This window comes from Excalfactoria chinensis, chromosome Z (assembly GCF_039878825.1).
Source record: "Excalfactoria chinensis isolate bCotChi1 chromosome Z, bCotChi1.hap2, whole genome shotgun sequence".
NCBI lineage: Eukaryota > Metazoa > Chordata > Aves > Galliformes > Phasianidae > Excalfactoria > Excalfactoria chinensis.
The window spans coordinates 48,046,615-48,190,793 of record NC_092857.1 but is presented as its reverse complement, the minus strand read 5'-3'; positions in this window follow the sequence as shown (position 1 = coordinate 48,190,793).

Genomic DNA, 144,179 nt, shown 5'->3' with positions numbered 1-144,179 from the left:
TCAATCTGGCAGTGAAATTTAGTGTTTTTTGATAAATGGAGAAGTCTAATTGCATATTTTGAATCTCTACACCACAATTTAGCTTAATTAAAGACAAATTCAGGAAGTACTTCCTGGCTGCTAAAAAGCTGTGATTTTCTATTTAGTTGATGTGTTTACATCTTTGCTTTTTTTGTAGAGAGAAGATGAAGGGAAAATAAAATTGTATATGTTTATGTGTTTTCTCTTTTTTCACATCCTCCACTCATCTCTTACAAGCACATATTCCAGAATTTAAAATGTTAATTTTGATTCCTATTGGTTTCTTCTGAATTAAAATATTTTTACTAAAGAATGCACATACTTCACTCCTGTATACATTCATAAAAAGCACCTGCTCCTCTATATTATTAAATTACTATATGAACATCCACTATACTATTAAAGTAGTATTGTCTAGTCTTTTTCAGCAAGAATGCTGGAAATGCTTAGAAGATCATAGGAAGATCACCTGGTCCAATTCCCTTCATAAAAAGAGTTACTGAAAGGAAGAGTAGATTACCAAGACACTCATCCAATTGAATTCCAAGCATCTTTAAAGATGGAAATTGCTCATCTCTGGGAAACATATGCCATTTCTTAACTTCTAAAATAACTTCTAAAAATAACTTTGTGACTAAATGACTATTGCAGAAGATATTAATTTGAATATTATTAGCAGTAATGAACTGGCTATATCATTGAAGTGTTTCACATCCTCTTGCAAAGAAAACAATGCACAAATAATAACAACTTATTGTAAGAGCTTATCCATTTTCTTATAATTTGAAAATTTATTTAAAAAATATTTTTAACAGAGATTTTGCATATGTCTACTGCATACACTTTATTTTGTACATTCTAGATGTTACTATATGGTCTATTTTTAAATCGTTATTATTACTGAAAAGAAACCACTAAGGCTGATACATTATTGCATATATATCCCTATGCATTTATGAATGCATATGTGTAAATATATTCAGAAACATAAATCTATTGTCATTCATCCTAGAGTTGAAAAGTTACTGAATCTACCAGTGGAAGATCCTTGTAGCCTGGTATTTTATTTCTGGAAGTATTTATTATTGGAAACCTAAGGTAGAGCATAAAAGAGACAACTCCGTGACACCAGTCTTTGATTTCAATCTTTTACAAATTTGGTACAGAAAATCATAAAACACTAATGAAATCTTAGTTGTACGGATCTACAATTTTTGTCTGAAGTTGATTAAAGGTAAATACTACAAAATATCCTTAATATGTAGGTGATTTTACAAAACAGAGAACATTTGTTATACACTATTACTTGTAACTGAATCTACTGATCATTGAATAGGATACTTTTCTTAGTGAACAGCTTTATATAGTTGTTTTAAATATAATTCTTCTTTTCCATAATAATTATTTTAAATTATTTTCTGTTCTTTTGATGTTATTCCTACTTCAAAAATTTTAAATAAAATAATCACATTTGTTGTAATGTATGAATAACATCTAAATAATTTTGGAAAATATCAGTAAGAGATGTCAAGAGATTTTCATTAAATCTGTGGAGTATTCTACATAAATGAACAGCTCTCACCGTTTTTCCTGCTCAGACATCATCCTTTTCTGAAGCACTGTGAATCTTACTAAACTCTTCAAGCTAAGAAGAAATCTTTTTATTCAAAGTTGATTATTTCAAACAAAAAGAAGAATTTTCTTAGAAATGATCTACTATTTTAGGGAATAAAAAGTTTAAAAGACTGGCACTAAAACATAATTATTTATCTTTCATATGTGCTATAACTGGGTTGTTATGTCAGTTTCCAGCTTGTTAACATTTCTCCTTCTAGTAACAGCCAACATGCACATTCACACTATGTTCAGAGATGTGTTCAATTTCTCACAAGTAATTCCAGTTACTATATATATATATATATATATACATAATATATATATATTACATGAAATGCAAAATATTTCATTCCCTGATTTCTATGAATGGGAAATCCAAGATACAAAGGCAATTCACATAGAGAATAATAGAATTATAAAGCTTGGAAAAAACTTCTAAGATCATCTTGTTCAGCCATCAACCCAGCACCACCTTGACCACTAAGTCTTTTTCTCTGCCAAAACAACATGATAATTAAAAATCAAACTTGAGGGCTGGTGACTCAATCACCTCTCCGTGCAGCTTGTTCACACACTCATTACTCCCTCTAAGAAAGAAATTCTTTCTTATATGTTACCTAAAACTCCTCTGATGCAACATGAAACCATTCCCTCTCAACATATCGCTAGCCATTTGGAAAAAGTCGTCTACCTCAAACTCATTACAGTGTACTTTCAAGTAATTGTATAGAGCAATAAAGTTTTCTATAAGCCTTCCTCTCCTCTAGGCTAAGCAATCACAGTTCCCTCAGTTGCTTCTCATAAAACTTGTGCTCCACACCCTTCACCATCTTCACTGACCATCTCTGGACCTGCTGCAGAACCTGATGTTTCTTTGTAGTGAGTGGTCCAAAACCAAACATGGTGCAGCCTCAACCGATCTGACTATAGAGGAGCAATCACAACTTCTGGTACAAGTCAGGATCCCTTTGGCCTTCTTGGCTACTTCAGCACACTGTTGGCTCATGTTCATTCAAGTGTCAACAAATAATCCCAGATTCATTCCCTCTACACAGCTTTCCAGCCTGTCGTCTTCTCCAAGACTGAAGCATTTCATAGCTTTGTTGAGATCAAAGTACAAGACCGAGCTCTTGGTCGTGTTAAAGCTACTGCAATTGGACTCAGCTCACCAATCTCACCTGTCCCGATCTCTCTGAAGGGGCCTTCTATCCTCAGGCATATAAACAGTTTCCTTAAAACTTGGCGTCATCTGCAAAGTTACTGAGACCCTCATCCAGAGAATAAGTGAATATATTAAGCAGAGCCAGCCCCAGTTCTGTCCCTTGAGAAATATTAACAGAGACTGGTTACAGGCTGGATTTACATTATTTGCCAAAACTTTCTGGGTCTGACCATCAAGACAGGTTTTTTTTTTTTTTTTGTTTTGTTTTGTTTTGCTTCAAGTACAAGTACATTGCTTCAAATCATGGTCTGCTAGCTTCTCCAGGAGAACACTTTGGAAGACAGTCAAATGACAGGAATGAGAAAGGTAGTTTTGGGAAAGTTCTGGCTAGGTATAAACTGGGGAGAAGGGAATTACTTCTTGCCACAAACTCTGAGGCATTTGCTATAATAATCATGATAGTATTCTGCTGAGAGGCTGCATAGTAGAAGCTGAAATTTGAAAAGACATAGACCTCTTCCTTATACATAGAAGTTTGTGAACTGTTGTATTAAAAAATGTTTGGAGTCACATGATGTGGTCTTAACACATACTTCCTGATCACAATGAAAACAAAAGGATTTCATTCTTTTTAATCTCTCTGCTCAATAAGAGAGTTTTTTTTTGTTTTTTTTTTTTCTTAGTCTTTGGTGATAAACATTTGAATCCCATTTTAAGAGACAGTGAAGGTGATTTTTCATATAATTAGATCTAGAACATAGAGTAAAACAAATCCCTTCATTAAGCAGAAGTGTGTGTAGTGTATTTTTTATGATCAAAACAATAGAAATTTTACTTCTTATAAATGATCTGCCTTCCTTGAAACAAAATTACTAACTACAGATATCTGAATGAACTAAAAGGAATCATAGTATATAACTAACTGAGAAGTTTGCTTCTAATGACAGATCACTTACAGATAAGAACTAAAGAAAAATATCTTGCTGCAATTTTCAGTGTAATACATGAGGTCTTAACTTTATAAGTAAAATACTAAAAAGTAAAAATGCTAAAAATAATGAACAGCTCTTCATTGTCACTGTTCTGAGACCACATGGAATACACAGAGATTTCCAGGATTTGTTGAATTATACGCTTCACAAAGTTTCCCACTGCTTTTTAATTGCCCTGTAAGCTCTGTAATTTCATTTACTACTATATTCCATTCATTCTTTAGTAAACTTTTTTTTTTGTCCTGATGTAATTTTTTCATATTACTTTTGCAGAAAAAAACAAACAAACAAACAAACAAAACAAACAAAAACAAACAAACAAACAAAAACAAGCATTTTTCTGGGTACAAAGTGTATCTGTAGTCAGCATTATTCAACAACTACATGACAGTGCAGCTTTCACCTTAGGATCATATAGGTCACCTATTTCTATTATTGCTCAAGCCTCAGATGTTGCTGAGAGCATTATGTGAGCAAAACATTTTATACAAATAACACTGAGGGAATTAGGCAAATCATAGCAGATCATAATGGCATAATTTGAAAGTATGACATTTCCATATGTTAAGTGTTCTAAAAAATGCCAAAATTAAAATCTCCCTACAGACACTACTACTAAGACATTTTTAAGGAACATTATTCAACATTTAAATACTTACTTTGATTTCTATTTTGTAAGTTTAAACCCAGGAATTCATCTGTGGATATTATGGCTTATATCTGCTGGGAATGTAGATTCTCAATAAGTGCATTCCCTTATTCATTCAGGAATTCCTCAGAAAAATAAATAAATAAATAAATAAAATAAAAAGCAAAAAACAAACAAACAAAACAAACAAACAAACAAAAAACCAAGGTGATTCAAATGATATTTCCAATATTCACAGCCAAATTTTAATTTTTCAAACTGATTAAATGATTGTTTTAGTATCATCTATATAGTCCATGTATATAAAACCTAACCTGCCGATTAGTTTTGTTCAATACATTTAGAGAGTCTTTACAATCCTTATACTTATTATACTTGAATACTTCTATTCCTTTATAGGACTTCATTTAACCAGAAGTCTCCATTCCAGTTATAGTGAGTCATTCTCTATTTAGAAGTACATGCTTAGCTATACTCTTTTTAGTCCAACTAAAATCTGTGGTAAAATCAAATAATGTTGCTTAATGTCAACAGAGAACCCTTCTATTTCTAAGGAGGAATGTAAATTATTACTGTGTTACTAGTTACTGTAGTGTAGAACAAAAGCATTATGGACTGCACCTTGAGTTTTAGAAAGTTATTATAATGTAAGATTCCTTCTGTCTATATGGTGTTATAGACTTGTGGCCTGCTGCTCTGCTGCTGCTCTCCCCTGTGCCTATTTTGCCTCGGACCAATGAAACGATGTGTGACAGGACGCTGCTGCATCCAGGTGGTGGCTATCCCTGCTTTTACGCAGTTCTTGCCCTTTTCCTACCTTTTCTATCACCCACTTTCCCTTCCCCATCACCCAAATTTTGGTATTCACCGCCCTCCCTTCCCCATCCCCTCCACTGACTATTACTTCTAATAAACTGATTGGAACAACATTTGAACTTTTTCTTCTTAATCTCACACCTGGCATAATATATCAAAAGAACATTGCCTCCCTCCTGTAAATTGGAGCGAGACATCTGTATGAATAATACCAGATGTAAAAATGAGAAAACAATTAAAAATATATAAGAAAAAAAAAATAGGAAAAAAGACCTTGTTCAAATGATTTCATGACAATTATTATAACATTCAGGTAGAAATATAGAATAAAATAAATACTTCAATTCATTCAAAACATAGATGAGCGCTCCATGCCTTCTCTTAGTTATTAGTTCTACTGTCAAAGATGTTATTCTGCCCTCTGATGAGCTGGTGTCCCATGATTAGAGACATCAAAATCTGAGCTCAATTCCTCAACACAATGCTAAATTACATGCAATTTATTTAGCAGTTACTGTGTAATTAGTGTATCTTAATTTGAGCTATTGAGTTCCACATGTAAGACTCATAATTGCAAGATCAATTTGTAGCTACCTGATTGCGCTAGTAGGACTTTTGTGGAAGATTAAAATTGTACTTTTAAATTACCATGATAAAGAGGACTGTAACACTGGTTTTAAATTAAAATAAGCACATTTTCTTACACCCTATAGAAATATTTATGAAAAACCACAGACATAAGAATGTATAATTCCCTGGTCAAAAAAAAAAAAAGAAAAAAAAAAGAAAAAAAAAATTCAGAAGACACATTTTTGCATGTGTGCACAGAAATGAATGTTCATGTTTGTATCCACATGTAATTTTCATTAAATAAAGTCATTACTTCTTTATTTTTTTCTTCCTCAGAAGAATAGATCTCCTTGCCAGCAACATATGGTGATGAAAACAATAACAAAATCATGATTACCAAAGCACTCCAATAAGCTTAGCCTTGTGTTGATAAGCTTTCTGTTTTTACATAGGCCTATAGGAATGTTTTTGTTTTGGGGTTTGTTTGTTTGTTTGTTTTTAATTACTCTTTACAAGCCTCTGTAGCCTTCACAAGCGTCTGTATTGAAGAAAACAAAATGCTTTTTAATGAACCAGCTTCAAAGTAGATAATGGGCTTTGGTGAGAACAGTAATCAATCTGTGCATTTTAACTGTATCTATCACCAATGGAATCTTTGTATCAACAGCCCTCTCAGGGAAAAAAGAGAAGATTGGAATGTCAAACCTGAGTAGACAGCACAGGTTCATTATTTAGTATTGTGAATTTCCCTTCCAGGGTAGGGAACCAATTTATTTTTACTGAAGTTGAACTCTGAAATTTGATACCTACATGAACTAAGCTATTGATAGAAGCAATTAGCAGGAAAGCTGTACAGGCCACAACAATTTAAAAATCAGAGAACAAAGAAAGGAACTGGTGAGAAAGAAATAAGAAAAGAGAAGGCAGAAACAAGCAAAATAATGAGTCCATGAAGAAGTTAAGGAAGGAGATTCAGTCCTAGGTAGATAAACATTTCTATGCAAACAAAAGGATAGACTTTATTACCAGCTGCCTATAGTTAAGATTGCAGAAACATATGGACCACACCTTAGAATGCCCTTCTGGAGCATCTGCTGCAGATGGCCCTCTCAGTAGCATCTCAGTAGGTTTTTGCAGAGGAGCCAGGAACATGACAGAAAATTACAACATACAGTTAGTTTCCTACTGCCACTTAAAGCATGTGTATAGATGGATTGCTTCATGCATCCAAGTGCATTGTGTATTCATAATAATCTGAAAGGATTCTACTACCAAAATACTATTTAAGTATACTTTTATATTAATAACTCCATTAGTAAAAAATAAAGAAAATATTTTAAATTTATCCCAATTGGATTTTGAATGAAGACATTAACTTGATTTGTGAACCCAAGCTGATTTTTTCTCCTGCTCAGGGAAAAGTATATAACAACAGTTTGACTTAGTGTCCTTTGGGGGGGGAAAAAAAAAAAAAAAAAAAAAAAAAAAAAAAAAAAAAGACTTGCAAAACAAATTTTTTTGAGTCATTTAGATTATTTATTAAAAGAGTGGGAAATTCTTATAAAATCTGTTTAACATTAGACTTAATCATTAATCCAACATCAATACTCAGAGAATAAAGCCACAAAATGTGCAAAACAAAAATCCGTGTATTAGCTGATAGACTTATGAATTATTAAGATAGATCTAAAGTAAAAATAAATAAATAAATAAATAAAAATTAAAATTAAAAAAAAAAAAAAAAAAAAAAAACCTTAATCACTGAAGGAGAGAAGACTTTTCCTCTGGAGAAGATTACAGTGAACCTTTTTCATTTAGTTCCTAAACTGCATGGAAAAATAAAAAAAATAGTACTTCTAGCATTTTTCAGAATAATAAATAAATAAATAGAAAGATTGATAGATAGAACTATTTCCTAAGTTAATGACAGAAATAATAGCAGAAACCTAGATGAACAAAAAGGTAGGAAGAAGTCATAATGAGATCACATGTGATGACTTTTCTCAAGATCAAAAGTAAGTTAATAGCAGTTTGTTTTTTGTTTTTTTGGGTTCTTTTTTTTTTTTTTTTTTTTTTTGGGGGGGGGGGGGGGGGGGAGGTGTCTGTAAACCAATAGATATTTTCTCTTCATAAAGTAGCACTGCTGCAGAATGACCTAAGTGTAATATCAGATTTTATTTTATTATATTTTAGGTATCAAGCAACTCTAGCTTTACAGGAACAGCACAATGCAAAGGTATGCTGAATAGCAGATAAATCATTGTTCCTTAATCTGTGCATGCTCTCTTACAGAAATTAGTTCATTCTTTCCCATCAGCAGGTTACTAGCTTTGAAAAAACAGGCCCTGGATCTATTTCATTGCTTTTCATTTTCACCAGGAGAAACCTGGTGTCATAAAATTCCTGTTAAATATCCTGCTAACAGTAATTTTTTTATGCCAGTTTCCTATTTATTTAACACTCAGATTCTTCTCAGGAGGAAAGTTCAGCTGTTTTAGATAATCAACACTATTTATTTTTTTTTTTAATTATTATTTTTCTATGGCTGAGGCAGAAATTTCATTAATGTACAGTGAAGTGCTACAGACTACAGGCCTTGTAAGAAAGACTTTAGGTTAACATTTTTGCTGCAGAAAGTGCTGAGGTCTTGATTGCAATGGGTATTGACTACAGCACAAATAAGTCTCTTCTGTACTCATGACTAGCACTTCTGTAGAAGAAAAATGTTAAGTGGTGTTTATATCCTTGACATAATAAGTGAGATTTAGTTAAGCTTCTCTGTGCACAAGTGCAACCAAAAAATTAAAATTTAACAGCTTTTCCTTTTTAACTGTAGACCCAATATGATACCCGAACATTAAATACTCCTGTTCAACAACAGCAAAATCACACGTTCCATATTTTTCTTACAACAAATGTACCTAAAACCCCTTTTTTACTCTTTCTGGGGTCTAAGGTATCTGTCATTTTGGAATCAAATCCCCTACTTTATGCAGGTGGTATTGACTAGAGGCACTAGTAAGCCGAGTTTGTGATACATGGGAAAATCTCAACTCAGTTCAAATCAACGAGAACTTCCTTGTTCAACTTGAAGTGTATCAAAATTTCAAAGTAGCGAAGATTAGGAATATATAGGCAAGTAAAGGCACACAAAATGGGCTTGACTCCTTTTCCTTTGAAAAATCATAGTGGTGACATACAGGAACTCTTGCAGAGATATGACTAGGCAGAAGTATAAACCAGCATACCTTATACATCCAAGGAAAACTACCATCCCTGTCACAAGCTGGACACAGATGCAAGATGCAGAATTGGAACCACAGATGGTAGAACAGCCTGAGATTCAGTTCTCTACAACTGCCTGGTCCGAGGGACTTCCCATGCTGGAACTTCTTGACAGGGATTCAGAGAAAATCAAGCCAAGCTACAAAAGCTCTAGAAGGAACAGCTGGAGGAGCAAAATGCCAGTGTGCATGGAGCACAGCAGCCATCTTAAGCTTACCTAAACGATGTATTGAGCCACTTCCCTCTTGAGCTACTGAAGTTTGGAGGGGCACTCACTGCCTGCAGTGATTCTCTCATGTGTCCATGGGGCTTGTATGGCTGAACTATATATCCTGTTCCAGCTTTTCCTGTCCTCATGCTCACGAAGGTGCCTGATGCCCAGAGTGGAGGCTGTGCTGGCTGCTCTGATTCCTGGTTCCCTGTATCTGCCTGCCCTGAGAACTGTAGTGCACAGTAATTCTCCCATTCAGTGATTAGGTAGTAAAAAGCAGGAAAGGATAATATAAAATTATCCCAACAGTATGTGGTGTTTTCACACTGTGGGCCAGCTAAGCTCCACCAGGCTGCTCTCTCTTTTTGAGAAAGGACAAAAGGGAGAAAGCATGATGCAAAAAGGCTCATAGGTTGAGATGAGGGCAGATTCAGAAGTTGCCATCACAGGAAAAACAGTACTGGGAGATTAATGTAATTTATTACCTATTGATATCAGTCTGCAGTTGTGAGAAATAAAAGCAAGCCAAACATCATCTCAGTGAGCCTTTTCACTCCTCTCTGAGCAGCACATGTGAATAGGGAATAGGGACTAAAGTCAGTCCACAATAGTTTGTCTGACATACCTTTCTGGTCAATCTCAGAACCTCCTCAAACGTGAAGTCCCTCTGATGGGATGGTATCCTCCTCCAACTGATCCTGTGTGGACATCCTGCAGGAACTGAGCTCGGAGAGCTGCAGTCAACACAGGTCCAACTTCTATGAGAAGACTGCTTCAGCACTATCCCCACAGGCAGCAGCTCTCTCAGCTCTCATGTCCCTACTCCTGGCCCCATCCCCCACCACACCGTGGGTTTCTCTGTGGCTGCACAGGGAGATACACTCCACATCCTGCTCATGGACTGCAGGGAGACAGCCCCTCAAGGTGCTTCTCATGGTGTGCAGGGGGCTGCAGCTCCATGCCTGGAGCAACCCTTGTCCTTCTCTTACACTGACCTCGGTGCCTTCAGGGCTGCTTCTCTCCCATTTTTCACTCTCCCAGCTGTGTTGTGCAGCATATGTTCACTTTTTCAAATCTGTTCTCCCAGAGCACATCTAACAGCACCCACGCCTCAGCTCTGACAGTAGTGGATCCCTGATGGATCAGCTCTGCTCTGACATGGGGCAGTGCTGAGATCTGTTCACAAAGGCCACACATTCTGCCCATCCCCAGGTACTACAGTGGGCTACTGGTGAGCCCAATACACTGCAGAAACAGTATTGGATATTCTCAAAACATGAGGATTTGAAAATAATTATTAAAAATAGCTATCATGGTTAGAAGATTGCTGTTTCTCAGTCTTGACAACTCCTAAGTTAATAGGAAGATATTAAGAGAGTGTCTCCTAGTCATTTTGTGCAGGAAAAAATGTAAGCAGCTGCAACCACATGTCTTTCTTCATCAAACAAAGAAGAATCAAAATGATTGCAGTCCAGAGATCTCTTTTTACTTCTAACCTTATAGTGACAGAGCCAACCATGGTATTCAGATTTCTATTGTTGCAGCATTTTTTCAGTTTGCTGCTTCAGTTTCTCATAATTTTGCTCTATGGAGTGAGGTATAATTACCCCCTTTATAGGGCTCTGAAATCGCAGTTACTAAAATTTTTCATCATTGATTCTATGTCAGGAAGACATCATGAGAAAGAAAAAAACATCCCTCAATTTCATAAATGTTTAGTGTTCTATGACATTATCCATGATCTCTTATAGAAATTATATAGCTAGGAACATAAGAACTGCTTACCTGATTCTCTGTTTTCTTGACTGAAAGCAAACATAACTGCACAAATCTGTGAATTTTAGATTCACTCAGTAAACTTCAGGCTCTGAAACTACGTCCAACATTCTAATTATTGGTGTGGATACTGCCATATAAGTCATAGAATCACAGAATGGCCTGGGTTGAAAAGGACCATAATGATCATCTTATTTCAAGCCCCCTGATGTGTGCAGGGTTGCCAAACACCAGACCAGGATGCCCAGAGCCATATCCAGCTTGGCCTTGAATGCCTCCAGGGATGGGGCAACTACAGTCAACCTGTTCTGAATTAAGAGCTAATTTGTTATACTGTTAAAATTGTATAAGTAGTTGAGCACAAAAAGTGGGAAAGATACGGAGTACATCAATCACAGCCAGAGGAGCAGGCTGATTGGTCTAAGGCGCCATGTCCTAGAAACCATTCTATGAACTGAGCCAGTTGAAGCTGGAATACTTCCTTAAACTACACTGGGGTCAGAAGTATATTGCAAGGATGACTTATGGTCTTCATCCCCCCAACCACCAGGGTGACCATCAGGAGGCACCATGCATACATAGAAGCACTAGTTAGGGGTGGAGTTTGGGTTGTAGAACAGGTGTGGAATATTGAAATGAATTTCTATAAGTAATTTTAATAACCACTCCTTGTCTTAGAAATACTTTGCATATACATGTATGCTTTCTATAAGTAAAGATGTTTTCCTGCTTTTGTTGTGCAGGTTAGGAAGCAACTACTCTCACTGCACCTGGTATGCATATGGTGCTGAATAAACATACCTGCTTTATAACTATTTTATGGTTCTAGATTTTGATTCTGGAAGTCAGTTCTAATGTGTCACCATCCTCTGTATGAAAAAATTCCTCCTAATATCTAACCTAAATCTCCTCATTCTTAGTTTAAAACCTTTCTCCCTTGTCCTATCACTATCCACCCTCATAAACAGTCATTCTCCCTCCTGTTTTTATTCTCCTTTCAAATACTGGTAGGCCACAATGGGGTCTTCCCAGAACATTCTCCAAGCTAAACAAGTACAACTACCTCAGCCTTTCCTCACAGGAGAGGTGCTCCAGTCCTCTGATCATCTTAATGGCCTGCCTCTGGACCTGCTTTAAGAGTCCCATATCTTCTTTGTGCTAGGGACCTCAGGCCTGGACACAGTAACATAGTAAAATTCAGGCAAAGAAACATAAATCAGTTTGCAATATAGTAAGGAGTTTCAGATTCCTTAAGTAATGCTGAATTCATGTTACTGATGATAACATTATCTGCCAACACTGATTAGAGTCAAGACTCTCTGAACTAAGTTTTCTTATTCAGTTAATAGAGTATGGTGATATTCAGAGGTGAATACGTAATCCTGTGATAACAAAAGCATTGCTTTCCCTTATTTTTTATGCTAAAAGCAGCTGATGAAACTATTGATACTACATTCAAATATTTATTACTTAGCTGTTTGGAAATCACTGATCTTTATTTGTTTCAATGCTTTCTAATTTATTTAGTTAAACTCAGTTTCCTTGCTTAATATTTAGGATAGTGAGAATCAGAAATTTCTGTTACAGTACTTCATTCTTATGTTGCTTGATATTGGTTTAATTGAATTCATACTTATTACAAATACTAAGATGATAAGAAATAGTCTGTATAATGACAAGTCATACACTCTGAGATATTTCATGTACAGTCGAACTGAAAGCTGTAATATAAAACATACAAGCTAAGTTTTTATTTGAGTCCACACATAATCATAAAGTGTAAGGAATTTGTTTAGGAAATTACTAAGTAACTTCCCAAGTGAAGAAGACCAGTAATTAGACATTTGAGGTCTCAGAATTTAGATCCTTTATGTTTAATATTCTTCTTGTATCTAAGGAAAAATATTCTATTGCATTCATTCAAAAACAAAAATAAATTCCAGATAAAAGTTTACTTTTTCCAAATTAAAACCTGTAAATGTTCTAGAAAGCATCAGATGATTTTTTGAAGAGGGCAACAAATGTATCTAATGCTACCAGTCTAGATGTACTGAGATGTTTTCTGTGACTGATATTTTTACCAGAGGGATCGCTGGCAAACACAAGCAAGAGTCAGTGCTGAGCCAGGCAGAAAATTAAATTAATGTGTGATTCCAGAATGAATCACTAGAATATCCATCAAATAATACAAAATGGAAAACTAAAGTAAATGCATGGATATGTGCACAATGGTGAAATACTTACTTGTGGTTAATGGGTTTTTAAAGCCATGATCACTTCTATTTATTTATTTATTTACTTTTCCCCAAATAAACTTACTAAAACATTTTGGTTTGTGAGAAATAAATTACTTGTATGACAAAGGAAATACTGACTTTAGAGTGCAGCTGCTGTGGCCATGTTACATCTATTCATACACCATAAGTACACTGATGATATTGTAAATCTTTACAACAATCTCCAAATTTTTCATTCTGCAGATATTGCAGTTATCTAAGAAGCATTAAATTAAATACCACATGATTCGCAGACTTGATTGTCTAGCCAATTTCAGGAAACTGTTCATGAGGTGTTGTTAATATTTAACATCTGACAAATTTCTGTTTGTAAAACGTCGGTGGCTAGAGACAGAGCTGTAAAATGCTTGTGTGAGACTGTTTTAAAAAAGAAAGAAAATCATACTAAGACATTCCATTAAGTTCACCTGAGCTTCATAACAAAATTTTGGCAGTTACTCAAGTAAGATGTGTGTAAGAGGTAATCAGTATTGTTACTTCTTCTGCACGGAAGACTGATGGAACACTGATTCCAACAAAAACTCTGTAATAGTACAGAACAATAGAACAACACAGAAATATGTCAGTACAGTAAATAATCCTAAATCCATTTAATTACACTAGGATTTTTCAGTAAGTACTCTCACTTCTTGAGAAAAGATGATAGATGTTACACTTTTAACACTACTGATGGAGGATAGTAATGAAGTAATTTCTACCTATGCTATCTCCATTGTAGAGCTAATAAGATCCATACTTTGAAGACATTTGATCAACATCGTGATTATACAGCTATTGCTAAAGTCAGTAGGCAAAATTCATAGCTGGTATAATCTCTTTTTCTGGAGTGGAATCATTTTAATGGAAAAAGAACAGGTATATTTGTGAGCAAATGAGATCAGCACACTGACATCAACATTTTCCTTGATGAGTGGATTAATTTCAGTTACAGTTACCCTTCAATTATGTATAATTACTGCCATTCAGTTGCTTAAACTGAAACAACTAATATCATTTGAGATCCCTGTTGGTATCCTGCCTGGATGTCAGCATAGCCAAATAAATTTTTAATCATGTCCATGTAGATATTTCAGAATGTCTAGATGTGCTCTGTTATCATAACTGAAGACCACTCAGGAAGGTTTATTGGAACATAGAACAGGGGCAGAAATGTAATTTCTGTAAATGTCATTCTGAGCTAGTAGGGGTGGACAGACTTATTGACAATCAGCTGTAGTCTGAAAGAAAGGAGGACTCCAGCTAGTAATGTAGAATTATCCCCAAACACATCTGACTGAAACAGTATTTAAGTAGATAATCTGTTTGGCTCCTATAGGAAGAGACATCACAATTTTCTTTTTATCTCTTCAAAGACCATTTAATAAAGAAAAGTGTAGCAGTCTAAACTGGAAATTAATGAAAACACTCCAATTTGCTTAGCTGGCTACATACACAAGCTTCTTGCATAGTAGCTGTTGTATCTATTTGGATTTCGGGACGATCTAAGAACTGCTATCACTTGAAGGCAGAAAAGCTTTCAAAAACAGCTAGTGTTTATTCAAGAAAGCCATAGAAAGATTATGGTTGAAATTTTCCCAAAGTCTTACTTTATCCTAAAGCTTGTTTTATTTATTTATACCGAGAGATTGTATTCTTAATTCCCTATTAACAAAGTAATAGCTTTATAGACTATATAGATCCAATTACCTCTAACTTTGATCTGAGAGAATAACATATTTCGACTGTTATATAGGTAGATGCATATTAATATTTCACAGAATGACCCGGGTTGGAAGGGACCTCAAGGCTCATGAAACTCCAATCCCCCTGAAACACTGGTTATTTATTATTTTAAACATTAGTTTTTATCATTCCTTCCTACCAATAGCAACTTTGAAATTTCCATTATCTTCCCTATGAAAGTGTTGTAACATGTACTTGCCAAGGTACTTGATCAAGCATCTGCTGATCCAGGTGTGAGTAAGGTTGATCTGTGAAGAAAATGAAGAGTTCCTCAACAATAATGAACTGATGACTAATCATCTTCCTAATCACTTGGGAATCAAAGAAAACCCTAAGCCAATGCCAATACTTGGTTAATCTAAAGTACAATTTTTTACAAAGAGAAATTTTTTACAAAAAGAAATCATTGTTTTGGAAAAGCTATAGGCCTCTTCCAGCATATGGTGAAAAGAATCATTTTGGTTATTTTTTTTCAGATTATTCTAAAATTCCTAATATTTATACATTATTAATCATGGCACAGGCCATGAGATTTCTAATCAGAAGAAGTTATGTATTACTCAAAGATGTTACTATGTAAATATATTAATAAAACTTAGTGTCATAGTTTCGCAATTTTGTAATTTTGCTATCAGTATTCCACATCATAACATCATGATAAAGCATGGATAATTTTGACGAATGTGCTGCTCACAGAAGAAGACTGAATGTCGCAGAGAACATCACGGTCAGTCATATGACAAGGACTTTGTATAATCTCACTTCAGTGCTGGACTCGCTCTCTTGGATCCTGCCAGCCATGGGGAAGTGTGTGGAAGCATTCCAGCCATTTCGCCTAGAGTTACAGTAGGCCTCTCAGTTTCAGGACTCACTCTCTCTTATTTTATTTGATTTGGTAGCCTTAATTCCAATTATATAGTATTATATTGTGTTATTCTGTATTCTGATATAGTATTTAGTAAATAAGTGTGCCTCCTTAGATCGTTGCCGCTGTATTTATTTTCCTTTTTCCCTTTCCCTTTTCCTTTTGGGATAGCGGCCCTGAAGGCCGTCTATTCCCCTGTCATGGGTGCAGGTAAATTTTAGGTTAACCCACGACACTTAGCCCATCAGATAAGAGTAGTACTCAAGGTTCTATTATTTATTTATTTATTTTTAAGTAGAAAGGCTTTAATGCACTGCTTCTGTAAGTGTCATTAAAGTGTAAACAAATACCATAGTGATAGTAGATATAATAGCACTTAAGTATTATGAAGATTAATGATCATTTCTTGTGTCCATATTTCTGGTGTAATGTTTCTATTACATTTAATACACATTGAATTTAATCAGAATGTTATATTAATACTTTTATTTCCGAATCCAGGGCACAGTGTAAGGCCCTCCTGAAAACGTCTTCATTTTCTTGCTTGAATTCCAAATTAAAAAGAATCACAGTATCATATAGGTCTGAGGGGACTTCTGGAGATCATTTAGTCCAAACCCACTTCTAAATCAAGTTCTCTACAGTACACTGAAGAGGAAAACATCCATGAGGTTTTGTAATATCTTCAATGAAGGAGACTCCAGAACAGCTCTGGGCAATTTTTAATAGTGCTCTGTCATCTTCAACACAAAAAAATATAGAAATTTCTGTGTTCCAGTTTGTGGCAGTTACCCTTTGGCCTGTCAGCAGGCATCACTGAAAAAACAGTCTGGCCCCATCTACTTTACACCCACCCTTTAGACATTTACAAGCATTATTAAGATCCCTTCTCAGTGTTCTCCAGGCTAACCAGTATCAGATTTCTCAGTCTTTACTCATGAAAGAGATTTCCCAGTCCCTAATAATCTTTGTTGCCCTCTGCAGGACTCTCTTTTCTATCTTTCTTAGACTCAGGAGCTCAGAATGAAATACAATACTCCAGACATGTAGTGACCAGGGCGGAATAGATAGGGAAGATCACCTCCCTCAACCTGCAGGCCATGTACCTAGATACACCCAGGATACAATCGTCCTTCTTGGCCACACTGCTGGCTCACTGTCAAACTCTTGTTCACTGGGACACCGAGGTCCTCCTCTACAGAGCTCTAAATAACTACTGCCTCTGAAGTGTGCTCCCCCTCTTTCTTCAGCCTATTATAAATGCCATCAGAGTCAAATGACATCATTGTTTTTGTTGTTTTTTTTGTTTATTTGTTTGTTTTTTCCTGTTTGTTTGTTTAAATAGCATTCCTTATATCAAATAAGATAACATTGTTAAATGGTTAAATGAGTTATAAATTCATATGGTATCTCTTGTACATAGCCCAGACTAGCATAGTTCACCATGACATGTTCAAACAGCTCTGTGCTGTAAAATGTTGTTGAAAGAAGTAGTGAGAATAACTCAGAAGGTTAAGGGAGTGCAGCTTCTGAACTCAAGTTCTCACTTCCTAACCTATTTACTACACAGGATAGACTTAATTTTTCACTCAAAACAGCATGGAAATAAAAGTGCAAATAGTATAATTAAATTCCTCTGCTTATTCATGTGCTGTCAAAGCTGGGTCAAATTGGTCGTCCTCTTTCAATAGCAAGTCATATTGAGATTTGAACTACATAGGGTAATCATTTCAAGCAAGAGAGTTTGAACAGGTCTTTCACTGTCAGCTGACTTGAACCTATTTTCTAACTTCAGCTTATTATCCCTAGGGGTTGATAGGAATTCGAACTGAAGCTCCAACATCTACTTCAGATAAATTTTTAAAATTAGGTAAATTCACTTTCAGTATGTAGAACATGCACAGAATTATCCCACTAAAGTGATGTTATTAAAGAATGATTCATCCTGAAGTATACAGGAGCAAGAAACTTATGGATGTCTAAGCTTAAATATGTTAAATTGCAGTTTTAAATGTGTTTTTCTTTCCTCTCTGAAAAAATGCTTTATGAATTGAACCTGAAAACTTCAATCTTTATGTCAGTTCTCAGTATATGGTTTCTTAACTACTTTTTTCAATTTCAAAATGCAGATATGCACAGGAAAACCCCAAAATTTATATTAAAAAACATGTTTTCCGATTTGCCAGAGTTCTGATTTCCCACAGTGCTTCAGATCTATCCAAGATTATTTAGGCAGTAGATTCAGGGAAGTAATTAGACAGATCATCAATATTATTCAGAAAAATCTAACTGTAACTGAGAATATTATGCATTGTTTAGTGATTTTTTTTTTTAATCCTGTTATTAACTTCAGTCATTACTATCTTTTATTGATAACATACAGTGTCAGTCCTCATTTTCACCTTTTCCCCTCCTCTTTTCATTGTAGTACACTAAACTCTTCTAACACTAGTGTTATCATTTTGATACACATATTTTTAGAAAAAATACTGATTTATTTATTTATTTATTTATTTATTCAACAGAATGTGTTATCTGAGAAGTTTAATAAGAACACTGGCTCTGTATTTAAGGTGTTTACATTAGAGGAGTATCAAGATTAATTCTTCTTGCTTGAATGAGTTTGCACTTTGATGAAATTGCCTTAAAATTCACTCCACTTCTGCTGGCATCCTGTTAAAATCATACTTCTCTTTCATCTATATACTGCCAACTCATACAGGTAAATTGATACAATTCAATCACTAATTTGAATTGTAAGATACCACGGTAGAGAAAAAAACTTGGAAGAAAACAAAAATAAATTTGACTGTGGTGAATCTATTATGATGCTTAGTATTACTCATGCTTTGCTAACAATTTATTCTATTTGTGGCCTCAATTTTCTCAGCCAAAATAACAAGATGTATGAGTACAGTTATGACAGCAGTGTCAGAGTAACTATCAGTTTGATCTTAACTGAGAGAAGTTACTTCGTAAAGTTGGCAAATACTGTTAATCACTTACCTTTCCTTTCTGTGTTTCTCCACAAATGCTGAACAGTGGCTAATGTATAAGTAAAAGCCGTAGCCCCCTATACCTCTGCTTGGACATCTGGAGGGAAAACTTTTGAAACACAGCTGAAATATGCATAACTGACGTAAGAGGCTCACTAGCACAAACTCTTATGTTGAACATAGTCTCACTGTATTCCATCTTTTCAGTATTGCAGTTATTGCAATATTGGTCCAGAAGACCATTCCATGCAACACTTGAACTTCCTGTTGGACAGGAGGCTGAATATGAGCCAGCAATGTGCCCAGGTGGCCAAGAAGGCCAATGGCATCCTGGCTTGTATCAGAAATGGTGTGATGAGCAGGACTAGGGAAGTAATCCTGCCCCTATTCAGCACTGGTGAGGCTTTGCTTTGAGTTCTGTGTTCAGATTTGGACAACTCAATACTGAATGGACACCGAGGTGTTGAAGCAGGTCCAAAGAAGGGCAGCAATGCTTGTGAAGGGCTTAGAGAATATGACCTAAGAGGAGTAACTGAAGAAACTGGGTCTGTTTAGTCTGGGGAAAAGAGGAGGCTGAGGGGAATCCTTATTGCTCTCTTCCAATACCTGAACGGCGTTTACACTGAGAAGGGGGTTGGTTTCTTCTCACTGGTGATAGGTGACAAGATGAGGGAAATGGCCTCAAGTTGCACCATGGGATGCTGAGGCTGTATATCAGGACATAACTTATTTATAGAAAGGGTTGTTAAACACTGGAATAGGCTCCCCAGGGAGTTGGTTGAGTCACCATCCCTGGATGTGTTTAAAAACCGTTTGGATGCGGTGCTCACAAACATGATTTAGCATTAATTGTTATTTAGGGTAGTATGGTTAGGCCATGGTTGGATTTGATGTTCTTTAAGGTCTTCTCTAACCTGAGCAATTCTGTGATTCTATGATTCTAACATAGCAGAAACTTTTACCTAACTTTATCACTTCAAAATATACAAGTCATTTTATTTACTACAACATTATTCTCTCCAAGAAGGATTTTTGTATAGGAAATTCCTAAAACTTTGGGGAAGTATATGAAAAAACACCCAACATTAAATGTAATATTTACAAGATCATATGAAAATCTATCTCTGAAAGCGGTTAGTAGAATCTCATACACCTGTGAGGCATAGATTAATTTCTTAGAGACTGTGTGATAATAAACATTAGAGGTTTTTCCAGAAGAGCTCTTCTGTTCATGAAGAAACAAAATTGCTTCTGACATGATCTTGGAAATATCAAGCAAACCAATTATAGCTTGGCCCATTGTCATTTACAGAAGGAAGAATGCAACTTATTCAAGTGATGATAGGGTTCTCTGGCACAGCATTCCTTCCCAGAAAGCAGCTTAGGTTACAGAGATGCTATCCCTTCAGTGGCTGGTCCTTATATGAATCCAGGGTGGCTCCACTCTGGGTCTATCAGTTCTGGTCACATGGAGAGCACAGATGCCAACAACTTACCTGTGCTCCTTAGGCCAGCTGGATGCACCCCTTCACCAGGTGCTCAATCACCAGTTCAAGCCATGACCTAATATTTCCCTACACAAGTCTTTACAAAACATTTCAATAAAAAATCCAGATTTCTTCATCACTTTTTTTTCCTTTTTTTCTTTTCTTTTTTTTTTTTTTTCTCTCTTTTTCTTTGAAAATACTATGAAGAGAAAATAAGAGAATATTCATGTTAACAAGAGAATAATGCAATTGCCTAACTTTTCACACAGTCCTATGTTGGAGTTCTGATGTGATGAATTACTTCCACATCTGTGAAATCATTATTTAAGTATGCACAAAAACATATCATCTATAGTGTGATTTTGCTGGATAGATGGTTTTTCATCAAGTTTTCAAAGCAAGACTATTACATAGTTTTTCAATCAAGGATAGTACTTGAATCCAGTTCACTGTAGGTAAAAATCTTCAGGAGCAATAAATCATCAGAGATATTAATCACACTGGTTAGTGGATTTTAAGATATTTTTCTATAACTGTAATCTAGTTTTCCTTATGAAAAAACACTCCTATGTTCACTTGAATGTAGCATGTGTACAAATAAATCACTAGAAAGTTATCAGTAATGGGTTCATTGGGTAGGAGGGGAAACTTTGCACTCATTCCTATCTGTCAGCTTTGCCTTTTATCCTGCAGTTTCTCAGAAGCTTAGTTTACATTTCATTTTTTCTTACCCAAATGGTTTCAAGTTTTTCTGAAAGCTATGGAGTCTGTAAACACATTTTTTTTTTTATTGTTTTTCTAAGTTAATATTTCTTTCGTAAAATAAATCACAACAGAAAATACTATAATGTGGAGAATTTCTTTCCTTCTTTAAGTCTTCCTAAAAATTTTAATCTATTAAGTCATGGACTACACATTGTTTTTTCTAGCCATTTCCACACGTTCATTGTTAAGAGTCTGCATGCAATGCATAAGATGATTTGACCGATTTAAAAGATCTTATAAACAAAGTTGTCTCCCTTTTTTCAATAATTAATTTTCTGTGTTTCATTTATGAATATTGTAATTGAGAAGTACTATTAGAAGTGTTTGCACATTTTCTAAGACAAAATAGTTGATGTATTTGCTTGCTGTTTCTTTTAATTAGAAACATTTTGAAAAATTACATGTGACTTCTTATAGGCAAGTTTGGGATATTCCTTACATCTGAAGTTTTACTTGTATATCAGAAGAAATAGCACAGAACCCTCTGTTTATACACAAATAGACAAACATAACAAATATTGTCATATCTGAGATGTTTCTATATGTAAGATACCAAATAAAAAAAAAGAAACTGACTTAAAATCAATGATTTTAATCATCATGGCCTTATATTTATTTTACTAACATTTTATCTCCACCCTATTAATCTCCATATTTCCATATTTTAGTAGAATATTCATCTCCTAGGCTTCCATAGTGGTATGTGTTCTCACATTCTCAATTAACATCCTGTGATTTCAAGCATATTTTACTGATACCAGAACTCTCCTTTCATTAAATACTATTCTACTCTGATATCTATACAATTCAATTCAATCACTGATTATGTTTACACTGCAATTATTGTACAGCCCACAAAATTATAAATGTAAAGTGCCTCAGTGGCCCATGGCACCATAGTTTCTTCTAGGCCAATAAAAACAATAATATATTCTCCAGCTGCAAAAACAAACAAACAAAAAACAAACAAAAAAACCACAACTCACTTGCTTAAACAATGCCACCAGAAAATACATTCAAGTAATTAGCTCTATGTAGATACTTTCATATCACATACAAGGATCCATTAGCATCTTTGTTACGGTTTTCTCCTGTACCACCAAAATTACCAGCTGATGGCATGTAGTTAAATGCAACAGCAGCAGTCATAGAGGCTTCAACATTTGTGCACTAGCATTTTGCATCATATCAAATACTTATCTCTAGTTATATTCGAATAGTAAACATTTTGGAATTATGAAACTAATCTGAAATAGAAAGAGGACTATAAGCATACTTTATGAAATCATATTTAAGTATCTATTGTCTCCTGCTAAATAGAAATTGTATATCAATAAAGGTTAAAAAGCCACTCACTTTAGGCTACTTTATTGTACAAGGAGCCTCCAGGAATTGCTATTTTAACATTTATTGATTTAAATACCACTGCTAAGTATTACTGTACTTTGCTGTTGCTGAATGAACCAGAAGAACAATAAGAAAACTTATGCACTTCACACTCACATTTATTTTATACAAAGCATGTTCCCAAGATGAAGGAAATCTTAAAACACACTCTTTATGAATCCCAGAACTCTAATATTTCTCAGAAGAGCATATCAGATACTAATCCCAGTGTTTTAAACAAGAGTTCTTTCCTACAATTGCATTAAAAAATACTGTTTATTTCTCTTATATACTGATATATAAAAGAAGGCTATTTATAAAAGGAATATCACAAATGTAGACCTCATCCAGACATCCAGAGTTGGTAGGCCCAAGATATTGTATATAAGAGTGGGTAACAATGGATTATATTCTGTCTGCAGGAAGATACTAAATAAGCCTCAGCTCAATCACAATACTTTTATTATTCAACAGGTGTAAGATTTTAAAATGTACAGTGTTCAGTTCTGGGCCACTCACCACTACAGTACTCATTGCTGGGTAAACAACTGTCTGCAGGCCTAGGCCCAGAGTGTGATAATGAACAGAGTTAAATTCAGCTGGTAACCAGTCATGACTGGTGTAACCCAGGGGCTGGTACTGGGGCCTGTCCAATATCTTTATGGATGACCTAGTCAAGGGGATAGAGGCCACCCTCAGTAAGTTTGCAGATGACACCAGCTGGCAGGAAGTAGTGAAATGTGTGGGTGTAGGATGGCCATTCAGAGGGATCTGGAAAGGCTGAATCACTAGGCTGAGGCCAATGGGATGAAGTTCAAAAAGTACCAGGTCCTGCACTTTGGCCACAACAACCATTACAGGCTTGGGGCAAAGTGACTGGAAGAATGTGCGAGATAAATGGACAAGGAGGTATCAGTTGACGCTTGGTTAACATGAGCCAGCAGTGTGCCCAGGTGGCCAAGAAGGCCAATGGCATCCTGGCTTGTATCAGAAATAGTGTTGCCAGCAGGAGCAGGGTAATATCATCCCTCTGTACTCATCTCTGGTGAGGCCACACCTTGAATACTGTGTTCGGTTTTGGACTCCTCACTACAAGAAGTATCTCAAGGCACTGGAGCTTGTTCAGCTCAATGAAACTGGTGAGAGGTCTGAAGCACAGGTCTTACGAGGAGCCGCTAAGGGAACTGGGATTATTTAGCCTATAAAAGAGGAAGCTCAGGGGACATCGTACTGCTTTCTACAACTACCTGAATGGAGATCATGGTGATCTGAAAGTTCATTTGGGTAGCGTGAAAAGTCTTCTCAGACCTCTAATTTCATTCATTTTCAGAGATCAATCAGTAATCATAAAAATGTCTTCCTCACTTCTTACTCTTTCAGGACTTCTTGTTACCCTCCTGGGAGTAGGTGACCACAATCTTACTGAGAGCCACTCCCCTGGACTCTGGTGCTTCTCCTGGATCTTGGAGCCACTCCTCTGGACCTCTTTCCTCATCTTCTCTTACAGTGTCTGCTTCCTCTACTTTCCCCTTCTCTTCTTTCTTCTGTTCTCAGTTGAGATTCATTTCATTTTCCATCTTTTTACAAGGGCAACTGACATCACTTCTGGTGCCTTCTGTGGGTGATCAGACTGGTCAGTTGGAGAGATGCTCTCACTCTCCAGCTTGGCTCATGTTTGGCCAGGAATATCACATTAAACTGAAAGAAAAGAAGAAAAAAAAAAAAAAAAACAAAAAAAAAAACAGAAATGGGGGATAAAAGGTCCTCACTAAACTGGGAACTGTGGAGACAAACTCCCAAAGACACCTTTGGCGGAGAATTCCCTGAGGGAATTGTTACAAAAGCAAAATCCCTTAAAGACTGCAGGTAATTGTTTTAGTTCACATTACCAAACAATAAAGAGCAATCCTGATTCACTCACTAACACGGTAAATGCCTGTGAAGACTTAAATGCAATCAGCTGTTACATTTTACGATGTTATGTCTATGTTAAGTAAGCTCTTTACTGTGTGTGTGAATTAGTACAATTCTTTGCACTTGGTAACTGGGTCAGATAATTGAGTTGATATAATAATTTAGACCTCATACTTAACAAAAAAGGTTAGGATAGTCACGTACATAATTCAGAAATTAGCAACTTGTAAATAATATGAACTTGTGAGTTAGGTACAAACTGATGAAAAGAGAGCATTTCTGAAAATGAATGTGTTTTCAGAGTGACATAACTTATCCCTCACAAAACAACCTTGGCACCAACAGACATATTTACCTTAGGAAACTGGAATTTTCCAGCTAAATTCTTTAAATCCAGGATAGTCTAACACTTTAAAGTTCAATCAGTTACCTCCTGAAGATACTTTGTTAGGAAAAGTGTCACAGGTTGTTACAGCGAGAAATCTGTAAGAGGAAACAACAACCACCACCACCCAAAAAAACACAAACTAAAGAACCCATAAGTTATTTGAGAAAAGAAAAACCATTCTTGCATGAATGCTACCCTGAAATGATTACTGTTTGTAGCTGAAAACAAGCAAACAAACAAAAAACATTGCAAGGGAACCACAGGCCATTTACATACTTCAAGTATGGAATTATGAGCCAATTTCAATCTTAAAATTTAGAGATAGAAACAATGTATACAATTATCTTTTCAGAAGGGGGAAAGAAAAAAAAAAAAAAAAAAAAAAAGAAAAAAAGGGGAGAGCTCTCCAACTTTGCTAAGGGCTATCTTCAGACCGTAGGATTAGCAATACAGCACTTCCTTAAAATGCAGATGTTCTCTGCAGGTTTTTCCTCTTCTACAAGATGAAAGCATGACATGGCAAGGCTACAATGGTGATATGGAAGAGGTGATATTCTGACCATAAATGCACGTTTTTATGTGAGATTTATTCAAGCTTGGGGTGTTTTGGTTATTGTCTTAGTTTCAGTTTCCTGGACCAGGACTGGCTGAGCACATTTATGAAATCACATTATCTATGCACAGGGACCATAAATAGTGTTAATCTAAAATGGTTAAGAAGATGCCAATACTTTTCTTATTCATTGTTCCTCATTATCACATTGTGTTTCACAATACATTGCAACATACCAAAATGATGATACTATTTTGCTGTACTGACACTGTGAAGTATAAAAACATGTAGAATATCTGTGCCTTGGGAAACAGAATGATGTTTGTAATCTAATTTGATTACTGAAGTGTTATGACAGATGGGTCAATAAATCTGAACTAATGAGACAGGCACATCTCCTGGCCAACATTAAAGAAAGTTTTGTTTTATAAAGTAGTTAGTGACTGTGAGGTATACTACAGAGAAAGACAGTATATACCATTGCAACAGCTATTTCATGGGTACAGTGTTAAAATATTACTTACCTTAGATCTCCAGCTTTATTCGTTTTTCTCTGTAAAATTTAACAGCCCAGAGTGTTTAATGGAGCACAACAACAACAACACTAAACAGTTGTGAATTACAAGGCTCTGAACAAAGTGTACCTTCTGATGGAACAGTGATCAAGCACAGAATGTTAGTAGAATCTTAAGTTAAATGAAAAGATTTGTTCCCTCATTTTCTAATACATGTCTGTATTATAGAAATATATTGCACTGTTTTTTTAATCTGCCTTCTTGAGATCATACTGTCCATTTGAAACTCTGCATACTAAGAGCACTTTCCTTGGACAAATACACTGATACATGTTACCTGGTGCACCTGGTGTAGAAACAGCTTAAACAAACAAAATTTTAGTTGTCTTTTTGTACAACTGTCTGTTTTTGAATAAAATACGTGATAATCAAATAAGTTTTAGGAGATTATTAAGGCTGCACTCATTTTTCTTCTAACACAACCACATAGATTAGGATTAACCTCTTATTAATAAAATCATAGAGTCATAGAATCATTAAGATTGGAAAAGACCTATAAACTCAACAGTCAAGCCATCATATCCATGCCCACTACTCCATGTCACTCAGTGCCACATCTAAGTTACTTGAAAACCTCCAAGGATGGTGACCCTACTGCTTTCTTGAGCAGCCTGTTCCAATTCATTGCTATTCTTTCAGATAAGTTTTTCTAGTATCCAACCTGGCACAACTTAAAGCCATTTTCATCCTACCACTGGTTATGTAGGAGAAGAGGTCAACCCCCATCTCACCGTAACCTCCCTTCAGACAGTTGTAGAGATAAATGAGCTTCCTCTTCTCCAGACTAAACAATCCCAGTTCTTTCAGGCACATCTCATAAGACTTGCATTCCAGTTGTGTTACCAGCTTCATTGCCCTTCCCTGGACATGCTTATGTCTTTCTTCTAATAAGTGGCCCAAAATCAATTACAGTACTCATGGTGCCTCACCAGTGCTGAGTACAGGGGAGTGATCATCTCCATGCTCCTGCTGAAAACACTATTTCTCATATAAGCCAGGATGCTGCCAGCCTCCTTGACCACCTGAGTCAAGTGCTTGCTTATGTTCAGCTGGCTGTTGACTGATATCCAATAGACCCCAGTGTATCAGGATATCTCTGTCAGGCAGCCTATCTCTATTTATCAGGCTGGAGTATTTTTAATTCTTCCTCAAAACCACATTTTTTATGCATTTATTTTTTTATTTTTATTTTTTTTTAATAATAGTTTTACATTAAGATTTTCTTTTCATGATGATGAAAATATGTCATATTCTGTCCATTGTGATTCAATTTCTGACTTCAGTTTCACACTTTCAATTTCACAACTTTGGTGTTGCTTTTGCTTTTTTTTGCTTTTTTTTTTTTTTTTTTTTTTTTTTTTGGCCATTTGTGTCCTTGACTATTTCAGCTAGTACACAGTCACCTGCTACTTTCATTTTTGACATTATTTACTTTCACATTTGATAGCCTTTATTTTTTTTTTCTTTGATTGAAACCTATACAAAACATTATTTCAAAGGAGTACAAGCATTCTTTTTTTTTTTTTTTTAACAGTATTACAGTCCTTTCTGATTTACATTTCTGATGAGCCTATAAAATCCCTTATAACACATCCTTATCTTAAACAATATTCCTTTCACATCAAATACGCTTACTAGTATTTCAATCATTTAAAACCTTAGATTAATCTAATGATTATTTTAGCATCAATATTCTTCATTTATATAGGTCATACGTCCTCTCATTTTTAATTTCTTTCTAATTTTATCAAAATAAATTATAGGATTTAAATTGATTAAGTATTCAGTAATTTAGTTGTAGTTTGCAACTACTTGACATAATTTATTAAAGGAAACAGACACAAATATGCAGTCCAGTTCAATATTCTTACTGAGAAATGTTTTATATCTACCCCTGTGGTCACCCTCATCAAAATGTATCATGAGCAACTACTGATGCCAACTAAATGCCTTTCCCACCAGAGACATGTAATAAATGTGGAGTCCTGAGCTGCTGATTATCTAGCTCATTATCTAGCTAGGTACATAGAAAATCTTAAAATAGACAGCATTATTACCAAAATGATTGTCAAATCTGGAAATAGGCTTGGACTTCTTAGGAGTCATATAGTCAGCTGCCCTGTATTATATACATAGCTCAAATATATTTTAACAAAATATTAGCTTTCAGATATTTAGCTTGTCAATGTTGTGACAGTAATCATTATAAAGCATGTGCATCTGCTTTTAGAAATTCTTTTTTCTATAGGTAAGTTCATGCACAGAAAATTCTGACAGGAAATTATTTAAAATTATATTGTAGTAGTCTGTAGAAATGATATATTTCACTTTTGAAGGGTTGCATTTGTGATAAGATTAAAAAATATTTAGGTTGTGAGCACATTCTTATTGAGCAAATTCCCTTTAGAAAGAGATCAGTTACTTTATTATTTTTGATTGTGTGCTTAATTAATTAAGTAATTAAAGGAAATGGTGACTTTTCACAATTACACACTTTTTAAATCAAAGTTAACCTCTGGGACTAAGACTATTCTTTGTCACTCTTAATATCTTTTCCATTTCCATTTCCAGCCTCAGTTCCTCTGGAGATGTTAGTGGCTCAGTGCAGCAATTTTCACTTACACTTTATCAAATATCCCCAACAGGCAAATATCAGTTATCTCATGAGCCTGAAGGAGGTGTGTTTGCTACAATTTGACTATCCATCAAATGTTTCCCTAGGCTCTAAAAATAACCTACATTTTACAACTCATTCTTGAGAAAATTCTGCCCGATGAAATTTGGAAAAGAGTTTTAATAGTTTAACTTTCTCTGAAAGTCTGGTGTTTCTGTCACATTTACTTTCTCCGTGGGTTACTTTGAGAGCAGTTTTGAATTTGACAAGAAAAAATAAAGTATTCTTTAGGATCAGAAACCTTTGTGCTATTTACTGACTTCTATGTTTTGTTTTGTTTTTTTTGTTTGTTTGTTTGTTTGTTTTGTTTTTGTTTTTGTTTTTCCTCTGTGTGTGTGTGTGTGTTTAATGGTTTGAATGGAAATTATATTTTAATTTTCATTTTATTTATCAGCCATTTGTCTGGATGCAGACTCTAGTTTTTAAAGTGAAAGTTCATTCTTTACCCTTGAATTATCTAACTCCTAAGAATCACATAAAATAGTAATCTTGTCTGTCTTTTTTGAGGGAATTTCTGCACACTTCTGTATATAGCATACAGCCCCAGGCCCATACAAAAGATGGGAAAACTAAGATAAAAGTGACTGAATCCTTCTTTGCTTTCTGAGGCATTTCCTGCAATATCACTCAGACTTAAATAGGAGATGAAAGTTGGTATTGCCGAGTGGCAGTTGGCATCACTTTGGGGATGGTTTTACAAATTGAAAGCACTTCTTTGGAGCTGTTTACCTTTAAAGAGAGTGCTCAAGAATGTTAACTGGCTGAAGACTGGGCCTGGGAGCAAATGACTCCAGCTTGTTAGGGAAGATAGGGAAATGATATCACTGTGTCCCGTGAAGGCAGGATAAAACTGTCATCTCTTTGCTTTCTCTTATTGGCTGACTTAAAATCTGCAAGGCCTGGAAGATGGAAACAATGGAGTTTGTGCTGAGATTCAAAAGCCATAAACTGTAACCCCAAAGTGAGCTGTCTTGACCACTCTGGACTTTTATATAAGCTTGTAATGTTGTTGGAAAGAATAGTCATCTACTGAACAACACAACCTGTGATGACCCATCACTACAGAAGATTAACATCTGAACCACAAGCAGTGTTGAGACCCTTGGTGGTGACTATCTCTCTCTTGCGTCCTACAAGGACTCCTTTCTTCTATTTGCTATCTCTTCTCTATCACTCATCTTCCCTTCACATCTGCTTTAGTGACTAGGACTTGTAATAAACTGGTCAGGCAAATATTTGACTCATGTCTTAATCTCACCCTCGGCTATAAATACATTAAAGAATCTCCTTTCCCTCCTATAACTGGAATGAGGCAAACAGCCAACCTCATGAGATCAGTTTCTAGTTCCTTATGATTTTCATCACTGCCTGTTGGTTTCTAGATACTACATAAGGTGTTCAAAAGAAAGCAAAACTAAATATCTTCTGTGATATCTATTTAGTTAACCAGAATTATTTCCTGTAAAGAAATCTAAAGTCACTTTATATTAAAGATTTAGAGAGGATCTTCTGAAACTGTTTGGCAGGATGCAGGAATTATGTCCTTTTAATGCCCACAAATGTCATTAATTTGTTTATGTTTGATGCTGAGTCATTGAGACAGAGTCTGAGACAGAGACAATTCTTTATTTATAGCATTTTACCAAAGCTAATTTTTGTTAGGCTTCCTTCAAACTTATAGCTTTCCTTAACACGACATAAACCATATTTCAAAAATTACCTGAGGCAATTTGTGGTCTGCAAATACAATCTTTCTCTCTTTCACCAATCTTCTTCTTGTATATGAAATCAAAATTAGTAAATAAAAGAAATCTGTGTGTGTTTACATGCAGTTCCATTCTTGTTTGCATGGTCTTTTTATATATACATCTTCAAGGCACAGAATGTGTAAGTCTGAGAAGGAGGAGAATCTTTAGTACTTGTTAATACATAGATGAACTTTCCCTGGCTTAATGTCTCAGCATAACTAAAATTATTCAATGCTTTACTTACTTACTGGCTGAAATTTCCAGGTAATAGATTAATTAAAGCTAATGTGATATTAATATACATATTAAAGAGATATTAAAATAGATGATGAGTTCAAACTCTTCATCTTCTGGCACTTCATATAAATGTATATACATTTAATGTATTAGATATATATGAGATTCTATTTCATTTTCTTTTTCCCATTACATTTTCAGAAAAATAAAAACCAAACCAAAACAAAAAAAGTAGACTTGTTGTTTTGCAAGGCGTGACTCTTCAGTGTTAGGACATATAGGAGTGGCATAAATAGTGCCATGACAGATTGAGATTATATGAATAAAACAAATAGATTAGAATAGAATAGATTAGAATAGAATAGACTTATTCATTTGTAAAATACCATCAAAGTAGCCTTTGAAATAATTAAGCCCAACTAAGAGACTACTTCAAGACTAACCAGTCATCAAAGCATATTACTGAGAGCATTGTCTCCTTATGCTGACAGGCATGGGGCAACAACCACCTCAATAGAAAGTGTGTTCTGGAGTTCGATCACCCTCACAGTAAAGAAATCTTTCTTAGTGTCCAGACTGAAGCTCCCCTGGTGCAGCTTTGTGCTGTCCCTTTAGTCATGTCTTAGCATAGTGGGGAAAAGAGACTAGCATCTGCCTCTCCATTTACAATCCTAGGGAAGTTTTACAGAGCAATGAGACCTCCTCTTAGCTTCTTCTACTCCAGACTAGCATCCTCCAGACTCAGTAGTTTCGTCTTACCAGGTTTGTTGTTCCTTTATGGTTCCTGACAAGCACATCAACACTTTTTTCATATTGTAGAGACCACAATCGCCTTTATTACTTAAGCTGAGTCTGCACCAATACAAAATGTAGTGGGAGAATAGTATATTCTGAACAGATGGCTGCTGTTTCATGAGTCCTCAAACGTGGTTTACGCTCTTAAGGTCCTTTTCTGCTGAGTTGTCCCTCCAGCCACTCATTTCTCAGTCTGTATTTGTTCCCAGCATTGCTCTGTCCCAGATGCAGAACTGGACATTCTCCTCCATTGAGCATCTTACTGTTGTTGATTGCCCAAATTCTCCACTGTATCAAAAAACAACTACAAGGCCTCTCAGCTTTCCAGAGAATCAACATCACATCTTAGTTTAGTATCATTGGCAAACTCGCTGAGAATAATTTTCACTTCTGCATACACATAACTGATAAATTTGCTGAACAAGATTGGCCTTAGAATTTAACCTTGGGGTATAGATCTGGTGATTAGACAGGTATAGCCCTGTTCGGTACAACAGTTTGAGATCTACTGTTCAGACAGTCCTCTGCCCAGCAAATTATGAACCTATTTATCTCACAGCTGAACAGTTTTTTTTCAGAAGAATGTTGTGAGGGAGAGTATCAAAAGCTTACTAAAATCCAGAAAGATTACACCCACTGCATTCCCTTTGTCTTACATGTAGGTGACCTTATTTATAGAGGAAGATGAAAATAAGTCATGACTTTTCCTTGATGAGCACATGTTAATTAATCTTTCTTTAACTGAAATATTATTAAGAAAAACTTTTTTTTACTGTGAACTCTGAAACAGGCTTTCTAGTGAGGCAGTTGAAAAAGTGTTAAAAAGACATTTGATTAACGCCTTCCATAATTTGCTTTAACTTTTGGCTAACCCTGGAGTGGTCAAACTGATGGACTTAATAATCTTTATAGGTCTGTTCCATTTGAACTATTATTTTCTGTTGTACTCTGTTCTGTAGAAATTTAGTTTGATCTGTGCCTTACTCAGAATACATCTCCTTACCTCTGTAAATAATGTGTAAATGTGATGCCAGAAGACATAGCTACACACTCTAATGTGATTTGTGGAAGTCAAACTCTATAGCCTAATCCTATAGTCGGGTACAAGGGGGATCGCTCCTCCTAACTTGCACACCTGGAAACAGAAACATTACATTTTTATAAACCAAGCTCATACATAATCAGCAGATTTCCGAAAACTCATTCACATATTCTGTCCTTTTCTGAGAAATCATTTACATATTCTCCCTACTCCTGGTGCATGCATTGTAGCCTCCTCTGGTGGCCATTGAATGAAGGCTCAACATCTTCCTCCCAGTCTGGTGGTCATACTTGTATGAAGTCAGTATTCTTCATCATCGGGTCCTTCCAACCTTTGTCCCACTTTAGAGCATTCCCCTTATCTTGCATGCCTCTGCAATTCCTTATCATATTTGTTCCCCTTTTCATTGTTCTCTCATTGGTCCCATCTCTGCTGGTGGAGATAACTCTTTTTTTAGGATAGCTTACTGTGGCACTTCCTTAGGCTCACAAAAGTTAAGCCAAGCAAGTGCTTCCAAAAACTAAACTATGCTGAACTAAACAATGTTATTAATCTTCTAAATCCTGCATCCTCAAACTCCTTACTTCAAATGGACTTGTTATATTTCAACTCTAAAAGTCAACTTCAGTTTCTGCAGATTTTATTGTTGTTTTGACTGTTATTTAGACCCAAACACCCTGAAACTTCTTTAGTTGATGGGTGCATTTTAGCAATCCTAAACTTCTGCCTTTGGCCAGTGCAAGATGAGAGCATATTAGCTGTGACACTCTTGGATAACTGATATGGAGAACTGGAAGATGGAAGGGGCAGTCTGACCCTTGTAAAATGTGATTAGAAGAGCTTGTTTAGAACAGAATTGATAGAACACCAATTTACTGATCATCTGGACTCTTGATATGTACTTCAAGTAGTCTAATTTCCTGTGTGAGCAACAATCTGATTTTCTGAAAATTATAATTTTCAGAAGACTGGGTAAGTATAGAAACATTTCTTACCGTTCAAGGAACATTTGCTCATAATGTGGCCTTTTGAAACACTTTATCATGTCAAATGTATTTCTATTTTAGAAGCATTACTGAATGTGTTAATTCCAGCTTTTAAACCTTATGTTGAAGTTTATATCTCCACCCTTGATTTCTACTTTGTTTAGAGTTTTCTCCATCATCCCTCCTGGTGGGGGAGTAAATGAACAGCTGTGTGGAGCTTAGCCACTTGCCAGATTAAAATACATAAGCAGAATGCAGTCATTATGTTTGTCTCTTCCTTTTGGCAAACTATGATATTGATTTTGTTGTTGTTGTTGTTGTTTTGTTTTGTTAGAAATAAAATAAAAAAAATTAAAAAAGACAAAGTAATAAACACTGAAATTTATGTCTGAGAATTTTTTCCTTTTTATAACATACAAACCAACTCCAGAAGATAACTGCAACCAAAAGCAACAGATTTGTCATTTCTCCTTTTTAATTAGCTGTCCCTGGGACCTGACTGGTACTACAGTGAAGTGAAGACTGATGAAACTGGGGAGAGTTTGGTACTTTGGTAGGGACATACATAGGGAGTGAGTGGGGTGCAATCCGACTGCTGAACAGGGTTGTTAACAGAAACCAGGCACTAACATGTTTAGAAAGTTAGGATTTAATAAGATAGTCTATGTTTTTGTAATCAATTATTTATTATTATTATTATTATTATTATTATTGTTATTGTTATTGTTATTGTTATTGTTATTTTCTTTGTTAAAATGAAATTATAACCTAGGGATCCACTTTCCCAAGAGCAGTCTGAATGTTTTTCCAATAATAAACTGACCAGCTGGCTCTCCATTTCTTGTGGAATTGTCAGCTGACATTTAGGAGAAAGGCAGACTAATGCATATTTTTTGCAGGATGCCCTATTTTCTAGGGACAAAAATTAGACTCAGTTTTACTGCAGGGATAATGACTGCAATTATCTTCTTTGCTTTTGTAAACAGTTCTCAAGGTCCAAGAGACTGAAGCATTCAAATGCGGAGTCTTCCTTTCTTTCAGATTATTACTTTTTTAACATTACTTAGTGTGATATTTCTTTGTTTTTCCAGTTGACCAGTCAATTTTCCAAAGGTGTTTCCATTTCAGTTGCTTCATTCAGTGATAATGGTTTGCAGTTACAAGTCATGTCAGTGGTAAAACAGAACTTAGATTACCACCTGAAGCCACTAGAGTCAATGTAACTGTGGTGGTGCATTCCGTAATAGCTCAAAAAAGAATCTAAGCAGCTCCTGAAGTCCCGTCTTGAGTCATTCTTTACACAGGATTCTTAAATTGACTTAAATTACCTTTAAGATTTTGAAAATCAGGCAAGTTATTTTTTATGTTCTTGGTATCTCAACTTTTAGCACTAAGAATGGATTTTGTTTTTTTGCAGCTTTCTTATCTCTTGCCATGTGCTTCCATGGTTCATCCAACCCCCTGCCCAAGATTCTAGCGTTGCCCCCCACTAGGGCCAAAACGCCACTATGACTTAGCATGATAAATGGCAAAATGGCATTTATTGGGAGTAATTAACACCTTTTATACTTTAATCACTTCATCTATGCCCCCTAGAGTGTACGTTTGAAATGCATGCCCAAGATACATCACAAGGTAAGGGACTGAACAGGGAAGGTACTGCCATGTCACAGCCCGAATCCTCGTTAACACCTACAACATCTCACTCTCCCCATGCTCAACAAAGTTTTGCCCCATTAATGCCTACAACACTTATCTTTTTTTTTTTTTCTTTTTTTTTTTTTAAATATATTTTCAAATTGCTAAAATGAATAAATAACTTTAAAAAAGGGATAATGTAGATATCCTGATAACTAAGTTGGATGTTAAGCTAGGCTACTGAAGACATGCTGTTACTTGTGCATTACAGTAACTATTAACATGCATTTGATGTTCTTATAGACTTAAACACTTCACTTTTCCTACAAGGAAGGTGTGGAGCTCTTGACATTTTTAACCTGCCCTGTTGTGATGCATTGTGCTGTGAGATTCTCAGGTGGAGTATTAAGGAACAGAAAGAAAAATATTGTTGCATTCAAAACTAGTTATCATTTACATAACTAGGTAAAAGAATATGTAAATGCAAATAACAGATGAAGAAAAAAGAAAAATGGGAGTTATTTTATTGATTACAGAATTATTTGAATGAGACATAAACTGCATAATGGGAAAGAAACCTTCGTCCAATTCCACATCCAGCATGATTAATTACTTTAAAAGTATTAGAGAAATGCTTCCTAAGGACAGAATTTTCAAATGAAAATAATAAACAAATAGATACAACAACTTCAAATTTTGACAACATTGACTCCTCTCTTACTGAAACAGACAAGTCTAATATGATTTTATATTTATACTCTTTTATAAAATAAGAACAAGTTCCCTAGACCACATAGATGGAGCAGAGTAAGATTTTGGTTTTTCCTTGTTTCTGTTTTTTTTTTTTTTTTTTTTTTTTTAATACATACTATATCTATATCTAATTCTGTGTGTTCTGATCTCCAGATTCATTTTGTTGATTGTGAAATAAATACTCTGAAGGAAATACTGTAGACATAAAAATATAAATATATTTGGCTTTTATCCCATGAAGTGGTATTTTAAAATATTTGCACAGTATGGCACAAACTAGTTAGCAGTTAGACTTCCCCACTAAACAAAGTCTTAATGTGACGAAACAGAAAAGAAAAATTACTGAATTATGCCATGAACTTTAGTAGAAAGCAGTGAGTCATTAATTATCAGTCTTTGAAACAAAATCTTCATAGTTTAATATTTGATGCATTGTTCTCCATACTTCACTACTAACCTAAATTAATTAATCTTAGAACATTATGTGAGTTATTCCATAAGAAAACATTTTAAATAATAATATATCTCCTTTTAAGGACAGATTCTTTTATTTTATTATTATTATTATTTTTCCAATTTTAGAAGTATGTTCTCCATGGAATTGAAGTGAAAGCTGGTCAGAAGTTGATGTGAGATTTATTTATAAAGGCAAAGATTACTTGCCCTCAGGCTTATTTTTACCCCTTTGAGCATTTACATTATACTCTAATACTTGATATGAAGGGGGAAAAAAAGATGCAGAGTATCTTGGATCTAAATAAATAAAAGGTCTTTATGTCATATTACCATTCTTGCAGTTAAAAATATAGAGAAAATAAATCCCATTAGCTTTATCACTGAAAATAGAATTCTAAAGATTCTGTAGCAAATCATATCACTTGTTTCAAAGTTAGATCTTGGTAGGCTGTGATTAAATGATATGCTAAGAGACTTTAAAACAATTTTGTGTGTTATGGGTTTGTGCTGTGTATTCTATTTTTGCCCTTACTGTCAATTTTGTATGAGTTTAGTTTAGTTATGGTTTACCTAACCTTTTGAGTAAACAATTCAACTGTATATCTGCAGAAGACTCCTGTAGTCTCTCTGCCATGATGTAATTTAAACTTGATAAGAACCACAGCAATGCTACAATAAATTCCTTGTGATGGTCTAACCATTTGTCCAGAGGGTAAAAATACCACTTATACAGTTTGCTGATAAAAGGTCAATATAATCATCTGCTTCTCTTTATTCTTAATGGAAAAAATGTGCCTCACAGGGTAGACAGCTTCCGCCCAAATGTTTTATCAAACTAGGCACATTATTTATAGTGCCACCTGCACATTTATTTATGGCTGTGCTAGCAACTGTAGTACTTAGTTAAACAATATCAAAACCCTGTGATATTTTACCCTGTTGTACTGCTTTCTGATCATTAAACAGTTTGGAGAATAAAAGTCTGAAAATTATTCCAGATGTTATCTTAATAATCTCAGTAAGAAATCTTCTAAAAGGAGGAAGAAGTGATTTTAAGTAAATACAGACCAAATAGGAAATTAGTACATGGGGAGAAAGTAAATAAAAAGAAGAAAAAAACAAAAAACAAAAAACGTAAAAGAACACTGGTAAGACTAATTCATATAATTCATCTGAATAGAACTCAAAGGCAATTTATTTTTCCTTACTTGGCAGTAGGATGACAACATCATATTGATTAGGTTTTTTTCCTTGTTTGTTTGTTTCTTTTGTTTCTGCTTGTCTTATTTAATCAGTGCATACAAGACATATATAAACTTCTGAATTGGAAATGATATTATTGAAATCCTGATACTTCTCTTTGAAATTAAGTTTCAGGAACCCTGCAGAGATAATAGAAAAGCAATTTACCAATAGGACAATCACACAATTGTTTTGGATGTTTGTGCACATTTACAGATATTGAATCTGAACTTATTTATTAATTAAAAGATATATTATAAAAGAAAAATAACATACTTTTGTTTTGAACAGTTGTCAATACATTATGCTCAACATATACTATTTTATTCAAGTGTTTTACTGCAAAATATATGAATGATAACCAAAAATATTTTTCTTAAGAAGTTTTAATCATTACAAATTTTAGGTACTCAGATGCCAAGAACACGTATGTATTCAAGCTCCACCAAATTCTTAATTATGTTATAGAACTTTCAGCATATTAAAACAGTTCTAAATATTTCTGTTTAATTTCTGCAGATATCTAAGTAATTTATATTGGAAATGTCAAAGAGAAAAAAAAAAATCTTAACATTATTGATTGATTAATTGATTGGCTAATTAATCAATTTTTATCTAAGACAAAGAAGATAAACTTTCTCAGTATGTGCTCAGGTAGGAGGCATTAATATTTTTTAATTTGCTCAATAGGAGAAAAATAAACAAAACCAAACCCATCCCAAACTAAACTGACAAACCAAACCAAACCAAACCAAACCCAACCAACAAAAAACCAAAACAACCCATTATTGAAAATGCAAACAAAATACAGAAAATACACAGAACAGCTTCACAAAGTTCAAATACTGCTTGACCAACCTAGTGGCCTTCTGTGCTGCCTCATGTTGCTGCCTCAACAGACTATGGAAGATGTACTGATGTCATCTAGCTTTAATTCAGTAAGGTTTTTGACATGGTATCCCACAGCATAGTTCTCTCCAAATTGGAAACATATGGATTTGATGGTGGACTGTTCAATATATGAAAAACTGGTTGCAGGATCAAGTCCAGAGTGTGGTGGTCAGTGGCTCAATGTCTAGACAGATACTGGTAATGAGTGATGTTCTCCAGAGGTCAGGGTTGAGGTCACTGTTGTTTAATATCTTCATCACTGATATTGGCACTGGGGTCGACTGCACCTTCAGCAAACTATGGTTCGCAGTTGACATGCGCCAGAGGGACAGGATGCCATTCAGAGAGGAAAGCTTTCATCATGAAGCTAAAAATGTACCAATTTTATAATTGCTCAAGTGTAAAATTTCCATGTGGAGCCTTGATACTATTTTTTTCATTAAGGGGATTGTATGTTTCAAGGAACTGTAAAGCAAAGGTGTATAGTATTAAGTAAATCTAGCTTTGATTCACAGAGGCAAAAGTAGAGTATCTTGTCAATTTCATCCCATGCTGGTTGCAGTTTTCAAGTATTTCATTTCTAAGTTCCATAAATAATTGGCAAGGGTTATATTAAATGGAAATGTAAAAATGTTTTATAACCTGGAAAAAAAAATCTGTATAAAAACTCAAACTTCCTGACAGAGCAGATGTTCTAGGACTTCTATTACAGCTTATGTTCTTTGGCTAGAACCAAGTAATATAGTTTCCCTTATATGTAATTTGAATTTTCAAAATCACTGAATGAAAAAAAATAGTCAGTATGTAATAAACATCTCAGTGACAACTCTACCATGATTCTTCATGTAAATGAGTAATCATGCATGCAGTTTGCTAGGTAGCGATATGCGTAGTTTACCGTAATTGTAAGAAACTGATTTACATGCATCACATAGGCATAACAAGTAAGGGGATTTTTCTATGAATATTTGGAATTGCTGGGCACTCAATGAACTGAACTGTGAGAGCTCATCAGTCTGAAATTCTTTCAGAAATACATGAAACAAATATTATGAAACAAAATGGATTAAGAAAGGCAATAGGCTTTGTCTAATTCAGTGACTAGAAAACCACTGCAAATTCAGGAATTTCAGACCACAAATCAGTATTTAAATTTCTAAGAATCAGAAGTAATTTGCCCCCCACCACCCCCTTTTTTTTTTTTTTTTTTTTTTTTTTTAGTTTACTTTACTTTGATAGAAGGACAAAGTACTTTATTCACAATCTTATGTTGTTACGATGTACACTAATTCAGCAGCTACATTTTTCAGATACTGGGAAAAAATGATAAATGAAAAGAAAGAATTAAACAAGTATCTCCATGTCACGTGTGAGATTTCTTGCACGAGCAATCTCTACTGGCACTTGTTTATATTTATAGCAGCTGGAGGTGCGGGGGGGAAGAAAAAAACAAACAACCAACAACAACAAAAAGCTAAACAATTATTCTATTCTGCTCTGCTCTAACACTGACAGCAAAATGATGCTGGTAAAAAATAGTGTGTCAATAGGTGATGAAATTTGTAAATGATGTCTGTTACTCAGGATATCACTGTAAACAATTTTTGGTTAAGTCCTGTTACAACACTCATTCTTTGAAAATATCATATGAGGTAAGGAATCTTACACTAAGGATGAAAATGGATATATTAAATTCATTATTTTTAATAGCTTTTTATAGTATCCTTCTCATTAACTAGTATTTTTCTATCTCAATAATCTTGTTGCTAATCATTTGAACTGCAAAGATTTGCACACAACACATCTATTGCTTGTATAGTTCTTTCTGGTCAAGCAAAATTAAAAGAATCTTTCATTAGTGGACGTATTTTTTCATAGTGCAGTTTGCAGAATTGAGAGAAAGGAAAGATTTCAGTTCTGAGATAAAATTAATTGCATTTTTATTTGACTTCTGCAGCTGCAGATGATCACCATTTTTTGAAAATAAGAACAGCAGAGAAATATACATACTAAAAGAAGTCACTTTTTAATATACTTTTACTGCGTGTAATTATTTTTAGAAATACATCTGCTATAGTTGCTGTATGAGCTTTTTTAGTAGCACCAAAAAAAAAAAAAAAAAAAAAAAAAAAAAAAGTATTTCTATAGGACATAAATTAATGTATTACATGTCAGTATAACCATCATTTCCCAGGGAAAGCAAATTGTGGGATCCAGTGCTCTAAGGTAAAGTGCCACTAGTTGTATTATCTAAATTATATTTGCGTCTTCCAATAGAACACATGACCTGGTATCTGTTTCACACCAGGAGGGTCTAGTTCATTGTGATCCCCGAAATGTATGATTTTAAAAGCTAATTATTAGAGCTAACACCTTAAGAAGAGCATAACATAGATAATTTTACATGTAAAAAGATGTTGGGAGCCCTGCCTGGTATATTATCAAGATATGTGGACCCCAATCCAGATGCAGTGTGTCACACAAACACTATCCAGAGTAGAGCTTTTCCTTTTCTTCAGTCTAACCACTATGACATTTCTTTATATAAAGATAACCTGCTGCACTTGTAGATAAAAGCAAGGCCATGCAGGTAACAGACTCCCTGGTATGCCCAGGTGGGAGCTGCCTGTAGGTTCATGTGGGATTGAAAATTCAACTGAATTTATTATTGAAATTCCCTGAAGAGAATAAACACAGATTTTAAAGAATAAGAAGTACATACATGCAACTATTCCTTCTGTTAGTTGTCACAATCGTTTCTTATTACTGTACTTTATTGTTATAGAATATATCAGAAACTTTCTGGAACTCTGCAGACAGTAAAGTAGAATTTAAGTGAAAACTAGAGAAATCTGTCTAAGCCACAGTTTTTCTGTAAAGTGCTCTATATATTATTTTCACGGGGCAAGAGAATGTCTGTTGATGTCCATGTGATCTAGGTCATTCAGGGCAACAGCCATAATTTTACAGCATATAGCATATTGTGTGCCCCCAATGGCGCACGGTGTTAGAACGTCCGCTTGCAACACTGGAGGGCCCGGGTTCGAACCCCCCTTGTGGCGCAAGTGGTACAAGTGCTGCTCTGCTACGCTAGAAGGCTCAAATCCTGGGAGTTGGACTCGATGATCTCTAAGGTCCCTTCCAACTTGCACGATACTATGAAACTATGATACTATGATGATACAGCATTTAAGACTGTTTTTATTATCTCTTCTCCAACAGAAGCAAGCAGTTTCACCTCACTTGGCAGCAAACTCTTTCATTCTGTTTTAAGGCAGATAGCAGCAACTTTTTGCTTCTGTAAGGACAGCAATTTTCTCTATTTTCAGATATTTTCTGCATCTCTCTGACTTAAAACCTTTCTACTTAAAAGAAAATAATTTAGACTCATTCACTTTTTTTTCTTGGCCTACAACACTTTTTCAGTCTGCCAAGTGGGAGTCTGGAATCTGGCCTGATTTCCAGCAGTCATGCCTGACTATCTTCCAGACCAAGGGCCAGATATTCTCCTGGGATCTGTGGAATCTGTTGTAATCCTTGTTATACGGTCATTATTGTTGCTCAGTTTTTCCTCTGACTCCGCGAGCTCAACACAGTAAAAAGACCATGGCACACAATTGAGCGATATTAACTGAACTTTCAAGTGTTTTGCTTTATTTCCTGTCTAATTTCCTTTTTCTAGACACATATGTTCACTTCAGCAGTGCAGTATATGTTGCGCAAAGTCATTGTGACTGTCCATTAGAGCATGCAATATTTTGGCAAAATTCTTGTATCCTGAAACTGTAGATCACTTGCCAAAGGGCTGTTTTCCTATCACTTTTCACCACATTTCCAGATACAATCAATTGGTTCCATCCTCAGTTGTCACAAAATCCGTATGGGGTAGGACTTCAGATTTGGAAGAAAGATCTCCCTGAAAGAAATGTAGAATAAAAAACAAAATAATGGTAGATTTTTTATTATTATTTTTTTTTTTAAGTATGGAAATTTAAAAAAAAACAAACAAACAAAAAACAAAAAAAAACACCTTTTTTTCTTATCTCATTGATACTGATTATTGAAAATTTTAATTCAGTGTTGTTAGTGATCAGCTAGCCTCTTAAGAATGACTACGTATTTATTGTTTAGCAAAAAATGGTTCTCCCATATGTTTAACTTTGGGTCAATTTTGTCAGAAACACATTTTTTGTTCTGCCATTGTAAAGAGGCTCTCATCCAACTCATGTCTCTATAAACAGTGAGAAGAAAAAGGCTTGAGAAAGAGTCTGTATGCACCTTGCATTTTGTTTCCAAGTAGTTATTAATAAGTCTATTTTGTCTGCATACAGATTATGTAGCAGATCGATACTGGTAAAATATTTTTTCCATAATCTCACAGTCACCTTAATTACTACAATCAATGCTAGCTGTCAGGAAAAGGAATAAATTTGGGAAAAATAAACTTCTAGAATAACTATGAATACGTATGGATTTATATTTCTGACCAGTTATGAAAAGAATTTGGATTCTGGAAATGACTTATTATTATTATTATTATTATTATTATTATTATTATTATTATTATTATTATTATTATTATTATTATTATTTATGTTTAGACTGAAAAATTTTGTTTAGGACTGTCAATTTCCATATAAAAATGACTAACTCCATAGGAGAGGTATGGTGAAATAAATAATTTTCTTTTGACCCCAGTTTGAAACAAGTGAGTTATTTTTGCTAAGAGTTTCCTTCCTCTTTACTCTTTTTCAGAACTTAATCCTTACCCAGGTTTGTTCAATTTTGTCTCTACATTGGAGTTACTATTAATTGCACAGTTTGGGGTAAAACCTGTTCTTGCATGACTGGCACAGATGAGCTCAGTGTATGTTAAAATTTGGAGAACTATGTAGAGAATTACAGATTCATTTTGGTCTTCTTGTGTGATGGTCCTGCAATCTGGTAAGTGCATTTATCATTTATGGTTGGACTAAGTACTATTAGCAGTCTTTTCCAATCTTAATGATTCTGTGATTGTATTCATTTCTGCCTGCCTATAAGGCTGATAAAAAACATATACCTAATTGGAAAATTCAAAAATTTTTGTTATATAGCAATGCATCTGCACATATTTATGAGAAGAAGGATATTTATACATCTATATCTCTAAATATCTTTGTATATATAGTCTATATGTAGGAAAATCTTTGCTAGCATTCTGGCTGACTTATTTCAGGATCTGTAGTATAGCTGCAACTTGCCAATATTTTCTATGTCATATTGATAACAAACAAGGGGAAAACTATTTGATTATTTAAGTAAGGATCAAAATTTATACCTTGAAACAATACAATATAAAGATCTCGTTCCTCAAGAAACAGTAATTACTATCTAAATGAACCTAGAAAATTGCTTTTCGAACAGAAACTGCAAGTGTTTCACCATTTCTTGATAGGGCCTCAAAGTATGTGCAGTGCATACATACACGTATGACCTTATTATTCCACAGATTTTAAGAATCTGTCAAAATAATCTCTTCCCCAACCACAACAGATAAATTACTTTTCATAAGCTTTGAAAAAATTAGAAAAAAATAAGATTAATGCAGGCAATATTTCAATGATTATTTGATCAATCTCCTTCCAAGAATGAATACTACAGAATGTTTTAAAAATGATCGTATAACAAATGAAATGCCAGTAACAATACAATACATTTCATAAATTGTACCCCCTAAAATCATAATGATGATTTATTACTGTGATCTACTATTTAAGGCATGAATGAGAACTTTTAAACAATCATTCCAGAAGGATTTATTATTATTATTATTAACATGCATTCTGACTGGAGATTCTCATTTCACAATGAAACACAAAATTTACATAATCATATTTCATCGTAGTTTTGGCTTGATATAGCAAGTTAGAAGTTGATACTGTTGGATTCTGTGAAGGCAAGATACAAGCTGGCATCTGCTTGATTTCTCTCATCTCTGTTGATTTAACTTTGCAAGACCTAGAAGAAAGGAACAGAAGAGTTCCTGTTGAAAGCCCCAAGGGCTGAAAATGTCACTCCAATCTCAACTTGTCTGGACAATAAATTAGAGCACTTGTATGTTTGTTGTTGTGTCAACTGACTATTGCACCTTGCATGACCTGCCACTACCAAAGATAAGCACCCTCTGACAAGACATTACTGGATAGAGAAGTGGTGAACTGCTTGGCTTTGCTATGTCTGTATGTCTGTCTGCCTGCCTCTTCCCACTTCTAGCTTTTCTATTACTCTTCCACTCTTTGCAGTAACTGTTGGCTAATACTGACTTACTTAGAATTTTTAGCACAGAAATAAGTCATTATGGTTTAACCTGGCAGGTGTCTGAGCACTACACAGTCATTCACTCATTCCTCCTCTTCCAAGTGGGACTGGGAGGAGAATCAAGAAAAACTAAGTAGAAGTTATTGATTGAGGTTAAAAAATATTTACTAAGACAGAGGAAAACAAATATTTATATCTATAAAAATAAAGATAAATATAACAAGAAATATATGTAACAAGCGATGCACAAGCAATTGCTCACATCCCCAACTGCTCCCCAGCTAGAGCCCTGTGCAATTGAAAAGTGATAAATGAACTCCCATCCCCTTCATAACTGCTTCTGCATTATGTCATATGGTATGGAACATCCTTTTGACCAGTTTAAGCAAATTGTCAAATTCTGTTCCCTCCCAGCTCCTTGGGTTCTTGCTATGAATGGCTTTGGACCCATACAACACTGCTTAGCAAGCAACTATAAACATCTATGCATTATCAACATTTTTTTTCTCTTAGAACCAAAGAACAGTAACATACCAGATACTCTGAAGAAAACAATTCTGTCCCAAATAAAACTTAGACACTATTGTTCCCAAGTACTCTTACATGTAATGCTTATTAATTATTACTAGCAACTTTGCCAATTTGAACTCCAAAGAAAGTATTAGGTTTTATTAGAAAGCTCTCATAAACTGATTTGTATTATTCCTGTGAGTTTTGAATGACTTAATCATGATAGCAACCACTGCTAACTAGGGGAGTTGCTACTCAGGAGACAGAAAAATATTTGCCCCCATCAGAAACCACTGAATGGGATTAGACACCTGTATAAACATAGACTCATCTGCTTCCCTCTGAGAGTACCTGAATTCTTACTAATCCTATGTATTTTACTTCAGCAAATAACAATTTTTTCAAAAGCTTGGAAGGCACTTTTTCTTTTCCCCTACTTATTTTTTAGTAACAGAATTATTGCATTTCAATCTTTTTATATAAACAAATAAACAAACAAAAACAAGACAAAAACAAACAAAACAACAACAACAACAAGCCCTGTCTTTCATACTGACAGCAAAGAGCAGTGATGTATGAATCTGCATGTCTTATGATGACTTGCCCGTGACCGTACTTGTATCACAGAATTACAGAATCACAGAATCACAGCATCGGGGTGGTTGGGAGAAACCTCTGGAATCATCTAGTCCAAACCTCTGCTAAAGCAGGTTCCTTGGAACAGGTTATTCAGCAAAGTGTCCAGGCAGGTTTTTAGTATCTCCAGAGAAATCGGTTACACAGCCTGTCTGAGTAGTCTATTGCAATGCTTTGTCATCTTCAATATAAAGAAGTCTTCCTTCATGTTCATACAAATCTTATGAGAAAAAGCTGAGGGAACTGGGATTATTCTGGAGAAGAGGAGGTTCGGGGGGAGATCTTGTTACCCTCTACAGTTACCTGAAAGGACATTGTGGGGTGGTGGATAACTAACAATAGGATTAGAGGGAATGGTCGTGCCAGGAGAGGTTCAGGTTTGATATTAGGAAAAAACTTCCTTTCAAAAGAATGGTCAAGTATTGGACAGGGCTGCCCAGTGAGGCAGTTGAGTCACCATCCCTGGAGGTTTTCAAGAAATATGTAGATGTTTTTCTAAGGAACATGGTTTAGTGGACAATAAGTGACTGGATGATACTAGAGGCCTTTTCCAATCTTAATGATTTCATGATTCTGTGATTCTAACTTCCTGCATTATAATTTGTTCCCATTGCCCCTTCTCTTGTCAGTGGGAACAACAAAAAGAGCCTGGCCCCATCTTCTTGATACTCTCCATTTAGATACTTACTGGCATTCTCAACCTTTCCTCATGCAAGGGATGCTCCAGGCTCCTATTATTCTTTATAGCACCCCACGAGACTCTCTCCAGTACTTCTCTATTTTTCTTGAACTAGAGAGACCAGAACTAGATGCAGTACTCCAGATGTGGTCCCATCTGAGAGGTGATCACCTCCCTCAGCCTACTGGCCCCACTTTTTTAATTCATCCAAGTATGCCACTGGCTTTCATAGACACAAAGGTACACTGTTGGTTCATGATCAACTTGTTGTCCAGAAGAACATGTCTCTGCTTCCAGAAAAATGTCTCCTAACCTGTACTGATGCATGTAGTTCCTCCTCCTCAGGTGTAGGATCCTACTCTTGCCCTTGCTAAACTTCATAACATTTTCTTTCTGCCCAGCTTTCTAGCTTGTTCGGGTCCTGCTGAATGGCAGCACAGCTTTCTAGTGTGTTAGCCACCCCTCCAGGACTTGTACCATTAGCAAACTTCATAAGGGTACACTATTTCTTCATCCAGGCCAGTGCTGAGAGCGTTAAACGAAAACAGACTTAGTATTGACCCTGACTGCTAGTGACAGACCTCTAAGTAGACCCTGTGTTGCTGATCACAACCCTCTGAGCTCTGCGGATCAGACAGTTGTCAGTCCACCTCACTATCCACTCATCTATCCCATTCTCTAAGCATAGCCACAAGGATGCAGTGGTACAGGCTGTCAAAAGCTATGCTGAATTCAAGATACACAACACTCCCTACTCTCCCCTCAACTATCCATCTAGTCATAACTTTATAGAAGCATTTTATAGATTGCTCAAGCATTATACATTTAGAGTACAGAGAAGGGCAACAAGGCTTGTGAAGGTCTTGGAGAATATGCCCTATGAGAAACAACTAAAGGAACTGGGGCTGTTTAGTTTGGGGAAGAGGGGACTGAAGGGATACATTATTGTTCTCTTCAAATACCAGAAAGGTGATTGCAGCAAGAGAAAATTGGGTTGGTCTCTTCTCACAGGTGAAAGGTGGCAGGACAAGAGGAAATGATCTCAAGTTGTGCAAATGGAGGTTTAGTCAGAAAACCCAGGTCCTTCTTCACAGAGCTCAAATCTGTCAAAATCACATTCTTAAGTCAGACTGGAATCGCTGCTTCTATAGTAGAATAGGAACGTATAGGAGCGTATAGAAAGCAATTCTACGAATAAAGGAGTAATAGCTTAAGACTTATCTTCTGTGCAGTGTGCACATTGCTTGCATATACTGTTGTGAATGTGGTCCTTCTTTATAGCATATATGGGAGCATTTCTTTTGTGATGTTTGCCATACAGGACAGTGTATTCATAGAATCATAGGCTTGGGTTGAAAGGGACCTCAAAAGACCATATGGTTCCAATCTCCCTGCCATGGGCAAGGTACCACTCACTAGATCAAGCTGCCCAGGACCCTATCAAACCTGGGTGTGAGCACCTTCAGGGACAGGGGTTTTCTGCTAACAGGCTGTTTCAGGTCCTATAATAAGAACAGCGAGCATTTAGTTTACGGTGTGCTTCAGTTCTGAGACAAGAAAACACTACAAGCAGCACAGTGAAGAGTGGTGTTGGTATGCTGTCAAACTGATACCAGTGTTAAAATATACTAAATGTAGGCATACATAGTTGTTCCAGTCATTTATATGTAGGTTTTATACAGTATGCAAAATTACATTCTCAGTTTCAGGGTGGGGATACATTTTCCATGTTTCAAAAGGAAACAAAACACTGTTCTGTAATAGCATATCTCCAAGGTATTGCACCATGGTGTCAGCACTGAAGGGACAGCACTGAACAGACAGCGGTTGAACAAGTGGAGCCCAAGCAGCTTATAAGTTGTGTCACCGTGCTACTGCTAGTTACCTGTAGCCCAGCCTACAGGGTTACCTTGCTCACTATGACTTCATGGTGAAGTTGAGAAAGAATGTTGAAAGGATCACAGAATCACAGAATCACAGAATTGTAGGGGTTGGAAGGGACCTCTTGAGATCATTGAGTCCAAACCCCCTGCCAAAGCAGGTTCCCTACACCAGGTCGCACAGGTAGGCGTCCAAGTGGGACTTGAATATCTCCAGAGGAGGAGACTCCACCACCTCTCTGGGCAGCCTGTTCCAGTGCTCCGTCACCCTCACCGTAAAGAAGTTCTTGCGCACATTTGTGCGGAACTTCCCATGCTGTAGTTTCAGCCCATTTCCCCTAGTCCTGTCCCCACGCACTACTAAAAAGAGACCAGTCTCACCACTATGGCCCCCACACCTCAGGTATTTATAAACCTGGGTCAAATCCCCTCCCAGTCTTCTTTTCTCAAGGCTGAACAGACCCAGTTCCCTAAGTCTCTCCTCACAGGGGAGATGCTCCAGGCCCTTCACCATCTTTGTGGCCCTCCGCTGGACTCTTTCCAAGAGATCCCTGTCTTTTTTGTACTGGGGGGCCCAGAACTGGACACAGTGTTCCAGATGAGGCCTCACCAGGGCAGAGTAGAGGGGAAGGATCACCTTTCTTGTCCTGCTGGCCATGTTCTTTTTAATGCACCCCAGTATGCCATTGGCCTTTTTGGCTACAAGGGCACACTGCTGGCTCATGGCCAAGCTGTCATCACCAGGACGCCCAGGTTCCTCTTGGCAGAGCTCCTCTCCAGCAGGTCTTCCCCCAGCCTGTACTGGTGCATGCAATTATTTCTTCCTAAAGAGATAATTTTCTTCCTAAAGTGCAAGACTCTACACTCGCTTTTATTAAACCTCATCCGGTTTCTTACTGCCCAGCTCTCCAGCCTGTCCAGGTCTCGCTGAATGACAGCACAGCCTTCAGGCATGTCCGCCAATCCTCCCAACTTTGTGTCATCAGCAGACTTGCTGAGGGTGGCCACTATGCCTTTGTCAAGGTCATTGATGAAGATGTTGAACGAGACCAGACCCAGCACAGACACCTGAAGAACACCGCTAGTTACAGGTCTCCAAAAGGACTCTGCACTGCCAGTGATGACCGTCTGTGCTCTGCCAGCCAGCCAATTCTCAAGCTGCCTCACTGTCCACCCACCACCCATCTATCCCACACTTCCTCACTTTGTTATAAGAATGTTGTGGCAGACAGCATCAAATGCCTTGCTGAAATCAAGGCAGACTACATCCACTGCTCTCACCCCATCCACCCAGCCAGTGACAACATCATAGAAGGCTACCAGGTTGGCAGAGCATGACCTCCCTTTGGTGAACCCATGCTGACTACTCCTAATAACTTCCTTTTCTTCCAATTGTTTGGAGGTGGCATCCAGCACAAGCTGTTCCACCACCTTCCCTGGGACAGAAGTGAGGCTGACTGGCCTATAATTACCTGGGTCCTCCTTCTTGCCCTTTCTGAAGACTGGAGTGACATTGGCCGTCCTCCGGTCTCCAGGCACCTCCCCAGTTCTCCAAGACCTCTGAAAGATTACAGAGAGCAGCTCAGCAATCACCTCCGCCCGCTCTCTCAGCACCTGTGGATGCACCCCATCAGGTCCCATGGATTTATGGACCTTAATGTTTCCTAGGCACTCACAGACCTCATCACCTCTTCCTTGACTAAAGGGAAATCTCCCATTCCCCAGACTCTCTCATTAACCTCCAGGGTCTGGGATTCCTGAGGGAGAGCCTTTTCACTAAAGTTTCCTTGAGCCCAGCTCCCACCTCCCTACCCCTCTCCCCTTTTTTTTCCCTTCCTGTTTCTGGGGGCCCATGGGTCCACTGCCCCCCTGTCACAGAGAAAGATTGATCTAGATAACTGCATGACACTGTCACCAGTGAGAACAGTCTTGCAGCTTTTGCTGCAATCACTTTTCAGGTATTTAAGGAGAGCAATAAGGGTGCTGAGCTATCACTGACACTTGAGTGGCACCGTGTTGGGCGTATGCGTGAAGGGCGAACGGTCTGGGGAGTTGGACCCCGGGAACGACACGTGCTTCTGTGTTTTTGTCTTTTATTGGTAAGCTGTGAAAGCCTCGCTAGAGGCGCCGGGGGCGCCGCCTCTTGCGGGGCGGAGGAGCGCGCTGGGCGCTGCCAGCCCTTCTCTTCGTGGGGCGCCGGGATCCTCTGCCGAGGACCCCGCTGGACGTTCCGGGGAGCTCCTCCGCTTCGGGACCCCCGGAGCTGCCGAAGGGCGCGGCGCTGGGGGCTGCGACGGGACCGGTCGGGGCGACGGGGCCGTCCTCGTGCTCCAGAGCAGCGCCGGGGTCTTCGAGACCCAGCATCCTCCGGGCCTCCTGGCCGCACCGGCTCTCGATGGTTCTGACGAGGGCGTCGACGAGCGGTGCGGCGATGGGTCCCAGGGCGTGCTCAGTGCACTGCACCAGGGTGTCCCTGTCCGGCCCCACCTGGCACAGGAACGCCAGGATCATGCTCTTTAACCAGTTAATCTTCCACCAGCGCAGCTCCCCGTTGCGACGTAGCTCCTGCTCCAGCCAGGGCAGCACCGGGTCGAGGATGTCTCGTCGGACCCTGAAAAGCTCAGCCCAGACCTCTGGAGGGAGGCCGCCCACTCTCTCCGGCTCCGCGGCCGTGGGCTCAGGGGACGCCGGTGCAGAGGGCGGAGCAGATGCCGCAGCGCCGCTGGGGCCGGTGGTGGTGCTGAAGCCCGCGGGCACCGGCACTGCGGGCGGGGAGACGATGCAGTCCACGAACTGATTGTCGCCCCGCACGCAGACCCGGATGGTCTGCATGGCCGTCCTGCACAGCGGGCAGCTGTCCCTCAGAGTCGCCCACCGCTGGATGCAGCCCAGGCAGAACGTGTGATTACACGGAATCACGCGGGCCATGTCCTGTCGCACATCGCGACAGATGGAACATGTCCACGCCTCTTCCGCAGACATGTTCCTCTCGCTGCAGCTGGCTGGGAGAACTGAGGATGACGAGTTGTTCTTCACCAGAGCTGCAGCGGTGGTGTCTCACTGTGCGAGAGGAAGAGAGGCCACAGTCACTCGCTGGCCCAGGGTGTGAAAGTCCTCAGCAGGAAGCCCTCCCAAGCCCATGACTGCCCTGAGGGACCCACATGTCCCCGCACCACTCACCTCCGCTGCTGCGGGTGCACTCCGTAGGGTCCCAGCTGCCTGCACTGGGCAGGGCCGGGAAAACAGAAGCGATGCTGTGGGTCAGGCACTGAGATGCTGCGAGCAGCCCCAGGCACGACCCAGCACAGCACAGCCAAAGCCTTGCTCGACCTCCAAGCCTCGCACAGCTGCTCAGCACGGTCCAGGAACGAGCCAGACTGAGCCAGGCTCTGCCAGCACCCCACTATGAGCAGTGGGGGCTGAGCAGTCACAATCCGTCACCTGGTGATGTCACAGCCTGTTGCTTGGGGACATCGCCATGGGCTGCCCGCCCCCCCCAGGGACCTCCTATGTTTCAGATATTACCTCCTTTTCCTGTTCCTGATGTGCTGTACCTTCCCCTTCATTCCCATCCACCGTTTATGCTCTACTTTTGACATTAATTCACAGGCCTTTCTTTTTCTCTGATTAAACCAACTCTAATTGTTCATGTATTTCCTCTGTTTCTTCAGTAGTAAACCGTAGCTATTTCTCGAATGTGTTTTGTAGAAATTGGGTTTGGCCTTCCCCTCTTCTTGCTTCAGGAATGCCTTTTCAAACATTCCCTCATTGCTCTTCTGTCAGCACTCCCCTGGTGCTTCTGTTGTCAGTTTGGGAATATCTTTTTGAGTGCTGCATCCCTGGGACATCACCTATGGGGTGCTGGTGCAGCTAAGATTCATGAATTCCCTTCTGATGGCCTAACGTGAAATAACACTCACTCATGGTCCAGACATAAACACGCGCTTTAATGGGAAATGTATGTAGAACAGCCCTCTCACAATTGTATCTACCTAAGCTGTGTGGTTTTGTGGGAATCAGAGTAAGCCTTGAGTTACTTATCTGTTTGAGAAACCTTGTTTTAGCATCTTTAGGAGGAAAGTGTGAAAGAGGGAAAGGGGTGTGTGTGTGTGTATGTGGGGATGGGGGCAGGGAGGAGGGGGGGAGGGCGTGGAGAGAGATCACCAGTCCTGGATCCAGAGCCTGACCTGCCAGTGGGGGTGTCAGGTGTGGAGGGAAAGGACCTCCCCTAGACTTGTATGCGTCCTTACCTATAGGTCCCATTGCCTGGACTTTTGGAGCTTTCTTTGTCCCAGTTCCAGGACTGGCTGAGATACCTATCAAATCAAGAGAAGTCACACCAGGCACTCTCCCTTGGCTTAAGATTCTCTCAGGGTATTGTGAGGAGGGCTCACAGCAGTCACTCGGGCTCGTCCCTCACCCTGAAGTGACCAACTTTCACTGGCAGTCACTGAGGGAACAAAGTTCCTCTTGTCATAAAAGAGGATAAAGTCTGAGGTCTCCCAAGGACCCTGGGACACATCCCTGGGACCTGTCAAGATTCATTCTGGAGTCCTCAAGGAACTGGAAGATGGATTTGATGAGACACTATCAGAACTGAAAAGTAACGGCAGTCAAGATGTCCCCACTGACAAGGAAAGAGAACACTGCACCCATTTTAAAACCTTTATTAAGAAGGACAGTGACTGGTACCCCTGACTCCTGACCTCTGGCCATGTGGTTAGCATCACCAGCAAGAAGGTAGATGTCCACTGTGTGTAAGTAGTTGATGTGCACCCACCCCTTTCTTCCTCCTCCACTCTGGCACAGGGCGTGTGGACTCCCAGGGTCAGGGCGAGAAGGGGCATCTGTGTTATCAAGATCCAAATACTGAGCCACCAAGAGGATAAGGGGAGTACCATTTGGCAGGGTGGTTAAAACCGTCAGTGTTTTCAGTGCCCAGGTGTGGGGATGCCAGGAGGAAGTGACACCTGTCCTTGAACAGAGAACTGTCACAGCACAGGGAGCACTGTCCCTACAACCAGGCAGCTGCTAGACCTGACTGGGGCTCAGACTGCCACAGCTGCTGTCGGACAGAACACATGATCCCCCAGTGGGCAGGGATGCCTCCACCATCATCATCTTTCTAAGGTCAAGAACTCGTCCTTGTTTCTGTAAAGCTTGAGGAGTCTGGGTTATGGCTGCATCACGTGCTGACTGCTAAGAGTTTGACCCGATCTGCAGAGGGTTTGTCTGGGTGAGCTAAAGCCTGTGTAACTCAGAGTCCCAGAAATCCTGTGCAGCTGTAAAATATGCTGAGTGCCAGAACTGTGCAGCTCACGTACCAAAGCTCTGTGCCACTGAAGTGCATCAGAACAACTGTCAGGCGAATCAGGATACTAGGACTGAAGTTTCCCAGGTGGGCCTGCAATTGCAATTTCACGGAATCACAGAATTGTAGGGGTTGGAAGGGACCTCTAGAGATCATCGAGCCCAAGCCCCCTGCCAAAGCAGGTTCCCTACACCACATCGCACAGGTAGGCGCCCGGGCGGGTCCTGAATATCTCCAGAGAAGGAGACTCCACCACCTCTCTGGGCAGCCTGTTCCAGTGCTCCGTCACCCTCACCGTAACAAAGTTCTTGCGCACATTTGTGCGGAACTTCCCATGCTGTAGTTTCAGCCCATTTCCCCTAGTCCTGTCCCCACGCACTACTAAAAAGAGACCAGCCTCACCACTATGGCCCCCACACCTCAGGTATTTATAAACCTGGGTCAAATCCCCTCCCAGTCTTCTTTTCTCAAGGCTGAACAGACCCAGTTCCCTAAGTCTCTCCTCACAGGGGAGATGCTCCAGGCCCTTCACCATCTTTGTGGCCCTCCGCTGGACTCTTTCCAAGAGATCCCTGTCTCTTTGTTACTGGGGAGCCCAGAACTGGACACAGTATTCGAGATGAGGCCTCACCAGGGCAGAGTAGAGGGGGAGGATCACCTCCCTCGACCTGCTGGCCACGCTCTTTTTAATGCACCCCAGTATGCCATTGGCCTTTCTGGCTACAAGGGCACACTGCTGGCTCATGGCCAACCTGTCGTCCACCAGGACACCCAGGTCCCTCTCAGCAGAGCTCCTCTCCAGCAGGTCTTCCCCCAGCCTGTACTGGTGTATGCAATTATTTCTTCCTAGGTGCAAGACTCTACACTTGCTTTTGTTAAACCTTATCCGGTTTCTTGCTGCCCAGATCTCCAGCCTGTCCAGGTCTCACTGAATGGCAGCACAGCCTTCAGGTGTGTCAGCCAATCCTCCCAGCTTCATGTCATCAGCAAACTTGCTGAGGGTGGTCACTATCCCCTCATCAAGGTCGTTGATGAAGATGTTGAACAAGACCGGACCCAGCACAGACCCCTGGGGGACGCCGCTAGTCACAGGCCTCCAGCCAGACACCGCACAGCCAACGACAACCCTCTGCACTCTGCCAGTCAGCCAATTCTCGACCCACTTCACCGTCCACTCATCTATCCCATACTTCCTCAGCTTTGTTATAAGGATGTCATGGGGGACCGTATCAAAAGCCTTACTGAAATCAAGGTAGACTACATCTACCGCTCTCCCCCCGTCCACCCAGCGAGTGACATCTTCATAAAAGGCCACCAGGCTGGTCGAGCACGACCTCCCCTTGGTGAACCCATGCTGAGTACTCCTGATAACCTCCTTTTCTCCCAGTTGTCTGGAGATGGCATCCAGCACAAGCTGTTCCATCACCTTCCCTGGGACAGAGGTGAGGTTGACTGGCCTCTAATTACCCGGGTCATCCTTCTTGCCCTTTTTGAAGACCAGGGTGACATTGGCCATCCTCCAGTCTTCAGGCACCTCCCCAGTTCTCCAAGACCTCTGAAAAATTACAGAGAGTGGCTTAGCAATAACCTTTGCCAGCTCTCCCAGCACCCGCGGGTGCACCCCATCATGTCCCATGGATTTATGGACATTAATGTTTCCTAAGCACTCACGGACCACCTCTTCCCTGACTAAAGGGAAATCTCCCATTCCCCAGATTCTCTCATCAACCACCGGAGTCTGGGATTCCTGGGGGAGAGCCCTTTCACTAAAGACAGAGGCAAAGAAGGCGTTCAGTATTTATATTTATATCATTCAGGATGACCAAGTCCAGGACACAAAGTTTCTCAAGTCACTCTCTTATTAAAGCATTTTCAATATTTGATCTTTAAACATTAACAAAACCCTGGAGAAATTAAGTGCAAGAAATCTATAAAAAAGTCAGATTTCATTCTTTCTATATTTTCCTTCTGCTTGCCTTTAGCAATGTGTTTGAATAAAAACATAAGACTATCTATTAAGTTTTTTACTCTAGTTACTTTTCCTTAACAGGGTTAAATGGAATAATCCAAGAAGATGTAGAAAGTCTTTGAGGGCTTGATGGTAGATGGTTTACATTTTCACATCTTGCTGTATTACTGAATTTCTGAAAAGCATTGTTTCTAGTAAGTCAGTTTACATATGCTGTCTGTTACTACAGTCTCCTAGCATCTATGTGAGGTGTTAAATTGCATTTATATTGTATCAACAACTGTATACGACCAGTTGGGATAGAATCATAGAATGGTTTGAATTGGAAGGGACTTTTAAGGTCATCTAGTTCCAGCTTTTGCATCTTTCTAGTCCCTGTGATCAGTTTATACTGTTCAGTGATGACGACTGCCATAAAAGAATGGACTATTATTTATTTTTAAGAGAGAAAATCCCAGTCCCAGGCAACATCCCAGTCAATGCATTTTCTTCTCTCACAGGTGATTTCCTGGCCAGCAAGGTGACTCAAAGTAATTCCCTGACAGAGACAGCTAGCCAAGAGGTATGGAAGTTCTAGACAACTAACCAGCGATAATATACATTCCTGTATTCAATATGTACATTTGTACACCCTCACACAATATAAATACAAGGTTCTAAGTGATTCAAGGGGAACTGAACTGTAGCACAGTGCTATGCTGTCAGTGCAGTGTGTATTTTAACTGACATCAGGGGAAGATAGTCTTCACTTGTGCTCTTACGGGAAAATGCCTACCCTAAATAATATTTTTTATTTATCTTTTTATACCTCTTATCTTAGATTTCTATCCAGGAAGGAGGAAGACTTGATTAAGGTAGCTTATTGTATAGCAATCTGTATTCCACCTGTACAAGAACCTGTTGCTTAAAAGAATTACACAATCATAGAATCATGGAATCACCAAGCTTGGAAAATACCTCTAATATCATATAGTACAACAGTCCCCCTATCACCAATATTTCTCCTCTACACCATGTCTCTCAGTACAACATCCAAATGTTTCTTGAACACCTCCAGGGACGGTGACTCTGCCACCTCTATGAGTGACCTGCTCCAGTGCTTGACCACTTTCAGAAAAGAAATTTTTTCAAATGTCCAACCTGAATTTCTCCTGATGCAATGTGAGGGCACCCTAACTACTCCTATCACTAGTCACACGAGAGAAGAGACTGACACTTACCTCTCCAAAATTTCCCTTTAGCTAGTTGTAGAGAAGGATAAGTTGTCCCCTGTGGATCCTCTTCTCTAGAATAAACAATCCCAGCTCGCTCAGCCTCTCTCACAGGGCTTGTGCTCCAGACAATACACCAGCTTCACTGCCCTTCTCTGGATGTGCTCCAGGGCCTTGATGTACTTCTTGTAGTAAGTGGCCCAAAACTGAACACAGTACTCAAGGTTCAAGCTCATCAGCAGAGTTGAGTACAAAGGGACATTCACTTCCCTGCTCCTGCTGGCTACACAATGTCTGATACAAGCCAGGATGCCATTGGACTTCTTGGACACCTGGGCACACTGCTTGCTCCTGTTCAGCTGAGTATCGACCAATACTCCCAAGTACATTTTCTCTACAATTTTCCAGTCATTCTCTTCCTAGCCTGTAGCAGGGCCTGGAGTCGTGAGCAAAGTGCAGGACCCAGCACTTGGTTGTGTGGAACTTAATTTTGTCCCATTGGCCTTATCCCATCTACCCAGCCAGTTCAGATCCCTCTGAAGGGTTTTCTATTCTCAGGCAGATCAACACTTCTTCCCAGCCTGGAGTCATCTACAGACTCACTGAGGATGCACTCAATTCCTTTGTCCAGGTCATCAATAAAGATAATGAAGAGGACAGGACCCATTACCAACCCCTGGGGATGCCACTCATGACAGGTGACCAGCTGGATTGAATTCCATTCACTACCACTCTCTGGGCCCAGTCCTACAATCAGTTCTTTACCCAGCAGAGAGCGTACCTGCCCAAGCCACAGGCTGCCAGATTTTCCAAGAGAATACTGTGGGAGACAGTGTCAAAGGTTTTGCTCAAGCCTAGACAGACTATGTTAACAGCATTTCCCTCACTCACCAAGTGAGTGACACAGTCCAGTCATAAAAGGAGATCAGGTTGGTCAAGAACATGCTTTTCATGAGCACCTGCTGGGTGGGCCTCAGCCTCTCATTGTCCCACACACCTTGTCCCACACAGCTTGTGATCTCCTTCTAGATAATCTGCTACAAAAGCTTTTCTGATACTGAGGTCAGGGTAACAGACCTGTTCCCCACATACTTCTTGTGACCCTTCTTGTAGAAAGGATTCACATTGGCAAGCCTCTCACCCTCTGGCACCTATCTGGTTAACCAGAAATGCTGATACACAATGAAAATTGGTTTGACAGTAACCTCTGCCAGCTTCTTCAGCACCTTTGGGTGTATTCTATCTGTCCCCATGGACTTGTGACAGTCCAGATGGAGTAGCAGGTCTCTAAACTGAATCACTGTTTATTCAGTTTATTCTGCTTCCTGTCCTAGACTTCCAGATCAGGAGAGAGAGTGCCTGGGGGATGACTGATCCTACTTTTAAAGACAGATGTAAAGAAGGCATTGAGAACCTCAGCCTTTTCTTATTCTCAATGTTAGAGGTAACTAAAAAAACAGATCTCCCTTATCTTAATCAAATAGGTCACAAAGCCAGAGCTCTGACCACAGTAGAGTAGATCTGCTTCTTCCCTATTTCAGGTTAGCATCCTCTTCTGTACTTGTAAAACTTAGAATAAGTGAAATGGAAAGTGAGATAAAATATCTGTCCCTCTCATGCTTAGAACCTCCCCTCAAAGGCTGAAAGGCCACAGTGAGGTCTTCCTGGAACCTTCTCCAAACTGAACAAGCCCAGATAAACATTTATACAGACTTCATAAATTTATATGAAGAGTGTGCACTATGATATTCCTGAAATCCTGTATAAATTATTTCAGAGGATAGAGAAGAATGTATAGAAAACCTATGAATAGCAATTATCCTTTTTAAAATTGAACTCTTTTACTTAACCAGAGAAATTTACAAGCAGCTGCTTTGCATTTATATCCTTTTCCAGTTTATGAACTTTCTTGCTTTTCCACATACCAGACAAAAACATATTTTTAAATTAAGAATGTAAAAGTTTTTAAGAGAGAGAGAAGTAGAGAGACAGTTGTACCCTTTGGGTACATAAATACAAACAGCTCCTATTTAAAAGGCAGAATAGTGCTACATATTTTCCATTTTTTCTGATGCTGTTCTATGCATAATTTTTCCTTAGTTGTCCTTACTCCTCAATACTGAATATTAAAGAAGGTGTTTTTAATGAAACAACAACAACAAAATACTCCCAAAAAGAAATAAAAAATTAACAAACATATACATATGTTGAACTGAAAGTAATTCCACCTACTTATTTCTATGTGGAAAAACAAACAAACAAACAAACAACAACAAACAGGTACAAAGTGAGCAATAATACTATGTGATAGAGTAAATTCTCAGCTACAAAGCTCAATTTTTCAACAAGAGCCTTCAAAGCACATTTGTCAAAATCTTCATCAGCAAAGGTGACCCACTGTTTCACAGATTCTCTAACAGTGCTGTTACTAGAAATATGTTGACTATTTTCTTGCTCCAATTTACAGGAGGGAGAGGAGATTCTTTGATATATGTATACCTGGTGCGACATTAAGAAACAACGGTTCAAATGTTGGTCTGACCAGTTTATTATAAATCTTAATCAGGGAGATGGGGAAGGGGAAGACAGACACTACTATGATTTAGGGTGATGGGGAAGGGAAGGCGGGCAATAGAAAAGATAGGAAATAGAAGTAAGGAGTCTTTATAGGAAGCAAGAAGGAGATTGTCACCACCATGGATCCAGCATAGTTTGTAGTTCAGGCATTGGTCTTCAGTAGTGGTGGGTCACTGGGCGTTGTTGTTCCATTGACGGTGACCACAGCAACAATTTCCAATGGTAGTGCAAACTTATTTATAAGTCCAAAGTGGTTGAGTCAGCACTCTTTGGAGTGACAGCTCAAATCCAAAGTGATCGAGTCAGCTCTCCTTGGAGTGGCAGCTTCTGGCTCTGGAATTTCAGCAGAAACTCATTTTTTCCCATCTTCTGAGCCTTGTCAGCAGATAAGAGGGAGCAGAGATGCCCACCTGCATCCTGTTTTTCGTAAGATACAGTGGTATAATTCTCCAATTTTCCCATACCAAGCTGGAGCTATTTAGTCACAGGCCAGGTCTTCCACCAGTAAACACTCCTGAGCACTCTCTTCCAGAGGCAAACATCTCTGGAGGAAGTTGCTTTCAAATGTCCACTAAGTGATGCTGATTGTCACATGGTAGCACCCATCACATGCCTCCTCCTTAGATCTGTTAGAATCTGATAAAAATAAATACCTCAGAATATCAGAAGGTACCTAAACTGGCATATAGAGTGGGTGTTGTAGAACATTTCAGCCAAGACTGTCAATGTGTCCCACAGTTTTCATACTGCCATGGTGCTATAGCATTGCAAGGGAAAGACTGTCTGTGTTTCTGGCCCAGCTCATGAAGCTGAAGCCTTCCAGTCAGTCAGATTCATGATTCTGCAGTCAAAGTTAATGAGTCTGGGTTCCAGGAAATCTAGAAGGATTATCTCTTTTTTACTCCAAAAGAATGTGCACCTTACTTAATCCACTGAGAGCTGCATCTTGAAGTCTTTCCTTATGGGAATTTCATATCTCGACAGAGCTGTTTGCTCTGATTCTGGCTTATGGTGGTGACACCACATCTTGTCATCAGTAGCGACGTGTGACCTTCAGCCTTGTATTGGTCTTGAGAAACTTGCGTGTGGTTCTGTGTGAGCATTCATGTGACCCACTTGCCACAAACCGTGATATTCCAATATCACTGCCATTGTTTCAAACACACCGAAGCCAGTATTCACCTCCATAGAGTTCCTTGATCATAATCCACTGACTTGTGCAGATTAACCTGCTCTTCATTTGGTGGTGTGATAGCTGTGTTATATTGTAACCTAAGGTTATCACATTCTCTACTAGTAAGCCTGTAAAAAAACAAACGGGAAAATAAAATATGTCAAGCATTAGGGGGTTTTGGAAAGTCTTTAAAAAATAAAAATAAAAATAAAAATAACAAAATAACAAAACTATTCTATGGAAATGTAAGTTTTTAAGTTATTAAGTTGTTAAAAGAGAGAAGTATGAAAGGGAACAGATCATCTTGCTGAGTACATTTGCTGTTACCATGTTCTGGTATTTAGGATAAATAAGAGCAGGACAAGATTATTCACCATCAGTAGAACATTAGCAAAGCACTTGATCACAATGCGCAGATCAAAGTCACTTTTAATGCACAGTATCAAATAATCCAATATGAAAAGATTTAATTAAATCTTCTTGTTGATTATTGACAACCTGAATATCCACTTCTAGAATAAAAGATCCTATTTTTCAAAGATACTTTCTAGCAAAATATAAGCTTCACTGAATTCCACTGCAGTGATATTATGTTTAATAGAAAAAGACATTAAAGAAGATAAGAAAAAGAAAAAAGTGATCCAATAAAATAAATAAATAAAAACACAAAAGAAGAAAAAAAAATGCATAATGTAAGATGCAAAAAGAGAACAAAAGCACAAGAAAATTAGATTTGTAACCCTCATACTAGTTGGCCTTTCTGATGTAGTAAAGCATAAAATGTTTTAATGCATGAAAGAATAAAGAATCATAGCATATTTTGAAACAATCCCTGCTAGCACAATTTAAGGTTAAGTAGAATAAGGCAATCATCACCAAGATTGTGGTAAGATGCTTGTTTTATGTTTTTAATAGTGCAACATTTTCATACGATTTAGGAACCCCTGAAATCACAAAGGAAATATGTTTTGATAACAGAACAGAATGACTGCTTTGTAAAATAACATATAACAAATGCACTAATACCAAACAAACAATTTTAGTTTTCTAAACATGAATAGAAAAATACATAGACCACAGACTGCACAACAATTGTGAAATTCTGTATTTCTTTACTCATTCATATGAAACATTTTATTTGCAATCTCTGAAGATTTGCTCAACTTAATTTTTCTTATGAACTCAGAAAAAATCACAAGACTCTACTTTTGGAGCAATCCTCTTTAAATATATAGTATAATTAATATATAAGTAACAAAATAGTTTGCTTTTTAATATTTTATTTTAAATACTAAAAAAAAAAAATAAAGAGGAACAAAAAACATAAATCTTGTGGCATATGTGACTCTATGTTTCTGATTTTAATGCATCACCCTAGTTTAGTGGTTGAAGTTCTCAGTGACATCCCAAGATGTTCATCAGAGATTTTTGATAAAATTTTTCTCTTCCTATGCTTCATCCTTGATTAACTGTCCACAAACCTGCACAAACCCGGGAGTTGGACTCGATGATCTCTAAGGTCCCTTCCAACTCACATGATACTATGATACTATGATATGATACTATGATGACGCTGTCAAAAAGCAATGACAGGATTAAGACATGACTGTGAAATGAAGGGGTTTTATTGTCTCTGGTAAGGGAGGTCTTATGAAATTTTGGTAAATAGACACAATCAGATTTTTGAATTGAATATCTGATTGCAGGTCCATACATTCCGTTAAAAGAACTGTAGGTAATGCATTTACATCAACTGAAAATAATGTCAAAAACAGAAATTGATGATCATTTATTTATTTATTTATTTAACTATGGAAATCTTGAAATCTGTTCTCCAACTCCTTTATAAAAATGTAAAGCATGGCTGTGTATTCTGCATTGTTCAGAGCACAGTGTCTAGCCAGTGTATCAAACTGTATAAAATCATTTGCTACAACTTCAGTCATTTCTGCATGTCTAGGTTTCAGTTGACAAAGTGTTAATAGTGCTCTGACAGTTTGGTTGTTGCTGAGCAATGGATGCATGCCCAGACAATGGTGAAGAGCTGCCATCTTTATAGTGTGGAATAGGGGACAGATTGCATTGCCAGTTGTACTGGGCTGCATGCATCCCATAGGTCATCATTTGGATACTCCTGGATTGTAACTTTAAGGTATGGAGAACCCATATTTCTATGATTCTATTAAACAGGAGGGGGAACAACTTTACAAGGGTGGATAGTGTTAGGACAGAGGAGAATGGTTTTGATCTGAGACAGGGAAGATTTAAGTTAGATATTAGGAGGAAGTTTTTCACACAGAGGCTGATGACACACTGGAACAGGTTGCCTAGAGTGGCTGTGCATGCCCCATCCCTGGAGGCATTCAAGGCCAGGCTGGATGTGGCTCTGAGCAGCCTGGTCTGGTGGTTGGTGACCCTGCCTATTGCAGGAAGTTTGAAACTAGATGATCACTATGGTCTTTTTCAACGTCTTTTCTATTCTTGAAGCATTTGAACACATGGGAAGAACCCACACTGGAGAAGAGAAAATAGTGTGAGGGCTTTAAGGAAACCATTATGAACCAGCCACAACCCCCTGTGAATTCCTTGTCTTCCCTTTGCTACTCAGCTGTAGTAGAGGTGGTAAAATTTTCAAGAATTATGGATTAAATTTGCACCTGTGAAAAGATGAGAACAGTTTGGAGATAGCTATTTTAGTTTTGTCTTTGTTTCTCATCATCATACTTTATTTTAGTTGGCAATAAATTATTATATTTATTATTATTTTTTAACTGAAGTTGAGTCTGTTTTTGCTGTTGTAGTACTTGTTAGGTCTCTTCATCTCCATTCAAGAGTTTTCCATTTTATTTTCTTTCTCTAATTCTGTTGAGGGGAGAGAGAGAGAGATAATATTTTGGTCTGCATCTGCCAGCTATCCAAGGAAAATCTACTAGAATGGTGTTGCGTGCATTTTCCAGAAGAAACATGCAGACCAACAAATGAAGGAAACAGTAATAAAAAGTAGGAGTTTTACAGAAGGATTTGCTTCAAGGTTTAGATGAAGATATTATATAAGTGCGAATAAATTTGAAATGAAAATAAAAGATAAATGTTCACAGAATGGGAAGTGAATCTGATGAGTTTTGAACATTTGTAGATGAGATAAATTTGTTTCTTATGGCATTTCATAGGTCTAACCAAGGAAATTCAAAGCAGTAAATGAAAAACACCAGTGAGGCTATTAACAATACTAATTACATTTGGAAAAGTACAGTCATTTAAGTTCAGTCTAAGTTTTGGAAGAAATCTGTGAGTATTTATTTTATCTGACTTGGATTGCCACTGAAGCACAACAGGAATCTTCATTCTTGTCTGTTTAAATAAACAGTGAGTTTTAAACTTAGGAACTATTTGTTGTTGTTGCTGCTAGTTTTATGTTGATTGTTGTTGCTGTTGTTGTTGTTTCCATGAAAAAAATAGAGAAAAGGAAAAAGACCCAACAGTGATGTTTAATATAATTGCATACCCATCAAATCTCTCCAAGTAGTGGTAGTTCACTTATAGTTCATTTTTGTCTGCAAATTCAGATCTGCTGAATGGAAAAATACTTCCTAACCCATACCTACACATTATCTGATTTTCTTCTTTATTTATCTTTTTCATTCTTATATGTTAATGGAAAAACAAATAACAAAAAATCAGCTTGAGTATATGCTATTTTGACAGAGCTCATGCAATTCCTTGGTGTGAACTCAAATTTGGAGCCCTGAACATGTACTCCAAGACTAGTCTAGGAGTCTAGTCTCTGGATAGTGTAACAATACTGAATACTTTTGTCAGTTGCTATCCATGATCCCCACTGCTGTCATGGACTGGACACCTTTCCCTGACTAGTGTGACTAAATCTAGAAAGTAATTTTGGATTGAGTTAGTTTCTGTGACAGACGAAACAGACTTTACAGTAGGCAAATTGAATTTCCCTGGTTCAGTGACCATTCTGCTTTTGCTCCTCTCAAGATTTTCACGTTATTGAGGGCTGATAGGTTTCCCTGTAAAAAACCGAGGGCAGCATAACTGATTCCTTGTCTGCTGTCATTAAAAAAAGTAATTCTATCTACATCTAAGCCACTGACACATCTATCTATAAACATGCACGCCAGAAAAACAAAATGGAAATATCTACATAAAATGTTCTGTTGATGTTGTTGTTGTTGTTCTACAGAGGCTATATTTTATATAGCCTGGAAATTCACAGTGACCTTCTTTGAGAGGGTCAGTATTTATATCTAGTATTACAAAATGCAGTTTGTTTTTAACTGAGTGAAATGGCAGAAACATTTATATAAGAATTATGACTGGTGGACTGGCAATATGTGCTTTGATTCAATTATGTTAGAGGCCATTGCCAGCAATATCATGGAAGGAAACACAAGAACCTTCATGTTTGAATTGCCACTGCCACATAGTTGTTTTTGTTGTTGTTTTTTTTTTGGCCTGTGTGTATATGTATTTGTAGTAGTGCTGGTGATTTGAAGTTTTTGCTTGTATGTTCTTTATTTTTTCTCTCTGACTGTGTTTTTATTCTTATCCAGGACAAGGAGAATTGAAACACTCTTGTCACTTGCATGCATCCCCTCATCAAGACCATTAATAAAGATGTTGAAGCAAGTCAAGTACTGAGCCCTGGGGGACATAGGCCACCAATTGGATGTAGCTCCATTGACCACAACTCTTTGGGACCAGCAATCCAGCTGGTGTTTCACCCAGCAGAGCATATGCCCATCCAAACCTGGGCAGCCAGCTCTACAGTGATGTTATGGGAGACAGCATTAAAGGCTTTACTGATCCAGGACTGCCAAAGAATGATGGAGAGTGGCTTGGTAACCACATCCACCAACACCTTTAGAACTCTAGTGTGCAATCCATCTGGTCCCATGGACCTGAGAGTGTCCAGCTTTTGAAGCAGGTCCAAAACTGTCTCATCATGGATCACACAGAGCCCATTCTTTTCCCCATCCCTGTCTACCAGTGCTGTGTGCCCAGGGAGTAACAAGTCTTGCTGTTAAAAACTGAGGCAAAGAAGGTATTAAGTACCTTAGCCTTATCCTGTGTTCACTGTGTTGCCCTCGGCATCCAGCAAGGGATGGAGATTTTCCCTATCCTTCCTCTTACTGTTGATGTATTTATAGAAATATTTATTGTTGTCCTTCACCTTAGTGGCCAAATTCATTTCTAGCTGGACTTTGGCTTTTCTAATTTTCTCTCTGTTCAGCTTCACTATGCACTTGTAATCATCCAAAGTTACTTGCCCTCTGTTGCAAAGACAATAAAATTTCCATAAACAGTCATTAACATGACTTGACCATAAACAGTAAAAAAATATCTTTTTCAAGTGAGGTGGACTTCAAATGCCTTTGTTGAATGCCTTCATATATGGTCCTGAATCACTGTCACCAATATGAATGTCTGATGAAGAAATACTCCAATGTACTTTTGAAAGACATTTATGGACAGAGTGGAACTCTAATACCATATGAAAAAAGACAAGTTCAACAGAAAGATGCATTTTTGTTGCTTCTCATATGAATCCATTATTTAGAACTCCCCTGCTTCAAGTCATCATTGTACCAGCAATACCTCTTTCATAATGTTGTGAAAATAGAGCACTCTGGAGAGCTAGTTATTAACAGGTCCAGCAAAAAGCTACTTTGTCATTATTGTCTGGGGTTAAGAAGCTATTTTATGAAGCGATGAAATAACCAGGAAAATCTAAGATAAGTTAAAAACAAAATGAGACATTTCTGGAAGTGAAGAAAGCACAGGAATATTATCTTAGCATTGCAGCTCCTGTCTGTCAGAAATCAACAAATGTGAGTCATTTGAAAGGAAAATATGTGCACTAACAAGAAAGTACGCATTTTAAATGTATTTAAAATATATTAAAAAGAAATAAAAGTCAATATCTTATTTCAGAAATTCAGACTGTTTTTAGTATTTTAATTATAAGAAATGAGAGAAAAATTACTATTCTGTTTTCATTGCCAAATGAATTGCATTAGATTTAAAAAAAAAAAAAAAAAAAAAAAAAAGAAAGAAAAAATAAGTTGCAATTGAAATTTTTCATTAACATAGATGGAATTATTGCATAACACTACCCTCAAAATACTGCCACAACTTCATTCTTATGAAAGACTTTTTGTCTTTAGGTTTGCCTTTGTGATTTTGTTTATCATAATGGTAGCCTTCAAACTGTCTTTCAGTCATTTGTTCTGCTCTCTTATTAAGCTGTAGCATGTTCCACTGCAATCTGAAAGAATGAAAAGAGGTCTTCAGCAGAGAGATTACAAGTAGAATTATGTATATAATACAAAAGGGCACATAGCCTTTTTCCAATTCCCTTCAGTATTCTTTTTTATTTTATGAAGGTTATTAGATAAACTATACAGGTTAAGTGGATGATACAGGAAATGGATACTAAGTTAATAGACTTCGATCCACGTTCTAATTAATAACCTAATTCTCAAAATTGTCTGAGTCAGTTTATGTTATTTTCAATTAATATTTATTATCTACATACATATAATAAGAGCTGTGAACTTATATTTTTTTCTTTTGATGTCAATATGTGTCTAGGCAAGAATATCCAGTGACCTACTTCCTTCTTCCAGCTTTCCTACAACCACTTTACTTAAAAATGATTTTGAAGTGGTAGATATTTTTTGTTTGATTCTTCAAGATGGAACAGAAATGGAAATAGAATGTCAAATCCCATCAAATATTTTAGTACATATCACAAAGAAATATATAAAAGTGGATAAAGTAGCAAAAAAAAAAAAAATCCGTTAGTTTTTTATTTTATTTTATATATTTTTTCACTTAGCTTATGATTTCTTTGATGGTCTTACTATCTTACTAGATGACTAGATACTATATTTTTCCATGGATTAAATCTGATTGAGATGAATCCCAGTAAAAAAGTGATGTGATATTTGAATAACTTCTCAGTTTGAATGCAAACATACAAGTCCATGGATTTTACAACTGCACAGAACACTGTTTAAGAAGCATTCAAAACCTTACAGTCAGATTAAATTTCTATCTGCATAGCATGACAGCCTATGAAAATATTTATTTATTTATTTATTTATTTTCCCTCATTTCTTTGGGGTGGACGACGCACAGGGAACATAAAGAATTTGTCTGGATATGCAGGGAGAAAACTAGAAGTCATGCTTGAATTCATCCCGTCCATTATAGTAGAAGAGAACAAAAAATATATTTGACAGTTAGATGAGGTCTGTCTGGCCTATATTGGATGCAGCTGGGAACATACCACTAAGGATAAGGAAGGTCAGTCCACGGGTTCTGAGGGAACTGGTAGATGAGGCTGCCAAGACACTATCCATGATATTTGAAAAGTCATGGTAGATAGTGAAGTTCCCACTGACTGAAAAGGGGGAAACATAACCCCCATTTTCAAGGAGGTAAAAGAAGATCAAGGGAACTACAGGTCAGTCTCACTTCAGTCTCTGACAAGACCATGGAACAGGTGCTCCTGAAGATCCTAATAATGGGCATAGAAAATAAAGATGAGCTGATTGCTCATATCACTGGATGCTATAAAGAGGAACCTAGCTAGTCTTGAGAGGTCATCCTGTGCCAACCTCACTAAGTTCAACAGGGACAAGTGCAAGATGCTGTATCTGGGTTGGGACAGTCTCAAGCATAGATATAGGTTGGTGAGAATGGCTTTTGATAAGCTATGAGGAGAAGGATTTGGGAGTGCCAGTTGAGGAAAGACTCAACATGAGCTGGAAATGTGCACTTGCAGCCCAGAAGGCCAACAGTATCCTGGGTTGCTTCAAGAGAAGTATGACTAGCAGGTCAATGGAGGCAATTCTGCCCTTCTACTCTGCTCTCTGAGATCCCACCTTGAGTACTGTGTACAGTTCTGGTGACCCAATACAAGAAGGGCATGGAGTTGTAGGAGTGGGTGCAGAGGAGAGCCTGAGGGATTATCAGAGAGCTGGAGCATCTCCCCTAAAAGGACAGGCTGAGAGAGATGTGGCTCTTCATCCTGGAGAAGACTGTAAGAAGACCTTATAGTGGCTTTCCAATAATTGAAGGGGGTGAACAGGAAAGCTGAGGAGGGACTATTTATAAGAGCATGTAGTGACAGGAAGAAGGGAAATAGTTTTAAACTGGAAGGGGCTAGATTTAGACTAGATGTTAAGATGAAATTCTTTACTGTGAGAGTGGTGAGAATGGAACTGGTTGTCCAGTGAGGTTGTGAATGCCCCCTTCCTGGATTCATTCTTTTTTTTTTTTTTTTTTTTTTTTTACTTATTATTATTTATATTATGATCATCCATGAATAATATTAACCTACACAGTTTTTTTTTTCCAACTGAAGAAGTTGTAGAGAAAATACATTGCAACTTTTGGAGGACTGAAGTGTAACAAACACAATCCTGCAGTTCTCATGAACACTTCAGAGTGCTAGTGAGTTTTTAAATGAATGGATATAATAAACTGCTGTAATGTACAGCCTTCCCTTCATTCTGCTTTGGTGTGTATTATTTTTTCATATTGTATTTTCCTGATGCCACACATGCTGAGGTTATAGATAGCAATACTGATGGAATCCCTGGAGCAATGTTAATTCTTCTGTTGTGATAATGTTACCATTAGTTTTGATTATATTTGCTTAGAGTAGAATTCTTGTAACATCGTGCTTTGGGCATTATTGCTTGTTGATTTACAGTTTCCTTACTAATTTCTTCTTTTTGTCCTTTTAAAAATTTATTTTATACATTCATTATTGAATGTGCATTTCAATTTATATATAAAAATTGAAAGCAGATTTTCTGTTATCATGGTATCTGTTTTATTTGCCATTGTAATAATCACTTTTATGTTTTCTTCATGCCAGCTAAACATTCTTCTACTGAAGAACATATTTGTCATATTTACTGGAGCTCATGTCTTACATATGATAATACTTCCTTTATTTGTCTCTTAAATTTTCTTTTCCCCTTGTTAGTGGTTTTGCTATCTGGGTTTCAATGATCTGGCTGGTTGCAATTACAAGGTTTTCCCAGCTGGGATCTTGTTTCATTTTTCTCCATGTCTGCAACATGCTGATCTATTTGGAAATGTAGTTTGAGCTTCTTTTGTCCCTGCATTTGTATCTTCTTTTTATACAGTATTAATGATGACCTCTTAAATATTTTTCTTTTCAGTATGTTAAAGAAAAGCTGGATTTACAAAAACTGGCACTACTCTGTGACCTGTTACATCACAGAAAAGAGAATTCCAAGTGGGATTTGAAGAGAAATGTTGATAGCTACAATTTATAGAAGACCTAAGAGCTCAAGAGAGCTACTCTGCCCTTGCATCAAAGAGAGAAAAAAAAAAAAAAAAAAAAAAAAAAAAAAAAAAAAAAGCTGCTTCAAGTGATGCTGATAAATATAGATCAAAAGCACCATAAGTCTCTGTTTAGATTTAAGCTTTTGCTTGAGTTTAATTGCCTTTTAATGATAGAGTAAAGCTGTTGTGGTGTTGTGAACTTTTTAATCCACAGTCTTGGGAGTGCTTTGACTGAGGTGGATAACCACAGCATTGCATTTGGTGGGCCTTACTTAGTTAACAGCTGCATTATCAAAGATTTGTACTGCTGTTCTTCTCTGTATGTAAGCATTCATGAAAAGATATGTGGGTCTTAAAAGCATTAGAGAAAGAAGCCTACGAAAGAAAGATCTGTTTTTTATTTGTTTTTCAAGTGATACTAGTTGACTAGTAGTCTTTTAAGCTATATAATGTATGACTCGTGATTTCATGACTTTAACCTAAGTGTGAATTGCCCTAAGTAATTATGGTTCACTGATTAGATTTCCTAATTTACTTCTGTTGATTACTTAGATGAAATTACTTTTATATATTGATAAGATGTAGACATTTGTGATTTAGTTATTGAAGATTCCATTTCCATAAGTCTTCAAAACTCAGAATTTGTAAGGCCATTTATAAAAATCAATGGAAAACTTTCCAAAACCTGATTTTAGAGAAAGGGTAAGTAATATAATTACTAATAAGTATACTTGTTAGGAAAACTTTACAGGGAAATGTTCATGGAATGAAGGATTAATATAAACCATGCCTGTTAGCTAGAACTAGACTGTACTTGATTTTACAGATAGAGGAATTAAAATGAATACTGTCAAATTTAGGCTCTATAATTTATATAAGACTTCATCAGAAGCAAAACATAGCTTTTTAGTAGTAAGTATAGGACTAGAGATACTTATAAATGTGCATAAATTTCTGTTATTTTTTCTTTTAATTAATTTATCCTGTTTTGCTTGTGGAAGTCATGCTTGAAAATACACATTTTCAATGCTTGTGTTGCTCTTTACTATCCATTCACAGTGGCAATCCTATGAGATTGTTACAGACTGTATCTAGATAAAATTTCAAATAATTATTAGCACTGAAAGGATACTTCTAACAGTTATATATATGTGTATATACAGTGTTTTCTGGTTGCTTTATACTGAAATAACAGTTGTATTTCAGGGCATTGATCAGCATATATATGGGGGTGAAATTTGAAATTCTATTCAGCCTTCTTGGAATTCCATGGGGATCCTATATCCTTTCATAAGTGATTTCAGATTGAGTACATGTGGTGAAAGACAAATGTCACAAACTGATTATTTGCGTGAGTACTGATGAATAAATCCGGAGAATATGAGGACATATAGCTGAGTGAAAATTACTGGGAGAATATAATGGGGACACTGAGTTTAACCTTCTACAGAAGTCAGATATAAAATGTTTCTTTCCCTCAGCTCTGTTTTAAAACTAGATAGACTTTTTTTCCTCAATTTTTCTAATTTAAAAGCTAATCTCAGTATTCTGATTAGATTTTTTCTGTAATTTCAAGTATAAATTTATTCACAACATCTCTACACCTGTGTAATCTTGCGCCAGCATTTTCCTTCAGTTTTACGAGCTGTGTTTGTTGTTGGTATTGTTTTGTTTTCTCTTCTGTTTAATATTTACCCTCTATTTTATTTATAGCAGGAAATCATATCCTGAATTAATCTTTTTTTTCACCCCTATACTTTTCTGAGTTAAACATGTGTGTGTGTGTATGTGTCTTTCTGAAACATAATCAATGTTATATGTGACATAAAATTGGGATCAAATTTCAGCATTAGAAGGTGTCATATCGTAACTGGAATAGCATCATCATAAGTACTTCTTAGTCGATACACATATTAGCACGCTAAGACAAGGCTATCCAAATGGTAATGGAGCGTTAGCTTGCCAGATGGATTGTAAACTTAGGGGGCTAGTATAATCATAAATATTTTACAACATTACTGGTTTAAAATACATACTAGTTTTAGAGAAACACTTATTATTTTTATTTTGTCTGACTTATTCTAGTTTTGCTTTTTTATTTTTTAATTTTTTATTAGATGAGTAAGAGTAATAAGAAAAAAAGATTAGATAAAGAAATATTTCCTGTTCTTCTCCCTAAAATGCCTGCTGCAGTAAACACAGCAGTGAGTTCAGAGTTAAAATGAAGTTGATTACATATTTATTGTTCTTCAAAGCTTTGGGGATTGTAAAATTAAGAATTCAAATATTGCTATTTTGGTTTACTTGTTTGATTAGTACGTCATTCAGATACTGTCTAGGCAGCAGTAAGAAAGCACAGTGGGGACAGGAGTGGAGATCTCAATTTATAACATGGCAACATAGATTGTTTTAGTACCATTACTGTTACTGTTAATTTACTGCTATTACCATTATATAGGTAATTCTGAAAGTAATACCTAGTATTTATTTTCTTGGAAATGAAAACAAAGAACAAAATAACACCATTTGATAGAGCAAATTTTCTTCTACAAAATGCTGTTTTTCAACCTCATCATCAACATTAGCTATTCATTTTCACCAGTGATGAACTTGCTTGTAGTCATCTGCACCACTTGAGGTGACCCACTGACACCTCTGTCATCGCTGAAATACACCACTCACTGCCTCACTATGTTCACACAATGTTTAGCCTCCATAAATGTTCAGCAAGTCCTGATGAATGACGGTGGGTACCAATTTTTTCTCTGCATGGAAGAATTCTTCAACACATTTTTGTATTTCATGTAAGATGGCATTTTGCTGGACTGCACCTGTGTTGCTCTGTCACACAGCAACAAAATATAACAAAATATTGGCAGGAAGGTTTCAACTTTATTGACATATCTGCAACATCCACCTCTGAAATAATGAAAAAACAAATGAAAATAAGAGGCATTATTTTCAGAGCTGCTGTTGTACTGTTACTGTTACTAATGAATTAGTCATTATTATAGCAATTAAATTATTACATTAAAATTATTAATTTACAAAAAAAAATCTATCATTTCAATTATAACCAGACAAAAATACGTTAGTGTCTTCTGAATGGAACAATCAGGTAATCAAGCTTATTAAAAATTATAACTACTACAAGTATTTTTGAGATTTTTTTATCATATTAATTTATGCTCCTTCATTCCTCATGTTATTGTCCCATTCAGTACATTCTAGTACTCTTTCTATTTCAAATCTACTGTCTGTTCTTTTTCACCCAGGACTGACATGATTTGAGGAACATTTTCCTGTAAATATCTTACTTTGTTTCAGAATATTTGTTGACTTAGAAAAGCAATGTGTTGTTTCTACAATGGGAAACAAAATAATTTGACACGTTGTCAAACTCATCATTAAAACTTCAGTTATATTTTCTCAAGTGTTCTAAGTAATAAATTCTCAAGATTTGGAGAACCACTATGGAAACACAGGAAGAACTATTAGTTCATCTCATTGTCTTTTGCTAGGCTCTGGATACCAACATTTAAATTACCTTTGTCCATCTTTTGCATCGTTTATATTCTATTTAAACATTTGTATTTTAAAATTTGTCATTTAAGTCTACAATATTGTTTTAACTGCCTTTATTTTTTCCTTCTCTTTTTAATATCTTTCATGTCCAGTGTTCTCTAACAGCTTACACCTATTCTGTAATAGCACTGATTAACATTCTTTTTCTTAAGATATCTAAGAAGATACCTTAGTTTTCCTAAACTTTCAATGTAGATCTAACCTCTTACGTACGTTGTCATCCTCCATAATACTTGTGATATTCCTTTTCTTACCACTGTACTGCAGTTAAATTCTGTTATATAACAACATCTAAATTGACATGAGCCTATCAATGTAAATACAAATGAATTTTGGCTTATTTTAAATATTTATAGATTTGTTAATGTTATTGAACATCATATGCTCTGCTTACTTAAACAATTACTCATAAGAAAAAATTGACAATTTTTCTTTTATTCCTAATTGCCTTTTGTTTTTTTCAAATATGTCAATTTATATTTTTGATTAAACCATCTATTTTTTTTTTCTGAATGTGGAGGGAGTTTTTTTTTGTTTTGTTTTTTGTTGTTTGTTTTTTTTTTTTTGACATATTTCGTAACAATTAAGAATGGAACAATAGCTTGAGGAGTAATAATGGAGAGCAAAGGAGCAGGCTAATGACAGACCTCCACCAACCTTTGAAGTGATAAAGGAAGGGGTTGATGTAGGAACATGTTTTAGTGAGCAAGTGGTGGTAGGTAGACAGTTGGACTAGATAATTTTAGATATCTTTTCCAACTTGAAGGATTACCTGACTCTATATTTCTATTTTATGAATATGTGCATGACTAAAATATTCTTGTGGTATTCCTTATCTCATGTCTTAAAATCTTCCAGCGATAGAAGCCTAAAGTCTCCCCAGGTAATCTAGTCTAATATTTAGTTACCCTGCCATTACAAAGTATTTGTCTGAATACCTTTGCTGCAGTTTGAGGCTGGTATTTTTCATTCTACCCACAGTGGAGGTAAGAGCACTTGTTCCTTACTGGAAGGGCTCACTGATAGCTTTTTGCTTCAGACTGGTTCTTCATTACCTTTCAGTGTGTTTTCTCCTGAGACTACGTCATGGTTTTATGACTTTTGGCTGCCAGTATTCCACATCATAATGTCATATAGCACACTGGGAATTAAAGAGTTAATGTTTGAGTTCCATGGATCGTGGTTAGTTTGGCATACCTGGTTTACTGATGAGAAGTATATATTACATACCCCAGAGGACTCTGCATTCTTCTGTTTTTATTTTCTGTTCAAAGGGAAGAATAAAACTGTGCACATACCAGGAGATGCTCTCTTTCCTCTTCTGCTCAGCCTGCTACACGTGTCTTGCCTCAACATTAAAGTAAGGCCTTTGTCATTTAGACAGTCTTGTTTTATTTATTAGTTTCAATTATAAATATATTGTATTATATTGTGTTCTACTGTGTTTCTTCCAGTCTGATGTCTTATTCAGTAAATTAGTTTGTTTCTCTTCAGCTTGTTGCTGTTTTAAGGCCCATCTCTCTACCCTCTCCCCTTCTTCCCTTGCTTGGGACATGGACCCAAGGGTCCCTTTTCCCCAACAGTCATGGAACTGGGCTGAACCAGCCCGTAAAATGGCAGGTATAAAAAGTTTTATGAAGAAAACAACGTGTATCAAACTGTATTTCTTTTTTTAATGAGTTTAATAGGGCCACATAATATTCATTATCATCATTTTTCTTGAATAAATGCTTACTTACTTGTCAGGTTAGACTCTATTCTGCTACTGCCTCTTATACTTGTCTGTGATTTGATTATGCAATGTTTTGAAACAGTGCAACTGTAAATAACTTTCAAAGTGAATCAAATATTTTGGATGTCTTATAGAAGATTTTAATACTCTGACTAAGCTGATGAATATCAGTGATGCTCAGTGTCAGTGAACGAAAAGCAGTCCTTGACTTTCAGAAAGTCTAACTTTGCAGTTCTGCCCGGGTAAGACTGCAAGTTAATTTTTTCTAGTCAAACCTGTGTAAATTCATTTTGCAGAAGATAGTATAAATAAATAAATAAATTCAAAACTACATTAATATACTTATGGCCTCATTAATCTAGCAATTGGCAGTGGACTTAAGATAACAGGTTACAAAGGAGTTGCTACTTCATGTTCATCTGATTCATAGGAATGTGTATCTTTTTAGTTCATAAAATATATTCTACTTTCCAACGGCTTCAAGGCTAAAGGATTTCAGTGGAACTATCTTAGGAATGCTGTACAAGAAATGAGAAAGTAAATCAGAATAATGCTTTGAAGTCTCAGTAGAATTAGTACTCAAAAAATCCTACAGGCAATTTTGAAAACAATGGAGCAAACTTCTTTTTACTGGAAGACAAGAGATTCAGATGAAGAAATTTGAATTGTCTGAAAAAGTGTGTGCCCCCGGTGGCGCGTGGTGGAAGAACTGCCGCTTGCAACACCGGAGGCCCGGGTTTGAGTCCTCCCTGTGGCGCAAGTGGTAGAAGTGCCGCTTCGCTATACAGAGGGCTCGAATCCCGGGAGTTGGACTTGATGATCTCTAAGGTCCCTTCCAGCTCGCATGATACTATGATGATGATACTATGAAAAAGACATCTTACATATCATGAAAAATACATATATCTATATATATGTTGTTGTTCCCCCCCCCCCCCCCCCCCCCATAAAACTATAAAACTTACCAGTGTTTCAGTACACTTGTTTTCCTTTATTTATTAATTTATTTTCCCAATTGCTCATGTTTATGGACAGATGCCACTTAATCATGTGCTTACCTGAATGGATCTTGACTTACAATTGTGTTTTAGCTTCATATTTTGCTGTACACACAGAATTTATAATTCAGTGTTAACATCCTCCAATTTTTGTCAATTCTTCAAAAATTATATTTTTCCCTTGAACACATTTCTAAATTTAAGTAATAAAAATTGCAAGGATTTTAGTGTTCTCCAGATATTATCAGTCTGCATTATATCACCTTCAAAGTTCTCATAGACCCTTTTGTGGCTATTCTATGTTTTATAAACAGAGATCAAATGATATATTTTGAATTTTAAAAGATCTGAAGAAAGCAGCAAGACATAAAAAAAAGAAAAAATGTGTATATTCTGCAACAAACGGCAGCAATATTTAGAACAGTATGGCTACTATTACAGTACAGAAACAAAATTAAAGATGGAGTATACAGAAAACAATATACATTTTCACACTCTATCCACCACAAAATCATTTTTCAAAATTAATTGCCATGTAGGGGCTTTGTGCTTTTCTCAGAAGCATCTGGCATCTGCCATTGTACAGAGAACATTATTGGACTAGACAGAACGTTTATTTGCACCAATGTGGCATTTCTTATGTTTATATACAGTTCATCCTTGTAAATTATTGCTATTTTCAGTGCTAAAAGAAATAACCAGACCAACATTGCTGTTGCTGTCATCTTTTTTTTTTTTTTTCTTTTTTTTTTTTTTCTTTTCTAATTTTGTTCCTTGCTGTGCCCAAAAAGAATGATGGAGCTGTTTTTTTGTTGTGTAGTGTATTCGTAAAGAAGTATGGAAACTGGTCAGTTAGACATGGAAAAACTTCAACTCTGATTTTAATGTCTATTTCGTTGCTCTAATGGTTTTCTCCAGATCTCCAGATCAATCTGTGTCCATGACATGGGGACAGCAGGCCTGCCAGGACACAAAGTAGTAAATGAAAAGTGAAAAACAAACAAACAAAACAAAACAAAAAAAATGCAATAGCAGAAATGCAAAATAGTTGCAATTGAATTTAATAAACCAAATGTCATGGTTTTGTAATGTTGCTGTCAATGTTCCACATCATAACATCATGTAAGTAATCATCATAAGTAATACCTCTACCTCCCAAATTAATTCTAAACCAATCAATCCCATTGTAAAGTGAATGGTATCATAATTTAATTTACATTTGTAAATATAAAAGCAACTTTCAGATATATTTTGATCTACCTGCATATGATTATGACATTTCCATTTAGAAAAATACAAGGTTGTATGTATTTCTTACTCTCTTGCAAATCCAAGCTAGTCTAATTTCAGTCCATTCTGTGGAGAAAAAACAACAACATCATCATGAAACAACTTTTCTGGGTCGAATTGTCTGCTCTAACTTCTTCCTTATTTTTATTTGGAAAATATGTTCAAATATACACACTTCTACATGCAGGGGTATCTTTTAGAGTGAAGTCCTTGAAAATCTTATTAAAAATGCATCAGTGTTATACTGACATATTTTTAAGAAGTAGTACATCATTGTCCTAAAGACATAAATATACAATTTTTCTATATATTATTGATAAAATGACAGGTTTCATGTCAGATATTTTTAAAATCAAGAAGCAAACATTCCATCACTTGCTGCTTCAATAGATCAGCATAATCAATTGTGAAGTTTCTGAGTGGTAATGAAAATATCAAGACTAAACACTGAGCATATCTATTAGTGATATTGTGTTTATGTCCTGCAAATGATTTTGTACAATAATTCTGATAAGATTAACTATGCATAAATTAACTCTGATGTTTTGTCACTACTTTAGGTTTATTAAAATTCCTTTCTCCAAAGATACATCTTTTATTCTTATTTAAAATTATTTTATGGTAATTAAGTAAGAAAGTTTTGACTTAGCTTGTTGGTAATGTTAAATCTAAAAGAAATTTTTCATTCCAGTGTGGGTAAAGACTCTGTAGAAACTTAAAATGGTTTATCTTAATTTTTTATATTGAGCAGATAAAGGATTAACACTGACCTTATGAAATAATAAATAACAAAATCCAATACCTGTTATCTTGCTCCAAGGTTTAATTTAATGCCTTAAAATATTAACAGTATCTAGTCATTGCCAGGATACCTATGTTTCCTACTAATAACAGTAAAATCATCAGTGTAGAAATCAAGCACAGGCCAAATGCAGGTTTGTCCCAGACTGATAGTACTAAAGGGGAATATGGTAATCATCATCAGCCGGAGCCAGTGTGTCCAACAGGGCTGAAATCAGACACTGACAGCTAGTAATACAGCCATACAATGCCAGATCATAACCTTTTAACATTATTATGTGAATATCAGCAATATTTTTCATTGGTTGATTGAACATAGCTCAAGTGTGGTCTATATAGGTGACAATGGAACACTGTGGAGGGAATGCATAGTATAACACTAATTCCAACTCTCACCCTTGCCACACATGCACTCACAGAAATTGAAATCTGCTTGTATTACACTATACAAGTGCTTTTGTCACTTGCTGAGTAAAACACAGTAATTATCAGCAATGATAGTTTGACCTACATAGGTGTGTGCATCTCTGAAGACATTTTTTTAATTTGTTTTGTTTTTAAAATCAAATAGACATGTAAGTTTTCTTATTCAATTATTAAACTTAGGCATATGTTATTTCATAGAAAATATGCACGTATGTGTATATTAATAATTAACAGGAAAAAATAATAAAGTGGAGTGTTGTCTCCCTCTTTCCAACCACTAAGGTCTTGACATGACAGCCATGATTTTTCAAATATGATGGAGAGTGTTTTGGCAAATACATCAGCCAGTTCCTTCAAGACTCTGGCTTTGGAGACATGAAAAACCTGAGAAGACTGATTGCCGGAGACACAGAACTTGCTGAGTACCTCAGTCTTTTCCATGTCTGTTACTGCTGGTTGTTTCTTTCTTATTTGTCAGAAAAGGTACACTTTCCTCGGCCTTTCTTTTTTGACCAATGTAGCTGCAGAATCTCTTCTCCGTAGTTTTTACATCCCTTGCCAATTTCAGTTTCGTTTGTGCTTTGGCTTTCCTGATCCCATCTCTACATGTCTGGATGACATCCCTTATTCTTTCCAAACCACATATCCCTGCTTCCAATGTCTGTACATTTCCTTCTTATCTATTAATTTGACCAGCAGGTCCTTGTTCAAGCCATGCACATTTCCAGCCTCTTATCTTTGATTTCTTATACTGGGAGATGGAGAGCTCTTGTGTTCTTGGCAAGGCATCCTTCAAGATCTGTCAACTCTGTTCCACTCCTTTGTCCTTGAGGACAGCTTCCCAGAGGACCTTATCAGATTATTCTTTAAATAATTCCCAAAATTATTCCTCTGAATTTCAAGGACCTAAATTTGCTCTTTGCCAGGCACTTATTCCTCAAGATCACAGATTCAACTGGGTGGGATCCATACTGTTTATCTGCTCTGCTACTGATATTGATCCTGAATGTCTGGTTCCTAATTGCTGCTTAATTGCATGTTGTTAGTAAAACAATAATCACTTTGATTCTGATTTAGTTCAAACTATATTTTTTCCTGTGACAACCATCAGAGAAGGAAAACAAGACCAAAGTGATCAGTCTTATACTAGCAATGTCTGAAAGTCTGTGTACTTGAAATAGTTGAAAGAAAACACTCAGCCACGACAGTGAAAAAAGAACACTGAAAAAATACAAACATTAAATAATCTATGTACAATTATAACTATATATTCACAGTAATTTCTTGAGGTTTATAATTTCCAGGTTTTTCTGCAAGCACTGTTGTCACAAAACTCTAAAGATGCGTGTCTTGATTAAATGAGCCCTGCCATTAAATCTTAAGAACTGTCATGCGTTTTGTTGTTCATTGCTGTAAGAGGAGATTGTTTGTTTGCATGTTAAACCAGGCAAAGCAAATGAGTCTCTTTTTATATAGAATACATCAGTCAAGTAATCTAGATAACATGATGGAAGTTTTTTAGAAATAACCACCTCTTCTCCTATCTGATAAAGAAACATATATTTTGCAGTAACAAGACTGAAATGACAATAAACAAGAATAAACTAAAACAAATCAAATCAAACAAACAAACAAACCAAAATGAAAAGCAAAGAACTTTATTCTGCAATGATTCTGCAGGCTAAAGACAGAATAGGAAAGAACTTTATTCTGTAATGATTCTGCAGGTTAAAGACAGAAAGCACCATAAGTGTAAGCCTTACTACCACCCTCTGTTTTGATTGCCATGGACACAACAGATAATAAAATGCATTTTCAAAAAAGCATTCAATTTATGTTTGTTTAAATATATATTTTGAAAGTGTAAATCTATGTTCCCAGCTGTGATAGTGTATGTTACTACTGTTGTTCTTTAAAAGCTACTGATGTAATAAAGTAAATGACAGTCTAGAATGATTAGTATCTAGAATGAATTTTAGACAGAAAGAATTTAACCGCTGACAACTGTCCTTTTAAGACAAACATATTTTCCTTTCTGTATTATAAAATATTTTTTTCACTATATTGACTGACCAGCTTCATTTCGCTTAGAAACATCTGCATGCAAGTTTCTATTTTTAATCTCTTTTTGAAATATCTTTTCAATGTACGTTTGTCAAATTTCTATTGGCTTAAAAAAAAAAAAAATTGCCTTATGTTACTTTCACTTCTTGATCTTCTACTTGTGTGTATATTAATGAAACAGGTGGGGGTTTTTGTCTGTTTTGTTTGTTTGTTTGTTTGCTTGTTTAAAATTTCCAGTCTTTTGCACTACATTATTATATGTTTTTTTTGTTTGTTTGTTTGTTTTGTTTGTTTGTTTGTTTGTTTTTCATGGTAACAGAAAATGGCCACTCTACTGTTTAAAAGGTCAGCATGAGAACCTGTGCTTTCTCACATGCTCAAAAAAGCTTGATTGCAATTAGCATATAATAATAACAGGAGGATAGAGAATTTTTGCTGTACAATAGCTAGTGAAGAAAAACACAGTAAGATGTAAAGCAACTTTTTTATGGGCAATTTTTTTTTTTTTTTTTTTTTTTTTTTTTTTGTTAATTGAAATAAGCTTTAGAATGAGCTTCACAGTCTAACCACATAGGTTATAATGACTTTCCACTAAGAAATCTGGCCACAGATTCCACTAGGCAGAGAGATCTTGCCAAAAAAAAAAAAGAATATGGCAACTCAGAGAGAATGCCTGTCCAAAACTAGGGTTGTTCAGATCTTGGGCTTCAAGAGTGACTGAGCCTGAGGCTACTGGTGAAGGATGGCAGGGAAACCACCATCCACATGTGAAAACATGTATGATATGTTCCTTATGGTGGCAGAGCTCAATGAGGAAGTGGAGATCAGTAGAGTGCTAGCCACATGGAGTGGTTAAGGTTTGTAGAGAGATTTAAGATCACCTAGTTCCAACCACTCTGTCATAAGGCTGGTACATCTCCCTCTAGACCAGGTTGCTCAATTCCCCATCCAGCCAGGCCTTGAAGGCATTCAGGAAGGGGGCATTCACTGCCTCACTGGGCAACCTGTTCCAGTCTCAGCATTCTCACAGTAAATTTCATCTTAACATCTAGTCTAAATCTGATATCTTCCAGTTTAAAAGTATTTCCCTTCCTCCTGTCCCTACATGCCCTTATAAAAAGTCCCACCTCAGCTTTTCTGTACTCCCTCTTTCAATTACTGGAAAGCCACTATAAGGTCTTCTTACAGTCTTCTCCAGGACAAAGAGCCACATCTCTCTCAGCCTGTCCTATTAAGGGAGATGCTCCAACTCTCTGATCATCCCTCAGGCCCTCCTCTCCACCCACTCCTACAACTCCATGTCCTTCTTGTATTGGGTCACCAGAAATGACACAGTTCTCAAGGTGGGATCTCAGAGAGTGAAGTAGAGGGGCAGAATCACCTCCTTTGACCTGCTAGTCATACTTCTCTAGAAGCAGCTCAGAATACTGTTGCTCTTCTTGGCTGCAAGCACACATTTCCAGCTCACGTTGAGTCTTTCATCAACCAATACTCCCAAATCCTTCTCCTCAGGGTTGTTCTTAAGGCATTCTCACCCAACCTGTAGCTGTGCTTGAGATTGTTCTGACCCAGATGCACGATCTTTCACTTGACCTTGTTGAACTTCGTAAGGTTGACATGGACATGCCTCTGTAGCCTATTTAAGTCCCTTCCCTATAGCATGTCAACTGCACTACTTGGCTTGGTATCATCTGCAAACTTGCTAAGGGTGCACTCGATCCCATTGTCCACATTGCCTGCAAAGATGTTAAATAGCACCCATCCTTACACTGAATCCTGAGAAATGCCGCTCATCACTGGTCTCCACTTGTTAACCATGACTCTCTGAGTGTAACCATCCATCCAATTCCTTATCCAGAGAGTGGTCTATCCATCAAATCCATTTTTCTCCAAATTGGCAAACAGGTTGTCATGCGGGACAGTGTGTCATATACTTTGCACAAATTAAGGTACATGATATCAGTTGCTCTCTGTGTCCACTGATACTGTAACTCCATCATACAAGGTCTCCAAGTTTATCAGGCATGACTTGTCCTTGGTGAAGCCTTGTTGGCTACCACCAATCATATGGCCTTTATTTATTTTCCATGTGCATTAGTAGAGTCTTCAGGAGGACCTGCTCCATGGTCTTGTCAGAGACTGAAGTGAGACTGACTGGCCTGTGGTTCCCCTGATTTATTTTTTTTTTTTTTACCTCCTTGGAAATGGGGGTTTGTCTCGCTCCAATTAAGGAGAGAGGCAAGGTTCTTTTGTTAAATTATGCTCGGCGTGAGATTAAGAAGAGTAACATTCAAATGTTGATCCGAACAGTTTATTAGGAATAATAGACAGCTGAGGGGATGGGGAAGGGAGAGCGGCAAATATTGAAATTAGGGTGATGGGGAAGGGAAAGTGGGCGATAGGAAAGGTGGAAAAAGGCAAGAATTACGGAAAAGCGGGGAAAGTCATCTCCTGGATGCAGCAGCGTCCCGTTGCACGTCGTTTCGTTGGTCCAGAGAAAACAAGCGTATATATATATATATAAAATTTAACAAAACTAACAGAGTTACTAAAAAGCAAATAAAATGATAAATTATGAGATGAAGAAGTTTACACTCAGTTTTCCCCTCAAAATTGATGGAATTCTTTTGCAAAGTGACTGCATTCAGTTTCCCCTATCCTTCTAGGCTGAAATTGGCAGCGTCTTCATTTAGGACTACTTCCTTAAAAAACAGTGGTTTTCAAGAGATTTTGTTTATTAATTATCAGCAGATGAAACATCAGCCTACATATGATAAGGAGCAGTGGCATTCATTAATAAATAGGTTACAACTTTCATGAAAATGATAAAAAATCTGGAGTTATTAAAGATGTTCTCTTTTCCCTAGCACATTCATAGGCATTTATTTCTTATTGTGTAGGTTACATCTTAATTCTCCCAGTTGTTGACATTTATTTGCATAAATTCTGTTTTGACATTAAACCCTTTGAAGTCTGTTGAATGTCTGGAGTCCATGATTCTGATCCATGAAGTCTTAAAAAACATTGACGTGTCTGTTTCACACAGGAAGTAAAAATGGGAAAAAACAAAAAGCAAAACAAAACAAAACAAAACAAAACATTCAGAATTTTTTAGCAAATGGTGAACTTGCCCCAAAATTTAAGTTTTAGATTTAGTTTGCATGGTTAGAGACTTTGTGCTAGTAGAAGGGGAGAGAAAACAACAACAACAACAACAACAACAACAAAAAAAATCTTCAGACACCTAATTTGATTAGTTTTTCCCCAATCACCTCAAAACCAGGAGAACAGTCTGCACAGCTAGCAAAATTTACCTGTTTACTAACAGAAACAAAATCAAACAAAATAAAATTAAAACCAAAGCTTTTAATTTGAGAAGTCTTTACCAAAACAATTAATTAATTGAAACAATCTCCTCTCTCCCAAAATTTTATCTAATTAAAAGTTCCTTTACACTGAAAAATATTTATAAAATCTGATCTTCAGAAACTTATCTTCCATTTGTTTTTTATTTTACATTGCTTAGTTGACTCTTCATATAAACTAAATTATTATCTCATGGTAGAGTGCTAAAGTTTTTAAATGTAGAAAATGGATTATGTAACATTATGAGAAGCATTATATCTGATTTCCATTTGATGACTAAACAATAAGGCAAACATATTATTTATTTTTGTATATCTCTCCCTGCTGTTTTCATGCCCTGCGTATCACTAAGGTGCTAATTTGAGCAGAGACCGCTGCTCTGCATCTATCAAAGGCAACAAGTAAACTGAACATGTCACTTCATTTTGAATTGCAAAACGTTTGTCTCAAGTGAGAGGTCTTTCTCCTTCTTGCTTGCTATCCAAATTCCTTCTAAATTGAATTGCACCAAACTTCACTCTTTATATTTATTTTCTTTCTTTCTACTGTATGGACTAAAGCTGTAATTTCTTAACATTCTTCTGACCTATTTGAAATCATGCTGCTAGTGTGCAGCTTTGGCCAGGATGTGAAGACTGGATTCTGTTTTTGAGAAACAGTAAAATATATCTCCTCTTGAAATTTCTTCTGTCTGCACTGGCCCCATTTTCTCTATCATGAACTTTAGAATGAAAAATAAACATTTTGTAACTTCATCTGAAACATAATTATCTGAAACAATATATGCTACTGTTCAAAATCATCTGTTAATGCTAACCCTTATAGAAAGACTGTTCATTGGCTCACTCACATAATAAATATCAATCTTACATAAAATCTTCATTTAAATAAGTGCTTAATTAACATAAAATTTGTTGATGGAATGTTAGAAAGTTGTATGACCTCAGCCATATATTTTTTTTTCAGTTAAGAGGCATAATGCTGCACTTGCAGAATTTTTATACTATTAGCAACTTAAAATGTATAGTATGTTTTTCTATATTTTTTAACCCATATATTGAAAAAACTGTAAAGAAATGTCTTCACTAGAAGTGCATGCTCAGAGCTATTTGAGATTTGCACCTGTGTTAAATCCACATTCTGTTACTAAAGTAATTATACAAATCAGTAGCTTTAATTGTAGACACAGCAAATGAAAAAGCAAGCAAACAGACAACAACAGGAGCAAAAATATTCAGAGAATCTTCACTTTTAACATCATCCCAAACTGCAGCTTTCATTAAAAAAAAAAAAAAAAAAAAAAAAAAAAAAAAAAAAAAAGTTTTGGTAGCTTTTTTTTTTTTTTTTTTTTTTAAGTTGCAATTTTTTAGCACTTGATAAATTGTTGGTTACGGTAAACTAAACCAGCTCCATTATGGAATATCACAGGCTGTGAAGTTATACAGAAAATAAACAGCTATGAAAAGCATTCTGGAGACTGATCTCTTGAAATAACAAAACTCAGTGACAATAAACATGGTTGCTAGGAGACTAAAGCCACTGAAAATTTGTTTCCATTTGAAGTAAGAATGCTGGTGGCTAAAAAACACTTGAAACTGATTATTAATATAAGTGTCAGAGGTATTTGTTGTGCCAGTGACCAGGTGGAACATTTAATTTGTCTTCCACGGCAATACAAGCAAATCTTCAGTAGCAGCAGCAACTCACAAATTTAACTTAAGTGGGAAAATCTTCAAGATTTAAAATATCATTTAAAAAAATAATGATTATAGCTTTAGTAGAGTTTGCAAACTTGCATATCAGCTATAGACATTCTATAGCTATACAGCTACAGACTGTTCTCTGCCTTACAGATTTTTAGGAGGATTTTTTATTTTCCCATATTTGTTGAAGAAATGTTAACATGTAATTTATATATATATATATAAAATGACATTTTATCAGGTCATTGATTTTATTTTGATATTTAAAATATTTTTTCATGTATTCAAAACTATACTTGGAGGACAGCATAACTGCAGTTAGCAAAAACCTACTGGCTGACTGAAAAGCTAAATTGAGATGTACACAAATTGCATTGCCCTAGCCAGAAATAATGCCTGACTTAGAAACATGCATCATAAACCTGCATTTCTCTCCCTCTCCTCCCACCTCATTTCAGTTATGCTAGCTACTGCTGTTTATGTAGTCATAGTAGAAAAGGCAAGAACTGGAGACAGTGGTAGGTTTACGCCTCAGATGTTGGAAAATGTCTTCCCTTTCGTCCATCACTGAACCTCCAACATTTTGCTTTTGGAAGCATGACAGGCAGCACTGTATGTCTTTGCTCTAAGACACTATTTTCTAGTGACATGTGTCACTAGATATAGATATGCCTATCTATATCTAAAATGCAATTTAAAAAATGTGACTGTGGCCATCATTCATGGTTTTTCCCTTTTTCATTCCCTGTGTCTATATGTTTCACTATAATCCTTTAATTGGCACTCCAAAATATATGTGTACATAGCATAATAATTTAGATTAGATAATTAGGTAACAAAGTCTCTGCCTGAGCACCAACAAAAACAGAGATTGTTGGTTTTGTGTTTGTCTTCAGTTTGTGAAAAGCTATATGCTGTTCCAATCCATCTTCCAAAAAAGTTCTTTCTTTCAAGAATGAGTTTAACCTTTAAAATAAGTGTTATTTTTTCATGGCTAAAGAATGGACTTGTCATCTAAAGTGTACCCTGTATACCTCTGTTGTTGCCATGTGCTTCCATGGTTCAAACACCCCCCTGCCCTGAAATCTAGCGTTGTTCCCTGCCAGGACCAAAGACACTATAACTCAGGGTGATAGATGGCAAAATGGCATTTATTGGGGGTAATTAGCACCTTGTATACTTTAATCACTTCGTCTATGCCCCCTTGAGAGTACCCCTTTGAAATGCGCGCCCAACATATGTCACAGGGCAAGGGTACAGAACAGGGGAGGTACTGCCACGTCACAACCTGAATCCTCATTAACGCTTACAACACTCTGTAAACTAAGGAGGACAAATGAGCACCTCAGGGTGAGGCAATAGGCTTTGAGTTAATAATAGCAATGAAAGTAATTGAAATGGAGAAAAATTTAATGTTCTTATATGACAATTTTACATGGGAGCTGTACTGTACATTTCTGTCCAGAAAGGTTCAAATTGCCAGCTTTTTAAGAAATTTTACTCTTCTTGTACTCCATTCCCAACAACTGTTCACAAATCTGCACGCTGCCAAAAAGCGATGACGTGATTAAGACATGACTGTGAGGTAAGGGTTATTTTTCTCTGGTAAGAGAAGTTTTACATAAGCCTGGCAATAAGACATGATCAGATTTTTGAGTTGAATATGTGCTTGCAACTTAATACACTACATTTGAAAATTTGCAGTTAATGTATTTACATCAACTCCAAATGTTGTCACAAGAGGAAACTGATGGTGTTTTTGTTTGTTTTTAAATCTTGAACCTGTCCTCAAACTCCTTTAACAAAACATAAAGCAAAGCAGCATACTTTCTGCAGTGTATTTAGCCAATATATCAAAATGCATACAAATATTTGATGTTACCTGACTTAGCACTGCAAAGCACTGCCCTCCCCACTGTGCTGCACTGCTGTGGTGTCAGCTGACACAGTGTATTAACTAGTGTATAGCACACTGATGGCTTGATTATTGCTGAATGATGGGTGCATGCCTGGGGCTACTCCATGGTGAAGAGCTGCCACCTTTATCTCATGGAGCAGTGTTGCTCCGGAGACCCAATAGCAGTGATATATCCACTGATCATAGAATTGCTCAAGTTGGAAAAGATCACCAAGTCCAACTGCAACCTAACCATACTACCCTAACAACCCTCTGCTAAATCATGTCCATGAGCACCACATCCAGGTGGTTTTTAAATACATCCAGCAATGGTGACTCAACCACCTCCCTGGGGAGCCTATTACAGTCCTTAACCACCCTTTTGCAATATCCAACCTAAACCTCCCCTGATGCAACTTGAGGCTGTTTCCCCTCGTCCTGTCACCTGTGAGAAGACACCACCACCTCTCTTGCTGCAGTCACTTTGAGGTATTTGAAGAGAGCAATAAGGTCTCCCCTCAGCCTCCTTTTCCGCAGACTTAACATTTCGGATTCCTTCAGTCACTCTTTGAAGGGCATATTCTCCAAGGTCTTCACCAGCTTTGTTGCCCTTCTTTGGACCTGCTCCAGCACCTCAATGTTCTTTCTGTACTGAAGTGCTCAAAATGATGGCATGAGGAAGAGAAAATAATTTTTTTTTTCTGTTTCATAACTTTTCTATCCATTTCCTAACCCTACTATCAGTAGTTTCCCCTTTTAAATTTGAACTTAGACAAAGTTGAACCAACCCTGGCAAAATAACAACATCAACAACAAAAAGTTTGGGCTGATGGAGAAAACTATTCTTTCAACTAGACCTGAATTCGTAATAACACCTTTGACTTCTTCAGGCTCTCAAAATCAAAATCGCTGTAAGTTCTAGGAAGAAATTCTTTAGAGACCAACTTTTAACAATATTTTGCTCAGAATATCATAAATGACATGATCTTGAATATTTTAGTAGAATAAGAAACACAGGAGTCAATAAATTATTTAGGAAAATGCTTATAGGTGAGTTGGGTTTTCTAAGGTGAGAAAACTGCTTCTGTTCCATTTCAGAGGTCTGCAGAATATAAAGATAATATTTAAATGAAATTTCAAGACAAAACTTATTTCTTAGGAGAATGTGTGCAGGACTAAAAGAAATGGGAAGCATAACAGTCTTACAGAATCAACAGTTTCTGAAATATGAAAGGTTTTCTATAGAAAATCATAGAATCATAGAATCACAAGTTTGGAAAGGACCTACAACATCATCTAGTCCAACCGTTCTCCATTACTACTACTAAGTAACCAAAACATATCTCATAGCATCTCATCCAGACTCCTCTTGAACACTGCCAGGGACAGTGACTCCAGCATCTCCTTGGATAGGCCATTCCAGTACCTGACGACTTCCCTTCAGGAAGCTGGAGAGTGTGATGAGGTCTCCCTTGAGCCTCCTCTTCTCCAGACTAAACAATCCCAGCTTCCTCCGCCACTCCCCAAAGGACTCATATATTCACTTACTTGCTTGATTGATTTTGAGAAAGGAATAGGGTGAGAAAAGCAGTGGATACCAAAGATCTGAGAAAGGAAAAACAAACAAACAAATAACTTATACCCTTTATACCTTTGTGTAGTCTTTTTTCAGTTTTCTGGGAAAGAAAGCTATGCATATGGTTCAGAAATCATAGTTTTGGAGATTTTTCTCTAATAAAAAACTGATTATGAGGGTTTAGAAATATATAAAATTACTTAATCTTGTTTTATTTATCTTCTTCCTTTTGGATATCTCTAATTAGAATTCCATCATTTCTCAAATCCTATATGTTAGGAGTCAGTATTTCTTTTGTATTTGTCACACTGTGTTATGGTGTTTTTGTCAATATCTTCCTGTGATATCACCACCTCTTTTTCTTACTTTGTGCTTCCATTCATTGCTGTGTTTTATTTTCCACATCTGTTTTTATATGTAAATTAATGAGAGGAGAAAAACTCTTTTGGAAATAGTCAAGTTTATATTAAAATATAACAGCAAAGGAAGGCAAAGAATTGGAGTATACAGTGAGGAAGAAAAAAAATCACTAACTTGTTGTCATGGTTTTGCAATTCTGTAATTGTGCTATCAGTATTCCACATCACAACATCATGATAAAGCATGGATAATTTTGATGAATGTGCTGCTCACAGAAGAAGACTGAATGTCCCAGAGAACATCACTGTCAGTCATATGACAAGGACTCTATATAATCTCACTTCAGTGCTGGACTCGCTCTCTTGGATCCTGCCAGCCATGGGGGAGTGTGTGGAAGCGTTCCAGCCATTTTCTCCTAGAGTTACAGTAGGCCTCTCGGTTTCAGGACTCACTCTGTCTTATTTTACTTGATTTGTTAGCCTTAATTCCAATTATATTGTATTATATTGTGTTATTCTGTATTCCAATATAGTATTTAGTAAATAAGTGTGCCTCCTTAGATCGTTGCCACTGTAATTTATTACACACATCCTTTTAGTTGTACTAAAGAAAAAAAGAAATAAAAAAGAAATATATATATATATATATATATATATATATATTCTTTTGAAATTCAATACCACTCAAGTAAGACATTCTGAAAATAAGTGGAATATTAAGCCCTGTTCCTTTTGTAGACTGGTTCTCCCTTGATTCAGTGTAATATCATAGAATCATAGAATTGTAGGGGTTGGAAGGGACCTCCAGAGATCATCAAGTCCAACACACCTGCCAAAGCAGGTTCCCTATACCAGGTCACACAGGTAGACATCCAGGTGGGTCTTGAATATCTCCAGGAGGAGACTCCAGAACCCCCGTGGGCAGCCTGTTCCAGTGCTCCATCAATCCCACCGTAAAGAAGTTCTTGCTCACATTCATGCAGAACTTCCTATCCTCCAGTTTCTGTCTGTTTCTTCTTGTTCTGTCTCTGCACACTACTGAAAATAATCTGGTCTCACCACTTTGCCCCCCACACCTCAGATACTTATTGACCTGGATCAGATCCCCTCAGTCTTCTCAAGGCTAAACAGACCCAGTTCACTTAGCCTGTATGGAATTTTAAAGAGAAAGAAAATATATAAAAACACAATTATTTTTTGTGAAAGTTACATTCTGTTATATTTTGACAGTCTCCATCATCTACTTGAGAAGATATGCTTTCATTCCAGCACAGGCCATGGAGGTGAACTGTGGCTGAATTCCATTCCAATAATCATTTCTACATTAATGATAGTTAATGAATTCACACATGCCTTTCCATGGGCTAAAAAGTGAATTACTTCAACAGAATAAAGAATAAGCTAACTTTCCCTAAGAAGGAGAAAGGTATTATCAAAGCATTTTTGAAAAATAAATATTTATTTAAGGCAAATCAAGGGACTATACACTAGTGTAACAGTGAGCTTTTGGATATGCTCAAATAAATAGATAGATAGACAGACAGACAGATAGATAGATAGACTGATAGACAGATAGATAGATAGATAGATAGATAGATAGATAGATAGATAGATAGCCAGACAGACAGATAAATAAGCATACCACCTATGGAAAGATTTACAGATACTCACTGAGGAATATGATGAGTTTTGCAGGGCATGCAGAGATTGATTCAGGAAGGCAAGGTTCCACTGTGCCTGAAACTGGCCATAGATGTCATGGCCAGCAAGAAAAGATTTTTTAGAAGTGTGAGCAGGTAAGAGAAGCACGGGGAATACATTATGCCCTTGCTGAGCAGGGCAGGGAAACAAATTACTAATGATTCTAGCTAGGCAGGTGTTCTCAGTCTCTTTGTGATTCTGTAATACCCTTTTTTGTTGTTATCTTTGCTGATGTATCTGGACTCAGATCACAAGAATGTGTAGGTGCAATAGTGCAAACTCTCTAGAAATGGATGAAGGACTTGACTGTGCCCTCCTATGTGGGCTTAACTCTATAACAAAAAATCTATGGGCCCAGATGTAATCCACTCTGGGGTATCAAGTGACTGGCATAGTTGCAAGTCCACTGCAGGTCATCTTTGAGAAGTAGACATCAAAGGATGCTCCTGATGACTAGACAAGAGCAAATGCTGTATTTATCCACAATTTATCCACAAGAAGGGACAAAAAGAAGACCCAGAAAATTACAGACCCATTAGTCTTGATTCAGTCCCCGGGAAATAAATTAAACATGATCTCCTGGAAACTATTGCAAGATAAATGGAGCAGATGATTTGGAAAAAGGCAACAGGTCATCCTCTTCAAAAATATAATATTTTCTATTGATATAGAAATAAACTAAACTGGTGGTCTCTAGACTGGTTGGTGAGGTGAACACATGAGAATAGAAAGCCATCTTACAGACTGACTTAGCAAGAACTGTCTGAATCTGAAGAAAGGCAAGTGAAATATCTTGTACCTGGCAGAACAAAGAGCTCAGTACAGGGCACCGTTATCTGTGTGGCAAAGGAGCAGCCCTGCTAAAAGGAACCTGGGCACCCTGGTCGACAGCAAGCTGGATATGAGTTATCAGTGCTCCAGAGCAACATAGTAGGCTGACTGATAATCCTTTTTAGGTCCCTTGTAACTTGGAGTATTCAATTATTCTATGATTCTGTGAAATCAGATCCTGGGTTACATTTGCAAGGGCTTTATTAACAGAGGTAGAAATGTGATCATCCCATTCTATAGTGTGCTTTTTCATTCACACCTACTGTAATGTGTCCAGTTATAATCAGCACAACTCAAAAAGATGTGATTGATTGGAAAAGGACCATGAAGATTATGAGAGGGACATAGAATCTGCCATATCAGAAAAATAATAATAATAATAATAATAATAATAATAATAATAATAATAATAATAATAATAAAACAAACAAAAACCAAAACAACAACAACAACAACAACAACAACAACAACAACAAACAACAGAAACTGGAAGATCTATGATCTATGTTCTTCCATCCTGGAGGAAAAAAGTCTCAGCCAACATGAAGACCTCACTACAGTGCCCTAATATTCAAAATGTGTCTAAAAAGAGCATGTAAGGTTTCTGTTCACAAGGAAATTCATACAGAATAGCTAGAGAAAAGTGCAGCAGCCTCAAAGTAGTGTACTAGTCCTTTGATCATGAAAATTGTTACTAGTATTTGTATTCTTGTTTTCTTGGTTGTGTTTTTGCCATTGCTTTGGTTTTGTTTGTTTTTCTTTATTTGAACATGGATCCTTCATGTGACCATACTATATTCCATTATGTTCTGTGTGCTGGTTTCAGACAAGATGGGGCTGATTTTTCCTTCACAGTGTGAAGTGATGCTATGTTTTGACTTTAGGAGAAAGCTGATGTTGATAATAGGCTGATGTTTTAATTGTTGCTGAGCAGTGCTGTACAGAGCCAAGAACATTTCATTTTCCTATCTTTCTGTATTGTCCTTCCACTCAGTGGTCTGAGGGGGCAGAAAAAGTTGGGAGGGAAGAGAATCTGGACAGTTGACCTAAACTGCTCAAAGAGATTTTCCATACCACATAACACCACGTGAAAAAAAGAAAAATCAAAAAAAAAAAACCAACACCTTGACACCTTGAAAATAGGAGTGTGTTGATCAGATGGGAGCAGCCCCTGCTTGGGGACTGCTGGACATCAATTGGCAGGTGGTGAGCAATTGCTCATAAATCACTTGTTTTATATACAAATATACACATATCATAACTCTTTCTTTTTTTTTCATTTTTCTACCTTAGCAAATAAGTTTTATCTCAAACCACAAATTCTACTTTGTTTTATTCCTGATTCTCTCCCCCATCCTACTGGGAAAGGGGGAAATAAGGAAACAGTAGTATGTTTCTTAGCTTCCTGCTGAGTTAAACCACAACATCATGATGTCATTTAATTGATGGTGTTAAGATCTTATTCTTCTTTTTTGTTGATGTTAGAAGCAGTTTGTTGGTTAGCTGTTTTCTTCCTTTCTTCCTTTGTGGATGGCTTTAATGTATGACTCCAGCATTTCACATTAAACACTTTTAATGGAGGCCTCTTACAATTCTCAAAGCAGCCTGTTAAATCCGCTTTTGTAATCAACATTGTTCTACACTGCTCTACAAAGCACATAAGAAGAGAACCAAATGTACCAGAAAACAGGGAGTAATGTAACAACAAATCATCATCATCATCATCATCATCATGTGGAAAGATAGGCAAACTTACAAAAGAATAGTTGGGTATATAGGCAGTTAAAGCTTTCACTTACCAATATACAGAAATCACTAAGGCTCATGTGTAATGCAAGTAATAGAATGCCAGAAACTTTTCACCTTCAGGTTTTTCAGAAATAACTGTTATGTTGTCTGACAATAACATATTGGTCTTTCAGGTTCAGTCCTGAAGGAAAGAGACTACAAAATTCCCTAGGCTGGTGGTGGCTGGCCTAATTGTTTAAGATAATGAAAAACTAGACATTACGTTGACTCAGGCAGAGCCCCATAGCAGCGAATCAAAGGGGCTCTCTCAAGTCCCACACAAGTTCTAGCCAGGGAGAATGCATATCCGTCCTGTTACTATTGCTGGCTCCTGGTTCTCAGTAGCTGTGCTAATCAAAACATATATATATATACATATATATATAAAAAATTAAAAATTAAAAATAATAATAATAAAAAAATACAATTATTTTGTTAAAATACTCTGTTAAGGGGAAAAAAAAAGTTTCCTGCCCAGTCCTAATAAGCAGATAATTTAATTGAAATGCACCTACAGTGTAATTTGCTTTTGCTTTGCTGCTGTAGTTTGTAATGTGATTTGATAAGAATAGTTTCCTGTGCTCTTCACCTGTTCCAATACAGTACTTAATTCAGTGATTCTTATCATGTACTGTAGGCACATTAACCACCAGGGGTCACATTTATATGCTCTACTGGAAAAGAACTTCTAGTTGAAAGTGCTCTAATAGTTCAGAACCCGCTGTGAAACATATGTGAAGAAACATTAGCCACCTACATGTATTAGAAATGTAAGGAAGACTAAAAGACTGTTGTACAAAATGCCAAAATAATTGAAACTTAATGAGGATCTTCTTGGGGCAGAAAATGACCTCTAGTTCCAGTGTCACTGAATTTTCACTCTCCATCAAGTGGCTCAAAAATGAATCAACACGTACACAAGGAATAACCCAATTTTAATGAGCAGCATTTTTTATTAATTGTTGATTTCTTCTAGGTGTGGGTTATACTTTTTTTTTTTTTTTTTTTTTTTTTTTTTTTTTTTTTTTTCAGTGTAAAATATTCCAAGTACCTTACAGTGAGCTAACGTGGGATTCTTGAGTTTCCAGCAAGGCTGAGGCTGAGGAAATCTATTGTTAAATGATCAAGATTTCCTTTCTAGTGAACTAAGTTGAAAGAAATCCTGCAGTTTTGCTGCTGAACGAATCAGTGAACTCAAGCTCATTTAGAGAGAGCTGCATGTTGCAGACCCTGGTGTTTGCATCAGCTCATCTTGACCTTTGATTGACAGCAAAAATTAACTTGGCTGTAGTGTATACGGTTCTTTACATCTGTGTCAGTTTTAGCTTGCACACTTTTTGGTGAAAAATGATTAACAAGTCTTATGCTTTAGTCTACATACAACCACATTTCTTCAGAAGAAATTTCACTAGTTTAAATGTATGTTGCATTAAAAAGTAAGCATATACAGGACTTATGGATTCTATTTCTGATTCATTTAAAATGTTAGCTGAAGGGTGCATTAAAGTAAGCATAATCTTGGAATTGTTGATTGGTTTCATTCTTCTGTGTGTTGTAATGCATTTTAGATGAGAAAAGTACAATTAATCATGCATTACATATGTGGAAGGCAATTATTAGCTCAACCTATCTTAGAACAAGGAAGCTGGAATTTTCATTGTGTTAATAAATTCCTAAGATCAATTTTCACTAATATTCCACCAGCTCAATTTATTTTCCTTTCTTTTCTTCCTTTATCCTTTTCCTAAGTCCTCTTACTAAGATTTCATTTGATGGTTAGTACAGAGCTTCATTTCTGACAGCATGAAAAAAAAGCTAGTGTAAATGTCAGATGTAAATGTAATATGGCCTCAAGTCACCCCAAGGTAAGTTTAGGCTGGATGTTAAGAAACACTTCTTTACAGAAAGGGCAGTTAAACACTGGAATAGGCTCCCCAGGGATGTGGTTGAGTTGCTGTCCCTGGATGTGTTTAAGAGCCGTTTGGATGTGGTGCTCAGAGATACGATTTAGCAGAGGGTAGTTAGAGTTAGGGTACTATGGTTAGGCTGTGGTTGGACTTGATGATCTTTGAGGTCTTTTCCAACCTGGGTAATTCTATGATTCTATGAATTTCAAGCTTAGTGTGATCAAGAGCAATTTGGACAAATAGTAATCAATCATGGAATCATAGAGACAAACAAAAGCATGGGTTGGAAGTGATCTTAAAAATCGTTGAGTTCTAATTCTCAAATTTTTGGAGGTTTATCCAGGGCCCCATCCAACATGGCCTTGAACAACTCTAGGGATGCAGGGATGCCACATACACAGCTTCTCTAGGCAACCTCACTACTCTCTAAGTAAAATAATAATAATAATAATAATAATAATAATAATAATAATAATAATAATAATAATAATAATAATATCATCTTAATATCTAACCTAAATCTACTTTCTTTTAAAGCCTCCCCCCTTATCATGCCATTATCAGCCCATGCAAAAGTCTGTCTCCCTCCTCTTTGTATACTCCCTTTGAGTGCTGTAAGGCTGTAATAAGGACTCCTCAGAGTCTTCTCCAGGATGAGCAAGCCCACTTCCCTCAGCCTTTATTCACAAGAGAGGTACTCCAGCCCTTTTATCATCTTTGGGTCCTTCTCATGACCCACACTAACTTCCTCATGTTTTTGTTTGTGCCCCAGACCTGGACACAGTACTCCTGATGGGGCATCATGAGGGCAAGAAGCAGAGAAGAGGGAGACAATTTCTTCCCTCTGCCTATTGACCAAGCTTCTTTTGATGCAGCCCAGGACACAGTTGGCTTTCTTGGCTGCAAACATACAGTCTCTGTTCATGCCACCATATTAATCCACCAGAGCCTCCAAGTCCTTTTCAGTAGTGTTACTTTCCAGGAGTCCTTCTTCCAGGCTTTACACATATCTCTGATTGCCCCCAAACAAGTTGAACATGTGCTTGGCCTTGCTCAATCTCAGATGTCTCCTTTAACATAATATCTGATGAAAGCAGACAAGTTCTAAGATCATGCAGTGACATCAGGCTCTCAGCGTGTGATTCTGCTCTTATGGAACTGGAGAGTATGAAAAGTACTTTCAGGAACTGGTAACAAAATATGCATTTTTTTTTTTTTTTTTTTTTTTTTTTAATTTCACTGAATAACTAGAGCACAATACTAATTTTTTGTTTGTTTGTTTGTGTTCATTGTATTGGTCTTGCTTCTTCCATATAGAGGGTAAGAAGTAAGAGAGAAATAGAAAGAATGAAAGTCCAGGCAGTCTACTTTTGCTCCCTTTCTGAATTCAGCTGTCCAACTTGTCCAAAAAATGGATCAGGACCATACATTGTATTACAGTATATTATCCCACATGGTACTGGTTTTGTTTGTGTCATGATTTTTCACTTCTGTGATGTCTTGTTGGTCCTTAGGGAGGCAGGAAGTCAGTCAACAGTTTCTTGTTGACCTGAAGTCAACCGGTGTGCCCCTGGTGGTGCAGTGGTAGAATTGCTGCTTGCAACACCGGAGGCCTCGGGTTTGAATCCCCCCTGTGGCATAAGGGGTAGAAGTGCCGCTTCGCAACACAGAGAGCTCGAATCCCAGGAGTTGGACTCGATGATCTCTAAGGTCCCTTCCAACTCGCATGATACTGTGATACTGTGAATGGCTGCAGTTTGGGATAGGGAGTGCCCACTCTGCTTTGGAACTCTTATGTTTTCTATTCTTTTCATAGCATCATTTTGGTTGCCAGGGGTAGCAGTTGTTTACCAGGGATACTTCTGTTTGGTTCATCAGGGCTTGCTGTAGTTGCCAGGAGTATTTATGTTTTGTTTGCCAGGCGTGACACTGGTTGCCAGGGGGACTTATGTTTTGTTCATTAGGTGCAGTGGTAGTTGCCAGATGTCAGGGGCATAGCATGTCCATAGTATGTGCCCCTCCCATGGGGTAACTAGTAGTTGATCACATAATTGTCACACAGTGGGTTGCTTGGTATGCATGACTGCATGGTGGTCCTCTCCTCTAAGACAAACCCCATGAGTCAGCTTCAGTGCCTAAAAGAAGCAACAGACAAAAAGGCTTCTCCTGGTCACCCAGCCATGTATGGTTCTCTTACTGCTGTGCCCACGGTAACTATTAACCCCAAAAGCTTGTTGAGAAAGTTTTGTCTCAGATGGGTGCTGTTGAACAAGCTTTGAGCCAAAAACTCTTCCAGCTTCTTACACCACACTTTGTCTTAGAGCTTTTTAACACTGTCCCATGGTGGTACTAAGGAGAAAAGCAATGAAGGAAATGAGGAGAAAAGGGAGAGGTACATGTACAAATTCTGAATTTGATTTATATGATGACTGAACACTCTTTAGATAAATCACATAATGCAGTGGATCAAACAAAGTCAAAACTTGAGTGTTGCTAATGCGCATAACAGAACTTACCTTATCCATGGAAGTAATCTAGTTCCTAAGCCAACTTCCAGATCCCTTGGATAATTTAAGTCACGTTAGCAGCTTTAGCACGTACCAGACTTTCACATACAATATTATTATAACCAATACACATATCCATGTTGGGATTAGTAGGATCACAACTGAGTGAAGCACAGAACAAAAAAATTTCTGTTGCTGTTGGTGACCATCCAAGAAATTTTTCCCACGGTGTTGTTCTCCATCCGCCTTCTCCCTTTCCAGAAAATGGCATGTCTCTTTTGGAACATAGTGAAGAGTAATTATAATTATATGACATAGAGAAATATGATAAAACTGGAACTGAATAATTATACTCATCAGCCATAATGTTATTAAAGTTACAAACACAAATAGTCAAATAATTTCTTGTATGTATAGTAATATTACCTATGAATATAAAATTACAAGAGGTTCCCATGCAGACACATCCTCTTCCAATATTAAAAAGCACTGTTTCGAAGGTCTCACTGGGATACATCTCTAAATGGCAAATATTTTGCTCAGTACCAAGACAAATGTCTTGAGCTTTGATACATTATTACATATTACAAAGAAATCCTTGTTGTTCCCATTCAGCACATGCATCAACATCAACAGTTTGCCATTTGTTTCCATTTTGTTGGGCCCATACTTTGTGTTCTAGTGAGTAGTATTTAGCTCCATTGTAATTCAATCCTAGTACAATGGTGGGGTATATGGTATTGTTAGGAAAAAAAGATGTAGCATAGTTATTAACAGGTTCATAAGTAAAACTAAATAAATGTTACCAAGGTGAAAAACTCTCTTCCACATTTTTTTTGCATTATCCCAAATCACCTTTCAAATTTCAATGGGTGAAGTGCTTCCTTTACATTCTACAACTAATTGCTAAGGAGATATTATTTTGAGTTATGGCAAGTACATCCACACTTAACTGGTGATCTTTTGTATTAGCTCTTTCCTATTGAGGTAACAAGTTAGGTAAGAGCCAGTGACAGTGACACTGATGATGCAGGGATTCCAGGAAAAGGAGCAGAGTGAGAAGGGAACTTTCGAGTCACAGAAACAGGATTAGCATTAGTTAGCATCTAGAAAATAAAAGAGAATTTCTCTATTCCAGAGCGAACAAGGTTAGAGGATATATATATATAGCTCTATGTAGCTCTAAAACAAAACAAAAAACTTCCTGATTTCAGAGGAACCAAGGTCAAAAGGTAGGTGAAATCCAAAAGGTTAACATTTTCCCCTGACTGTCTTGAGCCTTCCAGATTTATTTGTTAAGGGGCTCTTTGAGGGTTAAGGGGACAGAACCAATGTGGGACAAATAAATCGACACTGCTTGACCTGGAGAGTAACAGGGCACAGTGGTTGCCAGTGATGAAAAATATTCCAGGTCCTCAGTAACCCTCTGATCCCTTTTCAGTCAACAGGATCTGATCTCCCCCATCAGGGACACTTTCCACACATACTCTGACTCTGATTTCCTAGGAGTGTGACAAAAATCTTTATTTAATTTGTCTATCACAGTAGCAGAATAGGGGACCTCCTTGATACTAAAATCAGAGTACCCACCTTTGCCCTCTTCAGATGCATTCTCTGTTTTAATGAGAGGGCAAAGAAGGGTCAAGGTTCACTGCGTTTTTTTATTTGTCTTTTTGGGCTCTCACATCCTTCAGGCTTTCTCCTGGACACAAGTCACTCCCCAGGGAGCTACCATTAATCTCCCACTCATTCACCAGCGGTTTGCTAAGGGCTTGATGAAGGAAGACCACAGCCTATTTTTCTTTCTCTAACTGTCCCCTAAGATCTTTTACTTCGTCCTGCAGGATTTCTGTGGTTGGACTTGATGACTGTGGTTGGACTTGATGATCTTTGAGGTCTTTTCCAACATGGGTAATTCTATGATTCTATGATTCTATGATTATGATCAATTCCTGACACAGATACAAAGAACACAATAAAACTATTTGGTAGAGCAAATTAGCAGCTACAAAACACTCTTTTTCAACAGTCAACACCACTAGCTATGCATTTTTGCTGATGGTGAACAGGAGTATGCACATCTGCTCATAAAAATCTACATGGCCCTCCATCACATGGCTTGACTTTCCTGTCAGTATTACCACTGCTATCCACTATCCACTACCTCACTGAACTTACATCCACTATTTGGTCTCAATAAATATTCAGCAAACTTTGATTAATGCCAAGGGGTTCATTTTTATCTGCATGGAGGAATTCGATTACATACCTTTGCTTCATATGCTCTTCCACGTCAGACACCATTCTGTCAGAGTGTGCCTCTGCTGCCATGTGTCACACACCAACAAAATATAATGGAATACTGGCAAGAAGGTTCCACATCTACGACATTATCACCAACATCTATCTGTGATTTTGTGGGCCAAAGTAGTAAAATTGGAAATATTAAATGCAGAGTAGCCCTTGTAGGTTCTGACAAAGATTATTACATTTCTTTTGATGAGGATTAAGTATTCAGCATTCACATAAATTATAGATATTTCATAATAAAAGACAATAATGCAAAACAAGATAAATAAATAATCAAACAAATAAATAAATATATTGGCCACCAAATTAGTGCTCAGAAATGTATGGTTTTTGTTTTTGTTTTGCAGCCATAGCTGAGGTTGACCTGCTTGAGGGTGGGAAGGCTTTGCAGAAGAAAAGGCCTCAAAAATGATCAGAAGTCTGGAGCACCTCTTTTGTGAAGACAGGCTGAAGAAGCAGCACTTGTTCAGTCTGGAGAAGAGAAGAATTTCTGTATATAGAGGAAGACTACAAACAGGAGGGAAATCAGCTTTGTACAGTAGAGTAGGGGGGAAAATATGCCAAAAATACTAAAAATTTGAAATTCTATGTAGTTTATATACTAACCTTGGAGTAGATTCAAGGCTTCAACATGATTATTTGCACTTCTGATTCCATGATACTGTAGAGAAAAGAAATAATCAGTTTGAACAGAAGTTAAATTTACCAACTGAGAAAAGGAGTCAACACAGACAAATTAATTGCACTGTATTTCAAGTTGCTATTGGAAACACTTTAAGTCCAGAAGAACCATAGGATGCCAAAAATTGAATATTTTCATACTGAAATGTCACAGTGATCACATTTGTTGCTCTATAAGGACATTAGGAAAGAAGGTAGGAAAAAAATGTACTAAAAGAAAAAAAAAAATTGATTCCAAGCTTTAGTAAATGTTTAGAATATTGTCATTGTACAGAACAGCTTCTTACTGAGTTCTAAAAATATCTTTAGTTATAGGTCATGTAGGTGTGAGGACTTTCCAATTACTTTTCTATTGGAGTCACTTGTAAAATACTAAACTAAAGAAGCTGCATTTCTCCTTTTCAGAATATTAGAGGAGTAGTATGAGTGAAAATTAAGATATATTCTCCTTTCCAAGCATTTGCCACAGGTAATAATTTTCTACTTTCAAGATTTCAAGACAAAAATGAAACCTGATGGTTTAAAATTGAACAAATCATAGACAGTGGAGGGTAGATTTTATTGCTTTTCTGCTAACTTCTTCCCATAAGCCATTTTCAGTGTTTATTCTGCACTTTTCATTCCAGTATTCATTTCCACTATGTTTAACATTTATGTGACCTCTTTGGCAGGCACAGGAGTTGGAGAAAGAGTTTTTCTGTATACTGATTATTATGCAGCTAAATATTATCACTCAAATATTAAGGACATGCTAATAATACTCTCTCATGTTGGTTAGTTAATTTTAAAATACTTCTCTCATCTGGAAATATCTTCAGAATCAAATGGATATATGTATAAATACATAAACATTACACTTATGAATAATTGTAGGAGCAGTTGTTTATTCCAGTCTGTGTTAAGTACTCTGAGTAAAGAAACAGAAGAAGGATTAACAGATGCTACCGTGCAGTGTAGAACCCCTTACAGAGTGCTGAGGGTCTGGTAGGAGCTCTTGCACTAAGCACTTTCTCATGCAGGAAAATGTTCAGATATGTCAAAATCAGCTTAGGAAATACTTTTATTTTCAGAGAATTCATTTATAACTCTCAATGAGCTATAAATTAACCCAAAATTGTGTTAGTTCACTAAACAAATAATTTAAAATTAAATTTTAACTAGAAATCAATAAACTCTCCATTCCTCTGTTTCTTGGGTGGTTCTGAAGGTGGTGAACTTTAATAAAATGGAGTATGCTGATACAAAGAAAAGTAAAATGTAAGAAATCATATTACAACAAAAAACATATAATAATAATTTGTCAATCAACATTTGATTTTCTTTTCAAGTTGGACTTGGACAAAATGAATTCTGGGATTCCTGAAGAGATGATAGAAATAGATCTATCTGCCAATAACATTATGGTTTTTTTTTTAGCTTATTGATTTTCTTTTCATCTCACTCTTTCAAAATTTAAATGACTTTATTCTTTGTAGGTTTCAGGAGCCACAGGAAAAAATCACAATGCGAGTTTTCCTATTTACATTTTTTATTTTTAGAATGCCCCTCTTTTAGTTCTCTAGTGTAATTCACAATTCATACATCAAATGTTAATTCATGAAAAATCCATCAGGTCTGTATGTCAGACATTTTGATTATTAAGTAAATCTAATGTAACTTTTTGTTATCCTTACTGGAATAGATATTAATATTCCTCAAAAAAAAAAAAAAAAAAAAAAAAAAAGAAAAACAATAACAATAACATGAAAAAAATGACTCAAAGGATGAATGAAATATACATAAAAGTTAAATATAGAGAAATAACAATAAAATATACTCCAGAACAGTTTTAGAGAGTCAGACTTGCTCTTATTTTGGTTAACAAATATCTGCATTTATGAACCATATAAAAGAAGAGCTATTTTGGCACCTTCATTACATTTGAAGCACAAAGATAATTCAGTTATTTATTTAGGTCTATTAAAATCTAATTGAAATAGAATATAAAACATATTGTAATTTTGTCAAATATTTATAGTGAAAAAGGAGGTGGAAAAATATTAAATGTGTATTTCAATATACTGAAGTAATAAAGAAATACAAAAAAAAGTCAGTTTTAATATTATCTCATGACTGGAATTGCTTGTGATAAAAGATAAAATCTAATATGTTAAAAATATTACTGTTGTTTGGGAAAGGCTGTGATTTCATCAAATGTAGATGTACTGCTTACTGATAGATGAATAAGAAATAAAAATGTTATCTGATTTTCACAAAATGTCACTGACCCTTTTCATGGAGCAAATATTTATCCAATCCTTTACATTTTTAAAAAGGAAAATAATTTGAATACATTTTTGACTGCCATGCTGAGAAGCAAAATCTAACACAAGCCACGGTATCTTCTCACAATTTGTGAAGAGATGATTTGTGGTCAGAGTATCAGAGACACACCGATGGAAAAAAAAAGCCGGTACTGAGATATATACTGGTAGTAACTAAATTAAGTAATTATAACTTGGGAAATATTCACACAGTTTTATAATGCAGAAACATTTATTTTTAAAAACAAAGTAACAAGCAAACATGGATATTTATCTGCAGGACAAGAGAATCCCCTTTTACTCAGTCGACTTTAGAGGATTTAGGATGTGCTTACTTTCTTTCTATTTGATTTTTTTTTTTTATTCTCTTTTCTTAGAAATAGCTGAATTGAATGTACACTTTGATGTACATGAGACAAAAGGAACTACTGTTGCAACTCAGTAATTAGACTACTATCTTTCTGCTTTCAATCACATCTCTGAAATATAGTCTGCAGAAGCATGTGAGGATAGCTGGCATAATGGAAACTTAGGACAAAACTTTGTTAGCAGTATTGAGAAACCACTCTTATTACTGCCCATGCAGCAAAGATAGCTGATCACAGAATACTGATTTATAAATAAAGATTCTTAACAATTAAAAGAAGGGAGAACTGGAGTAGGAACATTTTAAATTTTTTGTGTAATTCAGCATAGCAAGAAAAAATGTTTCATGGTAACTGAGATTCCATCCTTAATTTAACATGAGTTTACATATCTGTCTGGCATGTCATTTTGCACCATACTCTTCTTTGATCGATCAAAATAAGAGATAGATTGATCAAATATTTAAATTTGAGCTGGAGAAAACAACACAAATTTAATGACGGAAATGTTTATCAAGCTGTGTCTATCAGAGGAAACACTAATGAGTTCTGATTATTTTTCTTAATTTAAAAAATATACAAGCTTTCAGGGCCCATCATTGCAGTAGTTTGTTGCAAGAATTTTGCCACTTAGGGATCTTGTTTTTGTTGCTCATCCAGACTCTGTGACTCTTTCTATTCTGTTTTATCCTGAGATTGATCAAAATTGCATTAAACAGAAGATCAGATCCCTGCTTATGCATTTTTTTTTCTTTAAATTCTGATTGGTACTGTCACAAAAGTAACAAAAAAAAAAAAAAAACAAAAAAACTTCAAGTCTTAAATGTACTGACTCTTTAGTTCAAAAAATTCTCCTGAGAATATAAGAAGAAAGAATTATAAAAGCATGTAAAATATAAGTCTTTGGAGTGAGGCTTGAAGTCATGGAACGGAGGCAGAATATATAAGATTTTGTAAATCCTACTTTTCATCTGTCTATGAATCCTAGATATGTTAAAAAAAAAAAAAAAAAATCAAGTAGTAATGCAATTATAAATCAAGCAATTAAATAGCAATATTTATGAGATAAGACAGGTTATTTATTTATTTATTTTTCTTTAAAAAGGGGCAATGGTTATTTTTAGCTTACAATTCCATATTGTTACGGCTTAGACATACAGGGAAAAAAAAAAAATTGTCTAAACAAACAAATAGTAAAAATAATGGAAAGAAATGCTGCCCTAGATGTGCTCAATCTAGCTTTGGAACCTGTTGTTGAAAAATCTCTTCCATTGTTATTTTCCATGGGGTGAAGTCCCTCACCAGACATTTCTTTCACAGCATTCTAAAATCTTTTTCAGTCATTGAAGATTTGATGAAACTTTATTGAATCATGGAAGGTATAACCAATCTGGGAAACCTGGCTTAAAGAGAATGCTAAGAACGAAAAACATTTTGAAGAATAAGTCCCATAGTTTAATCTTGTGGATTTCTACTTAAAAACATTATGCATTCTTATGTTTGGAGAGCGTTTGGTTGGTTGGTTGGTTTGTTTTGTTTTTTTGTTTTGTTTTGTTTGTTTGTTTGCTTTTTTTTTTTTTTTAATAGGCAAAATATGAGAATTTTTTTTCCAAAGGAAGCAGACACTTTTCATACAAACAAGAATTACTCAGCAGAAAAACAGTTTTCTGTCAAAACATTTTTAATGGAAAACTTAGAGCCATCTGCTTTACATCACTACAGTGAGCAGAGTTTGAAGGTAGTTTGCTGCAGCATACAAGCAAGCTAAGTAAATGTTTCTCTACGAGCTTGCCCAGCCCAGCTAACATCATATCACAGAAGAGTACAACGTTCACTAGAACTCAATTTAACTATTCTGAGTACTTCCATACCTTGAATAAGTTGACTCCACTATGTCTCAGTAAATTATACTTTTTTTCTAGTTCTATCAGTGCTAGAAAGCAAATTAGGTATCTGTCATTTATTTGTTTGCTTGACAACATTAATAGAAAGAAGGGAAATGGGTTACACTATGTACAGTAGGCACATCTGCTCTGATAATTAAATTATGGCCTACATGGTAAACAAGGTGATCTGAACAAGGCATGCCATCTGTGTTTCTTACAGATTGCTTCCTTGTTATTTCAATGCATTCTGATGTGCATCCTGTTTGTATCCTGCGTGTATCTAGTAAGCAGAACTTTTTCTGTTCATATGTTGTTTGGTTTGCATGTATTTTCAACATGACAGTGTTTATTCAAAGTGCTACCAATTCTGTCTGTTTGTATAATTCCAGGAAAAAAATGCATGTGATCCTACTTTGTGGAAATTCAAGGAAACAACAACAACAACAACAAGGATCAATTGAGAAATGCAGTACTTGCTAATTAAATAGAGCAAAAATATTTTTTTCCATGTGAAACACTGCATCTTCTATTTTCTAACCATGGAAATGTGGGCATTAGATAACTTTCTATTTGAAAGTAAGACAAGTATTATTAAATACACATTTGTAAATACTTGAAACATTCTTTGTGACACCAAATCCAGAAACCCCTTTTCTTAGCTTGGTTTATTGTGCAACTGTTACTCAGAAAGATTTGTCTAATATCTGCTGAAAATCTTTGATATCAATTAAGTTGGTAGTTTAGATACAGGGACAAATTTATCCTAATTTCATAGCTATGCTAATAACATAAAATCTTCCTGAACTCAGAAAAGGTAGTGTGCAAGCTGATGACTGTGTTTTAATGCCATGAGAAATGATCAGACATCAGGTTAAAAATAAAAAGAAAGTAATAAGAAAAAAAAAATAAAATAAGAATAAATATATAAGGTGACACAAGTGATATGAACAAGGATCCTTTTTGAACAGATGTGCACTTGATAAAAGCATTCTGAAGGAGTTCACTGAACCCCTTTTTTCCAATGCATTTGCATATGAATTTCCTCTGAGGAACAAGAAGCACAGGCTGTAATTCTGACATTACTGATAGAAGCACTTTTCCTAGCATTCACATGGCACCTTTAGATTACAAGCAAAAATGTTATTTCTCCTTTATTTCCAGTAACATTCCTATGATTTTATGTATCCTTGTGGTAGAGAAAGAACAAGTAAAAATCATATTCCTTATGTAATTAGCACCTACAACATTTTATTTTCTGGGCTAAAAAAAGTGTTTTTTTACAGTTCTCTTGTTATTCATGTTTCTTTTCTTTAGATTTTCTAAAGCAACATTTAAAGACAATGTCCAAATATGACACTGTAACTCCATCTCAGCCAACAACTCAATAAGAAAAAAATAAAAATAAATAAATAAATAAATAAAACTTGGTATGCATTTAAAGGAGAAAATATTTTGCAAATATTGCATCTTTTATAACTGTTGACGGGAGACTAGTAAAACTGTCAAGGAGAAAGAGCTCAGATTCTTTGAGCTCTGGCCTACTTGGGCTTTCACATTCTATTTTCTATTTTCTTGAGTCAATCCTGACGATAGTTATCTCATGTGACATATCCCTTAAAAGGAAATTTGTTTACTCTGCAGCAACATCATATGAATGCCTACAGTTTTAATAAATATAACTTCCCCTCACTACTTCCTCAATGCTCTTGTGATCCAACTATCTATTCAGTCTGATTTGTGAATTTGATTTATCTTCACTTATTTTACAATTGTCCTCAATGAGCTTCAAAACTTATGTCACTTCTTGAGTAGAAGGCAAAGCATATGCTTATGGATTCCTATGAAATGTCCATGTTTCTTGTTCAGTCTTTTAAAATTACTCATTGTCTACATAAAATAAATAAATAAATAAATAATAATAATAACATAATTTTATATAGATAATTCACTCCTATTTATAGAAAATGTCATACTGCACGCAGGCACACTGTAACTCTTTGCAGAGCCCAGTTATTTTTTAGGTGGTCAGCCAGAAGAACAACCGGTCAGGGAGGACATTGCTTGCTGTGGGTCTTGGCAACTGTCTCCCTCTCAGGAACAAGAAGATGGATCAGATCTGCTTTTCTTTCCGTTTTTGCACGACTTTCCAAATCTGTGCTCTGCACAGGCAATGAAGGGCACCTACCACGGGTGCAGAGTAGTTTGCTCCCAGCTTTGTTGCAGGCAGCGGTGCTCCTTGAACTATGTCATGGGTTTGCCCTCTTTTCTCTATTGCACTCTTAAGATTTCTTTTGCACTCACCCACCTTCACCTTGTGAGGCTCACTAGTGCTGCTGCACGCAGGCACACTGTAACTCTTTGGGACATGCTATCCCACTGAAAAAAAAAACACCTCATTAGAGCAGGAGAGCCTGTGGATCTGTTTAACCAATTGCCTGTTTGTTAACACTTCTGTCGTTCTGCCCAGACACTCTTGTCTTTTGTCTTTTTTATTTGAAAGGGGAGTTTCAGTTTATGCTCAGGCTTCACTGTATGCAGCACAGGCATGACGTACCAGTACAAAAGCATGGAATGACTTCCTGATGTGGATACTACTTCACTTGTTAGTAGGAGGGAACAGACCAACATCCAAACAAACATTTCACAGAAGACTGAAATAACTTACTTACAGGGATTCTGGGCGATTTCCTGGTGTATTTTATAAGCCTGGGTGCAAGAAGTCACTTGGTTTACAAAAAGTTTATTTTTAGGATTTATGTCTTGTAGCAAACGCTTTGAGAACTCCCTCAGAGCAGCACTGTTTGTGCAGATAGGTTAGACCAAAGCTGGAGAAGCAAACCACCTTCTTTCATCAGAGCAAGTTTTCAGTTCACTTGCAGTGCCACAGTGTGTGTGTGTACTGATACATACGTACCTTTAAGACTCCTATGGACTCCCCTTTCCAAGACTTCCTGTTGTTCAGTTTCTTTGATTAGCTCTCTGTAAAAGGAAATAACATTCGGTCTTTATTGCCTTGATTTGTTACTCTTTATTTCCATCAAGTAACTCAAGTTCTGCCTACTGATCAATCCAAAGAGCAATCAAAGATTATGAATAAGGGTCCCTTGGGAATTCACAGAAGTTGTGGACGCACCCTCTCTGGAAATGTTCAAGGCCAGGCTGGATAGTGCTTTGGGCAGCCTGGTCTAGTGGGAGGTGTCCTTGTCCACAGCAGGGTGGGGTGAAATAAGATGATCTCTGAGGTTCCTTCCAACCCAGACTGTTCTGTGATTTTACGATCTTTAAACTTTACTTAATATCACATTAAGAATAGTGCTCGGAAATGCCCAACGCTCACCAGGAAAAACTCATATTAAAATGCTGTGTGGTTGTTTGGATCTTCTCACTCCTTCTGCATTCCCAGCTTTTCCTGCTGCAGTTGAGCTGCTGGAAGTAGTAACTACTTCTGTCTGCCCCCTGATGTCTGTTCCTGATACAGGACGAACAAACAGATTTCTCCAACCTGTTACTTCATTTCCATTTAAAAAGGTCTAGTAAGCTTAATGCTGTTGTTGTCGTTTTGTTTTGTTTGTTTGTTTGTTTTCCTGTCATGAGATATGTATGTCTCACGCTCATCAAGGTATATGGGTTTGGAACCACTGCGTGCTGTTGTTGTACTATTTCATTAATTTTTCTCAAATCTTGCACTAATCGGTAGGAAACCTCAGGTTCTGTTTTACTGGCAAAATGGGGGTATTGAAAGGTGACAGATGTGGTTCCAGCAACCCATCCCTTAGTAATCACTGTTTTACAGGTTTAAGGCCAATACGTCCCTCAAATGGAACTGGATATTGTCTCTGTCTTATGACTTCATGTTTTTCTTGCATTTTTACTTTCAAAGGGGTTATTTTTAATCCCCCTCTATTTCCTCCTTGGACCCAAACCGCAGGGTCTATCTCTCTCTCATCTGCCTCAGTTAATACATTCACTGATACAGTAATCCCACCTTGACACGTTGTTATTTGCATTCCCAGTTTCATCAGCTATCCGCAGCAAGTTGGTCCCTGCATCAGGTACGTAGAATAATTGTCCTGCTATTGCTTTAAACACGAGTTTCAGCTCGATACTGTCATCCCAGTTCCCTCTACCCCCAGTTATCTTTAAGGTCTCATTTGTTAATTTGAGTCCTGAGAGCTCAATGCCTTGGTAAGATTCGGGGACTTGGGTACTGCCTCCCTAATCCCTGCCATTATTATGTCTCGCCGATCTTTCATATTTTGCCGCTGTTGTGGATTATTACCATCCCAGTTGAGGTCTTCCACGGGCTATTTTTGCTCTGCTGGTACCACTCCAGGACGCCCTGGAGGGTTATTCTTTTCCCACTCTTGCGTAGCTGCTCACCTAATCATGCCATGCCTCTTTCTTCTCCAGTAAACAACAGAATAGACATCAGTTCCATCCACGAGTACAAATTTAGCCCCAGAAATTGATCAAATTGTTCTGCTACTCTTAGAGGATCCTCATCCGAGGATTTCAGTTCCTTCTTAAAATGTCTAACTTCTCCACTAGTGAGTGGGGAGTTGAATAGTTTACAGCCTATTTGTCCTTGTCCCAGCGGGAGCTCCCGTAAGGGGTACACTGAGGTGCTGGTACAGCTGGTGTCTGGGAAAGGAAAACTTTGCATATCACTTTTACATACAGGGTCTTGCAAATGACACCTGGAAGGAGGTACAGGCAGGAGGCCCAGCACCCTGCAACCTCCAGGTGAGTGAGAGCAGCCAAGGATTCCTTTGGGATCTGCAGGTTCGTAGTGTGGAGCATTACGTGGAGGAACATCTGAGTATAGAGATGATGGCAGAGGTACGGAGCTAAGCATCACAGAGAGGCACAGTCACTCTGCTTGTTTCCCAGCACAAGACAGAAACTAGGAGCAACGAGGAAAAAGTGGACGCATTCTCTTCCCTCTTCTGTCCCACACCTGCCCTGTCAGAGGGGAGGAACAGCCACGCTCCCACTGAGACGTTCCTCTCACAGCCAGGCAGCCTCAGGTTGGAGAACTGCTGGCTGCAGGATGGGAAAACCAGTTGCAGGAGTGCGTGTACACAGGAGTGTGCGGAGGAGCGGGGTAGCAAAAGTGTGTGAGTGCATGTGTGAGTGTGTGCGGGGATGGGTGGTAAACGTGTGTGCATGCATGTGCGGAGTGCAAGGATGGGGTTGCGCACATTCGTATGAGCAGAGGGGTGTGCAAAGGGGTGGGGTTGCACATGCATCGGTGGGTAAGCGAGGAAGAGGTGGCACACGTGTGTGTCCCCAGGAGTGCTCAAAGGTGTGCGGTTGTACATGTGTGTAGATGCAAAAGCGTTCCTGGATGGTATTTGCACGTGGATGTGCAGAGAGTTTGCCAGCATGTGGATGCATGTGCATAAGCAGCGAGTGAAGGGATGTTCTTTCACGTGTATGTGTGCAAGGATGGGGTCGAATGTCAGGGTGTGCACTGTGCATTCATGTGTGCAAAAAGGTGTTTGCAGGTGTACTGTTTGTTCTTGCACACTTGTGTGTATGCACATGGCTGTGAGCAAGGCTGTGCAAGCCTTCATGCACGAGTGAGCGTGCACGTAGTTGTGGACAAGGCTGGGGTTGCAGACATGTGGGTGTGCAGGGGTGAACAAACCGGTGCAGCTGCACAGGTGTGTCCACGAATTGCAGAGATCTGTGCATGCATGAGGGAAGGCGTGCAAGGACGAGGTGGTACGTGTGCGTGTGTGTGTGTGTGTGTGTGTGTGTGTGTGTGTGTGTGTGCAGGCGGGGAGTGCAAGACTGGGGTCGTGCCCATTTGCATGAGCACAGAGGTGTGCAAAGCGGTGGGCGACTGCTACTTGCAAGAAGCAAGCGTGTCAGTGCTCCAGTTGCAAGGAAGTGCATAGCTGGACCAGGTCAGAGCCGAGCCTGCAATTGCAGCCTCCTTTGCACAGCCCAGCGAGGGTGACGCAGTTGTGCTTTCTGAGCAGCTCAGGGACGTTCTGGACAGAAAGAGCCGAGTCCAAAGTGCCTGGTGTGAAGTGCTGCGAACATTGGGCTCTCTGGGCGAGCTCCGGGCTGACAGCACTGCTCCCCTCTGCCCTCGCCTGGGCCTGCTGGGAGCTGCAGGGCCTGCTGGGAGCTGCAGGCCCCGCAGGAACTACCACTCCCAGGATGCTGTGCGGCAGCACCGGGCGCCGCCATGACAGTGCTGGGTGCAGTGCTGTCAGGGCTGGGCCTGTGGGCTCAGGTCGCTGGCTGCTCCTTCCCTGAGCCTGCCAGGAGGTAAGGCACTGTGAGGATGGTTTGGGGGAGCGGTCTGCAATGTGCTGAGCAGTTGCTGTGCTGCCTGGGAAGGACGCAGCTCCCAGCCCACGGCTTGAGAAGGGAGAGCAGGGCCCATGTCTGGGTGCAGCAGTGCAGCACAGGCAGGAGCTGCCGAGGAAGCATTTCTCTCTCGGGGAGCTCTGCTGGTTTTGCTGCTCCAGGTGGATCTGTGCTGGGCGTTCCTGGTTCTCCGTTGGCACTTTCTCCATAGGGATGAATGGCAGCTCCCCCTTCCTTCCCAGCAGTGCCTCAGCAGCTGTCAGTGCTCCTGGAGCCCTGTTCTGTGCAGCTGTCTGTGCCATGGCTGCACTGAGCAGCGCTCTGAACGTCTGCAGCTCAGTTTCCTTCAGACAGACACACAGACATAACCTTGCCTTCTGCCTTGCTTCCTCCTCTTCTCTGGGCTATTTGCTACAATCCTGCAAGAGTTAGGCCAGCTCTCTCCACTTTCCTGCTCTGCTTTCTGGTTCTGTGTGGAGCTGTATGGAGCAGTGGGTTGTGACATGGGCCGTGTTCTCCTTCCCTCACTCTGCCTGCTGGGTGCTAAAGCTCTTGGTTTGGTTTGGTTTGGTTTGGTTTGGTTTGGTTTGGTTTGGTTTGGTTTGGTTTGGTTTGGTTTGTTTCTGGGGGGCTGCCGTGCTCCAAGCAGTTCTGTTCCTGGCAGTGAGGCTGCAGAGAGGTGGGTCATCTCAGCAGTCATCGACGCTGTAAGTGCTGCAGCTCTGCCACCATGTATAGCCTTCCTAGTGTGCAGAGACAGACAGGACCCAGAGGGCTTATGGGGGGGACGTAGAAGGGGGGGACACAGATTGGACTCGGAAAGAAGATGGAGGGGGTATGGAGAAGACTAGGAAGAGGGCGTAGAGAGGACATAGGTGGGACATGGAGGTGAGAGAGATGGGGTGTGAACTGGATAGAGAGGGGTGAGAAGGCAAGGTGGATGGTGGGGACAGGGGCACAGGTCAAGGGCCAAGTCCAGCTCTGCAACCACAGCAACCTGTCGGGGACGCCGGCCTGCGGCTGGGGCTGGAGCAGAGCAAGATGGAGGGGGGAACCCTCAGGAACGGAAAAAATCTCAAGATGGGGCTTTCTCCATCCCTCAGCCTGCAGCGCAGCCACACGACCTAGGCAGGCCTCAGACTCTGGTCCTGCTGCTGGGTACTGCAGGGTGCAGCCTGGCTCAGTCCTCTCTGCACCTGGCGACTGATGGCTGTGTCTGGGATCGCAGCGAGCCTCCTCCACTACAGGGGAGGGGATCCTGGAGGGGAGGGCTGTGTCCGATGGTGGTGGCAGATCTGGGACACTGCCCTTTCTGCTGCCCAGTTTGCCCTGAAGGTGGGCCCTGAAGGGGGCGCGGGGAGGTGGGCTTTCTAACTGAATGAACGGCCGCAGGCAGAGGTATAGCAAAGGTGAACGCAAGACATTTAATCATTTAACGTACCAAACAGTAAATAAATGACAATATTCCCAACCATTTCCCACCCTAACAATTCTTTCTGATCCCACCCCCTAAAACTCCCACCCCCAATCAGTTTCTCGCCCCCCCCCCCCTCCCGCTCCCTCCCGCCAATAGTTCCCTCCCTCTGCCAAAAACCTCCCAGCCCCCTGTTGTAATACCGGAAGAATTGTACAGAGCAGCAGCCGTGGATCAAGAGAAGGACTTCACAGAGCAGCAGCTGTGGAGCAGGATCAACAGCACGAGAACATGGATAATTCCTAATAATTCTAGTTCCTGAGACAATAGTTGGCTAACCTGAACGCAAAAGGCCAGCACGCTAGGACTAACAGCCACACAGCAACATGGTTAAATTGAGCTGCGTCCATTGACTGCCCGAAAAGCCATACTTTTATAGCAGACAGACGAAGGCGTTTAAAAATCACACACACTCATTGGAGGAAAGCTACCGCAATAACAACCCTAAAACCCCCCTTCAAAGCCGCGAGCCATTCATTCTTTTCCTAGAGGTGTCCTTGGTCCTCGTGCTGTTGATCCTGCTCCACAGCTGCTGCTCTGTGAAGTCCTTCTCTTGATCCACGGCTGCTGCTCTGTACAATTCTTCTGGTATTACAACAGCCCCCCAGATTCCCACCCCAGGAATTCCTTCCTCCAAATTCCAACACTTTGAGAGTGTAACATTATCAGAGTACAATTTCTCCCCCAGAATTGCCACCCCACCAAGTTCCCTCCCCCTCCCCACATCCCCAGGGCCAGCAGTTACAGAGTCCAGTCATTTTGGATGCCAGCCATCTCCCACCGCAGACATTTGTCTCCCCAACGGTTTCCCACCCCCCAGATTCCCACCCCAACAGTAGCAGAGTACAGCCATTTCATTGCCCACCCCAAACTCCCACCCTCCAACCAGTCCCCCGGCCCAACAATTCCCCACCCCAAATTCCCACCCGCCAGCCATCCCCCACCCTAATATTGGCCACCCCAAGAATTCCCACCCCCTCCCCCCCCAGCCAACCATTTCCCACCCCCCACCCAGCATTTCCCAGCCCGGAGCTTTGACAGTGCAACGCTTTGGCGGTCCATCAGCTTCAGAGCCCCGCAGTGCCCCAGTCCAAGATGCCGTTTGCGGACAGCCCAGTTTGGGAGGGGTAGGGCTGGGGCCGGTGCTGGTGCCCCTGGAACACTGCCGCTGCTCTCTGGGTGTCGTGGGGGCCGGCGAGGAGCCCAGGGCTACAGGGAAGCGCATCGGTCGGCTACGGCCACGTCTCCTGCTACAGCAAGTGGGCCGGTTTCTTGGTACACTCCCGCTGGAGCCGCTGTTGGGCTGTGATGGGCACCGAGTCCTCCTGCTGGCCGCTGTGCTGGCACAGGCAGCTCCGCCTAGCGCCGGTGTTTGTGGCCTAGAACATGCTGGCCATGCGGTGGCTTCCTGGTTGTGGCGGGGATGCTGCCAGTGTGCTGCTTGTAGCCGCTGCTCTTGCCTCTTGTGGTGGTGCAGGTGGGTGCTGTCACTTGGCCGGCTGGCTGCTGTCCCCGTGGTGCTTGTCTGCCAGCCGGCAGGAGATGCAGCCAGGTGGCAGTGGCAGGCGGCTGAGAAGCACCCGGGGCTGCCTCCGCCGTGCCTCCTCCATGAGCTGTCCAGTTTGCATCAGAGGAGGCACGGGGTGCTTGGCCGGCTGGCTGCTGTCCCCGTGGTGCTTGTCTGCCAGCCGGCAGGAGATGCAGCCAGGTGGCAGTGGCAGGCGGCTGAGAAGCACCTGGGGCTGCCTCCGTCGTGCCTCCTCCATCAGACGTGCAGTGGAGGGCGATGGAGGTGTGGGGGCAGCCAGGGGGGTGGGCAGCACCAGGCGGCTGAGATGCACCCGGGGCTGCCTCCGCCGCGCCTCTTCCATCAGATGTGCGGTGCGGGGCGACAGAGGTGCGGGGGCAGCCAGGGGGGTCGGCTCAGGCAGCTCAGGGGATGCAGGCAGGTCCTGGTTGTGCTGGGGGACCTCCAGAGCACTCGTCGCTTCTGAAAAAGCAAGAGCATCCCCCAGACCAGAAGGATGATGGCAGCCTTCCCACACCTGCTGACCTGCTGCAGACAGCCACCCGTCACCGCTGGAAGCCACAAACTCACCAACAATCCAGGTGAGCAAAATGTCCATTTCCACGTCGTCCTCCGGTCTCTTGCTGCTGGGTGTCTCTTCTGGAACAGGCAGAAAATGCCCAGTGGGGCAGGGCCAGCTTTCCCACGCCCGCTCAGTGCAGACACCCCCCCACCAGCTCTGCTGCCCCCAGACTCACCGTTGCTGATCCACGCCAGCAGATCGTCAAAGTCTTCGCTGTTGTCCAGGATGCCGGTCTCGGATGTGACTTCTGGAGAAGGAAGAAAATCCATTGCCCAGTGGGGCAAGGCCAGCTCTCCCACAGCTGCTGGGTGCCAACCAGCCTGGCCAGCTCTGCTGCCCCCAGACTCACCGTCGTTGATCCATGCCAGCAGATCGTCCATGTCTGCGGTGTCGTGCGGGGTGCCTGCGCTTGTTGTCCGTGCTGGAAAAGCCAGAACATCCCCAGTGGGGCAATGCCAGCTTTCCCACAGCCGGCCGGTGCGGACAGCCAGCCGCCCGCTCTGCGGCCCCTGAACTCACCTCCTGATTCCAGCGTGGCAGCGCTGCAGGTGAGCGGAGTCGTGTCAGGCTGGGGGCAAATGTCGGTGGGCGCTGGATGCCCCTGGTCCTCCATGAGCACCACGGCGTCTTGAAAGGGCTCCATCGGCGGCTCCCAGCTGGCGGGCAGGGTGCAGGGCACGGGGAGCACCTGCTGCTGCAGTGCCGGTACCTGCAAGAGAAGTGGCGGGGGGCCGGGGCGGCCGGGGCGGCCGGGGGCCTGCAGCAGGCAGGTGCCTGCGGGCTGCGGGGGCTCTGCATGGGGCACGGCCCCAGGCCACAGCCCCATGGGCTGCTGGGGCAGCAGCGTCCCTGCCGGCAGGGGATGTCCCCAGCAGGGAGCAGGGGCGGTGGGGGGAGCCATCGCTGGCTGCAGCCCCCCAGGTAGCAGCTGCAGCAGCGGCAAGTGCAGCCCCGCAGTTGGGGACAGGCCCCCAGGTGGCAGCTGAGCCACGGTTGGGGGCAGCCCCCCAGCTGGGAGCTGCGCTGCCTGTCCCCAGACACCTGGTACCCCAGGCCAGACAGAGGCCTGAGGCGCCAGGTGGGTGGCAATGGGGACAGGGAGGGGTTGGGGTGGTACCGGCATCGGTCCGCGGATGGTGGGCTGCATCCAGGCGGGGACCGGTGGCGGCACAGTCGCTTGAGGGAATGTGGCGTCAGGTGTCAGAGGCACCGTCAGCGCTCCTCGAGGGATTCTCTCTGTGGGGAAAGGCCAGAAGGGGCACTGGGCTGAGATCTGGGCTGCTGGGCTGAGATCTGGCTCACGAGGGTGGCATCTGGGGCGCTGGGCTGGGATCTGGGGCGCTGGGGCCAGCTGAAGCTCGGGAGCAGGGGGAGCCTGCTGCCTTACCTGCCATGACAGCTGGAGAGTGGCAGTTAGCGGAGCCCCTCCACCAACGGGGCTTCTGTGACCGTTGGGCTCAGCCCCTTTCCCCCAGGCTTGCCATGGTTTCATTTCTCATACCCAAACATCCTTCCCGTCCCATCTCTAACCTGATAGCGTGGACGTTTGCTCCTGGCTTCCAGTGTATCTTGGGGCAGAACAGGCAGCACTGTCTTTGCTGCTCTTCCCTCTTTGCTGCTTCCCTTTCCTGCTCTTCTCCTCAGCCACCATCCATCCAACCTTCAGCTCTTCTCCCTTACTCTTATCCTCTCCTCTTCAGCTCTTCTGCTCTTTTTCTTTCCTTGGATGCTCACTCCTCTCTCTCGTGCACGTCTACTCCTCTTCTGCTTTTCTTTCTTACCCGCATCCTCTCCCGTTCTTCTCATCTGCTCTTCCGACTTAGCCGTATCCTCTTTGCACCTCTCATGCTCTCCTCTTCTTCTCTTCCGACCACTATCTGCTCTTCTGCTCGAGGGCGCTTTTCCTTCTCTGCTCTTCTGCCCTCTCTTCCTCCCTTCTGCTCTTGTTCTCTTCTGCACTTCTCACTGACCGCTGTCCTCTCTTCCCGTCTTCTGTCCTTCTGCCATACGGCTATTCACTCTTCTCCTCTTCAGCTCCTCTCCACTTCTGCCTTTCTGCCTTACCTGTATCCACTCCTCTCCCTTTCTGCTCTTCTCCTCGTCTGCGCGTCTTCCTTACCTTCACCCTCTCCTTTTTCTTCTGCTCTTCTCCCCTTCTGCTCATCTCCTCTTCCCGTTGTTTTGCTGCCTTGCCTGTCTCCGGTCCTTTCCTGTCTTGCCCTTTTTGTCTGCTGCTCTTCTTTCTTACCTGCATCCTTTCTTCTTCCTCTCTTCTGCTCTTCTTGAGTTCTGTCTTACCTGTATCCGCTCTTCCCGTCTCCTGCTCTTTTCCTGCTCTGCTCAGCGTCCAGACCCTCAGCAAACCCGTGGTGCTGGGCAGGAGGTGAAGCCAGGACCAGGATCTCACCAGTGTCAAAGCAGTTCTGGTTCAAACCCTCACCTTGCTGCTTTCCTCTCGTCTCAGCCTTGCTGGCAGGGTGCAGGAGAGCATCTTGGAGACAATCCCACAAATCGTCAGAGGTGGGAAGGGAGCAGGAGAAATCAGCCTGAAGAAAACCTAGCTACAGTCAGTGCAGCATGATAGAAATGAATCCATCCTCTTAGTAAAACAAATATACATAGAGGGAATGCTTCTGGGCATGGGGACCTCAGGTGTTGCTGCAGGGGCTGAGGCTTGTATCCTGCATTCAGGCCATCTGATCTCTTTCCTGGTAAAACCAGGAAGAGAAGGTGTAAGATGGGGAATACTCATGCACAAATAGGCTTGTTTAATTATCTTTATCCCAAAAGGAGACACAGAAGCGTTTAGTTTTCTTTATTTGAATAAAGGGAGGGTCCACTGGGGCATACCCCTGCGAGGTCTCTCAAAGTCTCAGGGGACAGAGACACTCTTTTATCCCTGTTCCCTAATGTTAGTGGACCCTTCCCCCTTTCCCTATTGCTAAGGTGCTCAGGGGTCACATTCTTCTCAGTTCACCTATTACACACTCATCTCCCCCCTGTAAGTACCTCCTGTGGAATGCTATAACAGGATGGAAGGTAATGCAATAATAGCAGGATGGAAAAGTCTTTGGCTACAGCGAATGAGAACAAGCCCAAATGCAGCAACAGCAGACATTAAGGAAAAAGGCTGCTCTCCTTCAGAAGGCCTCAGGCAAGTAGGGATCTCCAGAGAGATACCCTCACCTCCACTGCCAACCACAGAGTAAGGGCTGGGAGAGGGTGGATCCTGGCTTCATCCCTTCCTGTCACTCAGGTCCACTGCATGCACCTGAGCTCCCCTGGGTTGGCCCTGCCTTCCCACCAGGTGCTCCATCACTGTTTCAGGCCATGACTTAGCATTTCCGCTATACCCTGCCATTTCCTTTGTTGTTTTCCCCAGCTATCATTGTATCCCGTTTGACAAAATGAATACTCTTTGTTCTGTCAAGCATACGAGATTTACAGGCAGAAGCTAAGCTAGTATATATTGCCATATACCTGCAAGATCTTAAGTTTGTTTAAATAGTTCTTCTCAGATCTTATTTTGCAAGGACATTCTGTTCTTTCTTCATCTCAGCAAGCTAGGGCTCAGGAACCAAGAGCTCCCCTCTGGAGCCCTCCAGCTCAGGACTCTCCTCTTTTGCAGAGCCCAGTTATTTTTTAGGTGGTCAGCCAGAAGAACAACCGGTCAGGGAGGACATTGCTTGCTGTGGGTCTTGGCAACTGTCTCCCTCTCTGGAACAAGACGATGGATCAGATCTGCTTTTCTTTCCGTTTTTGCACGACTTTCCAAATCTGTGCTCTGCACAGGCAATGAAGGGCACCTACCACGGGTGCAGAGTAGTTTGCTCCCAGCTTTGTTGCAGGCAGCGGTGCTCCTTGAACTATGTCATGGGTTTGCCCTCTTTTCTCTATTGCACTCTTAAGATTTCTTTTGCACTCACCCACCTTCACCTTGTGAGGCTCACTAGTGCTGCTGCACGCAGGCACGCTGTAACTCTTTGGGACATGCTATCCCACTGAAAAAAAAGCACCTCATTAGAGCAGGAGAGCCTGTGGATCTGTTTAACCAATTGCCTGTTTGTTAACACTTCTGTCGTTCTGCCCAGACACTCTTGTCTTTTGTCTTTTTTATTTGAAAGGGGAGTTTCAGTTTATGCTCAGGCTTCACTATATGCAGCACAGGCATGACGTACCAGTACAAAAGCATGGAATGACTTCCTGATGTGGATACTACTTCACTTGTTAGTAGGAGGGAACAGACCAACATCCAAACAAACATTTCACAGAAGACTGAAATAACTTACTTACAGGGATTCTGGGCGATTTCCTGGTGTATTTTATAAGCCTGGGTGCAAGAAGTCACTTGGTTTACAAAAAGTTTATTTTTAGGATTTATGTCTTGTAGCAAACGCTTTGAGAACTCCCTCAGAGCAGCACTGTTTGTGCAGATAGGTTAGACCAAAGCTGGAGAAGCAAACCACCTTCTTTCATCAGAGCAAGTTTTCAGTTCACTTGCAGTGCCACAGTGTGTGTGTGTACTGATACATACGTACCTTTAACACTCCTATGGACTCCCCTTTCCAAGACTTCCTGTTGTTCAGTTTCTTTGATTAGCTCTCTGTAAAAGGAAATAACATTCGGTCTTTATTGCCTTGATTTGTTACTCTTTATTTCCATAAAGTAACTCAAGTTCTGCCTACTGATCAATCCAAAGAGCAATCAAAGATTATGAATAAGGGTCCCTTGGGAATTCACAGAAGTTGTGGACGCACCCTCTCTGGAAATGTTCAAGGCCAGGCTGGATAGTGCTTTGGGCAGCCTGGTCTAGTGGGAGGTGTCCTTGTCCACAGCAGGGTGGGGTGAAATAAGATGATCTCTGAGGTTCCTTCCAACCCAGACTGTTCTGTGATTTTACGATCTTTAAACTTTACTTAATATCACATTAAGAATAGTGCTCGGAAATGCCCAACGCTCACCAGGAAAAACTCATATTAAAATGCTGTGTGGTTGTTTGGATCTTCTCACTCCTTCTGCATTCCCAGCTTTTCCTGCTGCAGTTGAGCTGCTGGAAGTAGTAACTACTTCTGTCTGCCCCCTGATGTCTGTTCCTGATACAGGACGAACAAACAGATTTCTCCAACCTGTTACTTCATTTCCATTTAAAAAGGTCTAGTAAGCTTAATGTTGTTGTTGTCGTTTTGTTTTGTTTGTTTGTTTGTTTTCCTGTCATGAGATATGTATGTCTCACGCTCATCAAGGTATATGGGTTTGGAACCACTGCGTGCTGTTGTTGTACTATTTCATTAATTTTTCTCAAATCTTGCACTAATCGGTAGGAAACCTCAGGTTCTGTTTTACTGGCAGAATGGGGGTATTGAAAGGTGACAGATGTGGTTCCAGCAACCCATCCCTTAGTAATCACTGTTTTACAGGTTTAAGGCCAATACGTCCCTCAAATGGAACTGGATATTGTCTCTGTCTTATGACTTCATGTTTTTCTTGCATTTTTACTTTCAAAGGGGTTATTTTTAATCCCCCTCTATTTCCTCCTTGGACCCAAACCGCAGGGTCTATCTCTCTCTCGTCTGCCTCAGTTAATACATTCACTGATACAGTAATCCCACCTTGACACGTTGTTATTTGCATTCCCAGTTTCATCAGCTATCCGCAGCAAGTTGGTCCCTGCATCAGGTACGTAGAATAATTGTCCTGCTATTGCTTTAAACACGAGTTTCAGCTCGATACTGTCATCCCAGTTCCCTCTACCCCCAGTTATCTTTAAGGTCTCATTTGTTAATTTGAGTCCTGAGAGCTCAATGCCTTGGTAAGATTCGGGGACTTGGGTACTGCCTCCCTAATCCCAGCCATTATTATGTCTCGCCGATCTTTCATATTTTGCCGCTGTTGTGGATTATTACCATCCCAGTTGAGGTCTTTCACGGGCTATATTTGCTCTGCTGGTACCACTCCAGGACGCCCTGGAGGGTTATTCTTTTCCCACTCTTGCGTAGCTGCTCACCTAATCATGCCATGCCTCTTTCTTCTCCAGTAAACAACAGAATAGACATCAGTTCCATCCACGAGTACAGATTTAGCCCCAGAAATTGATCAAATTGTTCTGCTACTCTTAGAGGATCCTCATCCGAGGATTTCAGTTCCTTCTTAAAATGTCTAACTTCTCCACTAGTGAGTGGGGAGTTGAATAGTTTACAGCCTATTTGTCCTTGTCCCAGCGGGAGCTCCCGTAAGGGGTACACTGAGGTGCTGGTACAGCTGGTGTCTGGGAAAGGAAAACTTTGCATATCACTTTTACATACAGGGTCTTGCAAATGACACCTGGAAGGAGGTACAGGCAGGAGGCCCAGCACCCTGCAACCTCCAGGTGAGTGAGAGCAGCCAAGGATTCCTTTGGGATCTGCAGGTTCGTAGTGTGGAGCATTACGTGGAGGAACATCTGAGTATAGAGATGATGGCAGAGGTACGGAGCTAAGCATCACAGAGAGGCACAGTCACTCTGCTTGTTTCCCAGCACAAGACAGAAACTAGGAGGAACGAGGAAAAAGTGGACGCATTCTGCTTCCCTCTTCTGTCCCACACCTGCCCTGTCAGAGGGGAGGAACAGCCACGCTCCCACTGAGATGTTCCTCTCACAGCCAGGCAGCCTCAGGTTGGAGAACTGCTGGCTGCAGGATGGGAAAACCAGTTGCAGGAGTGCGTGTACACAGGAGTGTGCGGAGGAGCGGGGTAGCAAAAGTGTGTGAGTGCATGTGTGAGTGTGTGCGGGGATGGGTGGTAAACGTGTGTGCATGCATGTGCGGAGTGCAAGGATGGGGTTGCGCACATTCGTATGAGCAGAGGGGTGTGCAAAGGGGTGGGGTTGCACATGCATCGGTGGGTAAGCGAGGAAGAGGTGGCACACGTGTGTGTCCCCAGGAGTGCTCAAAGGTGTGCGGTTGTACATGTGTGTAGATGCAAAAGCGTTCCTGGATGGTATTTGCACGTGGATGTGCAGAGAGTTTGCCAGCATGTGGATGCATGTGCATAAGCAGCGTGTGAAGGGATGTTCTTTCACGTGTATGTGTGCACTGTGCATTCATGTGTGCAAAAAGGTGTTTGCAGGTGTACTGTTTGTTCTTGCACACTTGTGTGTATGCACATGGCTGTGAGCAAGGCTGTGCAAGCCTTCATGCACGAGTGAGCGTGCACGTAGTGTTGGACAAGGCTGGGGTTGCAGACATGTGGGTGTGCAGGGGTGAACAAACCGGTGCAGCTGCACAGGTGTGTCCACGAATTGCAGAGATCTGTGCATGCAAGAGGGAAGGTGTGCAAGGACGAGGTGGTACGTGTGCGTGTGTGTGTCTGTGTGTGTGTGTGTGTGCAGGCGGGGAGTGCAAGACTGGGGTCGTGCCCATTTGCATGAACACAGAGGTGTGCAAAGCGGTGGGCAACTGCTACTTGCAAGAAGCAAGCGTGTCAGTGCTCCAGTTGCAAGGAAGTGCATAGCTGGACCAGGTCAGAGCCGAGCCTGCAATTGCAGCCTCCTTTGCACAGCCCAGCGAGGGTGACGCAGTTGTGCTTTCTGAGCAGCTCAGGGACGTTCTGGACAGAAAGAGCCGAGTCCAAAGTGCCTGGTGTGAAGTGCTGCGAACATTGGGCTCTCTGGGCGAGCTCCGGGCTGACAGCACTGCTCCCCTCTGCCCTCGCCTGGGCCTGCTGGGAGCTGCAGGGCCTGCTGGGAGCTGCAGGCCCCGCAGGAACTACCACTCCCAGGATGCTGTGCGGCAGCACCGGGCGCCGCCATGACAGTGCTGGGTGCAGTGCTGTCAGGGCTGGGCCTGTGGGCTCAGGTCGCCGGCTGCTCCTTCCCTGAGCCTGCCAGGAGGTAAGGCACTGTGAGGATGGTTTGGGGGAGCGGTCTGCAATGTGCTGAGCAGTTGCTGTGCTGCCTGGGAAGGACGCAGCTCCCAGCCCACGGCTTGAGAAGGGAGAGCAGGGCCCATGTCTGGGTGCAGCAGTGCAGCACAGGCAGGAGCTGCCGAGGAAGCATTTCTCTCTCGGGGAGCTCTGCTGGTTTTGCTGCTCCAGGTGGATCTGTGCTGGGCGTTCCTGGTTCTCCGTTGGCACTTTCTCCATAGGGATGAATGGCAGCTCCCCCTTCCTTCCCAGCAGTGCCTCAGCAGCTGTCAGTGCTCCTGGAGCCCTGTTCTGTGCAGCTGTCTGTGCCATGGCTGCACTGAGCAGCGCTCTGAACGTCTGCAGCTCAGTTTCCTTCAGACAGACACACAGACATAACCTTGCCTTCTGCCTTGCTTCCTCCTCTTCTCTGGGCTATTTGCTACAATCCTGCAAGAGTTAGGCCAGCTCTCTCCACTTTCCTGCTCTGCTTTCTGGTTCTGTGTGGAGCTGTATGGAGCAGTGGGTTGTGACATGGGCCGTGTTCTCCTTCCCTCACTCTGCCTGCTGGGTGCTAAAGCTCTTGGTTTGGCTTGGTTTGACTTGGTTTGGTTTGGCTTGGTTTGGTTTGGTTTGGTTTGGTTTGTTTCTGGGGGGCTGCCGTGCTCCAAGCAGTTCTGTTCCTGGCAGTGAGGCTGCAGAGAGGTGGGTCATCTCAGCAGTCATCGACGCTGTAAGTGCTGCAGCTCTGCCACCATGTATGGCCTTCCTAGTGTGCAGAGACAGACGGGACCCAGAGGGCTTATGGGGGGGATGTAGAAGGGGGGGACACAGATTGGACTCGGAAAGAAGATGGAGGGGGTATGGAGAAGACTAGGAAGAGGGCGTAGAGAGGACATAGGTGGGACATGGAGGTGAGGGAGATGGGGTGTGAACTGGATAGAGAGGGGTGAGAAGGCAAGGTGGATGGTGGGGACAGGGGCACAGGTCAAGGGCCAAGTCCAGCTCTGCAACCACAGCAACCTATCGGGGACGCCGGCCTGCGGCTGCGGCTGGAGCAGAGCAAGATGGAGGGGGGAACCCTCAGGAACGGAAAAAATCTCAAGATGGGGCTTTCTCCATCCCTCAGCCTGCAGCGCAGCCACACGACCTAGGCAGGCCTCAGACTCTGGTCCTGCTGCTGGGTACTGCAGGGTGCAGCCTGGCTCAGTCCTCTCTGCACCTGGCGACTGATGGCTGTGTCTGGGATCGCAGCGAGCCTCCTCCACTACAGGGGAGGGGATCCTGGAGGGGAGGGCTGTGTCCGATGGTGGTGGCAGATCTGGGACACTGCCCTTTCTGCTGCCCAGTTTGCCCTGAAGGTGGGCCCTGAAGGGGGCGCGGGGAGGTGGGCTTTCTAACTGAATGAACGGCCGCAGGCAGAGGTATAGCAAAGGTGAACGCAAGACATTTAATCATTTAACGTACCAAACAGTAAATAAATGACAATATTCCCAACCATTTCCCACCCTAACAATTCTTTCTGATCCCACCCCCTAAAACTCCCACCCCCAATCAGTTTCTCGCCCCCTCCCCCCCCGCTCCCTCCCGCCAATAGTTCCCTCCCTCTGCCAAAAACCTCCCAGCCCCCTGTTGTAATACCGGAAGAATTGTACAGAGCAGCAGCCGTGGATCAAGAGAAGGACTTCACAGAGCAGCAGCTGTGGAGCAGGATCAACAGCACGAGGACCAAGGACACCTCTAGGAAAAGAATGAATGGCTCACGGCTTTGAAGGGGGGTTTTAGGGTTGTTATTGCGGTAGCTTTCCTCCAATGAGTGTGTGTGATTTTTAAACGCCTTCGTCTGTCTGCTATAAAAGTATGGCTTTTCGGGCAGTCAATGGACGCAGCTCAATTTAACCATGTTGCTGTGTGGCTGTTAGTCCTAGCGCGCTGGCCTTTTGCGTTCAGGTTAGCCAACTATTGTCTCAGGAACTAGAATTATTAGGAATTATCCATGTTCTCGTGCTGTTGATCCTGCTCCACAGCTGCTGCTCTGTGAAGTCCTTCTCTTGATCCACGGCTGCTGCTCTGTACAATTCTTCTGGTATTACAACAGCCCCCCAGATTCCCACCCCAGGAATTCCTTCCTCCAAATTCCAACACTTTGAGAGTGTAACATTATCAGAGTACAATTTCTCCCCCAGAATTGCCACCCCACCAAGTTCCCTCCCCCTCCCCACATCCCCAGGGCCAGCAGTTACAGAGTCCAGTCAGTTTTGATGCCAGCCATCTCCCACCGCAGACATTTGTCTCCCCAACGGTTTCCCACCCCCCAGATTCCCACCCCAACAGTAGCAGAGTACAGCCATTTCATTGCCCACCCCAAACTCCCACCCTCCAACCAGTCCCCCGGCCCAACAATTCCCCACCCCAAATTCCCACCCGCCAGCCATCCCCCACCCTAATATTGGCCACCCCAAGAATTCCCACCCCCTCCCCCCCCAGCCAACCATCTCCCACCCCCCACCCAGCATTTCCCAGCCCGGAGCTTTGACAGTGCAACGCTTTGGCGGTCCATCAGCTTCAGAGCCCCGCAGTGCCCCAGTCCAAGATGCCGTTTGCGGACAGCCCAGTTTGGGAGGGGTAGGGCTGGGGCCGGTGCTGGTGCCCCTGGAACACTGCCGCTGCTCTCTGGGTGTCGTGGGGGCCGGCGAGGAGCCCAGGGCTACAGGGAAGTGCATCGGTCGGCTACGGCCACGTCTCCTGCTACAGCAAGTGGGCCGGTTTCTTGGTACACTCCCGCTGGAGCCGCTGTTGGGCTGTGATGGGCACCGAGTCCTCCTGCTGGCCGCTGTGCTGGCACAGGCAGCTCCGCCTAGCGCCGGTGTTTGTGGCCTAGAACATGCTGGCCATGCGGTGGCTTCCTGGTTGTGGCGGGGATGCTGCCAGTGTGCTGCTTGTAGCCGCTGCTCTTGCCTCTTGTGGTGGTGCAGGTGGGTGCTGTCACTTGGCCGGCTGGCTGCTGTCCCCGTGGTGCTTGTCTGCCAGCCGGCAGGAGATGCAGCCGGGTGGCAGTGGCAGGCGGCTGAGAAGCACCCGGGGCTGCCTCCGCCGTGCCTCCTCCATGAGCTGTCCAGTTTGCATCAGAGGAGGCACGGGGTGCTTGGCCGGCTGGCTGCTGTCCCCGTGGTGCTTGTCTGCCAGCCGGCAGGAGATGCAGCCAGGTGGCAGTGGCAGGCGGCTGAGAAGCACCTGGGGCTGCCTCCGTCGTGCCTCCTCCATCAGACGTGCAGTGCAGGGCGATGGAGGTGTGGGGGCAGCCAGGGGGGTGGGCAGCACCAGGCGGCTGAGATGCACCCGGGGCTGCCTCCGCCGCGCCTCTTCCATCAGATGTGCGGTGCGGGGCGACAGAGGTGCGGGGGCAGCCAGGGGGGTCGGCTCAGGCAGCTCAGGGGATGCAGGCAGGTCCTGGTTGTGCTGGGGGACCTCCAGAGCACTCGTCGCTTCTGAAAAAGCAAGAGCATCCCCCAGACCAGAAGGATGATGGCAGCCTTCCCACACCTGCTGACCTGCTGCAGACAGCCACCCGTCACCGCTGGAAGCCACAAACTCACCAACAATCCAGGTGAGCAAAATGTCCATTTCCACGTCGTCCTCCGGTCTCTTGCTGCTGGGTGTCTCTTCTGGAACAGGCAGAAAATGCCCAGTGGGGCAGGGCCAGCTTTCCCACGCCCGCTCAGTGCAGACACCCCCCCACCAGCTCTGCTGCCCCCAGACTCACCGTTGCTGATCCACGCCAGCAGATCGTCAAAGTCTTCGCTGTTGTCCAGGATGCCGGTCTCGGATGTGACTTCTGGAGAAGGAAGAAAATCCATTGCCCAGTGGGGCAAGGCCAGCTCTCCCACAGCCACTGGGTGCCAACCAGCCTGGCCAGCTCTGCTGCCCCCAGACTCACCGTCGTTGATCCATGCCAGCAGATCGTCCATGTCTGCGGTGTCGTGCGGGGTGCCTGCGCTTGTTGTCCGTGCTGGAAAAGCCAGAACATCCCCAGTGGGGCAATGCCAGCTTTCCCACAGCCGGCCGGTGCGGACAGCCAGCCGCCCGCTCTGCGGCCCCTGAACTCACCTCCTGATTCCAGCGTGGCAGCGCTGCAGGTGAGCGGAGTCGTGTCAGGCTGGGGGCAGACGTCGGTGGGCGCTGGATGCCCCTGGTCCTCCATGAGCACCACGGCGTCTTGAAAGGGCTCCATCGGCGGCTCCCAGCTGGCGGGCAGGGTGCAGGGCACGGGGAGCACCTGCTGCTGCAGTGCCGGTACCTGCAAGAGAAGTGGCGGGGGGCCGGGGCGGCCAGGGAGGCCGGGGGCCTGCAGCAGGCAGGTGCCTGCGGGCTGCGGGGGCTCTGCATGGGGCATGGCCGCAGGCCACAGCCCCATGGGCTGCTGGGGCAGCAGCGTCCCTGCCGGCAGGGGATGTCCCCAGCAGGGAGCAGGGGCGGTGGGGGGAGCCATCGCTGGGTGCAGCCCCCCAGGTAGCAGCTGCAGCAGCGGCAAGTGCAGCCCCGCAGTTGGGGGCAGGCCCCCAGGTGGCAGCTGAGCCACGGTTGGGGGCAGCCCCCCAGCTGGGAGCTGCGCTGCCTGTCCCCAGACACCTGGTACCCCAGGCCAGACAGAGGCCTGAGGCGCCAGGTGGGTGGCAATGGGGACAGGGAGGGGTTGGGGTGGTACCGGCATCGGTCCGCGGATGGTGGGCTGCATCCAGGCGGGGTCCGGTGGCGGCACAGTCGCTGGACTGAATGTGGCGTCAGGTGTCAGAGGCACCGTCAGCGCTCCTCGAGGGATTCTCTCTGTGGGGAAAGGCCAGAAGGGGCACTGGGCTGAGATCTGGCTCACGAGGGTGGCATCTGGGGCGCTGGGCTGGGATCTGGGGCGCTGGGGCCAGCTGAAGCTCGGGAGCAGGGGGAGCCTGCTGCCTTACCTGCCATGACAGCTGGAGAGTGGCAGTTAGGGGAGCCCCTCCCCCAACGGGGCTTCTGTGACCGTTGGGCTCAGCCCCTTTCCCCCAGGCTTGCCATGGTTTCATTTCTCATACCCAAACATCCTTCCCGTCCCATCTCTAACCTGATAGCGTGGACGTTTGCTCCTGGCTTCCAGTGTATCTTGGGGCAGAACAGGCAGCACTGTCTTTGCTGCTCTTCCCTCTTTGCTGCTTCCCTTTCCTGCTCTTCTCCTCAGCCACCATCCATCCAACCTTCAGCTCTTCTCCCTTACTCTTATCCTCTCCTCTTCAGCTCTTCTGCTCTTTTTCTTTCCTTGGATGCTCACTCCTCTCTCTCATGCACGTCTACTCCTCTTCTGCTTTTCTTTCTTACCCGCATCCTCTCCCGTTCTTCTCATCTGCTCTTCCGACTTAGCCGTATCCTCTTTGCACCTCTCATGCTCTCCTCTTCTTCTCTTCCGACCACTATCTGCTCTTCTGCTCGAGGGCGCTTTTCCTTCTCTGCTCTTCTGCCCTCTCTTCCTCCCTTCTGCTCTTGTTCTCTTCTGCACTTCTCACTGACCGCTGTCCTCTCTTCCCGTCTTCTGTCCTTCTGCCATACGGCTATTCACTCTTCTCCTCTTCAGCTCCTCTCCACTTCTGCCTTTCTGCCTTACCTGTATCCACTCCTCTCCCTTTCTGCTCTTCTCCTCGTCTGCGCGTCTTCCTTACCTTCACCCTCTCCTTTTTCTTCTGCTCTTCTCCCCTTCTGCTCATCTCCTCTTCCCGTTGTTTTGCTGCCTTGCCTGTCTCCGGTCCTTTCCTGTCTTGCCCTTTTTGTCTGCTGCTCTTCTTTCTTACCTGCATCCTTTCTTCTTCCTCTCTTCTGCTCTTCTTGAGTTCTGTCTTACCTGTATCCGCTCTTCCCGTCTCCTGCTCTTTTCCTGCTCTGCTCAGCGTCCAGACCCTCAGCAAACCCGTGGTGCTGGGCAGGAGGTGAAGCCAGGACCAGGATCTCACCAGTGTCAAAGCAGTTCTGGTTCAAACCCTCACCTTGCTGCTTTCCTCTCGTCTCAGCCTTGCTGGCAGGGTGCAGGAGAGCATCTTGGAGACAATCCCACAAATCGTCAGAGGTGGGAAGGGAGCAGGAGAAATCAGCCTGAAGAAAACCTAGCTACAGTCAGTGCAGCATGATAGAAATGAATCCATCCTCTTAGTAAAACAAATATACATAGAGGGAATGCTTCTGGGCATGGGGACCTCAGGTGTTGCTGCAGGGGCTGAGGCTTGTATCCTGCATTCAGGCCATCTGATCTCTTTCCTGGTAAAACCAGGAAGAGAAGGTGTAAGATGGGGAATACTCATGCACAAATAGGCTTGTTTAATTATCTTTATCCCAAAAGGAGACACAGAAGCTTTTAGTTTTCTTTATTTGAATAAAGGGAGGGTCCACTGGGGCACACCCCTGCGAGGTCTCTCAAAGTCTCAGGGGACAGAGACACTCTTTTATCCCTGTTCCCTAATGTTAGTGGACCCTTCCCCCTTTCCCTATTGCTAAGGTGCTCAGGGTTCACATTCTTCTCAGTTCACCTATTACACACTCATCTCCCCCCTGTAAGTACCTCCTGTGGAATGCTATAACAGGATGGAAGGTAATGCAATAATAGCAGGATGGAAAAGTCTTTGGCTACAGCGAATGAGAACAAGCCCAAATGCAGCAACAGCAGACATTAAGGAAAAAGGCTGCTCTCCTTCAGAAGGCCTCAGGCAAGTAGGGATCTCCAGAGAGATACCCTCACCTCCACTGCCAACCATAGAGTAAGGGCTGGGAGAGGGTGGATCCTGGCTTCATCCCTTCCTGTCACTCAGGTCCACTGCATGCACCTGAGCTCCCCTGGCTTGGCCCTGCCTTCCCACCAGGTGCTCCATCACTGTTTCAGGCCATGACTTAGCATTTCCGCTATACCCTGCCATTTCCTTTGTTGTTTTCCCCAGCTATCATTGTATCCCGTTTGACAAAATGTATACTCTTTGTTCTGTCAAGCATACGAGATTTACAGGCAGAAGCTAAGCTAGTATATATTGCCATATACCTGCAAGATCTTAAGTTTGTTTAACTAGTTCTTCTCAGATCTTATTTTGCAAGGACATTCTGTTCTTTCTTCATCTCAGCAAGCTAGGGCTCAGGAACCAAGAGCTCCCCTCTGGAGCCCTCCAGCTCAGGACTCTCCTCTTTTGCAGAGCCCAGTTATTTTTTAGGTGGTCAGCCAGAAGAACAACCGGTCAGGGAGGACATTGCTTGCTGTGGGTCTTGGCAACTGTCTCCCTCTCTGGAACAAGAAGATGGATCAGATCTGCTTTTCTTTCCGTTTTTGCACGACTTTCCAAATCTGTGCTCTGCACAGGCAATGAAGGGCACCTACCACGGGTGCAGAGTAGTCTGCTCCCAGCTTTGTTGCAGGCAGCGGTGCTCCTTGAACTATGTCATGGGTTTGCCCTCTTTTCTCTATCGCACTCTTAAGATTTCTTTTGCACTCACCCACCTTCACCTTGTGAGGCTCACTAGTGCTGCTGCACGCAGGCACACTGTAACTCTTTGGGACATGCTATCCCACTGAAAAAAAAAACACCTCATTAGAGCAGGAGAGCCTGTGGATCTGTTTAACCAATTGCCTGTTTGTTAACACTTCTGTCGTTCTGCCCAGACACTCTTGTCTTTTGTCTTTTTTATTTGAAAGGGGAGTTTCAGTTTATGCTCAGGCTTCACTGTATGCAGCACAGGCATGACGTACCAGTACAAAAGCATGGAATGACTTCCTGATGTGGATACTACTTCACTTGTTAGTAGGAGGGAACAGACCAACATCCAAACAAACATTTCACAGAAGACTGAAATAACTTACTTACAGGATTCTGGGCGATTTCCTGGTGTATTTTATAAGCCTGGGTGCAAGAAGTCACTTGGTTTACAAAAAGTTTATTTTTAGGATTTATGTCTTGTAGCAAACGCTTTGAGAACTCCCTCAGAGCAGCACTGGTTGTGCAGATACGTTAGACCAAAGCTGGAGAAGCAAACCACCTTCTTTCATCAGACCAAGTTTTCAGTTCACTTGCAGTGCCACAGTGTGTGTGTGTACTGATACATACGTACCTTTAAGACTCCTATGGACTCCCCTTTCCAAGACTTCCTGTTGTTCAGTTTCTTTGATTAGCTCTCTGTAAAAGGAAATAACATTCGGTCTTTATTGCCTTGATTTGTTACTCTTTATTTCCATCAAGTAACTCAAGTTCTGCCTACTGATCAATCCAAAGAGCAATCAAAGATTATGAATAAGGGTCCCTTGGGAATTCACAGAAGTTGTGGACGCACCCTCTCTGGAAATGTTCAAGGCCAGGCTGGATAGTGCTTTGGGCAGCCTGGTCTAGTGGGAGGTGTCCTTGTCCACAGCAGGGTGGGGTGAAATAAGATGATCTCTGAGGTTCCTTCCAACCCAGACTGTTCTGTGATTTTACGATCTTTAAACTTTACTTAATATCACATTAAGAATAGTGCTCGGAAATGCCCAACGCTCACCAGGAAAAACTCATATTAAAATGCTGTGTGGTTGTTTGGATCTTCTCACTCCTTCTGCATTCCCAGCTTTTCCTGCTGCAGTTGAGCTGCTGGAAGTAGTAACTACTTCTGTCTGCCCCCTGATGTCTGTTCCTGATACAGGACGAACAAACAGATTTCTCCAACCTGTTACTTCATTTCCATTTAAAAAGGTCTAGTAAGCTTAATGCTGTTGTTGTCGTTTTGTTTTGTTTGTTTGTTTGTTTTCCTGTCATGAGATATGTATGTCTCACGCTCATCAAGGTATATGGGTTTGGAACCACTGCGTGCTGTTGTTGTACTATTTCATTAATTTTTCTCAAATCTTGCACTAATCGGTAGGAAACCTCAGGTTCTGTTTTACTGGCAAAATGGGGGTATTGAAAGGTGACAGATGTGGTTCCAGCAACCCATCCCTTAGTAATCACTGTTTTACAGGTTTAAGGCCAATACGTCCCTCAAATGGAACTGGATATTGTCTCTGTCTTATGACTTCATGTTTTTCTTGCATTTTTACTTTCAAAGGGGTTATTTTTAATCCCCCTCTATTTCCTCCTTGGACCCAAACCGCAGGGTCTATCTCTCTCTCATCTGCCTCAGTTAATACATTCACTGATACAGTAATCCCACCTTGACACGTTGTTATTTGCATTCCCAGTTTCATCAGCTATCCGCAGCAAGTTGGTCCCTGCATCAGGTACGTAGAATAATTGTCCTGCTATTGCTTTAAACACGAGTTTCAGCTCGATACTGTCATCCCAGTTCCCTCTACCCCCAGTTATCTTTAAGGTCTCATTTGTTAATTTGAGTCCTGAGAGCTCAATGCCTTGGTAAGATTCGGGGACTTGGGTACTGCCTCCCTAATCCCTGCCATTATTATGTCTCGCCGATCTTTCATATTTTGCCGCTGTTGTGGATTATTACCATCCCAGTTGAGGTCTTCCACGGGCTATTTTTGCTCTGCTGGTACCACTCCAGGACGCCCTGGAGGGTTATTCTTTTCCCACTCTTGCGTAGCTGCTCACCTAATCATGCCATGCCTCTTTCTTCTCCAGTAAACAACAGAATAGACATCAGTTCCATCCACGAGTACAAATTTAGCCCCAGAAATCGATCAAATTGTTCTGCTACTCTTAGAGGATCCTCATCCGAGGATTTCAGTTCCTTCTTAAAATGTCTAACTTCTCCACTAGTGAGTGGGGAGTTGAATAGTTTACAGCCTATTTGTCCTTGTCCCAGCGGGAGCTCCCGTAAGGGGTACACTGAGGTGCTGGTACAGCTGGTGTCTGGGAAAGGAAAACTTTGCATATCACTTTTATATACAGGGTCTTGCAAATGACACCTGGAAGGAGGTACAGGCAGGAGGCCCAGCACCCTGCAACCTCCAGGTGAGTGAGAGCAGCCAAGGATTCCTTTGGGATCTGCAGGTTCGTAGTGTGGAGCATTACGTGGAGGAACATCTGAGTATAGAGATGATGGCAGAGGTACGGAGCTAAGCATCACAGAGAGGCACAGTCACTCTGCTTGTTTCCCAGCACAAGACAGAAACTAGGAGCAACGAGGAAAAAGTGGACGCATTCTCTTCCCTCTTCTGTCCCACACCTGCCCTGTCAGAGGGGAGGAACAGCCACGCTCCCACTGAGACGTTCCTCTCACAGCCAGGCAGCCTCAGGTTGGAGAACTGCTGGCTGCAGGATGGGAAAACCAGTTGCAGGAGTGCGTGTACACAGGAGTGTGCGGAGGAGCGGGGTAGCAAAAGTGTGTGAGTGCATGTGTGAGTGTGTGCGGGGATGGGTGGTAAACGTGTGTGCATGCATGTGCGGAGTGCAAGGATGGGGTTGCGCACATTCGTATGAGCAGAGGGGTGTGCAAAGGGGTGGGGTTGCACATGCATCGGTGGGTAAACGAGGAAGAGGTGGCACACGTGTGTGTCCCCAGGAGTGCTCAAAGGTGTGCGGTTGTACATGTGTGTAGATGCAAAAGCGTTCCTGGATGGTATTTGCACGTGGATGTGCAGAGAGTTTGCCAGCATGTGGATGCATGTGCATAAGCAGTGTGTGAAGGGATGTTCTTTCACGTCAGGGTGTGCACTGTGCATTCATGTGTGCAAAAAGGTGTTTGCAGGTGTACTGTTTGTTCTTGTACACTTGTGTGTATGCACATGGCTGTGAGCAAGGCTGTGCAAGCCTTCATGCACGAGTGAGCATGCACGTAGTTGTGGACAAGGCTGGGGTTGCAGACATGTGGGTGTGCAGGGGTGAACAAACCGGTGCAGCTGCACAGGTGTGTCCACGCATTGCAGAGATCTGTGCATGCATGAGGGAAGGTGTGCAAGGAGGAGGTGGTACGTGTGCCTGTGTGTGTGTGTGTGTGTGTGTGTGTGCAGGCGGGGAGTGCAAGACTGGGGTCGTGCCCATTTGCATGAGCACAGAGGTGTGCAAAGCGGTGGGCAACTGCTACTTCAAGAAGCAAGCGTGTCAGTGCTCCAGTTGCAAGGAAGTGCATAGCTGGACCAGGTCAGAGCCGAGCCTGCAATTGCAGCCTCCTTTGCACAGCCCAGCGAGGGTGACGCAGTTGTGCTTTCTGAGCAGCTCAGGGACGTTCTGGACAGAAAGAGCCGAGTCCAAAGTGCCTGGTGTGAAGTGCTGCGAACATTGGGCTCTCTGGGCGAGCTCCGGGCTGACAGCACTGCTCCCCTCTGCCCTCGCCTGGGCCTGCTGGGAGCTGCAGGGCCTGCTGGGAGCTGCAGGCCCCGCAGGAACTACCACTCCCAGGATGCTGTGCGGCAGCACCGGGCGCCGCCATGACAGTGCTGGGTGCAGTGCTGTCAGGGCTGGGCCTGTGGGCTCAGGTCGCCGGCTGCTCCTTCCCTGAGCCTGCCAGGAGGTAAGGCACTGTGAGGATGGTTTGGGGGAGCGGTCTGCAATGTGCTGAGCAGTTGCTGTGCTGCCTGGGAAGGACGCAGCTCCCAGCCCACGGCTTGAGAAGGGAGAGCAGGGCCCATGTCTGGGTGCAGCAGTGCAGCACAGGCAGGAGCTGCCGAGGAAGCATTTCTCTCTCGGGGAGCTCTGCTGGTTTTGCTGCTCCAGGTGGATCTGTGCTGGGCGTTCCTGGTTCTCCGTTGGCACTTTCTCCATAGGGATGAATGGCAGCTCCCCCTTCCTTCCCAGCAGTGCCTCAGCAGCTGTCAGTGCTCCTGGAGCCCTGTTCTGTGCAGCTGTCTGTGCCATGGCTGCACTGAGCAGCGCTCTGAACGTCTGCAGCTCAGTTTCCTTCAGACAGACACACAGACATAACCTTGCCTTCTGCCTTGCTTCCTCCTCTTCTCTGGGCTATTTGCTACAATCCTGCAAGAGTTAGGCCAGCTCTCTCCACTTTCCTGCTCTGCTTTCTGGTTCTGTGTGGAGCTGTATGGAGCAGTGGGTTGTGACATGGGCCGTGTTCTCCTTCCCTCACTCTGCCTGCTGGGTGCTAAAGCTCTTGGTTTGGCTTGGTTTGGCTTGGTTTGGCTTGGTTTGGTTTGGCTTGGTTTGGTTTGGTTTGGTTTGGTTTGTTTCTGGGGGGCTGCCGTGCTCCAAGCAGTTCTGTTCCTGGCAGTGAGGCTGCAGAGAGGTGGGTCATCTCAGCAGTCATCGACGCTGTAAGTGCTGCAGCTCTGCCACCATGTATGGCCTTCCTAGTGTGCAGAGACAGACGGGACCCAGAGGGCTTATGGGGGGGACGTAGAAGGGGGGGACACAGATTGGACTCGGAAAGAAGATGGAGGGGGTATGGAGAAGACTAGGAAGAGGGCGTAGAGAGGACATAGGTGGGACATGGAGGTGAGGGAGATGGGGCGTGAACTGGATAGAGAGGGGTGAGAAGGCAAGGTGGATGGTGGGGACAGGGGCACAGGTCAAGGGCCAAGTCCAGCTCTGCAACCACAGCAACCTGTCGGGGACGCCGGCCTGCGGCTGAGGCTGGAGCAGAGCAAGATGGAGGGGGGAACCCTCAGGAACGGAAAAAATCTCAAGATGGGGCTTTCTCCATCCCTCAGCCTGCAGCGCAGCCACACGACCTAGGCAGGCCTCAGACTCTGGTCCTGCTGCTGGGTACTGCAGGGTGCAGCCTGGCTCAGTCCTCTCTGCACCTGGCGACTGATGGCTGTGTCTGGGATCGCAGCGAGCCTCCTCCACTACAGGGGAGGGGATCCTGGAGGGGAGGGCTGTGTCCGATGGTGGTGGCAGATCTGGGACACTGCCCTTTCTGCTGCCCAGTTTGCCCTGAAGGTGGGCCCTGAAGGGGGCGTAGGGAGGTGGGCTTTCTAACTGAATGAACAGCCGCAGGCAGAGGTATAGCAAAGGTGAACGCAAGACATTTAATCATTTAACGTACCAAACAGTAAATAAATGACAATATTCCCAACCATTTCCCACCCTAACAATTCTTTCTGATCCCACCCCCTAAAACTCCCACCCCCAATCAGTTTCTCGCCCCCTCCCCCCCCCCGCTCCCTCCCGCCAATAGTTCCCTCCCTCTGCCAAAAACCTCCCAGACCCCTGTTGTAATACCGGAAGAATTGTACAGAGCAGCAGCCGTGGATCAAGAGAAGGACTTCACAGAGCAGCAGCTGTGGAGCAGGATCAACAGCACGAGAACATGGATAATTCCTAATAATTCTAGTTCCTGAGACAATAGTTGGCTAACCTGAACGCAAAAGGCCAGCACGCTAGGACTAACAGCCACACAGCAACATGGTTAAATTGAGCTGCGTCCATTGACTGCCCGAAAAGCCATACTTTTATAGCAGACAGACGAAGGCGTTTAAAAATCACACACACTCATTGGAGGAAAGCTACCGCAATAACAACCCTAAAACCCCCCTTCAAAGCCGCGAGCCATTCATTCTTTTCCTAGAGGTGTCCTTGGTCCTCGTGCTGTTGATCCTGCTCCACAGCTGCTGCTCTGTGAAGTCCTTCTCTTGATCCACGGCTGCTGCTCTGTAAAATTCTTCTGGTATTACAACAGCCCCCCAGATTCCCACCCCAGGAATTCCTTCCTCCAAATTCCAACACTTTGAGAGTGTAACATTATCAGAGTACAATTTCTCCCCCAGAATTGCCACCCCACCAAGTTCCCTCCCCCTCCCCACATCCCCAGGGCCAGCAGTTACAGAGTCCAGTCAGTTTTGATGCCAGCCATCTCCCACCGCAGACATTTGTCTCCCCAACGGTTTCCCACCCCCCAGATTCCCACCCCAACGGTAGCAGAGTACAGCCATTTCATTGCCCACCCCAAACTCCCACCCTCCAACCAGTCCCCCGGCCCAACAATTCCCCACCCCAAATTCCCACCCGCCAGCCATCCCCCACCCTAATATTGGCCACCCCAAGAATTCCCACCCCCTCCCCCCCCAGCCAACCATCTCCCACCCCCCACCCAGCATTTCCCACCCCCCACCCAGCATTTCCCAGCCCGGAGCTTTGACAGTGCAACGCTTTGGCGGTCCATCAGCTTCAGAGCCCCGCAGTGCCCCAGTCCAAGATGCCGTTTGCGGACAGCCCAGTTTGGGAGGGGTAGGGCTGGGGCCGGTGCTGGTGCCCCTGGAACACTGCCGCTGCTCTCTGGGTGTCGTGGGGGCCGGCGAGGAGCCCAGGGCTACAGGGAAGCGCATCGGTCGGCTACGGCCACGTCTCCTGCTACAGCAAGTGGGCCGGTTTCTTGGTACACTCCCGCTGGAGCCGCTGTTGGGCTGTGATGGGCACCGAGTCCTCCTGCTGGCCGCTGTGCTGGCACAGGCAGCTCCGCCTAGCGCCGGTGTTTGTGGCCTAGAACATGCTGGCCATGCGGTGGCTTCCTGGTTGTGGCGGGGATGCTGCCAGTGTGCTGCTTGTAGCCGCTGCTCTTGCCTCTTGTGGTGGTGCAGGTGGGTGCTGTCACTTGGCCGGCTGGCTGCTGTCCCCGTGGTGCTTGTCTGCCAGCCGGCAGGAGATGCAGCCGGGTGGCAGTGGCAGGCGGCTGAGAAGCACCCGGGGCTGCCTCCGCCGTGCCTCCTCCATGAGCTGTCCAGTTTGCATCAGAGGAGGCACGGGGTGCTTGGCCGGCTGGCTGCTGTCCCCGTGGTGCTTGTCTGCCAGCCGGCAGGAGATGCAGCCAGGTGGCAGTGGCAGGCGGCTGAGAAGCACCTGGGGCTGCCTCCGTCGTGCCTCCTCCATCAGACGTGCAGTGCAGGGCGATGGAGGTGTGGGGGCAGCCAGGGGGGTGGGCAGCACCAGGCGGCTGAGATGCACCCGGGGCTGCCTCCGCCGCGCCTCTTCCATCAGATGTGCGGTGCGGGGCGACAGAGGTGCGGGGGCAGCCAGGGGGGTCGGCTCAGGCAGCTCAGGGGATGCAGGCAGGTCCTGGTTGTGCTGGGGGACCTCCAGAGCACTCGTCGCTTCTGAAAAAGCAAGAGCATCCCCCAGACCAGAAGGATGATGGCAGCCTTCCCACACCTGCTGACCTGCTGCAGACAGCCACCCGTCACCGCTGGAAGCCACAAACTCACCAACAATCCAGGTGAGCAAAATGTCCATTTCCACGTCGTCCTCCGGTCTCTTGCTGCTGGGTGTCTCTTCTGGAACAGGCAGAAAATGCCCAGTGGGGCAGGGCCAGCTTTCCCACGCCCGCTCAGTGCAGACACCCCCCCACCAGCTCTGCTGCCCCCAGACTCACCGTTGCTGATCCACGCCAGCAGATCGTCAAAGTCTTCGCTGTTGTCCAGGATGCCGGTCTCGGATGTGACTTCTGGAGAAGGAAGAAAATCCATTGCCCAGTGGGGCAAGGCCAGCTCTCCCACAGCCGCTGGGTGCCAACCAGCCTGGCCAGCTCTGCTGCCCCCAGACTCACCGTCGTTGATCCATGCCAGCAGATCGTCCATGTCTGCGGTGTCCTGCGGGGTGCCTGCGCTTGTTGTCCGTGCTGGAAAAGCCAGAACATCCCCAGTGGGGCAATGCCAGCTTTCCCACAGCCGGCCGGTGCGGACAGCCAGCCGCCCGCTCTGCGGCCCCTGAACTCACCTCCTGATTCCAGCGTGGCAGCGCTGCAGGTGAGCGGAGTCGTGTCAGGCTGGGGGCAGACGTCGGTGGGCGCTGGATGCCCCTGGTCCTCCATGAGCACCACGGCGTCTTGAAAGGGCTCCATCGGCGGCTCCCAGCTGGCGGGCAGGGTGCAGGGCACGGGGAGCACCTGCTGCTGCAGTGCCGGTACCTGCAAGAGAAGTGGCGGGGGGCCGGGGCGGCCAGGGAGGCCGGGGGCCTGCAGCAGGCAGGTGCCTGCGGGCTGCGGGGGCTCTGCATGGGGCATGGCCGCAGGCCACAGCCCCATGGGCTGCTGGGGCAGCAGCGTCCCTGCCGGCAGGGGATGTCCCCAGCAGGGAGCAGGGGCGGTGGGGGGAGCCATCGCTGGGTGCAGCCCCCCAGGTAGCAGCTGCAGCAGCGGCAAGTGCAGCCCCGCAGTTGGGGGCAGGCCCCCAGGTGGCAGCTGAGCCACGGTTGGGGGCAGCCCCCCAGCTGGGAGCTGCGCTGCCTGTCCCCAGACACCTGGTACCCCAGGCCAGACAGAGGCCTGAGGCGCCAGGTGGGTGGCAATGGGGACAGGGAGGGGTTGGGGTGGTACCGGCATCGGTCCGCGGATGGTGGGCTGCATCCAGGCGGGGTCCGGTGGCGGCACAGTCGCTGGACTGAATGTGGCGTCAGGTGTCAGAGGCACCGTCAGCGCTCCTCGAGGGATTCTCTCTGTGGGGAAAGGCCAGAAGGGGCACTGGGCTGAGATCTGGCTCACGAGGGTGGCATCTGGGGCGCTGGGCTGGGATCTGGGGCGCTGGGGCCAGCTGAAGCTCGGGAGCAGGGGGAGCCTGCTGCCTTACCTGCCATGACAGCTGGAGAGTGGCAGTTAGGGGAGCCCCTCCCCCAACGGGGCTTCTGTGACCGTTGGGCTCAGCCCCTTTCCCCCAGGCTTGCCATGGTTTCATTTCTCATACCCAAACATCCTTCCCGTCCCATCTCTAACCTGATAGCGTGGACGTTTGCTCCTGGCTTCCAGTGTTTCTTGGGGCAGAACAGGCAGCACTGTCTTTGCTGCTCTTCCCTCTTTGCTGCTTCCCTTTCCTGCTCTTCTCCTCAGCCACCATCCATCCAACCTTCAGCTCTTCTCCCTTACTCTTATCCTCTCCTCTTCAGCTCTTCTGCTCTTTTTCTTTCCTTGGATGCTCACTCCTCTCTCTCGTGCACGTCTACTCCTCTTCTGCTTTTCTTTCTTACCCGCATCCTCTCCCGTTCTTCTCATCTGCTCTTCCGACTTAGCCGTATCCTCTTTGCACCTCTCATGCTCTCCTCTTCTTCTCTTCCGACCACTATCTGCTCTTCTGCTCGAGGGCGCTTTTCCTTCTCTGCTCTTCTGCCCTCTCTTCCTCCCTTCTGCTCTTGTTCTCTTCTGCACTTCTCACTGACCGCTGTCCTCTCTTCCCGTCTTCTGTCCTTCTGCCATACGGCTATTCACTCTTCTCCTCTTCAGCTCCTCTCCACTTCTGCCTTTCTGCCTTACCTGTATCCACTCCTCTCCCTTTCTGCTCTTCTCCTCGTCTGCGCGTCTTCCTTACCTTCACCCTCTCCTTTTTCTTCTGCTCTTCTCCCCTTCTGCTCATCTCCTCTTCCCGTTGTTTTGCTGCCTTGCCTGTCTCCGGTCCTTTCCTGTCTTGCCCTTTTTGTCTGCTGCTCTTCTTTCTTACCTGCATCCTTTCTTCTTCCTCTCTTCTGCTCTTCTTGAGTTCTGTCTTACCTGTATCCGCTCTTCCCGTCTCCTGCTCTTTTCCTGCTCTGCTCAGCGTCCAGACCCTCAGCAAACCCGTGGTGCTGGGCAGGAGGTGAAGCCAGGACCAGGATCTCACCAGTGTAAAAGCAGTTCTGGTTCAGACCCTCACCTTGCTGCTTTCCTCTCGTCTCAGCCTTGCTGGCAGGGTGCAGGAGAGCATCTTGGAGACAATCCCACAAATCGTCAGAGGTGGGAAGGGAGCAGGAGAAATCAGCCTGAAGAAAACCTAGCTACAGTCAGTGCAGCATGATAGAAATGAATCCATCCTCTTAGTAAAACAAATATACATAGAGGGAATGCTTCTGGGCATGGGGACCTCAGGTGTTGCTGCAGGGGCTGAGGCTTGTATCCTGCATTCAGGCCATCTGATCTCTTTCCTGGTAAAACCAGGAAGAGAAGGTGTAAGATGGGGAATACTCATGCACAAATAGGCTTGTTTAATTATCTGTATCCCAAAAGGAGACACAGAAGCTTTTAGTTTTCTTTATTTGAATAAAGGGAGGGTCCACTGGGGCATACCCCTGCGAGGTCTCTCAAAGTCTCAGGGGACAGAGACACTCTTTTATCCCTGTTCCCTAATGTTAGTGGACCCTTCCCCCTTTCCCTATTGCTAAGGTGCTCAGGGGTCACATTCTTCTCAGTTCACCTATTACACACTCATCTCCCCCCTGTAAGTACCTCCTGTGGAATGCTATAACAGGATGGAAGGTAATGCAATAATAGCAGGATGGAAAAGTCTTTGGCTACAGCGAATGAGAACAAGCCCAAATGCAGCAACAGCAGACATTAAGGAAAAAGGCTGCTCTCCTTCAGAAGGCCTCAGGCAAGTAGGGATCTCCAGAGAGATACCCTCACCTCCACTGCCAACCATAGAGTAAGGGCTGGGAGAGGGTGGATCCTGGCTTCATCCCTTCCTGTCACTCAGGTCCACTGCATGCACCTGAGCTCCCCTGGCTTGGCCCTGCCTTCCCACCAGGTGCTCCATCACTGTTTCAGGCCATGACTTAGCATTTCCGCTATACCCTGCCATTTCCTTTGTTGTTTTCCCCAGCTATCATTGTATCCCGTTTGACAAAATGTATACTCTTTGTTCTGTCAAGCATACGAGATTTACAGGCAGAAGCTAAGCTAGTATATATTGCCATATACCTGCAAGATCTTAAGTTTGTTTAACTAGTTCTTCTCAGATCTTATTTTGCAAGGACATTCTGTTCTTTCTTCATCTCAGCAAGCTAGGGCTCAGGAACCAAGAGCTCCCCTCTGGAGCCCTCCAGCTCAGGACTCTCCTCTTTTGCAGAGCCCAGTTATTTTTTAGGTGGTCAGCCAGAAGAACAACCGGTCAGGGAGGACATTGCTTGCTGTGGGTCTTGGCAACTGTCTCCCTCTCTGGAACAAGAAGATGGATCAGATCTGCTTTTCTTTCCGTTTTTGCACGACTTTCCAAATCTGTGCTCTGCACAGGCAATGAAGGGCACCTACCACGGGTGCAGAGTAGTCTGCTCCCAGCTTTGTTGCAGGCAGCGGTGCTCCTTGAACTATGTCATGGGTTTGCCCTCTTTTCTCTATTGCACTCTTAAGATTTCTTTTGCACTCACCCACCGTCACCTTGTGAGGCTCACTAGTGCTGCTGCACGCAGGCACGCTGTAACTCTTTGGGACATGCTATCCCACTGAAAAAAAAGCACCTCATTAGAGCAGGAGAGCCTGTGGATCTGTTTAACCAATTGCCTGTTTGTTAACACTTCTGTCGTTCTGCCCAGACACTCTTGTCTTTTGTCTTTTTTATTTGAAAGGGGAGTTTCAGTTTATGCTCAGGCTTCACTGTATGCAGCACAGGCATGACGTACCAGTACAAAAGCATGGAATGACTTCCTGATGTGGATACTACTTCACTTGTTAGTAGGAGGGAACAGACCAACATCCAAACAAACATTTCACAGAAGACTGAAATAACTTACTTACAGGGATTCTGGGCGATTTCCTGGTGTATTTTATAAGCCTGGGTGCAAGAAGTCACTTGGTTTACAAAAAGTTTATTTTTAGGATTTATGTCTTGTAGCAAACGCTTTGAGAACTCCCTCAGAGCAGCACTGGTTGTGCAGATACGTTAGACCAAAGCTGGAGAAGCAAACCACCTTCTTTCATCAGACCAAGTTTTCAGTTCACTTGCAGTGCCACAGTGTGTGTGTGTACTGATACATACGTACCTTTAAGACTCCTATGGACTCCCCTTTCCAAGACTTCCTGTTGTTCAGTTTCTTTGATTAGCTCTCTGTAAAAGGAAATAACATTCGGTCTTTATTGCCTTGATTTGTTACTCTTTATTTCCATCAAGTAACTCAAGTTCTGCCTACTGATCAATCCAAAGAGCAATCAAAGATTATGAATAAGGGTCCCTTGGGAATTCACAGAAGTTGTGGACGCACCCTCTCTGGAAATGTTCAAGGCCAGGCTGGATAGTGCTTTGGGCAGCCTGGTCTAGTGGGAGGTGTCCTTGTCCACAGCAGGGTGGGGTGAAATAAGATGATCTCTGAGGTTCCTTCCAACCCAGACTGTTCTGTGATTTTACGATCTTTAAACTTTACTTAATATCACATTAAGAATAGTGCTCGGAAATGCCCAACGCTCACCAGGAAAAACTCATATTAAAATGCTGTGTGGTTGTTTGGATCTTCTCACTCCTTCTGCATTCCCAGCTTTTCCTGCTGCAGTTGAGCTGCTGGAAGTAGTAACTACTTCTGTCTGCCCCCTGATGTCTGTTCCTGATACAGGACGAACAAACAGATTTCTCCAACCTGTTACTTCATTTCCATTTAAAAAGGTCTAGTAAGCTTAATGCTGTTGTTGTCGTTTTGTT